At 33.9% G+C, this 144,179-nt stretch overlaps 4 protein-coding genes across 4 annotated transcripts; 3 read left to right on the forward strand and 1 right to left on the reverse strand.

The window, feature by feature from the left end:
- The first annotated feature begins 1,039 nt into the window (after positions 1–1,039).
- LOC133323689 (oxygen-dependent coproporphyrinogen-III oxidase) lies at positions 1,040–2,258 on the forward strand. Its single transcript, XM_061532609.1, has one exon. The coding sequence runs from the start codon at positions 1,095–1,097 to the stop codon at positions 2,256–2,258; it is 1,164 nt and encodes a 387-aa protein (XP_061388593.1). The 5' UTR covers positions 1,040–1,094.
- A 35,219-nt stretch (positions 2,259–37,477) lies between these two features.
- Positions 37,478–108,967, forward strand: LOC133323690 (protein cup). The gene is made up of 7 exons (XM_061532610.1): positions 37,478–37,951; positions 61,895–62,688; positions 62,731–62,851; positions 63,078–63,671; positions 103,074–103,998; positions 104,101–104,934; positions 108,888–108,967. The coding sequence occupies exons 1-7, from the start codon at positions 37,478–37,480 to the stop codon at positions 108,965–108,967; spliced, it is 3,822 nt and encodes a 1,273-aa protein (XP_061388594.1).
- Positions 108,968–109,947: 980 nt separating this feature from the next.
- Positions 109,948–111,291, reverse strand: LOC133323691 (serine protease inhibitor 27A). Its single transcript, XM_061532611.1, has one exon. The coding sequence runs from the start codon at positions 111,289–111,291 to the stop codon at positions 109,948–109,950; it is 1,344 nt and encodes a 447-aa protein (XP_061388595.1).
- A 1,063-nt stretch (positions 111,292–112,354) lies between these two features.
- LOC133323695 (uncharacterized) lies at positions 112,355–112,837 on the forward strand. The gene is made up of 2 exons (XM_061532614.1): positions 112,355–112,563; positions 112,629–112,837. The coding sequence occupies exons 1-2, from the start codon at positions 112,367–112,369 to the stop codon at positions 112,834–112,836; spliced, it is 405 nt and encodes a 134-aa protein (XP_061388598.1). The 5' UTR covers positions 112,355–112,366; the 3' UTR covers position 112,837.
- Positions 112,838–144,179: the final 31,342 nt, after the last annotated feature.

The raw sequence follows: 144,179 nt of genomic DNA on the forward strand, positions 1-144,179 counted from the left end.
TGGAGAGATTTGGTACCTGCTAAGAACTCAAAATACTAAATTACAGCCAATTCGGTGAAAAATACGATAAAAACCCAAAAAATACTGAAAATTAGGAGGTACCGTTATATGGGGGCTACAAGAAAAAGTGGACCTATATTTATAATTTTTTGTGGATACATTTACTACAAATTCGCTTGAAAAACGCGCTCAAGAACCCCAAAATACCGAAAATTGGGGGGTACCCTTATATGGGAGCTATGCCTAAACGTGGACCGATATATCCCACCTTCGAACTTGACCTGCCTGCAGACAAAAGACAACCCTATGCAAAATTTCAGCACCCTATCTCAATTCCTTCAGAAGATAGCGTGATTACAACAGACGGACGGACATGGCTAGATCGTCTTAGAATTTTACCCTGATCAAGAATATATATACTATATAGGGTCGGAAATGAATATTTCGATGAGTTACAAACGGAATGACAAAATTAATATACCCTCCATACTATGGTGGAGGGTATAAAAAGTACTGGAACAGACCATTTGTTGGCGAAGGTTTGCGTACGACGTCGCTTGAGTCTTGGCAGAACGACGATTAACAAGCGAATTTTATGAAGCCTGGAGTCTTGGAGGCTTCCCACTGTTCTTTTGAATCTCTCTCTCTCTCTTTTATTATTTTTTTTTCGTTTTTCCATATATAGTTCCTTTGCTCCATATAGTTCCTTTGATCCATATAGTACCTTTGCTCCATATAATTCCTTTAGTCCATACAATTTCTTTGCTCCATATAGTTTCGACTCCTACATAGTTCTTTTGAATCTCTCTCTTTCATCATTCTTTTTTTCGTTTTTCCATATATAATTCCTTTGCTCCATATAGTTCCTTTGCTCTTTATAGTTCCTTTGCTCCATACAGTTCCTTTGCTTCAAATAGATCAAAAAAAGGAACGGAACTAGTTCCGTTCGTTCCTTTCTCGGAATAGTTCCAATGAACTAGTTCGTTCCGGGACTACCCAACTGATATCTTTCCGAATTCTTACCTCGCATTCGTGATATCAGTGTACCAGGCGCTCTCTCAAGTGGTAGTAGATAGCATATTCGAGAATCTACAATGGCATTCGTGACCGGTTTTAGGCGGGCAATACAAAAGTTGTCTTCATTGAGTGTTTATCAATTCTCACGTAGGACAACTAAACATCATGTAGGGGGATTTCTTTTGGGCACTGGCATAATGACCGTTGGAACATTAACAGTGGCCCAAATGGAATCTAGGAGTCACCGGAAACTAAATACTGCGATTTACATGGCGGAACCAATAACGGACGCGGAACAATTGCTAAATTCTGAAGATGATATGAAAACGAAAATGGAACTGCTAATTCTAAAGATACAGGCTGATTTCTGTAGAGCTCTTGAGGCAGAAGAGTACGCTGGCCAAAAGTTCAAAGTGGATAGATGGTTACGCAATGAAGGTGGGGGAGGCATTACTTGCGTTTTACAAGATGGAGAAGTCTTTGAAAAAGCCGGAGTTAATATTTCCGTGGTTAAAGGTCATCTGCCTCCTCCAGCTGTACAGCAAATGCGCTCTCGTGGTAAGAAGCTGAGTGAAGGCAGCAAGTTGCCATTCTTTGCTGCCGGTGTTAGCGCCGTTATTCATCCGCGTAATCCCATGGTGCCAACCATACACTTTAATTATCGCTACTTTGAAGTGATTGACGCAGATGGATCTAAACAATGGTGGTTCGGAGGAGGAACTGATCTAACGCCATACTATTTGGATGAAGATGATGCCGTATCCTTCCACAAGACATTGAAAGATGCTTGTGATCAAAGTGATCTAGGGTATTACCCCAAATTTAAAAAGTGGTGTGATGAATATTTTCGAATTACACATCGGGGAGAATGCCGTGGTATCGGAGGAATTTTCTTTGATGATATTGACGCTCCCAGTCAAGAGGAGGCCTACAAATTTGTTTCCGATTGTGCTCATGCGGTTATACCTTCCTATTTACCAATTGTCAGGCGACATAAAAACGATGCTTATGGCGACAGGGAAAGACAATGGCAATTGTTGCGTCGTGGACGTTATGTTGAGTTTAATTTGATATATGACCGTGGAACTAAGTTTGGTCTTTATACGCCTGGTGCGAGGTATGAAAGTATATTGATGTCGTTGCCACTAACAGCCCGGTGGGAATATATGCACTCACCTCCTGCAAATTCGAAGGAATTGAAACTTGTTGAAATTTTGAAGAACCCTAAGGATTGGATCTAATTGGAAATTGTTATTAAGATAAAGTTCAAAACGAGTTATGGTGTTAGCCTTATAATTTTTATTTTTGTTTATATAAATAGTTAATTTTCAAAATATACATATATTTTTACAATACATTTTGTACATAAAAACGTTAAATTTGTTTGATATTATTGAAGTACTATTTGAAAAGTCTATGCTGGATAATGTTAAGTCCATGGGCTCATTTGCGTTTTTCTTGAAATTTTTGTACTTTCACATTACATTCGGACTTCGATCGTGGATTTAAGACTATTTTAAACTAAAAATGTTTCTAAATAGTCGTTCTTCGGCAAAATATATAGGACTTTATATTATGGATAGGTGGAAAATTCCTAAATATCAGGTCTTCTTATTGAAAACATATTTTGGATTAAGTGTATTAATAAGTCGGCACTTTAACTTAGAAGTATTCTTATTTAAATATTTATGGTTTTAACGAGGAAGAACGAAAAATAAAACCCCGATTGAAAACAAATTTTAAAAGTTTACCACACGTAACCCGTGATTTCTGGAGATGTTTCTTTCGTCATAAAAAATACTGTGTTCTCTATATACACTAATTGGTCATTATATAGACCTGTGGTCTTCAAGCTGACTTTGGGTCTCAAACCACTTTTAATCGTTCTCTGTACTGCCCAGGTGGTATTTATAAGGACCTCTGGTCCTAATACAGTCCAATTTGACTTTATAAACCATGTGTTCTAAATACAAATCAACAGTCATTCGGATCAATTTGGGTCATATTTTGTGGGAGTTATAGATATTTAAAACTCGAGTTTTAATATTTACTAATATTAACCTTTGTACTAACCTTTTTTCGTTTTTAATACGGCATTTACATTAGAACTTTTTACCGGGTTAACCTACTTTATGAGGGGATTTATTTGGCATATATTCAAAGGAATTGAAAATTTAAACCCACTGGGTTAACCAAATCCGGTTTAATGTAAACGACCTTTAAGAATTTAGATGATTTGATATAACGGTTTATTTAATGTTCCTCTCAGATTTAAGACAACCATTATAAAGCCTAAAAATATAATCTGCAAATAAAGTGTTCATGGAAAATGGAAATGCTGCATTTACATTAGAACTTTTTACCGGGTTAACCTACTTTATGAGGGGATTTATTTGGCATATATTCAAAGGAATTGAAAATTTAAACCCACTGGGTTAACCAAATCCGGTTTAATGTAAACGACCTTTAAGAATTTAGATGATTTGATATAAAGGTTTATTTAATGTTCCTCTCAGATTTAAGACAACCATTAAAAAGCCTAAAAATATAATCTGCAAATAAAGTGTTCATGTGAAGTACATGATTATTTACATACAGAGGAAAAAGTACTGGTCCAAAGAAAGATCCTGAGACACACCAGATAATAAGGAACATTAGTTTCTTAATGATATACTCCATAATTTAATGGGGATTCCATCAACTCCTATTGATCAGATTCATATTCATCTACACCCCGAAACGAGTAAGATTAATTCAAATCAATAAAACTTTCTATGTCAAGGGTAGATACATAAATACTGTAAGGGAAACTAGAGAAAAAATCATTTATCATATTTACATCCATAGCAATATGATCATGAGCACTGCCAACTCATCCACAACACTCCAATATTCTCCATAACGCATTACTTTTATGTTCGTGGTTTATTGAAGGTTTGGCTTAAATCAAGTTTACTAACAACGATCAGATTTTTTGGAAATGTGAATTGTAATCGGGTACCTGTATCCGAACTTCTAAGCAAAATAACCGGGTACGTCCTCCAAGAAAACAATATATTAGGTAAAAATACCTACCCATAGAACCCACGGTATATATTTTTGTTTTAAATTTATGTGCAAGCTAATACAGGTCATAGAAGTTGCGTTGCAAATTTTCAGGTTTCTAACTATCAGCATATCCGAGTTTTGCGTTGGGTATTTAAATACCCAATCGACTAATTTGGGGCCAAATCACCGAATTCGTCATCCAGTTCTGTTTCGTATAGAGAAACATTTCGATCGTTGTACATTTTGGATCACCGCATTCATCGTACATTGCTGTAAACATATGGTAATAAGAAATTGGAAGCGAAAGAGAATGTCAAAATAAGTTTTTGTGTGTTAACATATGTGTGTATAAATATATTATTTCCCCGTATTCGGATTCAGAGGATGAGTACAATGTAGCATTAATAAGGAATTTAGTTTTGTTGTCAATTCGGCCACAATTCATTCACTTCATTGCAGTTTTTTAAGTGTCTACAGAGCGTACGTTTTTGATCTGTGTTCCTATATGTAATTAATTGTAACAGGAATCGGCGAGAGTTTATTATGGCTATGTGTCATACTCAGCTGTTGTTGGTATGCCATTAATTGTGTTTATTTTTACCTCGGCTTAGCTCCTCGTCCTCACCAGACCATGCACAATAGTATATCAAAAAAAAATATCATTAAGAAGTCACGAAAACGATACAGATGCTTGATGTTGTTGTTGTGGGTACCCCAGATGGTGGATGGGTACCTTGAGCCCTCCCACGGATTTCTTCAAAATCCCCTGCGGGTTTCTTATTTTACCGGAAACCCCCTAAAAACATTTTTATTTGGCTGAACCTACCTTATTTCACCTTTTGAATAAATCACTAATACATGACTATTTCACTTCATCATTACAGAAATTCATTATTCCCTTTTATTTGCATTGGGATTTTTATAAACATTACATAGGAATATAAATATATATCTATTAATATATATACTTATATATAGGAACAAAATATTTATGAGGCTTTATGTTTATCCCCATATAAATTCAACAAAAAGAAATATGTAAGAAAATAAGAATTTGTAAAATAAATCTCGACCCTATTGAGCTCAAGAGGTAAGATATTCGGTCACCTTCTAGACCGGGTATGACTGGAAAGCTATTGGTATTTAATAGGGATCAACATTTACATACGATTATAATGAGACTCCAGAAAATATAATATTAAGAAATATGAATGGCAATTAGGTTAATGTAATTAATTATTAATTATTAGATAATTGAAATATCAAATAAATTTAAATTTAAATAATTATTTTAATGATAAATTACAATTCAAATAATTAATGTATTAGTCTTCAAAGAATTTCACTCGTCCAGCGAGTTTAAAATAATTAATTATATAAATGATTTGATTTTGAAATTATTATTATTTAATAAATTTAATTTAACCAGATTTAATAAATAATATAAAAAGTTAAAACTATCTAATAAATTTCAATCATCAACTCACTTAGACAACTATCGTTGCTTATAGCTGTACTGTACTGTACTCGAATTTTAGAAACAACAAAAAAAAAATGAAACGAAGACACATGTGATTTTAAAGTAACGGTCCTATGCCGTTATATTTGTACTATATATATACATATGTACTTATGTACAATATATGTTTTTCACATCGGCTGTCCGTCGATGGATATGTTAGAAATAATAGTATTCGTATTTTCCTGCCTGTGGCAGAAAAATGCGAATAACTAATTATGATACAATTTTGTTCACCAAATGCTTACTGTGGTGATGGGGGAAGCGCACCCAGGCCTTACAAAAAAAGGAAATCAGCAACTGGAAGCTGGAGTTTGTTGGAAGGGTGTCTATGGTTAATGCTGGTTAATGGTGATGTCCACTGTTAATGGTTTTTCGGTGGTGATAATTTTCAGTGGGTTGTGGTCAATATCAATGGGTTATGGTGGTGGTAAATTTCAGTGGGCTGTGGTGGTGGTCACTTGCAATGAGTTGGAGTGGTGGTCACGTTAAATTGATTTGGAGTGGTGGTGACTTTAAATTGATTTGGAGTGGTGGTGCCGGGGAACAAAATTGATATTGGCAATGGTAGCGTTGGGCAATAGGAGCTGGTTTAGGTCGAAGCCTACGTGCCCAGTGAAATACTTTTAAAAGAAAATCCCGGACGCCGTTACCAATGGTGATTGTTGTTGGAGCACACACTTTTATTTTAGAAATTTATAATTTGCACAATTCACTTTTTATTATTTGTTCCTTGCTCAATTGCCGCCTCGATGAATTTCAAACAAAAGACAGAATGCAAATGGCGTTCTTTTTCATTCCCTTTTGCAAATGATTAGGCTATTCGCAATCGAAAATGTCACCTTGCAGAAAAAAGGAGTAATCGATAACCGGTAGCCGTCAGGCTATCAATGCATCGACCACAATGCGGGCGATGTTTACGCTGCGCATTGCGTTAACCGGCTGACATAACAAACCCGAACATGTTGACGCAGGCCAGCCGAAGTCTAACTGATTCGGGAAGTCAACCGTGATGTGTAAAAAAAGAAAAAAAATGGGGGAGAACTGCGACCCTGAGATTAAGAATTCTACCGACTGAAATAGCCCTGCGACTACTTGTTTGGTACCATATGCTGCAGGTCTTTCGAATGATAGACCCCTATCGTCCTACCGTTCAAATCCTCAATTTCGTAAAGTGAGTTCCCTACTTTCCGAACAACTCTGCATTTGACAAATTTTCGACATAGTTTTGAATTAAGATGGCGGGAAGCGTCACTCAAAACAAAGTTCCTCCTCAGTATTTCCTGTCCCGGTTTGTAATTAACTTCGCGAGATCGAGTGTTGTAACGTGCTGCCGATTTTTCGAACGAATCGTGCAATTTACTTTTGATCGTATCTCGGACTAAGTGCAAAATATCGTGTTTCGGAACAATATCTACCGTGCCGTCCTCTAGAATCCCAAGTTTGTGTGCCAAATCGTATTCACTCGCATGTGTGATCATGTGTGTGCCAAAAAGTGAAAAATATGGTGTGAAGCCGGTCGAAGTGTGAAGCGTGGATCTTAATGAACATTCGATTGAGGATAAATATCTATCCCAATCCTTTTGATCCTCCGAAACGTAAGATCGAATCGCTGCGATAATGGTCCGATTGACCCTCTCGGATGCATTCGCTTGTGGAGAGTACACCGCGTTACGAATCTGCTTACAACCATACTTTTGTAAAAATGAAGTGAATTCAGTCGAGATAAATTGTTTTCCATTGTCCGAATGGACTAATTGTGGTACACCAAACTTGTGAAATACTTCGGATTCTAGAAATTTAATAACATTTTTCGAATTTGCCTTAGCTAGTGGTTTCAAAAGAACAAACTTCGTCAAGTGATCTAAAACGATAAGTATAAATGCGTTACCTAACCTCGATCTCGGAAACGGTCCAATAAAGTCTATAAAAATCTTTTGCCATGGTCTATGTGTGACGGTTTCATTTCCCATCTTGGCTCTTAAAATTTTATTTGTAGCTTTTGTCTCCTTGCAGACGATACAACCATTGATAAAGTCCCGAACTTGCTTTGCCATTTTAGGCCAATAAAAATACTGTCGAAGTGCCGCGATCGTTCGACCTATACCACAGTGACTAGAAGATTTGTGTGTGTTCTCAATAAGTGATTCGGTTAAGCTACTTGGAACCCAGAGTTTCCAAATGAAATTTTCGTGGACTGAAGTGCCATCAGACGGAAGTGTCTTTTTATAAACAAACGAATCGCAAACTTTAAAATCGGGTAAACTATCTTGATTCTCGAGCACCATGCTAACTATCTGTGAATATTCATCACTTTTAAATTCGGGAGATTCCAAATCAATTAAAGGTTTTTCATCGATAAACATGTTGATTTCGTCCATGTGCAAACGGGATAATGTGTCCGCGACTACATTTTGTGATCCTTTGCGGTGCTGGATATCAAAATTAAAAGCTTGGAGCTTTAGACTCCATCTTGCCAATCGACCGCTGAGATCCTTCTGTCCCATCAACCATTTCAAAGCGCTGTGATCGGTAATTACAGTGAAAGGCATAAGTTCAATAAAAGGACGGAACTTCTTGATAGCACTGATGACAGCTAAGCACTCGCGCTCTGTTACACTGTAATTCCGTTCTGCCTTGGACAACTGAGCGGAATGAAATGCGATGGGACGTTCCAGACCTTCAGCGTCCAGTTGGAACAAGACTGCACCAAGACCCAAATTAGAGGCGTCACATTGGACATAAAATCTTTTATCAAAAACAGGATGGTTCAGTACAGGACTTGTAGTCAAAGCTACTTTCAACTTGTTAAAAGCATCGATGGCCTGATCATGAAAACAAAAAGATTTACCTTTCTTCAACGTGCTTGTGAGAGGAGCTGTAATTTCGGCATAGTTTCGAATGAAACGCCTGAACCAAGAGGCCATTCCTAAAAATCTGCGAACATCGCGTGTGTTCTTAGGAATCGGAATGTCTGTAATGCTGTTTATTTTTGAAGGATCTGGCTTGAGTTTCCCCTCACCGACAATGTATCCTAGATACCGCAACTCTCGACGACAAAATTTCGATTTCTTCAAATTGATGGTCAGGTTTGCTCTGGACAACATCTCTCCTACCTTGCGCAACAGATCGACATGAGTCTCAAAATCTGGCGAAACCACTAAAAGATCGTCAAGGTATACGAAAACCTTGTTCCGCAGTTCCGGTGAGATCACTTTATCCATCAACCGACATAACCGCTGAGCTGCATTACACAACCCGAACGGCATGACAGTGAATTGATAATGTGGTCTCCCCGGTACTGTGAACGCAGTCTTCGGACGGCTGTCAGCTGCCAGAGGTACCTGCCAGAAGGCATCTTTCAAATCTATGCTTGAAATGAAATATGTGTCTTGCAAACGACCTAGCAATGCATCAATAAAAGGTAATGGATATGCATCCTTGATGGTGACCTCATTCAACTTGCGTGCATCCAGACATAACCTATTCTTCTCCCCACGACGCACAAGAGTAACTGGTGAATTCCATGGTGAATTACTCGGCTCGATAACTCCCAAACTAAGCATGCGATCAAGTTCCTGATAAATTAACGATTCCACTGCTGGAGAAACGGGATAGTGACGTTGTTTAACTGGAACGGCATCACCAGTATCGATGACGTGTTCCTCTAAATGAGTTTTCCCCAAACCATATTTGTCAAAATCACGAAAACTTTCTTTACTCTTCTCGAGCAGAGCTATCTGATCATCATTAAGAACATGTAAATCGGAATCATCAACTTTTGGACTGATCTCTAAACTGCTTATAAGCTTCGGAGCAATATTAAATGCTTTCCAGAAATCGACACCGCAATACATAGAGTTTTCGAGACCCGGGATAACATACACTTCCATGGCCTTCGTCATATCATCGAAGGTGAGGTCTACCCTAACTTTTCCGACACAAGTAACACGCTGTCCATTAGCAGTACCTACACTACACTTGAAAACAGGAATAATCTTAAGATTCAATTTTTCAATTAAAGAAATACAATTTTTGCCTAAGCAGGTCACTGTTGCTCCACTATCAAATAATGCCAAAACAGGCTCTCCATTAACTAGAACTTCTCGAAATGGACGAGGATCGTTAAATCCCGATTCAGAAAATTTTGCCGATGAAATAGAAATTCGTTTTAAACGACGGATACGATACCGCTCTCGAGCTTTCAAAATACGTTTGGAAATAAAAATGGGTTTTACGGAAACTTCGGAGTTGAAAATACGCTCACGAACTTTCAAATAGTTTGCCATTCGAATATGAAAAGGCTGAGTTATGTCAGGTTTTGTTTTTGCAGAGTGTTCAGATGGCTTGGTTATAACAAAATTCGGGTCAACAACAAAAGGATCGGTATAAGTAGACTTATCATTTACAGATAGTCAATCTACTGTTTGAGTAGAAACAGACTCAGATTTGGATTCAATTTTCGAACGACTGCCTTGCTTGCATTGACTACACTGAGGAGCAGTAACACCAGGTGCACCACAGCGAAAACAAAATAATGAACGTTGAGAACTGGTGCATTGCTTGAACCCGTGACCGTTTTTACCACAGTTCCAACAATGTCCAGTATCGTTCTTTGAAACACCAATTGGCTTATGTCGCAACCTCAATTCGTCAACTTCTTCAACCAAATCATCTACTTCGGAATCAAAAAGTTCGTTTACTACTCGAGGAGAAAAGTTGCTTCTAGATCGCTGAAAAGATTCCCTATCCAGAAATTCTTCGGCTTTCCTGCACTCGCTACGTAATCCCTCAACTGAATAAGCACCTGCACTAAAGATTAAATGAGCTAATCTGGGTTTCAGACCAGCTTTAATAATATCAATGACCTCGTAATCTTTCAACGGATTGCTCAACTGAGACCTCAAACTAGTTATGGCATCAATATATTGGCTTGCAGATTCCTCCCGACCTTGCTTACGATCCATGATCTGCCTCAACACGTCTAAATTGGACTGATATTTCTGAAATTCACGTATAATAGAAAGTTTTAAATTCGCCAGGTTCATATTCGGATGCAATCTGATTTGTGCCCAGTACCACTGATTTGCACGTCCTTCCAACAAATGATGAAAACCATCTAAAAGATCTTGATCCGAACAACCATAACTTCTCTGGAGTTTCTCCACTCTAAAAATAAAATCCTCCACTTGCGGAGTTTTAGACGTGGCATCAAAACGGATTCCCCATTTACTAATGTACGGATACTTGGGTTTACTGAAATAATCTCGATTCTCATATGATGGCATATAATTGTGGTTAAATCTACCTTGATCATCTTCTCGGCGATTCTGATTGGAATTCCTGTTGAAAGTTGGAAATTCGTGTGGCCAATCTATGTTTCTAGAAGGAGAATTCGACTTTTCCTGAGATAAAGATGTCTGAGATAACGCTGTCTTAACCGCCTGTGCAACTGCCTGCTGCATTTCGCTGCGCATAACCTCAATCATCGACTCCCTGGTCGCACCTAAAGCTGACTCAACTACCTCAACTATTCCTGGACTACTTAATCGACCTTGCGGTTCATTCACACTATTGCCGCGGATTGTCAATGGACTATAGGAAGGCTGACTGATAGAATTTTCGTCTCCCGTGACAGGGGTTGACTGTATCACAGTTTCCTCACCATCTACATCAGGCTGAGTAACTGAAAGTATGCCTGCGGCATGACTGGTAGATGACTCCGTATTTAATTCCATCTCTCCGGTTGCCCTACTGTTGGACCTAGTTGTCCTGCCTTGCGTTTTAGGTGGAAGTGGCATAATCAATAAAATTCAAAAACAAAATTGCAATACCAGAAATACAATTAAAAAAAAAAAAAAAACCAGAAAAATAAATCAATATAAAAAAAAACATGAAAATCAAGCTGAATGCCAAATATAATTTATAATGTAAATGTAGAATAATTGTCTTTGCCGTAATCTAAATTAGAATCTGTAAAATTTAGAAATCTGTTAACCATCAACAATAATTAACATAAAATACCATACAAAAAATATCCAAAAACAAAACGATATGAACCAGATATAAAATCTTCCAAAATGTTCACTGAAATTCCGCAAAAAGAAATCATAAAAATATTGTTCAAAAAAAAGTATAATATATATGTAATGATAAGGTGAAATATGAATATAGGTTAGGTTTCAGCCAAATAAAAGAAACAACAACTTTGTAACCATCAAACATCTGTAAAGATCATCTTAAAAATTTTACCAATAAAATTCTGTTTGTATCAATATACCAAATAAACATATCTAATACCGCAAATTAGTAGCTTGACATAAAAATCTGCAACTAATGACTATGTACTAGCATTGTTTAAAAATAGAAAAACAAGAAACTTGACTATATTTTGTCGCAAGATTGAACCTTGTTATATACACAACTGTTCAAGACGAACAAAATAGTTTATAAGAAGATGGAGATCTTATAACAATTGCATGCATGGATTTGTTTCTGAAGCAACTGAGCATTATAATTTAATAATACCTCAGGACTCAAAAATCAAACCGATGACACTAAAAATCAAAATTTGCCCCACGTTGGGCGCCATTTTGTAACAGGAATCGGCGAGAGTTTATTATGGCTATGTGTCATACTCAGCTGTTGTTGGTATGCCATTAATTGTGTTTATTTTTACCTCGGCTTAGCTCCTCGTCCTCACCAGACCATGCACAATAGTATATCAAAAAAAAAATATCATTAAGAAGTCACGAAAACGATACAGATGCTTGATGTTGTTGTTGTGGGTACCCCAGATGGTGGATGGGTACCTTGAGCCCTCCCACGGATTTCTTCAAAATCCCCTGCGGGTTTCTTATTTTACCGGAAACCCCCTAAAAACATTTTTATTTGGCTGAACCTACCTTATTTCACCTTTTGAATAAATCACTAATACATGACTATTTCACTTCATCATTACAGAAATTCATTATTCCCTTTTATTTGCATTGGGATTTTTATAAACATTACATAGGAATATAAATATATATCTATTAATATATATACTTATATATAGGAACAAAATATTTATGAGGCTTTATGTTTATCCCCATATAAATTCAACAAAAAGAAATATGTAAGAAAATAAGAATTTGTAAAATAAATCTCGACCCTATTGAGCTCAAGAGGTAAGATATTCGGTCACCTTCTAGACCGGGTATGACTGGAAAGCTATTGGTATTTAATAGGGATCAACATTTACATACGATTATAATGAGACTCCAGAAAATATAATATTAAGAAATATGAATGGCAATTAGGTTAATGTAATTAATTATTAATTATTAGATAATTGAAATATCAAATAAATTTAAATTTAAATAATTATTTTAATGATAAATTACAATTCAAATAATTAATGTATTAGTCTTCAAAGAATTTCACTCGTCCAGCGAGTTTAAAATAATTAATTATATAAATGATTTGATTTTGAAATTATTATTATTTAATAAATTTAATTTAACCAGATTTAATAAATAATATAAAAAGTTAAAACTATCTAATAAATTTCAATCATCAACTCACTTAGACAACTATCGTTGCTTATAGCTGTACTGTACTGTACTCGAATTTTAGAAACAACAAAAAAAAAATGAAACGAAGACACATGTGATTTTAAAGTAACGGTCCTATGCCGTTATATTTGTACTATATATATACATATGTACTTATGTACAATATATGTTTTTCACATCGGCTGTCCGTCGATGGATATGTTAGAAATAATAGTATTCGTATTTTCCTGCCTGTGGCAGAAAAATGCGAATAACTAATTATGATACAATTTTGTTCACCAAATGCTTACTGTGGTGATGGGGGAAGCGCACCCAGGCCTTACAAAAAAAGGAAATCAGCAACTGGAAGCTGGAGTTTGTTGGAAGGGTGTCTATGGTTAATGCTGGTTAATGGTGATGTCCACTGTTAATGGTTTTTCGGTGGTGATAATTTTCAGTGGGTTGTGGTCAATATCAATGGGTTATGGTGGTGGTAAATTTCAGTGGGCTGTGGTGGTGGTCACTTGCAATGAGTTGGAGTGGTGGTCACGTTAAATTGATTTGGAGTGGTGGTGACTTTAAATTGATTTGGAGTGGTGGTGCCGGGGAACAAAATTGATATTGGCAATGGTAGCGTTGGGCAATAGGAGCTGGTTTAGGTCGAAGCCTACGTGCCCAGTGAAATACTTTTAAAAAAATCCCGGACGCCGTTACCAATGGTGATTGTTGTTGGAGCACACACTTTTATTTTAGAAATTTATAATTTGCACAATTCACTTTTTATTATTTGTTCCTTGCTCAATTGCCGCCTCGATGAATTTCAAACAAAAGACAGAATGCAAATGGCGTTCTTTTTCATTCCCTTTTGCAAATGATTAGGCTATTCGCAATCGAAAATGTCACCTTGCAGAAAAAAGGAGTAATCGATAACCGGTAGCCGTCAGGCTATCAATGCATCGACCACAATGCGGGCGATGTTTACGCTGCGCATTGCGTTAACCGGCTGACATAACATAATATATTTTCTTAAATGTATTTTGCCAAAGTAAATAATACTTTTATTGTTTACCTTTTTGTTGTCTTCAGAACCCGCCGGAGTTGGGGAATTTTGGATTGTAGATTTTGTATATATGGAGCATACTTTAGGCAATCTGGAGACGAATTTTTCGTCGATTGTTCCATTTTCTAATTTTCTGTGGAAAAAATTAAATTTAAGCATCAAAGTTCTTGGTATAGTCATAATTTTTATACCTAAAATAACTTTTCTGAATAATAAAGTTAATCGCAATTATGCATTCTACATTATATAGTCGAATTCATATCGGTAAAATATTTTTAAAATCAACATATATCCATCGGATTTATCATCTTTCCATTTTATGAAAAAAAAGAATTAATAACATAAAATTCTTTTTTTTTTCATAAAATGGAAAGTTGATAAAACCGATGGATATATGTAAATTGGGAAGTTTTTTAGGCAAAAAGTCATTTTTTCAATTTTGAAAAATAATATCTTTTTTGATGGCATTAAAATGAAAACATGTACACATTTATGATTCGGTAAGATATTTTGCAAAAGTGTCTGAAAAGCGGTGAAAATCGTAGCCAAACTCTAAACTTTGAAAATAAAATTAAAGAAATTAAGGCGTATTTTAAAACGTTTGAAACTGCTAAATACAAAGCATAAACGTAAAAATTAAAAAATAGAGAGTATTGACGGTGGTGTGTGCTGTTTATTTAATATATAATATTAGTTAATACGTTAGTGTAGCGATTCAAAATTTACATAGTTGACTATAATAAAAGAAATGTGTTAATTTTTTAAACATAAGTCATTTTAGTCAATATATTAATGGAAGCTTTCTAAATTGATTCCAATAGGTTTCAAATTGCGATTTTTTGCGTTTTTCATGATATATCAGTTTTTTTAGGGAACTTCAGAATAAAAAACAATAACATTTTCGATATTTGGTTTGATGAAAGAAACAAAAGCAAAGAAACATATTGTTGTTTACAACGTCCCCGTAAGTAATGTTGGTGTATTTAATAAGGTGTATGCATCAGATACAACAACAAATATTTTACAAAAACAACATTGTTGTTATAGAAATTAAATTGTCATGCTGGCAATAAGTTTTTGACAACAGCCAGTATCGTTATTGCGTGAGTTCTCTTTTATCAATTCTACCCGTAACGTACAAATCGACGTTCCTTTTATACGGACATCAATTTTTGAGCACTATTTTTTAGTACGCGTGTATAGGATTTGGAACTGTTTACCAAATTCACTTAGAATGTTTTGCTATTCTTACTCTAAATATAAAAAATTGTTAAAATCATATACAAATGGCGAATTGAATTAAATAGTGTTTCGTGCATACTTTTGATTAATCTTCGCTACTGGGATCCTATATATATATATATGTTATATTATATTTACAATTTTTTATTACATTATTATATTAACGTTATTACAAATAAAATTTTTTTCTGCCATAGTTTTAGCTTTATTTTATGTTAATCTCTCAATACATGTATAATTGGCCTTAAATGGCTTTCTTTGTATTGAATGTAAATAAATTGAAATTGAATTTGTGTATCCTTGGGTTATTGGCGGTTTTAGGTCAGTGAAAAATAATGTTTACGACCTGGTCGCGGTTGATTTTAAGTTTCCCACATGCAGCCCATGGCTCCTTGTGATGTTGTTTATATTGTGAATTACCATAAATTTTTTCTATGGAGTGGCTTATAATCTTGCCTTCTTAAAGAAAATTGAAGGGACATAAATCCCCGGCCAATTACTAAATCATGGAAATTGTGTTGACCGTATAAAATCTTTCCATAGGCATATTTAACGTTCGCCGAGGATTGTGACAAGCACCAAGGGGCCGATTCCAATATAGGCTAACATAATCTCATCGATTTTATGAGTAGCTGGGATTTATGAACAGATTTCAACACATAACATAAAATATGTGCACCAATCGGCGAACGGTGTTATAACTGATTTAAGCCTAGGTTTCCTTTCCGTCCGCATCTATGAATGTAGTTTTCTTGAATTTTTATTTTTAAAAAGGCATAAATTTAAAGACCATTTTTGAAATCGAAATATAATATTAAAAATGTTTTTGACAATTTGCTTTGCAAACAATAAAGAAAAAAGTTTGAAACCAAATGATCGTCACTTACACCTTATTAAATACACCTTGCTGTTGGCAATTCAAACAATATTGACCGAAAATACGTCAAATTAAAAGAGAAAATTAGGCTATTTTGCATGCATTTGTCAAGATGGACCAAATGTCATAGGAAGATAGAACTTTTCCGCGAAAAAACGAACACACTCGAATTTTTATTACAAAATAAATAACGTGACTCATATACCGCAAATAGGTTGTCGAAGAAATCTGAAAACTGGAGAAGAGGAAATGGCGGGCTTGAGTTCCTCTTAGAATATAAACCATCAAAAATTTACTTCTTTCAGCATTGATTAAAAATAAAAAAGTGACATATGAGAATATGTTGTTCAGTATATTCAGTGTATTATTATAATCGTGTTTGACTGTAGTAAGTAGTAAGCATGGTTTTATCTCACGTTTACATGTTAATAACCTTAATGCATTCTGCAAAAACATAAGACATTGTAATAATTATTCCTCTAAAAATCTAATCGCGGGTTGGAAACTTTTTTTACTTACTACCCGAATCGTTTTACTACCTAATTGTTAAACTAGTCTAAAACCTCTGTTGACAGACAGTTTTTTCACCGTGTGAGTCACAAGAATTAGTTCGCCAAAAAAATCATTTCATTATAAACGTTGTGGTACAATAATACAAGCATGGTACAATAATACAAGGTAGGGCAGCTTGAGGTGAATAACAAAAAAAGCAACTATGCAGTGTGGCTTCTTCTGTCAAAAATAAAATACACCTAAGTCTGTTTTTACACGGTAGATTGGTTCCAGAAGAATCCGTGTAAGAAAAGACATTGATCTTATATATAAAGGGAATTCCCCTAAATTAGTGGTATTGACATTTGCTTTGACCAGTAAAAATTGTTTGTACGCGCTAAAGGGGAATTCACTTAAATCTTTAAGCTAGTGTTCGCAAACTATCGATACTATCGATGGTTTTAGACTTTTTTCTTTCATAAATACTCTTTCGTGAAATGAACATACTTCGCAAAATTTAAATTTGACAAAAAACATTTAAGTACATAAAATTTCAAATCGTGCTAAATGGAATAACATCGTCTAAAAAAATTTAAAATATTCAATTTTCAAACCGTGTTATATTAAAACCGTGTAAAAACAGACTTAGGTGTAAATATACGCAACAAGTGTTTGTGTTTATTTGGCATTTTTTCAACACAAAACTAAAAACGCGAAAAATGAATGAAAGGTTATGATTTCTTCCCAAAATCCAGTAGGGAATACCATCAAATGTTTGTTTCATCCAAAACAAAGTAATTACTCCAGACGAACATGTTAAAAACATCATTTTCATTTCAATTAAATTTGAATATATTTCAATTTATTAGACATAGTATTCAAAACAATACAAACACATACACAAAATATGTATTTTGATTTGATGGAACAAGCCACCTTGAGAAAAAATTGTAATCAGTTGGTAGCTGTGCCCTACCTTGTAATAATTATACCATGCAAGTAATTGGAAATAATTTTCGTCTTATGTAGTGTCCGATGAATTTGAGGAATTATCGTGACGGACGGACATTTGTAAATCTATACCAAATTGTCTAAAACCATGTTACTTACTAGAAGAAAACATTAAGCCTGAAAGAATATTTTAGAAAGTCTACACCTTAAGAAATAAAAAATGTTGTAAGCAATGTGGTTGAAAGAGGCCACTCTATATCACCCGTACCCAACACACCCGCTTTGAACTATTAATTTCTGCGGAGGTAATGTCCTTACTTCACCCGCTTTTCGTAATGTTCGGAGCAATGCTTTTAAAAAATACCAACTTGAAACAAATATATTTAAAAAAATAAAATTAAATGAAATATTAAAAAGTATTTCGAAAAATCCACGCTTAGATAAATATAAATAATAAGGATCTAGAGGGTGGTATATGGACGTGAAATTTATATATAATTCTTAGAGGTTTTTAAAATAGATGTTTTAGAAAGAAGCATATTTTAAAAATATTTTTTGATGGACTACACATAGGAGTGGAGTTCAAGAAATATATATTTTAAGTACCACATATAGGCATGGTCGGGAACTACGCAAAGACTGGGGTTCTTTAAAAAATATCAGAGAACACAAATGTTAGTGGATTTTTAAAAATATTTTTCAAGGACCGCAAATAAGATTGGACTCTTTTTTAAAATTTTTAAGGATCATAAATAGGGATGGACTTTCTAACTATTTGCAGGGTAGCTTTTGTCAGAATGAAGAAAAAACACCTATACCTTATGGACAATAATGTCAGAATAATTGAAAACAAATGCAACAAGTCGTTCTGTTCATTTGACATATTTTTAATATTTTACCAAAAACGCGAAAAATGAATGGGGGTTATGATTTACATACAAACAAACAAATTGATTTTCGAATATATTTTATTATATTTTTCAAAACATTACACACACAGTCACACATTTTGTATATACTATTTTTGGTTATTCTTTGTTTATTCCTTTTTCCTTTATAAATGAATTTCTTTCCCGTGACATTTTTTACATCGTCATTTTGTATTGCAAGATCTCGCTCTCTGAATTTTCAACTCTCCGCAATAACACGTTTTTTATTCCGCTACAATTATACTTGTAATTTATTAAATATAATTTACTTTTCACTTTTTATTTCGCCGCATCATTTTATGGTCCTTCGAGCTGGATTTTCATCCGCGCGTTGCTTCCTGAATACAGCCGTAGATTTTGAAGGCCCATTCCCACTAAAATAAACACTCGGAAGAAGAAGCAAAACAACGAAGGGTTATATTTCTTCGTTCATTTGCATGAGCACAGGAGCAATGCATCTCTAACTGGGGAAGTGTCGCTCGTGAAGTATCACCTCAAGCGAACACTCGGTGGCGTTTTGCTGACATACTAAAAATTTAATACTCTTATAACTGAAATGGAAGCCTGCGTAAATTCCCGACCACTTGTTGCAGTATCATCTCAACCAGGAGAAGAACAAGCCTTAACGCCTGGTCATTTCATCATCGGTGAGCCATTGCAATCTTTGCCCGAGTCTAACACCGCCAACTTTCGAGGTTCACTCTCGCAGAGATGAAATACTATCAGATGAAAAACTATCTAGTCTTCAAAAAAAGGCAGTAAATGGTTCAGTCCTACTTCACTCTTGCCGTTGATGACATAGTCGTAATCCACGACCGCCTACAAAATGTAAACTTGGAAGAGTTATTGAATGCCGCCCTGGTCAAGATGGCCGAGTAAGAGTAGTCCGACTGCAAACTAAAGATGGCCAATTACTTCGCCCTACCGCTAAATTAACCTTCTTGCCTACTAAACTTACGTCGTGGACGTAGTATTTTATTGTGGAATTTTTTGATATTGTTAAATGTTCAAGGCGGCCGGCATGTTCGCGCCAACTTGGCAACACTATTTTTGGTTATTCTCAGTTTATTCCTTTTTCCTTTATAATTGAATTTCTTTCCCTTGACATTTTTACATTGTCATTTTGTACGACAAAATCTCGCTCTCTGAAAAACGTTTTTTATTCCTCTACAATTATACTTGTAATTTATTAAATACCTATAATTTAAGTACCGTTTTAGAACCTAAAAGAATCTACTAATTTTACAAGTTTTGCAACTTTTTACTCGAAACCCATTCCTGAACCCACAAAACTTGTAAAACATTGAATCAAATTTAAGAGAGCACAAAACAAAATGGCGTTCTCTTTGTACACTTTTTACTCGAGAAATTTGGCCGAGTAAAAATGGTAAACAGGAATGCCTACTTCTGATTGGCTGTTATGTTGATTTCGAAGTATTGCCATCTAATTTTGGCATATTTATCAGATTTGCGTTCCCGAACTTTTCAAATTATTTTGTATTCTGAGAGCGATTGTGAAATGTTTCCCTTTTACCAGCTTTATCATTAAAAAATTTCAGGAGCAGACCATTAATAAAACATTAGAAATTGATCTGAACCAGCACTTTTTATTTCGCCGCAACATATGAAAAAATTGAAATTTATAAGTTGCTATGACCTACCTTAAATAGCTCTGTCTGTTTACTCGATATTTGATAACAATTGTTACCAAATGTTATATGTTTACCTAAAAAACCAGTAAAAGAGAGTCAAGTGAGAGAGCAAGTTTGACAGTACAAAAACAACAAACTTACTGGAGTTTACTGAAAGAATTGTATGCAGTAAGATTTTGCAAACTCAGCCATTTTTGGTTCAGCTGTTTTATGACCAAACACAAAAATTATTCAAAACATTTTTTTTAAATTCATGCGTATGCGTACGAATTTATTCACCTCAAAAGTTAAGTACATGTATTTCAATGAATGTTACCCAAATACGCATTGCGTATCAAAATATAAAGTTGAAAATTTTCAATACCGACAATGCGTATTTTGATTTTTTTGTTTTTTGAAAATAGAATTTCAATCGTTGAAAAATTCGTGTTTCTATAAAAGTAAACATTTTTAGATCAATTAAAAAATGTTTTCATCCATTTTCGGCGTTTTCAATTGGCACAGATGCAAATAAAGTCCTTGCGTATTTAGTTAATACGGACGTCTAAAAAACCGTATAGAGGTGAGAAGGTTAGTATTTTTGTACGGAGCGCAATAAATTAGGTACGACCCTGAAGTTAATGTGTATAAATATAACAGAAAATGGAAGATAATTTGTAAGTTATGCAATGTTTCATTAAATTAGGAACTAATCCTTTTTTTTAGGCAAGTTCCAGAAAGAGGGCAATGTATTGATGCCAGAAGCTTAAATGTTCCCGGGGAACATACCAAATCAATTTTTAGTTTATTGTACATTTTATTTTTAATATTAAATTCAATGCAAATAATTGTGTTCGTAATTTGTTTGTTGTTTATTTTGGCGCAAATAAAATGTTTTCCTGAATCAGCTGTTTATTTGCTAAATCTTACTAAATGTTGTCTATTTTCTTTTCACAGTATTATCGCAAAAGAGAGTAAAAACGTCTTAGTCTCTGAACTAGAACTTACTGAGTAAATGTTACTGGAAAAGTAGCCAGACACACCTAATAATTATACCATGATTGGTCTGTTCCATAAATTTTTTAATAGTAAGTCTTGATTTAGATTAGGCGAGTTTACTTGCGGCAAGTCTTTGTTTGTAGGAGAGAGGGGCAAGGGGTATAGAAATGAAAAAAAAAAATGCTCGTACCGACAATTTTCTGGCAATTCGTTTTGTGTATTTCGTATTTGTTGACATTTTATATATATTTAAAGGTGAAAAAACAACAAATAAAAAATATTTTGGAAACCGAATTGCCTTGTATAGACGCATGGAGCAAGTTCAAGAGAGAACGATAAAAATTGCCGCAAGTAAACTCGCCTAATATAAATCAGGACTAAAGCTGGTAAAAGAGAAACATTTTTTTTGGCTTTGTGTTGTTTGTTGGACGAGTACCCGAGTACTCATAACCACTGCTGAGTATTATCATGTAGACTATTTTTTAAGTGTTATGTAGTTGTTTGAGTGAAGATTTCCATTCATTGATTATGTGTTGAGTGACGCGTTTTTTGCCCTTATAACTTGATGTTGGCGGTGGAGATAAATTTGCATAATTCCTTAAGAGAAGCACTGGGACGTTGTTTTAGCAGGTCACATAAATTGGTGTAGTGATTAAGAAACTCAAAATTCCTTCTAATTGCTAAATATTTCGGTCAATTAAAAATCAGGTGATCTTCCGTTTCGGGGATGTTGCACAAGTCGCAGAGGTTACTACGTTCTATGTTGATTTGGTGTAGGTACGCCTTCGCATATGTGTGGCCGGACAGTAGTCTGTTGACAAGTTTAATTTCACTAGGAGACAGAGTGTCCCGGAGAACCAATAATTTTTTGGAGGTGTTGAAAAGAAATTGGTAAAGTATGTTCCTTTACGTGTAGATGTAGTTTTGTATTGATCGGTCCATTCATTCCACAGGACGTCGTATATCATGGAGTGGGTATCTTTCACAGACAGGTGGTTTGGTAGATACATCCAGTGATTGCAGCTTGTTTGGCGAAATAATCAGCTTGCTCGTTGGCGGATATGCCAATATGTGATGGTACCCATATAAAGGTAAGTGAACTTATTTTGGAATTATTTATTTTCTTGTTTATTTCATTGGCTAGATAGTTAAGAGAAGTGTTGTTTTGAATTACAAGACAGGCATTCCTGCTGTCAGTGATAATGGCAGCCTTGTCTATACCATCTTCAATGATTAGATCAATTTAGTTTATTGCGTTTAGTTCTCCCATAAGAGTGGACAGTTTAGCCTCAATTTCATTGGACGATATGTTGCAGACACCACATCCTGTGGAATCTGCGCTTATAGATGCATCTGTAGCCCATATTGATGCACCGATTGATTTAAACTCATGCAGTTTTTGAAGTACAGCGGATTTGAAAAATTCTTTGGGTTGTGAGTTTTTCACAACATTAAAGATGTTTAATAGAAAAATGATTTTTGTTCCTGGAGGTTCAAAGTCACTGATTATTGTATTGTCGAAAATATTTTGAAATTTATTGTACACCAGACCAAAACTTGTTCTGATGGATGGGTTAATTGTAAACTGGTTATACGTGTTGTTGTGATATATTTTAAATTTCAATAGTTCTTCGGCTGTTAAATACTGTGCCCGTTTTTCAGGAGGCAAAATGACTGCTAAGGCGTAAAGGATATGAACTGGCGTGGATGGAGTTAAACCTAGACTTCTCCGAAGAATCTGGTTTTGGAACGTGGGTATTTTTTTGTTGATGTAGTTGTGCATATGAGCCATTGATGATATGGAGTATTCGATTTTAGAAAAAAGTAGTGATTTGACCAAGTTTAAAGATATATTTGGATTCAGACCAAGTTTATGCGAGCTTATAATTTTAAGAGCATTTAAAGTTGTGCCGCATGAGTAAATTACCTCTTCATAGTGATTGCTTATGGAAAGGCTGTTTTTTATATGCCTTCCCAAAAACTTGATCTTGTTGACTGCGTTGATTGCAGTCCTCTCTATTAAGATTTTAGGAACTTTCCTGGCTCCATTTGCCACATACATAACGAAAGTTTTTTCCGAGTTATGGGAAAGATTTAAGGATTTCATTAGATTGCAAAACTGATTTACCTTGTTTTGAAGTAAGTTGTTGGCATATTCAAACTCTTTGTGTGCGGTTAGAATGATGAAATCATCAGCAAATTGAAACGTTTTTGTATATTGATCACAAATACCATGCAGGCCAAGAGTGTAGATGTTGAATAGTGTGGGACTAAGGCAGCTGCCTTGTGGGAGACAGTTCTGAATTGGAAGGCTTTCATTACCCAATACTAAGATTCTGTGCTTGAGAAAATTTATCATCCAAGTGGATAATTCTCTTGGACATTGAATTTCGTTTAAAATATTATATAAAATTTCGATTTTAACACAATCATAAGCTTTGTTGATGTCGAGTGACAATAATATAACTTTTTCGCCTCTTTCTTTGTGAAAATTAATTGAATATAGCAGGTCATTTATGCACATTGATGCGGATAAGTTTTTCCTGTAAGCATATGTACTCTGTGGTAAAATGTTGTGCTGATCGAGAAAAATTTGAAGCCTCTCTTTAACCATCAAATTTATAATTTTTGCAAAAACTGGAATTAGTGCAATTGGCCTGTAATTTGTAAATACCTCTAAATCTTTTCCTCTTTTTGGAATGGGAACAATTTTTATTTTCCTCCACACATCCCTGAAATGACAGATTTTCCAGTCATTGTTAATGGTTTTAAGAAGGTTTCTTTTTGCAGATTGAGGCAGTTTGTTGACCATTTCATATGTAATGCCATCGACTCCAGCAGCAGATGGTTTTTTCTTCTTGTTTAATATTAGTGTGAGTTCTTGCGCTGCTAACTGCAATCTAAAAGTTTTTTCCACCACTTGATCCCACCAGGCCTTGGGTTTATGTTTTCCTTTTAAAACAGATGTTGAATTTTTAATTTGGTTATTAAATGTCCGCTGACTGACACTACTATTACTTTGATTTCATGTGCCTTAACTGAGTGAGGAAAATATGTTGAAACGATTGTGAAGTTTGCCGATAGGTTTGTCGTTTGGCATATAATTATGTCCAAATTGGTTTCAAATTTAATTCTTTTGAATTTGATGTCTCTTTTGAATAGAATGGCAACGTCACCGTAGTTGTCATTTCTTTTTTTCGAGATAATATTATAGTTTATAAAAGAAGAAGGATTTTAATTTTCATCAATATTAAAGATTTCACTTAGGATGCAAATTTCAATATTAATTTTGTTTAAGTTAAATTCAGGTTAGGTTAGGTTTTGGGATGTGCAGTCACATGTGTGGCTGCAACACTCTGAGACCGGTTAGGTCCGTTGTGATCATCCACAAGAAAAGATACAGTGAAGAGAAGAGACCAAGAAGACAGATCTGTAGGGGAGAGAAGAGTAGTAAATTAAAGGAGTGAAGAATGAGTGAAGGTCGATGGTCCTATGAGTCAGACAGAAAAAGTATTACGTGCCAAGGTTATGTGCTCCTAACCATTTTATGTTTCTAATTATGCTGTAGATTAGAGCAGGTTCGGTTGATGAGAAGAAGCTGAGACCCGGTAGAAAATGAGCACCCATTAGTCTGTGTCGCCTGTAAGCCAGGCCTGGACAGTGACACAGGAGATGCTCAATTGTCTCCGTCTCCTCGTCAACACAGAGTCTACAGTAATCAGTTGCATCAATATCCCATTTACTAGTAAGGGCCCTGATGTTGCAGTGACCAGTGATGATTCCCGTCATCACTCTAATTTCAGCTTTGTTCAGCTTCAATAGTGAGTGCGTTCTTTTGGTAAGCAGAGTCGGCCAGATTGATCTTGACATATTGCACCTAGGTTCGTTCGCGGGCTGTTTCGTCAAAGAATGTCTCAAAGTTCCTATAGAAAACACATATGAGTGGTTTAAGTGAGTCATCAGTTTCTAGATCGGTGGATTGAGATCCTCGTCTAGCTAGTTCGTCCGCTCTTTCATTACCCAAGATGTCACAATGTCCTGGTACCCAAAACAACCGATAGCTATGGTTAAGTTCTTCCAGAGCTGCTCTACACTTGAGGATGGCTTCGGATTTAATGTGGCAAGATTTTATGGCTTTAAGAGCCGCTTGACTATCCACAAAGATAGTCACCGGTTCAACGACCTCAGTATCCAGGTTTTTTTTTATCACTTCCGCTGCCTTCCAGATCGCGAAGATTTCAAGGCCTAACCTTTCACAGTAGACGCCTGTCCCAGTACCTTCTTCCATCTTGGATCCGTCTGTAAAGAAGGCCAGACCGTCCAGAGGAGGGTTACTTCTTTTCCAGTCGTCTCTACTAGGGATAACGACATCTACATCGTCAAATCTAAGGATTGGTGATATATAGTCGCTTAGATTAGCGCGTTGGTCCAATGCTATACCTGGTTCATTTAGAATACTACTATGCCCAAAGGTACAGTTCCGCCAGAGTTTTTGTTCGCGTAGCCTTAGGGCGCTACGCGCAGCCTGACACTTAATGCTGAGGCCCAAAGGCTTGAAGTACAGCATTGCGTTCAGAGCTGCTTGTGGCGTACTCCTTCTGGCTCCTGTAACTAAAATCGCGGCGGCTCTTTGTACCTTGTCTAATTTACTAGATGTCGACTTGAGGCTCAGACAGTTCCACCAAACAAGAGAGCCATAGAGCAAGATGGGCTTCACCACAGTGTTATACAACCAGTGTATAGTCGATGGTTTAAGCCCCCAGCTTTTCCCAATAGAGTTCTTGCATGCATAGAGTGCACTCATTCCTCTCTTCGCCCGCTCCTCAACGTTCCTTTTTCATCGTAGTTGACAATCCAGGATTGTGCCGAGGTACTTTGCTTCGGGAGATAGGAGAAGTTGCACCCCATCCAATGTTGGTGGAACCAAAACGCCGAGCTTACGCTTCCTAGTAAACATTACCAGTTCCGTCTTCGTTGGATTTACACCAAGACCATTTGCCTTGGCCCAGCGTGACAGCGTCAGTAAGGCCCTTTGCATAAGCTCAGAGATTGTAGACGGAAATTTTCCGGAAATCAATATCACCACGTCGTCCGCGTAAGCTACATCTTTGATACCTTCCCCGTCCAATTCCCTCAAAATGATATTAATTACCAGCAGCCATAGTAACGGCGAAAGCACCCCTCCTTGAGGTGTGCCTCTAGTTACCGTTTTCCTGATTTTTGAATCCCCTACACTTGAATTTATAATTCTGCTGTTAAGCATTTTATTTATCCAATATGTCAGAGTATCAGGAATGCCAACTTCCCTAAGTGAGTGGTTTATGGATTCAAGTTTAACGTTGTTAAAGGCTCCCTCTATATCTAAGAAGGCGGCCGCGTAAAATTGAGTTTTTCATGTTCCTCTCAATATAGACCACCACTTCGTGCAGTGCAGATTCCACAGACTTGCCCTTTATGTATGCGTGTTGTGAGTTGCTGAGAGAAGTGGTGTCTATACGACTCCTTATCTCCAGGTCGATCAGTCTTTCGAGAGTCTTGAGGAGAAAGGATGATAGGCTAATGGGTCTATAGTCTTTTGGTGCAGAGGACTTCGGGTCCTTGGATAGTAGTTTTCGAAACCTAGCAGCGTCGTTGACCCCTTCTATCGACTCACAGAAATTTACCCATGACTTTTTCTTCGCGCGTTTTATTTATTGAAACTAACTCTGTAGGAGTTCCAATCAGTGTCGAGTTTAGACTTATGCGCCCTGTTATACAGTCGACTGGTCGCTTTCCTGAGCTCACCAAGTTCCTTGTTCCACCTTCCGATAAGGCTGTTGTCTATCTCCGTCAAAAGAGTACTCGAAGAGAATCTTTAAATGATCCGAGAAGGAACATTCATCAAATACCCTCCAATTTCTGATGACGGAGTCGTCTAGATTTGAGAGGGTTAAGTCTATGACCTCCTCTCTACCCCTAACTTTAAAAGTCGGGTCACTACCCCTATTACATATACGTAAATCATAGGATAAAATGAAATCAAAAACCTCGTTTGTTTGTGTCCTTGCTACCCCATTGAAAATGGTGAGCATTTGCGTCGCATTCCAAGATAACATTGCAGGTGCTCGTCATTTCATCGAGCATCTTCCGTACACATGTGCCTGGTGGAGAGCAGGGTGACCTCCCCGTCTTGTGCTCCAGCCTCACAGTGCACATGTCACCATTGCTGTAATTGGATAAAAATATTAAATTTAAGCTCTTCTTACCTACTATGCATGTTCTCACCTTGTCCCCCGTGGACGTGGCGAAGATATCAAAGTTGGCATTCCTTAGTCCAGAAACCATATTTTTATAAATATATGGCTCCTGAACTAAGGAAATGTCCACATCCGAGTTCGTGAGGGACAGGAGTAGTTCGGCGGCTGCGGCCTTGCAATGATGTAGATTGATCTGCATTATGCGCAGCCTACGCCGCTTCCCCACTCCTACTGAGATTCGGTGGATGTGTTCAGTCGAAACCGAACCCATCCTGAACCGAAGTTCAGTTTCCCCTCACGCTCCCTGAGATACTTCTCCCCTGGTGGGTCAACTTCCACTCTCGCCACCATACCACCATCCTCGTTACAGGGAGTTAGATTGACCACAATCCAACTCGATGTAGTGAGGCTGGGGTTTTGTAGCGCCAGCATCTCCAGCAGGAGCTCCTTATCCACAGAAGGTGGGGGAAACCAGGCCGAAAGGACCTGTCTTGTCGGGATTTCTGCCACTAACGGTTTCCACAAGGAAATCTTTGGATTTCTTGTTTAAACAATTAATGACTTTGGCACCCTTCTGCATGAAGTCACTACCAAACTGTCGGTCCCCTTGGTCCGTCCCGCAGACGATAGCCGACCGAAGGGCTCCTTCAAATAGCAACCAATGACTCTCACTGATTCTACCCTGAGGATCAGCTTTGTCTATGATTGGCACAAGAAGGTATTCATCGGTGGCTACCTTAGTTGGTCTATCATACGGCTTACGTCGTTGACTACGAGCCTTGGAGGTCGCCTTTCCAGAAGAGGTTGAAGCCTTCTCCGTACTCGGTCGTTTCTCCATAGTTTGTAGTCCAACACAAGCCGCATAAGAGGTAGAAGGATCTACCAGACGAGAAGTCATCGTCTTCTTGGGTGAGGGTTGAGGACCCTCCGAAGAGCGGATACTCTTTACAGATTTATTCTGTGGGGCGACATCTGCTCTCCCTTCTTCCTGTTTCGACCACTCTTGGAACCACCCAGCGATTTTGCCTCCACCTTGTCGTTAGGCGCAGAATCGGGCTTTGAGACAGAGCCCTCTGCAGATTGATCACCCTTATGGGGACATTCTGTTTGGGGATATTCTCAGCAACCTTTTCCTGTGCATTCTTACACGGGTTCGGCTTGGAACTGGGCTTCAGGTCAGAGATCGGCTTGGCACCAGTGTCAGAGACAGTGGGCTTCACCGATTCTACTACTTTTGTGCGAGCAGTGAGATTCGGGAGGGAGATCTTGTCCATCTCGAGTTCGCGATGAAGAGCGTGAGGATAAATTCTTTCGAATTTCCTCACATATCTCATCTTACCTTTGATGAGGTGAACCTCCCTCTCCGAAATCAAATTCGCGTCTCGCCCCACGAATTTGCGAAGATACGAAACAGCACGTTTGTAATGTTTCGCATCGGTCACTTCTCGGGCCTTACCAACTTTCGAGCCTTTGTCCGTTTCCGGGGGATCAACAGATTCCCCAGGTTATTAACTCCCTGCACCGTAACTTTATTCTTTTTGCTTCTTTTACCCATCTTAGTTAATTTATTTAAGGGCACTACCCCGATCCATTTTGGTCCAGGGGATCCGAAGATCCCCAAGGTATCCATGAAATGTAGAGAAAAGTTGATCTAGGAGGCCTAGGTCAGTTTTTCTCTGCACATCATGGATACCCCCTTCCCATCCGCCACCCGGGAAGACGCGCCTAGTAGGAGATTGGCAACTCCCCTAGTAAAATTCAAGGAAGTGCTTATTTTTTTTAAGGCTTTGGATATTATATTGTAAAATGTTCATAACGTATTATTAGATAAATTAAAAAGTCAATGGATTTAAAATAGGCAATTTATTGAAATAAATTTAAAAATTTAAGCACTTGTTATGATTTTATAATAAGTCTTAGAGACACGTGATATGTCTCTAAGACTTATCTTCTACTCAAATTGGTAAGAGTCATAATTGATCTAACATGTTTTTCGAATTTCCATTCGGGCACTTATTTTCATCTGTTGACACATGATCGGTATTGTTACAGAGAATGCATTTACGAGGACCACAATTGTCCACACATTTTGTTGTTTTGAGACATGTTTCACATTTTTGTTCTTCACAATCATTTAGGCAAACGATTAATTTTTCACATTCGAGGCACCTTTTTTTGGTTTTACAGCGAATTGCAATATGACCTAAACGTCCACATTTTTTACACTGTCGCGTGGGAAGAACATAAAGCTCGGGTGTAACTCTTGTTCCACACATATCAAAAATAATTCCAATTTTTACGGTTTCCGTTTCTTCGATCTCATTTTCCAAGTTTTTCCTTGTAAAACGTTGAACAGAAATGACCTCCATGGGATTGTTCTGCATAATGGATATCTTAATTGTAGATGCATCAATTTCTTTTGGAACATTTCTAATTACAAAGAAGCGTTGAATGAACCGATCAGGGATCATGGCATTTAAACCAATATCTTGGAGTTTTTGATTTTGGGCAAACTCATTTGCTGCAGCAAAATTATTAAAGGTAAGTCGAAAGGTGTTATATCCAATGTTCTTGCATACATAAATATTTTTTATGTTTATTTTTTGCAGGAGAACATACAGCCGCAGTTCACAATTTTTCCTTCTGGTGGCAATTGGCTCTTTTGTGGTCACAACATGGTATAATAATAGAAGGTAACAGCAAGTGTTGTTGTACAACAAACGATACAACAACCACATGGAAATTTGTTTTTGTAAGTTATACTAGTGTCAACGTCGTTTGACAGAAAAATGTAAACAAACAAATAAATTATATTTATTTTGAAAATAAAATATTTTCGAATCCTCAAAATAAATTTTGAAAAACATGAATGAAAATCTATCAAATTCATATTTCTATCGCTTCCACAACTTTCTTATAATTGATCTATTGCCACTTATATGTGTAACACATATGAAAATGCAGGGAATTGCGAGTTATTCAATGAACAAGGATTTGCTTCTTTAAACTTTCCCAACAGGCATATTGAGTAAAATGAATACGTGAGGACATTTAATAAAGAATAATTTCGAATTGTATGCGTTCCCAATTTTCCTGTTGGGTGATTTTTAAAAACATAATTTGTCAAATTCATATTGACACTAGTATTACGTTGGAATCAAATCAGCTGGGACTTGCTGTTACCTTTTATAATTGTACCATGTGGTCACAATGACATAAAAGGGGCCAGGATGATTGCTTGGGTATAACATTGTTGGATTTGTTGTATTTTCTTTGCCGTCAGAATTTCCAGACTCATCCGACTTGCTAATTGAGCTGTCGTTGCCATTTTGATTTTTTATTGGAAGGCCTTCGTTGTTAATAAATTTTTTATTTTGATTAGCAATAAGATGGGCTCGTCTTTTATTGGGATCCCAAAGTGGCTTTTGAGGTGGTTGTGGGGGCGGTTCCCCATCCCCGTCCATTTTTAATTAAAAAAAACAATTACAAATTGATTTTATTTGTCGAAGGAAAAGAAATATTTCCAGTTCCAAAAAGACTGAAAAATGTTCTAAGCAAGAACAAAAAGCGCGCAGAACCGTGTATTAGTTGTTTATAAACAGAAACGACGGAATAGTGAAGGACGGGTTGAAAAAGCAGTCTAGCATCAACATATGTTGAGTAGCGACTGAGAGAGAAGCATTTGAAAATCGGGAACGCAAATCTAGTAAATATGCCAAAATAAGATGGCAATACTAAGTATTGCCATCTTATTATTAAAGTATTGTATACTTCAAATCCAACATAACAGCCAATCAGAAGTTGGCATTCCTGTTTACCATTTTTACTCGGACAAATTTTTCGAGTAAAAGTTTACAAAGAGAATGCCATTTTGTTTTGTGTTCTCTTAAATTTGGTTCAATGTTTTACCAGTTTTGTGGGTTCAGAACGGTTTTTGAGTAAAAAGTTGCAAATCTTGTAAAATTAGTAGATTGTTTCAGGTTCTGGAACGAAACTGATAAATACCATGATCATGGAATAATATGTGCAGTGTTACCCATGATGCAATAATAAGTTGATGTATCAAAACAAAAAACTTTGTTTTTGCTTCGATTATCTGTCAAATTGTTCCATATAATATTTGAAATGGTTGGTAACACTGCACATCGAATTTAAGTAGAAATCATGGCACAATGAATAGGTAGTCCATTTAGAGCAGCTGATATCTTGATTAACTGTCTAAGTGGGTAATTTCTACTTGAATTCGATGTGCAGTGTTGCCAACCATTTAAAATATTATATGGAAAAATTTGACAGATAATCGCGACAAAAACAAAGGTTTCTGTTGGTATACATCACTTTATTATTGCATCATGGTTGACAGTTAATCAAGACATCAGCTGCGCTAAATGAACTACCTATTCATTGTGCCATGGCGTTACCCTGCGTTTACAGGGGACAGACAGTCGTGTATAACAGCCATACCTAAAATTCAACTAGCTCGATCGACGTTTTTCACCACAAAAGTAGAACACATGTATTGGCCTGTTCCTGTACTGCAAGAGTTTTTACTATTTTTTTTCTATACCATAAAGGAAAAAAGTGTTATCGTAGCAAAAAATGGTGTTATCGTAGTAAAATAAAGTACGGGAACAGAATGAATGTTACCAAAATACGTTGACTTACGAATTTTCAAAGTTGTCATAGTTGAAGAACGTATTTTTGTTTTTTCATTTATTGAAAAAAATATAAAGGAAATATGAATTTTTCAATTAGAATATGAAATAATTGGACAACTTTTATAATTTTTCAAGTTTATTTCTCGATTTTCTTTATCTCGCTAAGAGATATGGACTCGACGTATTTGGGTAATACGACCGTATAAAACATTTTGCCACAGTGGGGAAGTTGAATGGAATTAGATTAAATTAAATTAAAGGAAGAAATTAGAAAAATGTATGTGCTTGCGTAGGGTGAATCATTAAGGGGGAATACATACGAGGATTCAGGCCTGACCTGTAAAGTTGGATTTGTATGAAATGCCAATTTATAAAGGAATATCAGAGTCAAACTTGATTTTGGATGCCATTATCCTTTATTCTTTTACATGTCAATCCTAAAGTCCTCCTATTTGTTTCACCCTTTAGTTGTGTTTTGTAAATGTGAAATAAAACAAGCAAACAACAAATCAAAATATATGCTCTCAACAACACCGCTGGTCGATCATATTCCAATTACTCCAGTAGCAACAATAATAACAAATGGAGTTGAAAAGACATTAAAGGTATGTTTAGATTTAGGAAATCCTCTCGATCTCAAATGTCAATTCCATTGCCTATACGTCAAATATAATCCACTGGATTTGTGAACAGGATTGACGTGACGTATACGCAATGGAATTGACATTTGAGATCGAGTGGATTTAGTAGTCTAAACGTAGCATAATGCAACATAAATGCAAATATATACAACCACTACTGGACAGTAAACGATTCAATAATTGGTCTGTTCCCGTACTGCAAGAATCTAATACTTTTTACTACAATAACAAATTTTCCTATATGTTATCGAAGAAAATAGTAAAATCTAGTAGATTCTTGCAGTACGGGAACAGACCAAATAGTGCAAGCAAATATTTGTGATTTGTTTTAAATATTTTAATGATTTTTGCATCACTTATGGTAGACCGAAATGTCATATCTCCTACGCCGCATTGGAATAAAAAATATTAATTTATGTTGATTCCATAATATATTTTCCTAACAACTAACACATATAAGTGTGGGTGGATTTGTTGTTGAAATAAAAGTTTGGCTGCATCATACATATCAAACATAGGTTTGGAAATGAAAAGTTGTCCGTCGACCTCGCTATGGTAACAGGAATATGTTTTCTCAATCTCATTTTGCGGTCTTGCTTTTGTCCCATGGTACAATTATAAAAGGCAACAGCAAGTCCCAGCTGATTTGATTCCAATGTAATACTAGTGTCAATGTGAATTTGACAAATTGTGTTTTTGAAAAATCACCCAACAGGAAATGTCCTCCCGTATTCATTTTACTCAATCTGCCTGTTGGGAAAGTTTGAGGAAGCAAATCTTTCTTCATTGATTAATTCGCAATTCCCTGCATTTTCATATATGTTACACATATAAGTGGCAATGGAGGCGATAGAAATATGAATTTGATAGATTTTTGAATTGGTATCGTTTGCCTAGTTTTGTTTATCTTTGTTGTATTAGTTCGGCTGTAGGCTTTTTAAAAGTACAAATCGTTTTTAATTTTGATTTTTAATATTTATTGTTTCCAATATTTCGATTGGATTCTCCAATCATCCTCAGGGAATTGAAGAGTTATGTTGTCTTTAAGTCAACTAAGTTGAAGTAAGAACGTTGACTTAAAGACAACATAACTTTCTTCATTTCCCTGAGGATGATTCATGGTACAATTATAAAAGGTAACAGCAAATCCCAGCTGATTTGATTCCAACGTAATACTAGTGTCAATATAAATTTGACAAATTATGTTTTTAAAAATCACCCAACAGGAAAATTGGGAACGCATACAATTTGAAATTGTTCTTTATTAATGTGCTCCCGTATTCAATTTACTCAATCTGCCTGCTGGGAAAGTTTGAGGAAGCAAATCTTTCTTGAAGGAATAACTCGCTATTCCCAGCATTGTCATATGTGTTACACACATATATGGCAATGGCTCAATTAAAGGAAAGATGTGGAAGCGATAGAAATATAAATTTGATAGATTTTCATTCATGTTTTTCAATTTTTATTTTGAGGATTCGAAAATATTCCATTTTCAAAATAAAAATAATTTGATGATAATTTGTTTGTTTGTTTACATTTTTCTGTCAAATGAGATGACACTAGTAGAACTTATTAATATTAACTTATTATTATTAATATACTCAAAATATTGGAAATTTGAGGGCACAGTTACTTGGAGGTATGCCTAACTTGACATGACTGCAGGCAATAGACAAATCTATGTTGCATGTCTGCATCCTATCTGATTTTCTTTAATATTCAAACCATTTCGGCTCAATCATGGCACAATGAATAGGTAGTCCATTTAGAGCAGCTGATGTCTTGATTAACTGTCAAAGTGCGTAATTTCTACTTGAATTTGATGTGCAATGCTGCCAACTTTTTGAATTATTATATGTAAAAATTTGACAGATAATCGAGACAAAAACAAAGGTTTTTGTTGTGATACATCACCTTATTATTGCAACATGGGCTCAATCATTGTACAATGATACAATGTAGGGTATCTTTCGTCAACAGAGAAAAAATACACCTCTACCTTGTGGGCTTTAATGTCAGAATAAATAAAAACAGATTTTAAATATGAAATAATTACTTATGGTGTTTTTACACGATATGTATTTTACATATGTGCTGTCACTTATTTCATCCATATGTAATTCCTTATGTGTGTCAAAATTAGCGGCGTACACAAAACATTTATTTTTGTGTTCAAATCGGCATATGCATTTTACATATGACATAACCTATAAACAAAAAAACACTTTTATTTTTTCTTAAATCAACATAATTTTTTTATTTTAAAAATAATTTGTAATTGTTGCCTTTTCATCCTTTTTTTTTGAATTGCAATTGAAATGTTTTCTTCCAACAATGTGTTTCATTCAAACAGCTGATTTCCTTATGTTTCACATACGAAAATAGAGCGCGTCCTATTCGGAAAAAAATACATATGTAATTGCATCTCGTTTTGACACATTGAAATTTCCGTATGTTTCACATGACGAGTTCGATTTTCCATATGTAAAAAAGTGACAGCACATATGTAAAATACATATCGTGTAGAAACACCATTAGTTCCCCATACAAACTTGTCTGAGCGAACACCGACTTTTGTACGTCGTTCAATTCGAATCACTCTCTGAATCACCAAGAAATTTGTCCCATCCCTAACAATTGAGAGCATTTATCAAAAATAAATTAATTTTGACAGCTTGAAAATATTTATAAAATTTTCAAACTTTTTTAGTAAAATTGAAAATGATGAATGAAAAGTAAAAATTGTCTAGTTTTTATATATGCAGCTGGAAGTAATTTTGTTATCTCCATAATGCAATATGAATTTCTTTCCCCTTGGTTCTAATTAGCGTACAAAACAAGAAACAAATTTGGGGAAACTCAAACAAATTTTTATATGTGACATTTCAATTTAGAAAATATAAAAATGCACGAAAACAACAATATTTTTAGAAAAAATGGAAAACATGAATTAAAAGTAAATAGATATGGGTTCATACTATAGTCAGGAGAAAGAGAATTAATTTTTCTATTTAGATCCATATGTGATTCATGAAAATATGTTAGAATTTTTGTGTAAAACAAGAAACAAAAAGTTTGAAAAAAAAATTGATGATGACATGAATTAAGAATAGTGTTGTATGAACGGGTTAATTCATGTACGTAAGTCTGAGAGCGAACTACGTTGTTCGAATGCCCGTCAGAACATGGCATTACCTAAAATTCAACGAAGCGTACAAAAATATTCAACTTCCCCACTATGGCAAATGTTTTGTACGGCCGTATTACCCAAATACGTCGAATCCACTTCTCTTAGCGAACTAAACAAAATCGCGAAATAAAATAAAGAAATTATAAAATGTGTTCAAATATTTCATATTCTTATTGAAAAAAGTATATTTCTTTATGTTTTGTTCCTTTTTTAACAAAAGAAAAAAAAAACAAAACTACGTTCTGTCATAGTTGAATTTTTTCAACTTTGAAAATTCGTACGTCGACTTATTTCGGGAACATTCACACTTTTGTGGTGAAAAACGTCGAACGAGCTAGTTGAATTTTAGGTAAGGCTGCATGGTACAATTATAAAAGGTAACAGCAAATCCCAGCTGATTTGATTCCAACGTAATACTAGTGTCAATATGAATTTGACAAATTATGTTTTTAAAAAACACCCAATAGGAAAATTGGGAACGCATAAAATTTGAAATTGTTCTTTATTAATGTGCTCCCGTATTCAATTTACTCAATATGCCTGCTGGGAAAGTTTGAGGAAGCAAATCTTTCTTGAAGGAATAACTCGCTATTCCCAGCATTGTCATATGTGTTACACACATATATGGCAATGGCTCAATTAAAGGCAAGATGTGGAAGCGATAGAAATATAAATTTGATAGATTTTCATTCATGTTTTTCAATTTTTATTTTGAAGATTCGAAAATATTCCATTTTCAAAATAAAAATAATTTAATGATAATTTGTTTGTTTGTTTACATTTTTCTGTCAAATGAGTTGACACTAGTAGAACTTACAACAACAAATTTCCATGTGGTTGTTGTATGGTTTTTTGTACAACAACACTTGCTGTTACCTTTTATTATTATACCATGGTAAGGCTGTAATGTATTTTTATATATTTCAAAACATTATATACACAGTCATACATTTTTTATACGACTTTGGGATAAATGTTCGCGTTACGCGGGTTTTGTTATCGTGTTAACGCATGAAAAAGACAAAATATATTTAACACCGAAGCGCAACGCACACAACGCACGTTCTCTCAAGTGTTTTACCTTGTGTAAGCTTAGGTTTTATTTTTTGCTTTCGATTAATCGATGTGTTCAAAGCCGGTTTATGAATCCCTTGAATTCCAATTATTCCAGTAATGCATTCCCAACAAAAACAAAATTTTAAATAACGGAATCTGTTTCAAGACTGCGCTCGATCAAGGTTAATCATTCCATTTTGCTAACAAGTTGGAACCTTAAGTTAAAAACAAAAAAAAGTAATTTTACGTATTTTAATATTAATTCTTAAATATACATTCAAAGATAGTGCATTTTGTATAATTTATGTGTTGAAAGTAACATATCATTTCATATTTCCTTTCAAATATCCATTTTCTAAGTTACATTCTTTGGGAATAGAAAAAAAATAAAAAATGTCATCTTGTGAAACGAAAGACGCTTCATCGCCACAAGCTGATAAAAATCATCCAAGCGAGAAAAATGGCGCTGGCGCCATTGTATGCTCCGAAAATTTGTCGACTGATCAAAAGGATATTATAGAGGAAGCTTCAAAATTAGCTTCTAAATATTCGGAGGCTAAAGAAGTGGTTTACACACCTCCGCCACCACCACCACCAACTCCAGTTCAACGTAAAGTGCACTCAAAACATCCGGTAGATGCCGACTCATTAGATGATCAATTGGATTATGGTATTGATGCTATGCAGGCGTTCGACGAAGACCAGTCCAAGGGAAATAATACATTTTTACCTCCCCCACCCCCTCCTTTGCCTATAGGGCGCGTCCAAAATAAAGTAAATAAAGCTAGCGTCGCAGATTTGGGAGCTAATCTCAAAATGGCGAAATCCCAACTGAAACCAATTGGAAATAATGTTGGGGCAAATCAGGTTTGTGCATATAATATACCATAGATTCTGTCGTCGTATCGATTAATATAAAATATTTTTTTATTTTTCCAATTTTGTAAAGCAATTACTGATTGCAATATTTTTGTAGTTTTACAAAATTAGGAAAAGTTATTGACTACGAATTTTGAAAAATTTTACACTTATTTATTAGTTTAATTAGTTTTTAATACGGAAATCCGTATTTCCGAAGATATGGGCCAACGAATTCCGATGGAATCCTTTTTTTCATACCTTATGAGGCATCAGTCTCTAAAATTTCTCGGGGCCATTTTAAAATGTTTAAAAACAATATGGGTATCAAAAGGAGCGGCGGCTGAAACCACCCTCAAATAGTATTCTATTTCCCAGACAATCGGATCTACGCTCTGGAACGACCCGAGTTCGGCTCGGCCAGGGATTGTAAACTCAGCAACAGCTGTATCAAACCAAAACTATTCTATTTAAATGGGCGTAGTTGTCAAAGGAGAAAGGTAATTACACTATAATTGATATCCATGTTATTTTTAAGAATTTAAAAAGGGCTCTGCAGAATTTTTGATGTCCACATCTCAGGAAGTATTGTCTTCATCTTTACGAAAATTATTTTTTTTTTCAATCATGAGAAAAATTAAAGAATTTCCGCGAACTTTGGAAACTCATATCTCCTGAAATAGGCATTTCCGCTACATATAATAATTAGAATACGCCTTACATCATAGCTGCAACAAAACAAATTTTTACAAATAGGTATATTTTAGATGTTTTTAATATTATTATATATTCATTACATCACGACTACTCAAATATCAAAACCATTATATAAACAAATTTTATACGGATGTATTTTCAAAATCTTCAAGGAATCCTAGCTACACAATTGCTAATTCTTAACCCTTTGAACCCCAATTTTTCCCCTGAACGATTTCTTGTAAACAGATTGAATGCAACAATCATAAATAGGATATGATAATGGATAAATAATATGATAAGGATAAGTAAGCTTTTGGAGTAGTCCATGTAATGAAGTTTTTGGAATCGCCCATGGCCCTCTGGGCTAGGTTCTCGTTTATGAAATAAAATTGAATTGATATGAACAAAATGTGCATCGGGAGATACAGTACATTCTTTCTGGAAAAATTCCAATATCATGAAAACCAAATTCAATATCGACCAAAAATTACATTTAATTATTCCCTAGGTTCCATGGTCAAGGTAGCCGCATCGGCAAATTATTAATAATTTCGCCATGGCATACAAAGTCTTCATTTTGAGTTTTTATCTTGTTCTGGTTGATATTTCGCGATCAACATATTGACAGCAGGAGAAGACTAAGGCGTGAATTCGCCTGCGGTTAACCTTATGAATAAACATTGCTCGAAACAAATCAAATCCAACCAATCAGAATTAAGCATTTTGAAAAATGAAAAAAAAAAATTCTTTTTGAAATTTTTTTAATTTGTTAATGCTTGTGTAAATATCTGATTTTTAAACAAGATTTGGGTTATTCTTTCCGTAGTGATATCATGCCCTCACATAACATTTTCGAAAACAATATACATATAAAGAAGACAACAAGGTCCCATCCAGCCAAATCTTCTTTTCGATTCTAAGGTCTTCATTTTGAATCCATTCTTTTTATATATAAATATCATCTAGATAGCCTACCGCTATCCTTTTTTATTATTTATTTTCAAATGTATATTAATATTTATTTGTAAATGTTAAAAAAGACCAACAACAATTTGTTATGACATATAATGTTACCAAGTTACCAAGACCAAGTTTTATTCATATTCATGAATAAACCTTGGTCATGGCCCAAATATCAGGTCGGCGAATTCGTTTAAAAGTACAACACTGCACCTACATCTATTGTCAAAAGTTGTACTTGGAGCGAAAATTCTATGTATACTATCGTTTTTTATTGAAATTCAAATCAAAACAACATAGTTTGACAAAATATGTTGATATCAGCTGTCCTCATTGGATGACCTATTATATAGACCTTGATTAGAAATAAAGGCAAAATACAACATTCCGTCGAGTTGTGCGCTGTTTTATCATCATTATAGCTGTTATTCTTCCTGTCGGTCATGTATCCTTTTCATAAAGATGTAATCCTAAAAAATATTGTAAACAAATGTCAATGTTTTCTTCTTACACACAGACAAACAATAGTTTTAAAATAAAAACTTGTTCATAAATGCAAAAACTCTCGTCTGTCAGGGGTAAATATTAATTCAAATTAAGAACTATTTAATGTAAAGGGTGTCGTCTGTCTTTGGTATTAGGCATGAATTAGCCAACCGGTTAACCTTATGAATAAACCATGCTACGTTCTTTTTTACAAGAATAAAAAAATGAAAATAAGGGAGCAATTTGTACAATTCGAATACGAAACGATTTAAATAATTTGAACTGTATACACATATTGGTACAGTACACATTTTGCCCCCTCTTCTCTATTTTGAAAAGCGCATAACTTGACCAAACATTTGATTTTTTTAGATTTTTCTTTTCATTTGTGTTGTCTATTATCAGGTTTAACCCGTTGTGGCCCAATGTTGCCCACAAGCAACAAAATGTTTTAGAGCTTATATTTAATATGCAACTAGTATATATACTATTTGGATTTCATATGTCAAGACGTGATTATGGACGACAAATATCAAAAGAAAAATCCAAAAAAATCAAAATTTTGGTAAAGTTTTGAGCTTTTCAACATAGAGATGAGGGTAAATTTGTGTACAGTACTAATTTGTGTATACAGTCCAAATTATTTAAATCGCTTCGTATTCAAATTGTATGAGTTCTGCCATCGGAATTATTTTTGATTCTTGTAAAAATTAATATAGAGAATAATATAATAATGGCATTCGTAACAATTAAGTAAAAACGTAAATTTTTTTTGATAGTTATGCCTTTTTGCATTTATCAAAAATTAATATAGAGAATAATTTAATAATAGCATTCATAACAATTAAGTAAAAACGTGAATTTTTTGATAGTTATGCCTTTTTGCATTTATCAAATAAACCCACTTGTAGTTCCGTCTTTTTGTTTTTTGTTAATAGAAGCTCCTTTTTCGACCACAGACGTGTAAAACTTTGTCAACACATGTAGTTTATTGACATTCACAATATTCATTCAAAAAGTCAATTTACAATTTTTTGTTAGTTACGCCTTTTTGCATTTTAGCTAACGATATGTAATCCAATATATATATATATATATATAAACTAGCTGCGTATTAAATATAAAATCTATAACATTTTTTGCCTGTGGTCTCTTGACCACAAAGGGCCACAAAGGGTTAAATGAGTAAAATGCAATACTTGATATACCCATTATCAGTGTGATTGCTACGCAGTTTTAAAATGATAATCAAATTTTCAAATCAATTAACGCAAAATCATATCATACATAAATGATGTAATTTATAAATTTTGCAGGTGTTTCCAAAGTTGGTCATACTTTTTTACTATTCTTATTGGGCAAGTAATTACGCATGTGCTCAATTATTTGATGTTTAAAACACTTTAGTAGATTTTTCGTATCATGATTCTCGCTTTTATTCTTGCTAATAATAATCTAGTTATATAGATACAGTCGAGTACGCTTATAACCAACATTGGTTATAACGAACTTGGCAACCTTTACAAAAAATGTCAGATTCATCAAAGAAAAATATAAGAAGCTTAATTATTTCATTTATTTATGTCCAAAAAGGACATATCTCGTAACTGAGTATATATATAATCCTCCTCGGTTGTTTAGCCTTGCCTTGGATATAACGAATTAATTTGCTTGGTCGCTACTAGTTCGCTATAACCGCAATTTACTGTATATCACATTGCTAGTTATATTGGGTCTGTTCCAGTACTTTTTATACCCTCCACCATAGTATGGAGGGTATATTAATTTTGTCATTCCGTTTGTAACTCATCGAAATATTCATTTCCGACCCTATAAAGTATATATATTCTTGATCAGGGTAAAATTCTAAGACGATCTAGCCATGTCCGTCCGTCTGTCCGTCCGTCCGTCTGTTGTAATCACGCTATCTTCTGAAGGAATTGAGATAGGGTGCTGAAATTTTGCATAGGGTTGTCTTTTGTCTGCAGGCAGGTCAAGTTCGAAGATGGGATATATCGGTCCACGTTTAGGTATAGCTCCCATATAACAGTACCTCCCAATTTTCGGTATTTTGGGGTTTTTGATCTCGTTTTTCAAGCGAATACGCTGAAAATTGGAACATTGAGTTCTTATTGGGTACTAAATGTCTCCACAAAAAATTATAAATATAGGTCCACTTTTTCTGGTAGTCCCCATATAACGGTACCTCCTACTTTTCAGTATTTTGGGGGTTTTTGATCGTATTTTATATTTTTCCACCGAATTGGCTGTAATTTAGTATTTTGAGTTCTTAATAGGTACCAAATCTCTCTACAAAAATTATGTATATAGGTACATTTTTTGGATAGCCCCCATATAAGGGTACTCCCAATTTTCGGTATTTTGGGGTTCTTGAGCGCGTTTTTCAACCGAATACGCTGAAATTTAATACATTGGGTTCTTAATAGGCACAAAATCTCTCCACAAAAAATTATAAATATAGGTCAATTTTTTCGGGTACCCCCCAATTTTCGGTATTTTGGGGTTCTTCAGCGCGTTTTTCTACCGAATACGCTGAAATTTGGTACATTGAGTTCTTAATAGTTTTCAAATCTCTCCACAAAATATTATGAATATAGGTCCATTTTTTCGGATGTTGGTATTTTGTAGTCGTATATTTTTGGGGTAGTCCCCATATAACCCCCTTTTTTATATTAAAATTGTTATCTGATTTGTTGCGCGTTTTGGGTTTGGTTCTAAGACCCTTTTGTAATCATTTCAACTGCGGAGAATAGAGAGATAAAAAATTAGAACGTAAGGTTCGGTAGTGAACTATAGCTGCATTTAGACCTAGCCCCTGATTGGAGGTTCCAGAAGGAGTGGACCGATATTCCCCATCTTCGAATTTGAACTAAGTTTGGAAGAAATAATAAGATGGGCAAAGTTCCGATGAAATCTAAATTTTCTGAAACGGATTTGGTCCAAAGAGACATGGGGTCTAGTACCAATATTTCGATGAGGCACATTTTCATCGTGTTAAAGTGCATACACCCTCATTAGCCATAAGGCTGAGGGTATAATTATCCTTTAAAAATTTCGAAAATTTTTATTATGGTTTACATAATCCGTTTTTAGAAATGTCGGTATAGGTCCACTTTTTGGTATTTTTCCTATATTTTCATTTATAGTACCTGTCAATATAACTATGGTGGAGGGTATCCACCGCTTTTTCACTTGTTAATAATAAATTTAGTAAAAGGGAAACATTTCAAAATTGCTCTGAGAGTACAAAATAATTTGAAAAGATCGGGAACGCAAATCTTGTAAATATGCCAAAATTAGATGGCAATACAGTAAAAACTCGCTAATCCGGATAATTTATTGCAGACCCCAATCCGGATTACCGAGATTTCCGGATTATCGAGTTTTATTAATTGGTTTAAATTTATATTAATTTGGTGATAATTTAAGTATTTTTATGTTTTTATTAAAAATGAAAATTATTCATTTCAAAAATATGAACTTTGAATATAATAGGTACCATTTTCAATTAAATTTGCAACGATTTTTTTATTAAAATAAAAAGTAACGTATCTTTACAATCCGGATTTTTGAGTCAAATAGGTCAATCAATCCGGATTATAGGATACGCAATGGGTTGTGAAATGCAGTCCGGATTACCGAATAATCCGGATTGTCGAGGTCCGGATTATCAAGTTTATACTGTACTTCAAAATCAACAAAACAGCCAATCAGAAAGAAGTAGGCATTCCTGTTTACCATTTTTACTCGGCCAAATTTCTCGAGTAAAAAGTTTACAAAGAGAAAGCCATTTTGTTTTGTGCTCTCTTAAATTTGATTCAATGTTTTACCAGTTTTGTGGGTTGAGGAACGGTTTTCGAATAAAAAGTTGTAAAACATGTAAAATGAGTAGATTCGTTTAGGTTCTGGAACGAAATATTGTCGTTTCATGTGAAATTGAATAATTGATGAAAACGCCATAAAAGCATTTGTGCCGCACAAAGTCATTTTTTTCATGATGAGAGTCTTTGCTTCTATAAAGTTTTGAAGGATATAAACAATTATTTTTCATCTTGACTTAACGACAGTTATCTGAAGGACTTCTTTATTTTTAAATGTGTTAAAATTTGTTATTCTTCATTTATGTTTATATTTAAAAATTTAAACACATATTTTTTATGATTTTGATAACACTGTGAGACAAAATCGAGGTCATGATCTTTTCCAAAAGGAAAAAATCGCCATGGGTGAAACTTTGTAAGTATGGCGTGATCTATTATAAATGAAGAGTAAAGCTTCATTTACACGATTGAAGGTTTCTTCAAAATTTGTCTTCAAAATGCTTCAAACTCGTGCAATCTTCCCATAGGCCATTAGCAATGTCTCCGGTCATGAAAATGGTACTTGTGTCTAGATTTGCTGATGATATAAACTATGAATTATGTTAAAAAAAAATTGAGCGAAATTACTTTCTGCGATGCTACAAGCTTCGATCGGCATATTCATATAAGAGCATGAAAATGTATTTCCAAAGTTGATGTCGAGAGCATTATGTCCTTGAAAGGACATACAACTTAGCTCAATTGCCGCTAAATCCCTTCCTTAATTTCAATTTCAATTCAATTTCAATTTATTTCATAAACGAGAATCTAGCCCAAAGGGCCAAAAGCAATTCAAAAAACAAAAAAATATAAACTACTCCAAAAACTTAAAGCTAACAGTGTATTGGCTTAATGATATCTTAACGTCTATTCAGTTGGAGGGGTTCAGAACCATTGTACTTCAAAAACATTTTTATTATTATTATTCCATTATTTGATGCAGCGACCTATCACATAGGGCAAAGGACTTCAATATTATATCTACTCTCAACCACTAAATTCAATTTACAGGTTCAAATATATTATTATTATATCACAATTATCAATTAAAAAATATAATTTATTATAGTTAAATTTATTTAAATGTTGATATCATTTTAAGGAAGAGTTAAATGTTTTAAGAGAAGGCGGTAAGGTGTTAAAAATTTTAGAAATTCGTACAAAAAAGGCTTTTTCCAATAAAGGACACAAACGCGGAACAAGTATTTGTATGTTTCTAACAGATCTAGAAAACATAAACAAATCAACTACAGAAGAAGGAGTCTGCAACTTAAATACCTTATAGAACAACAACATTGACCTTAATCTCACAAAACTTTCAAACGTACAACCGAGGAACTCTTTAACGTAAGGAGAAATGTGATCACGACGTTTAACACAATATACATATCGCATAACCCTATGGAACAATAGTTTAATTTTACGTAAAACACATCCACAACAACCCCGAAAAATCTCAATACAATACAAAAAATTTGGCATAATCAATGCATGGGCCAATTGAATTCTAATGCTCTTAGGCGGAGCCATATCCAAAGAGTACAACTTTCTTACAATAAAGTTTACCTTGGACACCAAAGAATTAACAAGCACATCAAACACCAAACTACTATCATGAAACAAACCAAGACATTTCATAGAGCTTACAACATTTATAGAATTATTATAAATGGAAACATTTACTGAATTCTCTTGCAAGTTCCCAAAAAACATAACTTTACTTTTAGGTGTATTAATTGAGAGTCCGTTTGCAGATAACCACGTTACTAACACATTGATATTAAAATGTATAGATGACTGCAAAACATCTAAAAACACATATTCTCCTTTAAACAAAATCTGCAAGTCATCAGCAAATGCAAATGACATGCAGCTCCTACTACTAATACAACTTAGCAAATCATTAACATACATAACAAACAATAGAGGCCCAAGTACAGACCCCTGGGGTACACCACTACTCACAGGGAGCATTCCAGAAACAACATTCCTACAACAAACATACTGCTTCCTTCCAAACAAATACGACGAAATAAGCTTACAAGCTGAGGACGAAAAATTGAACAAACGATGCAATTTTCTTATTAAATTAGCGTGATTAATTTTGTCAAAGGCTTTCTCTAAGTCTACTGACAACAACACACAACAACCTCCCGCACCAACAGTCCTCCTTATATTGTCAGTCAATCCAACGAGAAGATTACTCGATTACTCCTAAACCCATACTGGCTCTCATGTAATAGAGAATTTTCACCAATATAAACTAGCATTTGATCTTTCATGACATACTCAACCATTTTAGAAAGAATCGGCATTATAGATATAGGCCTATATTCACTAGAATCACCATTCTTTTTTTGAATAGGCACTATTTTTGCAATTTTCCACATCTCTGGAAACACAGACATTGTTAACATAGAATTGACAACGTGAAACAAAAATTGACCAACAAGGGGAAAAACAAGCTTTAGAAATTTTAGCTGAAATCCATCATAACCAACTGCCGTGGACTTGATTTTATTGAAAGCATCAACAATCTCAGCATAATCAATTGCACGAAAGGAAAAACCATCAAAAGCAACAACAGGAATACAAGAAACATCAAAAACATCTACGGATTGATTCGAAACAAAAGCTGAATTCAGGGCCTCAACATCAACATTCCCGACTTCTCTGTCATCAGTACACAAACCGTTTTTATTTAAAATTGACCACACTTCCTTTGTGGATTTATTAGCAAACATATCCCTATGAGCAATAAATTTTAGTTTTCTTATAATTTTTTTTGGCTCGGTTACGACAGCGACAAAACAATTTCCAATTTTCAACACTTTTGTCCCGAAGATAGGACCTATAAGAAATGTCACGAAGAGACAAGTGATACCGAATTTCAGCAGACTTAAACCAGTCATCTTTATTAATTTTACAAAATCTCCTTTTGACAGGAACTACACTATACAAGTGCCGAAGACCACAGTTCAACATATCAAGCTGGGCATCAACATCTGCCACAGAATAAAGCTCACCAAAGTTGTATGTATTAAAGGCGCTGGAAAGCGCCACAGGATAAACAGAACTGAAATCTGCATATTCATAGAAACTCTGCACACAAAAACTGGGAACATTAATTGATAGAAAGATGAACGAGTGATCAGAAATACCAGGGCACAAAAACTGATTTGAACATGCTACCAAACTCAGACACGACACAAAAAAATAATCCAACAAAGAAGTAGAGGTGTGCGCAATATCGACGTGTGTGGGCATTGAGTTGTGGACAACAGATAAATTTAATCTGCTACAAATTTCCCTTACAACTAAACTTCGCTGCAGATCAAACATATTATTATTGAAATCTCCCATAATTATTATTGAAATCTCCCATGATTTATATTAGGCGAGTTTACTTGCGGCAATTATTATCGTTCCCTTTTGAACTTGCTTCATGCGTCTATACAAGGCAATTCGGTTTCAAAAATATTTCTTTTTTCATTTGATGTCAATAGTTTTTCACATTTAAATAAATATAAAATGTCAACAAATACGAAATACACAAAACGAATTGCCAGGAAATTGTCGGTAAGAGCAATTTTTTTCCATTTCTATTCGAGAGCATTATGTCCTTGAAAAGACATACAACTTAGCTCAATTGCCGCTAAATCCCTTCCTTAATTTCAGAAATATAAAATGCCTACAATAACATATTCACAGTTTTACAGCACAAAGTCATGTCCATTAAGATAAATTCGTATTTAACCAGCAGAGACACAAACCATGCATATTAACATTACAGTTAACAGAGCTCTGTTAAAGTTAACAGAGCCACTCGAAAAAGTGATATTTTATGAAAAATTGCACTTTTACTAAAAAATCACAATGTGGAATAACTGAAATAAAATATTTTTCGACTTTTAATAATTTTTCCTAAATTTGCCCAATTTGGGTATTCGATAATTGCCAGCAGCATTATATATACCAACATATTTAATATGCCCACTCCTGCTAATTGTAAGTTGCGGCTATGCTTAAGCGGCCCAAACACGTCAAACATGTACGTTTGATCGGTGTGAAGCTCCTAGACCACAAAAGAATCAACAAAACTTCATTTCGAATTTAGTTTTTAAAGATTGACAGCGATAGTGACGACGTAAAAAAGACCGAACTTTGTTATTTAATTAAACTATTTTAATTTCATTCACACCGATGGAAGGCACATGTTTGACGTGTGTGGACTGCTTTAGCTTTGTGTACTAGTCTCACAAATACATTTACAAATTGCCATCCTCTCACCGTGTGCATCATTGATATAAACTATGAATTATGTTTAAAAAATTGAGCGAAATTACTTTCTGCGATGCTACAAGCTTCGATCAGCATATTCATATTAGAGCATGAAAATGTATTTCCAAAGTTGATGTCGAGAGCATTATGTCCTTGAAAGGACATACAACTTAGCTCAATTGCCGCTAAATCCCTTCCTTAATTTCAGAAATATAAAATGACTACAATAACATATTCACAGTTTTACAGCACAAAGTGGTCATTGTACTGTATCTGTATCTGTTTACTCGATATTTGGTCTGTTCACTCAATTCCAATGAAAGAGAGCGAAAGGAAAGAGCTAGTTTGACAGTTCTACGCTGAGAACTTACTGAATGTTACTGAGTAAATTTCTTCCCGTATGATTTATCCAGCACAATTCGATATATTTCAATCAGCCGTTAATTTTAATGTTTGACCAAAGTAAAATTTTTTTTATTTTATGAATTTCATTCTTTAATCATTTAAAAAAAGTAAATTTGAAATGTTTTAAGTGAAATTACGTGATATTTTGCAAAATCTTACTGGATGTTGTCTGTTTAATTTCCTGAGCATTATTTAATTTAATTTCATTTATTTCATACATAGCAACACATAAGCTAATAAAGCCAAACAATTTTATATACAATAATGAATTAAAAAAAACTTAAATCGTTAGCTAAAATGTAAAAAGGTGTAACTAACAAAAGCATAATTGTGTAGGAGAAGTAGGAGAATGAAAACTATAAACATGTCATGTGAAATGAAAAAGTATGCCCGGCAGGGTGATATTGCATATGACGAATAATAGACTATAATTTTTTTTTAACAAATTTAGTTATATAGTTTAATGGCAGTCATAACAATTAAGTCATAATTTGAATTTTTTTCTTAGTTACGCCTTTTTGCATTTATCATATAAACCCACTTGTAGTTACGTCTTTTTGTTTTTTGTTAATAGAAGCTCCTTTTTTGACCGCAGACGTGTAAAACTTTGTCAACACAATGTTCATTCAAAAAGTCAATTTTCAATTTTTTGTTAGTTACGCCTTTTTGCATTTTAGCTGACGATATATAATTATAAAAATTTTAATGCAATTTCACTATAAAATTGGTTCCCCATGAAGTAAAATTAACAAAGTAATAAAAAAGTACCAACTATTTTATGAGAGCACTACTAAAAGAGCAGAGTCTAACCAATCACATTTGGTTCAATGCAAATTCAGTATATCTGTTAATAAATATATGCACAGAATTTGAGAAGGTACGTTGAAGCAAGTTCCCTTGCTTCAACGTACCTTCTCAAATTCTGGTTGGTTCCACATTCGTGCCACCCGAAAAACAAATGATCGTTCAAAAATCAACGAGGAGAAGTGTGGAATTAAAAGTTGAGTATTACGAGTTGAGTGCGAGAATACAAATTTGTTATGCAAATATACTAGACAGTTAATCGATACAATATTATAAAATATTTTTAATAAACGTTGCTTTATATATATATATATATATATATAGGTACACCCAGAAAAAGCACTGAATAAGTTGAGACGTGGTCATGCCGATTCAACTTATAAACAAAACGCAATATCATATTATACAACCTCTCAATTTTTAGAGACTGGTACCCGAAAAAATTTCAATACAATAGTTTATGGAAGACATCAGCAGAGGAAAGGCAAGACGTTTACGAATAAATTGAGGTAGATACAAATTGTTACAATAAAGCCTGCGCAAAGTGGACACTACACCAGAATAAAGAACTTGAATATGACAAGCGAAGCTAAGTCTATCATCAATGATACAGCCTAAACATTTCATTTCATCTACCAGGGCAATTCTAGTTCCATACATGTACATTTGAAAACTAGGAAATGAACTCCTCACTGGTTTAAATAACATAAACCTAGATTTATCAACATTAACAGAAAAATGATTTAAAACAAGCCAATTGCTTATATCTGAAAGGGTATTATCTACGTCAGATTCCAATTCAACAATACTGCTGTTTCTGAAAAACAAATGCATGTCATCAGCATAAAAAAATGGGAAACAATTTTCGCTAGCAATGCAACTTGACAAGTCATTTATATACAATATAAAAAAGAGGGGACCGAAAACAGAACCATGGGGAACACCACAATTTATCATCCTTCCAACAGAAAAACTTCCATTAAATTGAACAAACTGAGAACGTTGCGATAAATACGAAAAAACCAACTTACAAGCAGTGCCACTGAACATAAATTTTTTTTTCAGCTTTCTCATAAATAAAGAATAGTTAACTCTATCGAAAGCCTTAGATAAATCGAGAGCTACTAATACACCGTAATTACCACCATCTACAGCTTCCCTAATAGTATCCGTAAGATGGAGCAAACATTTAGCAGTACTATGATCACGCCTAAAACCATATTGACAATTGGTCAACAACTTTCTACCATTAATATACTCTAAAATTTTGAATTTTATTAAGTGCTCCGCAACTTTAGATAACGCTGGAAGTATATTAATTGGACGCAAATTGTCCATACAAAAAGGGGCCTTACTTTTCGGAATAGGCACAACCCTTACAAGCTTCCAACAAGAAGGGTAAGTCGATGTAGTAAAAATCGTATTAAAAAATTTTAAAAGGTAGGAAGATAAATAAGGAAAAATAATTTTTAAAAATTAACTGGAATTCCATCAGAACCAATTGCATTAGACTTAACAGCACCTAAAGCACGAAAAACGTCATCCTCAAAGACGCAACTAAAAGAAAAGGAGTATATCTTTCGCCATCATAGCCTGTGAGATCTACAGGAACTGAGTCCAGGGTGGAAGCAGGTTGAATAAAAAAATCATTGAGATCATCAACATCCATCGAAGATGTATCGGGAAAAGAGTCATCATCTAAACAACCACTAGCTCTTAATTTCTTCCAGATTTGAGAGCTATCCAGACCATCGATCCAAATATAAGAGAATGATGTGAAATAGATGGACATTGTAGCTGGGAACTAAATTTTAATAACGAAGGTCGACTAAGAAGCATGAAATCAATTAACGATGTCGACGTGTGTGAAATATTTAAATGAGTCGGAATGAAATTGTGACAAATAGAAAGACCCAATCTAAATGTAATTTCTCTCATTTTACGGGCTTTAGAAATATCATACAAATTATAATTGAAACAGGTCGCAATGGGATTTTTCAAATACATCAATATTGCCGTGTGGCAAATAAAGAACCCCAAAAAGTGTTTTATCAATACCATTATCTACTTCAAGTATTATCCAAAAGAGAATAAAAAATTAAGTTTTTATATTATTATTATGCCATATTTTTAATGCCATAATTTTTAAGATAATTAAAAAAATGTATTACTGCCAGCAAATTCAATAATAAACAAATTTTCGTGCCTGCGCACTCTGGACCAGGAATCCAATTTTTTGGCAAAAAAGTTCATATCATGTAAAGATGATAAAACGTTATATATTTGAAATATGGGGACTTTGAGTTTTACACCAGTAAAATGTTATAACATTGTGGGTCACAGTACATTTGAAAATTGTTACACAACATTGACACGCGTCCAAATATTAAGATTAAATTACGGTCAATTAAACAAAAGGGACAGCTGATTATAATGAAAGTGAAAATAAACAGTAATATGAAGATAATAATAATTTTTTTTTAGTTTTTTTTTTTTCATATATTTAAAGCGCTATTTTGGATTCCATTAAATTGACTTTCAAAATGTGATTTCACATTTGTAATTCGTGACCATAGCTCTACAAAAGGTGTTCAAAAATAGTTTGATTAATTCAACTTTTAAAAAAATTGTCCACCATCTTCGTTTCACTCTATTACATTTTTTACTTTTTTCTTGCAGAATCGTAATCAGCGTTCGAAACCTTTATATCTGATATTTATTTATTTCATAAACCCACTGCTCAAATTATGGCCAAATATTGGATCTCAACCTGTTTTATTTAAATTAAGATCCAATAAATTGCAGCAATATAATTTTAAAATTAAATTGCTGCAATATTTTTGTTCTTTGGAATTTTCCTATATACATATATCCGAAGTGGTATATGTGAAACAATTTTGGAATTTAGTACTAAGTGGCTGGCACTAGTGTCCGAACTTCGAACATTATTGAAAAACTCGGATAATTAAAACAAACTAACTGAATTTTGGATCTTAATTTAAATTAAACAGGTTGATTTCCAATATTTGGCCATAATTTGAGCAGTGGGTTTATGAAATAAATAAATATCAGATATAAAGGTTTCGAACGCTGATTACGATTCTGCAAGAAAAAAGTAAAAAATGTAATAGAGTGAACCGAAGATGGCGGACAAATTTTTTAAAAGTTGAATTAATCAAACTATTTTTGAACACCTTTTGTAGAGCTCAGGTCACGGATTACAAATGTGAAATCAGATTTTGAAAGTCAATTTAATGGAATCCAAAAAAGCGCATTAAGTATATGAAAAAAAAACTAAAAAAAATTTATTATTATCTTCATATTACTGTTTATTTTCACATTCATTATAATCAGCAGTCCCTTTTGTTTAATTGACCGTAATTTAATCTTAATATTTGGACGCGTGTCAATGTTGTGTAACAATTTTCAAATGTACTGTGACCCACAATGTTATGACATTTTACTGGTGTAAAACTCAAAGTCCCCATATTTCAAATATATAACGTTTTATCATCTTTACATGATATGAACTTTTTTCCTGTAGATCTCACAGGCTATGATGGCGAAGGATATACTCCTTTTCTTTTAGTTGCGTCTTTGAGGATGACGTTTTTCGTGCTTTAGGTGCTGTTAAGTCTAATGCAATTGGTTCTGATGGAATTCCAGTTAATTTTTAAAAATTATTTTTCCTTATTTATCTTCCTACCTTTTAAAATTTTTTAATACGATTTTTACTACATCGACTTACCCTTCTTGTTGGAAGCTTGTAAGGGTTGTGCCTATTCCGAAAAGTAAGGCCCCTTTTTGTATGGACAATTTGCGTCCAATTAATATACTTCCAGCGTTATCTAAAGTTGCGGAGCACTTAATAAAATTCCAAATTTTAGAGTATATTAATGGTAGAAAGTTGTTGACCAATTGTCAATATGGTTTTAGGCGTGATCATAGTACTGCTAAATGTTTGCTCCATCTAACGGATACTATTAGGGAAGCTGTAGATGGTGGTAATTACGGTGTATTAGTAGCTCTCGATTTATCTAAGGCTTTCGATAGAGTTAACTATTCTTTATTTATGAGAAAGCTGAAAAAAAATTTTATGTTCAGTGGCACTGCTTGTAAGTTGGTTTTTTCGTATTTATCGCAACGTTCTCAGTTTGTTCAATTTAATGGAAGTTTTTCTGTTGGAAGGATGATAAATTGTGGTGTTCCCCATGGTTCTGTTTTCGGTCCCCTCTTTTTTATATTGTATATAAATGACTTGTCAAGTTGCATTGCTAGCGAAAATTGTTTCCCATTTTTTTATGCTGATGACATGCATTTGTTTTTCAGAAACAGCAGTATTGTTGAATTGGAATCTGACGTAGATAATACCCTTTCAGATATAAGCAATTGGCTTGTTTTAAATCATTTTTCTGTTAATGTTGATAAATCTAGGTCTATGTTATTTAAACCAGTGAGGTGTTCATTTCCTAGTTTTCAAATTTACATGTATGGAACTAGAATTGCCCTGGTAGATGAAATGAAATGTTTAGGCTGTATCATTGATGATAGACTTAGCTTCGCTTGTCATATTCAAGTTCTTTATTCTGGTGTAGTGTCCACTTTGCGCAGGCTTTATTGTAACAATTTGTATCTACCTCAATTTATTCGTAAACGTCTTGCCTTTGCTCTGCTGATGTCTTCCATAAACTATTGTATTGAAATTTTTTCGGGTACCAGTCTCTTTAATTCGAGAAAATTGAGAGGTTGTATAATATGATATTGCGTTTTGTTTATAAGTTGAATCGGCATGACCACGTCTCAACTTATTCAGTGCTTTTTCTATATATATATATATATATATAAAGCAACGTTTATTAAAAATATTTTATAATATTGTATCAATTAACTGTCTAGTATATTTGCATAACAAATTTGTATTCTCGCACTCAACTTTTAATTCCACACTTCTCCTCGTTGATTTTTGAACGATCATTTGTTTTTCGGGTGGCACGAATGTGGAACCAACCTCCCTTGCTTCAACGTACCTTCTCAAATTCTGTGCATATATTTATTAACAGATATACTGAATTTGCGCTGAACCAAATGTGATTGGTTAGACTCTGCTCTTTTAGTAGTGCTCTCATAAAATAGTTGGTACTTTTTTATTAATTTGTTAATTTTACTTCATGGGGAACCAATTTTATAGCGAAATTGCATTAAAATTTTTATAATTATATATCGTCAGCTAAAATGCAAAAAGGCGTAACTAACAAAAAATTGAAAATTGACTTTTTGAATGAATATTGTGTTGACAAAGTTTTACACGTCTGCGGTCAAAAAAGGAGCTTCTATTAACAAAAAACAAAAAGACGTAACTACAAGTGGGTTTATATGATAAATGCAAAAAGGCGTAACTAAGAAAAAAATTCAAATTTTGACTTATTGTTATGACTGCCATTAAACTATATAACTAAATTTGTTAAAAAAAATTATAGTCTATTATTCGTCATATGCAATATCACCCTGCCGGGCATACTTTTTCATTTCACATGACATGTTTATAGTTTTCATTCTCCTACTTCTCCTACACAATTATGCTTTTGTTAGTTACACCTTTTTACATTTTAGCTAACGATTTAAGTTTTTTTTAATTCATTATTGTATATAAAATTGTTTGGCTTTATTAGCTTATGTGTTGCTATGTATGAAATAAATGAAATTAAATTAAATAATGCTGAGAAAATCAAACAGACAACATCCAGTAAGATTTTGCAAAATATCACGTAATTTCACTTAAAACATTTCAAATTTACTTTTTTTAAATGATTAAAGAATGAAATTCATAAAATAAAAAATTTTACTTTGGTCAAACATTAAAATTAACGGCTGATTGAAATATATCGAATTGTGCTGTATAAATCATACGGGAAGAAATTTACTCAGTAACATTCAGTAAGTTCTCAGCGTAGAACTGTCAAACTAGCTCTTTCCTTTCGCTCTCTTTCATTGGAATTGAGTGAACAGACCAAATATTGAGTAAACAGATACAGATACAGTACAATGACCACTTTGTGCTGTAACACTGTGAATATGTTATTGTAGTCATTTTATATTTCTGAAATTAAGGAAGGGATTTAGCGGCAATTGAGCTAAGTTGTATGTCCTTTCAAGGACATAATGCTCTCGACATCAACTTTGGAAATACATTTTCATGCTCTAATATGAATATGCTGATCGAAGCTTGTAGCATCGCAGAAAGTAATTTCGCTCAATTTTTTAAACATAATTCATAGTTTATATCAATGATGCACACGGTGAGAGGATGGCAATTTGTAAATGTATTTGTGAGACTAGTACACAAAGCTAAAGCAGTCCACACACGTCAAACATGTGCTTTCCATCGGTGTGAATGAAATTAAAATAGTTTAATTAAATAACAAAGTTCGGTCTTTTTTACGTCGTCACTATCGCTGTCAATCTTTAAAAACTAAATTCGAAATGAAGTTTTGTTGATTCTTTTGTGGTCTAGGAGCTTCACACCGATCAAACGTACATGTTTGACGTGTTTGGGCCGCTTAAGCGTAGCCGCAAAATTATGCACACCACCATAGACATGTTTACTCGTTGAAGTCTCAACGACGACTAAACAAATGAGCGTAAGAATCCGTGTGAGTTGAGCTGACCGCTAGAGTACAAGGGCGTGCATCCCTGGTTTATATCATCAGCAAATCTAGACACAAGTACCATTTTCATGACCGGAGACATTGCTAATGGCCTATTGGAAGATTGTGCGGGTTTGCCAGTAGATGCTACAGAAGCAGTCACTGCACCAGATATTTTTTTCGAACGTTACCACGCCAGTCACACCCGCCCCTGCCGACCGAGGGGGCCACCTCCTTACAACCCCATAGTCCGGACTATGGAGGGTTAGAAGTGAAGGAAAAATACTAGCTACAGAATTAACACCAGCCAGTCTTATATTAGAAGGTAGACAAAAACAATAACACAATAGTTTTGACAAACAGACAAAAAATACTAAAATTATAGACGAATAATAAAATTTATTACATGAATGGGGGTCAGAAAATGATACTCTGTTATAAAAATTATTATAAATTTCACAAAAAGCGCGAAGTGGATTAGTTAGTACATAATTATGTCTAACTAGGAATATAAATACGTGTTCTACGGGAGGCAATACAAACACTTTGAGCCCCGAATTCTTTCCCGTGATCTTAGAACTATTTTCTGTGCACAGATTATCACTATCATAAAATCTAGCGTTCCGGAGATTCAGTACATTCTTTTCGAGAAATAAAAGTTCAATATCAAGAAACGCAAATGGTATATCGGCGAAAAAATTATTGAAATTACTCTTTAGGTTAATTTTTACATTGAAGGTTTATTAATAAGGTTAACCGACAGGCTTAGTCTTAGTCTTCTCTTGCTGTCACCTTTTTAATCGCGAAAAATCAACCAGAACAGGATAAAAATTCAAAATATCTTTCAAAAACCGTAATGATTGTAATATGCACAAACATTTTGCTTCGAATAAAAGTATTTTTTGTTTATCTATGGCCTGTTCCAGAACCTGCAAGAATGTACAATTTTTTACTACGATAACAATTTTCCCTTTATGATATCGGAAAAAATAGTCAAAATTAGTAGATTCTTGCAGTACGGGAACAGGCCACTATTCTTCAAATAATAAATTTGACAGTCAATGAAGACTACGAATTCGCCTCCAAGGTTTATTCATAAGGTTAACAGGCAGGCGAATTCACGCCTTAGCCTTCTCATGCTGCCAACATTTTAATCGCGAAATACCAACCAGAAGGCCAGAAGAATTGAGTGAACATACGAAATATCGAGTAAACAGATACAGCTATTATGGCTGTCTTTTTATAGTGCTTACAATGACTTACACTTTCTGATGTCCATTAAGATAAATTCGTATTTAACTAGCAGAGACACAAACCATGCATATTAACATTACAGTTAACAGAGTTCTGTAAAAGTTAGTCCCAATTTAGATTAGGCGAGTTTACTTGCGGCAAGTCTTTGTTTGTAGGTGAGAGGGGCAAGGGGTATAGAAATGAAAAAAAATTGCTCGTACCGACAATTTTCTGGCAATTCGTTTTGTGTATTTCGTATTTATTGACATTTGATATACATATATTTAAATGTGAAAAAACAACAAATAAAAAAATATTTTGGAAACCGAATTGCCTTGTATAGACGCATGGAGCAAGTTCAAAAGAGAACGATAAAAATTGCCGCAAGTAAACTCGCCTAATATAAATCAGGACTTAACAGAGCCACTCGAAAAAGTTATATTTTATGAAAAATTGCACTTTTACTAAAAAATCACATTGTGGAATATCTGAAATAAAATATTTTTAGACTTTTAATAATTTTTCCTAAATTTGTACAATTTGGGTGTTCGATAATTGCCAGCAGCATTATATATACCAACATATTTAATATGCCCACTCCTGCTAATAGGACAATTCTTCCAGGACAACATGGGTATCGTTGAAAAGGTTATTGAGCCTACTTTCCATTTCAGTAGTAAAAAGTTTCAAAAAAAAATATCCTTGATTAAGGATAATTTGGTGTCCATTGGTCCATCAGGACAATTCTTCCAGGACAACATGGGTATCGTTGGAACGGCTATTGACTCTACTTTCCATTTCTGTAGTTAAAAGTTTCGAAAATGTTGCCGGATGGCGCCGTATTTAACGATTTTTGAAAATATCCTTTATTAAGGATAATTTGGTGTTCATTGGTCCATCAGGACAATTCTTCCAGGACAACATGGGTATTGTTATAAAGGTTATTGACTCTACTGTCCATTTCTGTAGTGAAAAGTTTCGAAAATATTGCCCGATGCCGTCGTATTTAAAGATTTTTCAAAATATCCTTGATTGATTGGTAGACTCAATAAGCTTTCCAACGATACCGATGCTGTCCTGGAAGAATTGTCCTGATGGACCAATGGGCACCAAATTATCCTTAATCAAGGATATTTTCAAAAATCGTTAAATACGGCGTCATCCGGAAACATTTTTGAAACTCTTCACTACTGAAATGAAATGTAGACTCAATAAGCTTTCCAAAGATACCCACGTTGTCCTAATGGACCAATGGACACCAAATTATCCGTAATCAAGGATATTTTCAAAAATCGTTAAATACGACGGCATCGGGCAATATTTTCGAAACTTTTAACTACAGAAATGGAAAGTAGAGTCAATAACCTTTCCAACGATACCCATGTTGTCCTGGAAGAATTGTCCTATTAGCAGAAGTGGGCATATTAAATATGTTGGTATATATAATGCTGCTGGCAAATTGGGCAAATTTAGGAAAAATTATTAAAAGTCGAAAAATATTTTATTTCAGTTATTCCACAATGTGATTTTTTAGTAAAAGTGAAATTTTTCATAAAATATCACTTTTTCGAGTGGCTCTGTTAACTTTAACAGAGCTCTGTTAACTGTAATGTTAATATGCATGGTTTGTGTCTCTGCTGGTTAAATACGAATTTATCTTAATGGACATGACTTTGTGCTGTAAAACTGTGAATATGTTATTGTAGTCATTTTATATTTCTGAAATTAAGGAAGGGTTTTAGCGGCAATTGAACTAAGTTGTATGTCCTTTCAAGGACATAATGCTCTCGACATCAACTTTGGAAATACATTACAGTAAGTTCTCAGCGAAGAACTGTCAAACTAGCTCTTTCCTTTCGCTCTCTTTTATTGGAATTGAGTGAACAGACCAAATATCGAATGAGCAGATACAGCTATTATGGCTGTTTTTTATAGTGCTTACAATGACCACTTTGTGCTGTAAAACTGTGAATATGTTAGTCCCAATTTTGATCAGGCAAGTTTACTTGCGGCAAGTCTTTGACTGTAGGAGAGAGGGGCAAGGGAAATAGAAATGGAAAAAAAATTGCTCGTACCGACAATTTGTTGACATTATTTGTTGACATTTTATATTTATTTAAATGTGAAAAACTATTGACATCAAAGGAAAAAAGAAATATTTTTGAAACCGAATTGCCGAATTGAATAAAAGAATTATATAGTCCCAATTTAGATTAGGCGAGTTTACTTCCGGCAAGTCTTTGTCTGTAGGAGAGGGGGGTAAGGCGAATAGAATTGGAAAAAAATTGCTCGTACCAACAATTTTCTGGCAATTCGTTTTGTGAATTTCGTATATGTTGACATTTTATATTTATTTAAATGTGAAAAAACTATTGACATCAAATGAAAAAAGAAATATTTTCGAAACCGAATTGTCTTTTATAGACGCATGAAGCAAGTTCAAAAGGGAACGATAATAATTGCCGTAAGTAAACTCGCCTAATATAAATCAGGACATATCTGACTCGCTTACAGCATCGAGTTGATATCTCAAAAATTAACATTACGGTTTGTTAAGCACATATATATGAGAATTAGAAAAGTGTGCGTTAGGGAATTTTTTGTTTGTAATTTTATAAGATACTTTATTATACGCCTTCCATCAATTTGTAACCCAATGAGGAGTTTTTTGATTAATAAATTGAATTGAAAAATTAAAAAAAGAAGATTCTAGGTTGTGACTAATAACTTGAAGATGAAGATGAATTTCTGTAATATATTAATATAATATATTAAGTAAAAATATATATTTTGAATTTTTTTAAGATTATTTTGTAGTATACTGGCTATATAAGGTTTTTTGGCTTGGCCCTGAAATGAGTAAATTAATAATAATATTAATAATAACAATAATAATAATATTTAACCCTTTGTGGGTTAATAATAATAACAATAATAATAACAATAATAATAATAATAACAATAATAATAATAACAATAATAATAATAACAATAATAATAATAACAATAATAATAACAATAATAATAATAACAATAATAATAACAATAATAATATTTAACCCTGTGTGGCCCATAATATTTAACCCTGTGTGGCATCTATATTTAACCCTGTGTGGCCCATGTTACCCGCAGGCAACAAAATGTTTTACAGCTTATATTTAATACGCATCTAGTAAATATACATTTTTTATATTACATATGTTAAAGAACCATTTTTTATCAACTTTTGAGCTTTTCAATATAGAGAAGAGGTCACAAATGTGTACAGTACCACTTTGTATATACAGCCGAAGTTTAGTCTGTTCCAGTACATTTCTAAAACATTTCTAAATTACTCTCAAAGTACAAAATAATTTGAAAATTTCGTGAACTCAAATCTAGTAAATAAAAATGTTTAAAAATGTTTACAAAGAGAATGCCATTCTGTTTTGTGTTCTCTTAAAATTAGTTCAATGTTTTACCAGTTTTGGGAGTTCAGGAGCGGGTTTTGAGTAAAAAGTTGCAAAACTAGTAATATTAGTAGATTCTTTTATGTTCTGGAACGGAACTATTATTTAATTTTTTTTCTTGTAAAAAAGAGACTATAGAATAATTTTTCGTCGACATGACATTTGGCTTTATTTATATTGAACTTATATTTTTCTGAAAGAATGTACAGTATCTCGCGAATGCAAGTATTTGGAGACGTCATATTTTGTTTATATCCTATTTAGGATAGTTGCATTAAATCTGTGCACAGAAAATCGTTCTATGGCCATGGAAAAAATTCGGAGCTCAAAGGGTTAATTGTTATGTTTTCACTGTTGTAGTTATATTCATATCATGGTACAATTATAAAAGGTAACAGCAAATCCCAGCTAATTTGATTCCAACGTAATACTAGTGTCAATATGAATTTGACTAATTATGTTTTAAAAATCACCCAACAGGAAAATTGGGAACGCATACAATTTGAAATTGTTCTTTATTATATGTGCTCCCGTATTCAATTTACTCAATCTGCCTGCTGGGAAAGTTTCAGGAAGCAAATCTTTCTTCAAGGAATAACTCGCTATTCCCAGCATTTTCATATGTGTTACACATATATGTGGCAATGGCTCAATTATAGGAAAGATGTGGAAGCGATAGAAATATAAATTTGAAAGATTTCCATTCATGTTTTTCAATTTTTATTTTGAGGATTCTAAAATATTTCATTTTCAAAATAAAAATAATTTGATGATAATTTGTTTGTTTGTTTACATTTTTCTGTCAAATGAGTTGACACTAGTAGAACTTACAACAACAAATTTCCATGTGGTTGTTGTATCGTTTTTTGTACAACAACACTTGCTGTTACCTTCTATTATTATACCATGTATTCATATTTAGTTATATTTTCGGGATTTGGTATTGTAATTAATTATAGTATGCAAATTATTTCATTAGCCTATAAGTCTGAGTTTGATTTTATTCGTTGCAATAGCTGTTAAATTTGAAAATTAAAAACCTACAATATACGCATAGAATAAGTAACACATGCGATGATATGCTTTGTTATTTTTTATTTTTACTTGTAGAATAAAACATTGGACATCAAAAGAAGCGAAAGCATGGCTCTAATGGAACTCCCAAAGAAGATGCTTATAAACGAAATAATAAAAATCGCAGAACGCAATATTCGTGTCCAGAAGTTGAAGGAAAAGCAAATGATTACCAGACCATCCGTAATATCTGTTGCTATACCGTTGCCTCCACCTTCAAGTCTACCGTTAGAAATACCGACATCGCTCACAAATGGCAGTGAAATGGAGTTTGGCAGTGAGACTGCTAAAAAGACTGCAACAACGTATGCGCAACAACAAACTTGTATACATCACCACCATCACCATGATCACCACAATGAGGAGGACGTATTATCATTACAAGTTCTGTCAGCACGTTCGTCCACTCCTTACACGCAACCAATGTCATGCACAGCAGCCAGTTGTGATTTGGAGAATGTAGCTGAACATGTTAGTCCCGTGAAAGACAGTGATGGCAACGCGCCCAAACAGAACATTCGAGAAATACGCGAGACATATAAAGTCAAAAAGATTCCATTGATTCCATCGAAATCGATATCTTCGTTGCCATCATCTAACATATGCAAAAAACATTCCAAAACTAAATCCGCAGCGAACTCAACTGGAATACGCTACACTCGTGCTAATCTTCTTATCATCCGCAACGAGATATCGGCTCAAGCCAAAACAAAACAACAAATTCAAATTTCATCAAATGGACCGCCAATGATGGTAAATTGTGACGTTATTGAGTTGGAAGCTCGTCTAAAACGACTAGCTATATGGAAGGACAATGATAATGATGCACCGTCCGCTATGTATGGTACCAGACAAAACAACATTAACAACAGCAATATGAGTAATAATAATATGAAATCTCGTTGCAATGATATGATGCCGGCGTTTGTTAAACGTAAATTCATGGACGAATCTATTATTAGGAGTCAGCCACCGCAGCCTGTTGAGTTTAAGGTAAGCTTATTGTTTATGTCAATTCTTAAAGTTCATGTCTCAAATTCAATTTTTTCACGAACAAACGTTGTAGTGCTAATTTTTTATTACATGTGAATATAATAAAAATATTCATCCACGGTTATTGAGACTTTATCTTATCGGGACCAATGAAATTTAAAGCCTGATTCTATAACATCTTCAGTGACAAGTTTTCAATTAAAAATATATTTGGCTTTCACTTTAGGATCCAGCAATAATAACCAATCAACGTCGTATCGGCAGCGGTCGTATACAACATCCCAAATGGTCTGTTAACTATCCTCAACAACAAGATACCAACCAGCATCATCATTCATCATCAAAATCTTTTGAAGGCTTGCATGATTTAGATGTTCAAAAAAATGACGACGATAAACTTACTGGGAAATTTAAATTGTTACAGTTCTTGGATAATGGAAAAATTAGCAATCAGGAAGTACACAATACGCATCATTCCGCAGTATCAAATATTGTTGGTACTACAATAAACAAGGACGGTAAAGCCAAAGATCGTACGGACATCGGGAATTCTAATTATGTCAAACGAGTTGTGTCTGGGTTTTTAGTTGTGTCCAATCCCAAGGATAGAGAAACTGAGGACAAATACGAACAACATCATAAAAATCATAATGAGGAACCCGAGTGGTTTAGTTGTGGACCCACATCCCGTTTGGACACAATAGAACTCTGCGGTTTCGATGAAGATGATGATCACCATTCTGAGAGAAACAGTAGTCGTCATAGCAAAGGAACACTTGATGTCGATGATGATGAAAGCAAGGAGAATCAAAACCATCAGGTAAGTAAGGTAAGCTATATTACATCTGCACCTGCATTTTTTCAGTACGACCAGACGATTTATACCAGCAAAAGGTATATATGGGATTATTTTTTTTTCGGCGTTCCCACCCCTCTCATTCCCACCCCTGCCGACCGAGGGGGCGACCTCCCCTTACATAGGGATGGCGTACACACCATGATCCGAATCATGATGGGATTTGAGAGTGGAATAGAAAAAACCAGCTACAGAATCTACTTCAACCGCCAGTTTGTTATTAAGTTTTACTACTCATTTAAAAATACAATAATATTAGATTTTATTTGTTCTACGCTCAAGCAAAAATCTACATTAGAGTATACAGAGTTAAAGTCAATACACATTTTACTAAGAGGATCTCCCATAGAGTAATTCGTGCGGTGGAAGTCTACATATAACAGTTGATAGTGTCTACTAGATCGGAAAGGAACATTTATTCTAATAGAAGAAATTAGGAAAATATTTTTAGTACCATCATAGTATTCAACATAATACGTCTACTTTTCAATGTAGGCAAACGAATTAATTTTAACCTGCTAGTATAAGATGGCAACACAAAACTACTATTCCAATGTAATCCTCTCAGTGCAAAAAGTAAATATTGTTTCTGCACGGATTCGATTTTATCGGAATATATTGCATATTGGGGATCCCATACAACAGAACCATATTCTAAAATAGGTCTAACAAGAGACGTAAATAGTTGTTTCGTTATATATGGATCCGAGAATTCTTTGGCCCACCGTTTTATAAATCCTAAGACACCATAGGCTTTATTTACCATAGATATAACATGATTGTTAAAATTTAATTTGGATCCATTAGAATACCAAGATCATCGAAAGAATCTACAGTTGATAAAACCGAACCATTAATATAGTAATGGCTTATCGAGAAAGAATTTCAAGAAAAACACATATGTTTACATTTATTTAAATTCAAGTCCATACAATTTAGGCTGCACCATTGAAATAGGCTATTTAAATCATGCTGGAGTAAATCAGTTTGCTTTTCAGAATGATGGGTAATGAACAACTTGACATCGTCTGCATACATGAACAATTTGGAATGCGATACAGAATTTGGCAAATCATTTACAAACAATAGAAACAGAATCGGGCCTAGGTGACTTCCTTGCGGAACACCTGATGGAACTTTAATCGATTTTGAAAGACATCCCTCAAACAAAACTAGCTGTGTCCTATTTTGTAAGTAAGATGAAATCCAATTTACCAAATTTATACTAAAGCCAATATGATTTAATTTAAAAAGTAGAAGCTTTACTAAAGTCTGTATAAATTGTATCAGTTTGTTTACGCTGAACAAATCCCTTTATCACAGTAGAAGTAAAGTGTATAAGATTGGTAATAGTTGAAAGACCACTACGAAAACCATGTTGATATGGACTTAACAAGGGTTGAATTCTGTGTGAAATAACGGTAGTAATTAACTTTTCGAACAATTTTCGAATAGCACTTAATTTTGCAATTCCTCTATAATTCGAGACATTTGTTAGACTATCAGACTTGTGTAAGGGTATTATATAAGACTTCTTCCAACAAGTAGGAACATAACCATATTTAAGGGAATAATTTAATAATAACGTTAGAGGTAATGCTAATGTATCTGAACAATTCTTTAGACAATTCTTTGTTGGAGATTAATGTCACAAAATCGATTAATAATTTCAGAAGTAAATTGGTTTAAATTTATATCAGATGTCAATGGATTAAGAGCTTCTGACTCTGGCAATGAAAGCCACTTCACAGATGGCATATTAAGATCGCCATTATTAATTATGGATTGTGTTGCTAATATATGCGGATTATAGATATCAAGCTGCGATGAAGGAGGAATATATGAACAAGTGACGAATAATTTAAATTTACCCAATTCAATGGATATGCCGACAAATTCTATATGAGTTAAATGATTTAATTGGATTACATTAGTGGAATATTTGGCGTCTACTGCGATGAGGACACCACAACCCATTTTATTTAATCGATCTTTTCTAAAACTTTGATATTTTGAACTTAGAATTTCACTAAGATATTGCACAGATATTTTAAGCCAAGTTTCAGAAAATACTATAATATTATAATCAAAACCATGGCTATCAGTATATAAACGAGTTAACCTTGTATTTAACCATCTTACATTCTGGTAGCAAATAGTAAGAAAATTATTTAGTTTTTTGAAGCCGTTTCTGGTTTACGAGGCAATCGAGCCAAATTTTCTGTCCTTTCTAGAAATTCTTTTACGAATGCTCTAGCAGGCCAAAAATCTCTCGAGATCAACTGTGTAAATATATCTTCATGCACTAATATTTTAAATGAAGATCTACTCTCTGAATATACTGATCGAAGCTTAAAGCATCGTAAAAAGTAACTTCCCTCAATTTTGGATTTAATATAATAATTTATATCATCAGCCGTAGTATCCGGTGCAAACCTAGATACAAATACCATTTTCATGGCTGGAACCGTTACTAATGGTCTTTGGGAGGTTTGTGGGATTATACCAGTTGAAGCCACGGGAGCAGTCACTGAAGACGCATCAGATGAAGGAAGTGATAACTCCTGTATTCCATGAGTAGTTGTCGTAGTTTTACCTGGCGCCTTTTTCGTAGATCTCTTGCGTTTCTGTCCAGAAACTGACGGCGATGACTATTATATTTAGACTGAAAAAAATACAATTATTTTAGCACTAATTAAAAATGATTCACCACACCAATTAGTACAATATGCACAAAATTATTAAAAAACACTTTCAAACACTTTTTAATACACAGACACTTATTTTATCACAAAATATTAATATTTTTAAAAAAGGTTACGGAGCACAATAAAATTGATCAACAATCACGACAGGGTTGCCAAAGGTCAACCCTGATTTAAATTTTTTGGAAGCTGACGTACACTGTCCAACTGTTAAAATATTCCATATAATTCAGGGACCGTAACGGTTATAAGTAATATCAAATCAGTTATAAAAAACAATAACAAATTCTATAAGTTTATTTACGTAAAAAGAGTTTTATTAATTATAATACTTCTCAAATGAGTTTTTTTTTTAACGGAAAAAATAACAATCATTTTTAACAGTTAAAAATCAAAGTTTTTCCGTTGAATAATAAGTTTTCAAACTGCGCAAAAGACCGACGCGCCTGGAAATCTTTTCTAAGCTCGGCTTATGGAACGAAAGTTCTGGCACCAGCCAGCTAAGTAAGTAATAATTTTTCATATGGGAATTGAGAGTGTTTTCTTAAGATCACTCAATATCCTTAACGGACTCGTCAATACGAATCTACTGGTATATGACGCTATAGGTGTCCCATGTCTCTAGCATGAAGAGTTAATTGTTCACATTTTCAAAAATGACTGTTATTTTCGTTCCCTGATATAATTAAAAGCAATGCTTACTACAGCCGAACACGATTATAGTAAACGCTAGATATAACGAACAACATTTGTTTTATAAGTCGCTTTATTATTTTCAATCCATGCTGAAAATATAAATTTTTGATAGTTTATATCCTTTTGATGGTTTGTATCCTAAGAGTGAACACAAGCCCGCCATCTTGTCTTCTCCACTTTTCAGACTTGTTTTTATAATTTTTCCTTGGCCAACCTAGTTCCAGGTTACGATTTACTTTATTTGTTTTGCAGTCAAAATTCAAGTTTTTTTGTCGGGGAAAATTTCTATCTTCCAATGACATTTGGTCCATCTTGATGACAAATGTATGCAAAATACCCTAACTTTCTCTTTTAATTTAACGTATTTTTCGTTCAAATTGTTTTCATTACAACTATACTTGCGGGGCCGTTGTTAACAATAATATGTTTCTTTGCTTTTCTTTTCTCAAACCAAATATGGAAAATTTTATTTATAAAAAATTATATATCATGAAAAACGAAAAAATCGAAATTTAAGAACTATTGGTTTTAATTAAGAAACAGGTCACATAAATTCAAACATTTTAGTAAAAGTCTATATAAATGACGTGTAAAAAACGTATGTGTAGAGGAGGAGGTATGAAACATAAATTGAATTGTAAAGTCAATTCTGTTGGCGTGGTTTGAGTATGTTTTCTGTGAAGTTGTAGTTTATAACAATGTGATATTATTGCCATGGAAGAAATAGCAGATATAGTTGTTAAGTACTGCAATATTGTTATTATTCAACAATAACATGTTTGAATGGCACATTGTTCTACGTCGTTATTAGATTGCGTGAATTCGTTGGTTTTATCGAATCAATTTCCTGTCCTGGTATTTCGGACCATTCATTTATATTTATTTCTCTTAGTATACCTTGTCGTCGGATTAGCCAGTTTTACGAGTATATGGATTATTTTTTTATTTTTATTAATAGATGATATCACACTTTATATTAATACTAATATTATTTAAATGTATATTAAATGATAATTAATTGTGTTTATACCCTTCACCACACTGTGGTACAGGGTATTATGTCTTTGTGCATATGTTTGTAACGGGCAAAAAGAAACGAGATAGACCCATGGTTCCTTTAGAGAATATGCATAGAATAACTTTTTAAATCGATTTATGCATGTCCGTCCGTCCATCTGTCTGTCCATGTATTTTTGTGAGCAAAGTACAGGTCGCATTTATGATCCGAATTGGATGAAATTTGGCACAGCTCATTTGTTTGGCCCAAGGACGAACCCTATTGAAATTAGGAAAAATCGGTTCAGATTTAGATATAGCTCCCATATATATTTTCGTCCGATTTAATGTAAATGGTGTACCAAAGTCGCTATATATCTTTCGATTTGCACGAAATTTGGTATAACGTACTGAATTGGGCCTAGAATGATGTGTGCCAAGTTTCGTGAAAATCTATTCAGATCTAGATATATATATATATATATATTTTCGGCCCAGATTTAAATCGGCCCAGATTTAGATATAGCTCCCATATATAGTTTCGTCCGATTTCATGTACATTGTGCACTAAAGTCCCTATATATCTTTCAATTTGCACGAAATTTGGCATAACGTACTGAATTGAGCCTAGAGTGATGTCTGCCAAATTTCGTGAAAATCGGTATAGATTGACATATAGCTCCCATGTATAGTTTCGCCCGATTTCATGTAAATGGTGCACCAAAGTCCCTATATATCTTTCGATTTGCACGAATTTTGACATAACGTACTGAATTGAGCCAAGAGTGATGTCTGCCAAGTTTCGTGAAAATCGGTCCAGATTAAGATATAGCTCCCATATATACTTTCGTCCGATTTCATGTAAATTGTGAACCAAAGTCCCTATATATCTTTCGATTTGCACGAAATTTGACATAACGTACTGAATTGAGCCTAGAATGATATCTGCCCAGTTTCGAGAAAATCGGTATAGATTTAGATATAGCTCCCATATATAGTTTCGTCCGATTTCATGTAAATGGTGCACCAAAGTCCCTATATATCTTTCGATTTGCACGAAATTTGACATAACGTACTGAATTGAGCCAAGAGTGATGTCTGCCAGGTTTCGTGAAAATCGGTCCAGAATAAGATATAGCTCCCATATATAGTTTCGTTCGATTTCATGTAAATGGTGCACCAAAGTCCCTATATATCTTTCAATTTGCACGAAATTTGACATAACGTACTGAATTGAGGTAGAATGATGTCTGCCAAGTTTCGAGAAAATCGGTATAGATGTAGATATAGCTCCCATATATAGTTTCGTCCGATTTCATGTAAATGGTGCACCAAAGTCCCTATATATCTTTCAATTTGCACGAAATTTGGCATAACGTACTGAATTGAGCCTAGAGTGATGTCTGCCAAATTTCGTGAAAATCGGTATAGATTGACATATAGCTCCCATGTATAGTTTCGCCCGATTTCATGTAAATGGTGCACCAAAGTCCCTATATATCTTTCGATTTGCACGAAATTTGACATAACGTACTGAATTGAGCCAAGAGTGATGTCTGCCAAGTTTCGTGAAAATCGGTCCAGATTAAGATATAGCTCCCATATATAGTTTCGTCCGATTTCATGTAAATTGTGCACCAAAGTCCCTATATATCTTTCGATTTGCACGAAATTTGACATAACGTACTGAATTGAGCCTAGAATGATATCTGCCCAGTTTCGAGAAAATCGGTATAGATTTAGATATAGCTCCCATATATAGTTTCGTCCGATTTCATGTAAATGGTGCACCAAAGTCCCTATATATCTTTCGATTTGCACGAAATTTGGCATAACGTACTGAATTGAGCCTAGAATGATGTCTGGTATGTTTCGTGAAAATCGGTCTAGATTTAGATATAGCTCCCATATATAGTTTCGTCCGATTTCATGTAAATTGTGCACCAAAGTCCCTATATATCTTTCGATTTGCACGAAATTTGGCATAACGTACTGAATTGAGCCAAGTTTCGTGAAAATCGATCCAGATTAAGATATAGCTCCCATGTGTAGTTTCGTCCGATTTCATGTAAATGGTGCACCAAAGTCCCTATATATCTTTCGATTTGCACGAAATTTGGCATAACGTACTGAATTGATGCTGGAATGATGTGTGCTGAGTTTCGTGAAAATCGATTTAGGTATATATTGTTTGTCCGATTTAATCTAAATAATGTACCAAGTTATTATGTTGCATAGCGTTTTGAATTTAATCCTGAATGATGTGTGCCAAGTTTCGGGAAAATCGGTCAAGACTTAAATATAGCTCCCATATATATTTTCGCCCGATTTAATGTAAATGGTGCACCACATGTATCTTTCGATTTGCACAAAATTTGACATAGCGTTCTGAATTGATGCTGGAATGATGAGTGCTGAGTTTCGTGAAAATCGATTCATATATATATATATATTTTCGTCCGATTTAATCTAAATAATGTACCAAGTTCTTATGTTGCATAGCGCTTTGGATTTAATCCAGAATGATGTGTGCCAAGTTTAGTGAAAATCGGTTGAGATTTAGATATAGATCCCTTATATTGTAGATTGATTTTGAGTAATTGGCGCACCAAGGAACCAATATATGGCTGATAGGAACAAAACGTACTGAAATTAGTATAACCTAACCTGTGACAAGTTTCTTGAAATCGGTTCATATTTGGATATAACATCCATATATACGTAAATTGTGCGTCAAACTCCTCATATTTGTTACATTGACATCAAATTTTGCCCAACGTACAAAATTGAGCATAGAATAGCGTAGTTTGGTTTTACAGACCTAGCCCAACGGATGACCTATTGATATTTGTTTGAAGTCGATTTACATACTTTTGTTCCATTGTAACAGACGAATGACATCTAGGTCGTTTCCCATTTAGATAAATATCACATATTTTATTTCATACAATTTCATGATAATAGTCCTGTTTAATATACCCATAGTGGTGAAGGGTATCATATTGTCGGCCCCGTCCGACTTTACTACTTTCCTTACTGGTTTACATCTATAATTAGCATAGCTTTATAGCTGTTGCCTTATTTGTATACAACATTGATTTGATTTAATATTTACTTGCAAAATTATTAACTATATTCATTAACTATAAGTTTTCTGTATTTGTTACATGCCAATATAAATTTATATAGAGAAACAAAATCCGTACCATTTAAAGCATCCAACACTTCGTATTCTGTAAGCATATATTTTCCAAAAAATTGGAATCTGTATACCGAATAGATAGGACATATACCAATAAAGGGTTGTGTGTTTTCAGGTTCGTTTAGATTACAAATCGTGCAGATGTCATTCGAATTACTATTTCTTGTAAAAAATTTTGAGTTAAGATCAAGTAATCCCCCTCTGGCTTTTATAATCCAACTTGTTGCATATGCAGATAAATCCTTGGTATATTATTATATTCTAGACGAGAGTACAAATCATGTGATTGTGAATTCAATGCACTATTGCAAAAGTCATTGTGTTCTTTAACAATTAATGCATCAATAATCTCCTTCCAATAACTGCTTATTGGTACATTGTTATTAGGAGGACGATATTGCAATTGTTCACATATGTCGCACCATGCTCTTGCCCAATAAATGTTATTTTCCATGATTTTCTCAGCAAGAATGCGGGGTAATCTATGGGAATCTAATCGCAAGACTCTATTTATATAGCAAAAATGCATTTTTAAGGTTTGGCTGTATAGGGAGGGAAGGCCAGTTTCTAGGTGTAGCATATAGTTCGGGGTATTATTTGGAAGGTACAGCATTCCTTTAATAAAAAATTGTAGCATTTTTTCCACGTTATCCTTTTTTTAAACCCCCATATCTGTGCGCCGTAAAACATTATAGATCTTGAACATGCATTAAAAATTTTCAGTTTATTGCTCTTACTTATTTTTGGATTTTTTATATATCGTTAGCTAAAATGCAAAAAGGTTTTACTAACAAAAAATTGAAAATTGACTTTTTGAATGAATATTGTGAATGTCAATAAACTACATGTGTTGACAAAGTCAATTTCGATTTTCAATTTTTTGTTAGTTACGCCTTTTTGCATTTTAGCTAGATTTGGTTAAATTAACTTTTAAATCCCATTTGCAACAATAAATTTCGAGCGCATTTATCATTTGTTGTAAGCCGTTTGGAGTATCTGACATAATTACAATATCGTCTGCATAAAGTAAAACTTTAATATTGGTATCTGCCACATTTATACTTCTGGTAAATCATTAAGATACAAAGAAAAAAGTGTTGGACTTAGTATGCATCCCTGTTTCACGCCTGAGTTTACAGAAATTATATATTTTTTTTGACGACAGACCCATAATATATAGCTTGTAAAGTAGGCTGTTTCTAGGGATCAGATCAAAAGCACACGAAAAATCGACGAAGAAAGTATATGTGCGTTTATTTATATTATTTTTAAGCGAAACAATGTTCACAATGTTAAAAATATTGTCAACTGTTGAATAGTTTTTTCGGAATCCAGCTTGGAATTCATTAAGAACATTATATCGCGTAAGCCAACTGGTTATACGGTTTAATAGGATATTATTGAAAATTTTACACACTGTATCCATTAATGTCAACCCTCTGTAGTTAGTGACACAATTGAGGTCTCCTTTTTTGAATAGAGGTATCAATATTGATTGTGTAAAAGACACAGGAATTTCCTCATGCAAAAATATCCTATTAAAAACAAATAAAACATATTTTAAAAAAACTATCAGGAGCAAATTTATAAAACTCGTAAGAAATTCCATCTTGACCCGGTGATTTATTTGGTTTTAGACACTTCACCACATTTTTTAATTAAAAAAAAACTCGAAAGGAGAGTCTAAAAATGGGTCAACAAAATATGGGAGGTACCAACTTATAGATTGACCGTTTATATTGTCTTGAAAAATATGCTCAAAATGTGTTTTAAATTGGTCAGCTGTAAGATTTCCTCTCGGGGACGACATTTTATTCTTCAAACTCTTCGATAAAGCCCACCAATCCTTACTACATTTGACCGAATCCAATTTTTTAAGGTTGTTGAAGTAAAAAGCTCTTTTCTTTTCAGAACAAAGCAATCTGATTGTATTTCTTGACTGAAAGTAGATTTCGAAGTTCTGTTGGCGTTACTTTCTTTTATTATGGCTACTATTTGTTCGAACATACAATTTGACGAGGGGTTTGAAAAATAGGTTAAGTTAGCGGACAATAACGAATTCACGTTACGTTCATACTGAAGTTTATATTTGTTTCTCCAAAGCAGTTTTTTCATCAACATATGGTTGCTTTCAATATTATTTCTACTATGGATTATAACTTGATCTTTTTGATGTCATTTCTTTGTGTGGCTTAGATAATGTGTATGGTGTAGGTGATGTTAATAATCAAATTGATATACTCAACAGTGGGCCTCGTCATGTACATGATATTGTTCCTGTTAAGAAAAAGCTGTGATTGGTTTAAGTCCCCAGATGTATGTTATCATGTGAACCTTCGAGATATTGCCTATAAAGCATATATTCGTGAGAATAATTTGATAAACTGTAAAATTTATTGTACTTTGCGCCATTGAGCGAAAAAAGTTGGTAGGAGAGTAAAACTAGATGCACATAAAGAGATGTTTGCTGATAAAACCACGAAGGAAATGTGGTTACTTACTTAGCTGGCTTGTGAGAGTTTTTCCAATTTAAAAGACCAATTTCGGCGATGTTGTCTTCGACTTGATCTTTCCAACGTATTCTTGGCCTTCCCCTTCTGCGTGAACCATCAGCTGGTTCGCTTTTATATGCCTTCTGGGCTGGGGCATCTTCATCCATTCTCACAACATGACCCAGCCAACGTAGTCGCTGCAGCTCAATACGTCTAACAATGTCGATGTCCGAGAATAGCTGGTACAACTCATGGTTCATTCGACGGCGATATTCACCGTCAACGCAGATCGGCCCATAGATCATTCGGAGAATTTTTCTCTCCAACTTCAGATCCATATTAAAGCACGGGTAGTATCAGCGTCTTGTAGAGTGTGAGTTTGGTCTGGCGGGAGATGGCCTTGCTTTTGAGTTGTTTGCTCAGACCATAGTAGCACCTGTTGGCCATCACTATTCTTCTCCGAATTTCAAAACTGATGTCATTCGTTTTGTTTATGGCGGTACCGAGGTATATAAAATCTTTGACTACCTCGAAGCTGTAGTTCTCAAGTTCCACAGTTGGTCCGAGTCTACTGAACGTCTTGCCCGTTGATACCATCAGTTTGGTCTTCTCGCCGTTTACTGCCAGACCAACTTTGGCAGACTCCTTCTCAATTTGTTCAAAGGTGGCTGTTACCGCTCTCAGTGTTCGACCAATTATGTTGATGTCATCGGCGTAGGCGAGTAACATGTGTTGTTTGGTGTACAGAGTGCCATTTGTGTTCACTTTTGCCTCTCGTATGACCTTTTCCAGCAGGATGTTAAAAAGATCACACGACAAGCTGTCACCTTTTCTGAATCCTCGTTCGGTATTAAAGGGCTCCGAAAGGTCCTTTCCGACTTTAACTGCTGATCTTGTGCCAGTTAAAGTTATTCTGCATAGCCGAATTATTTTGCAGGAATGCCAAACGCAGACATGGCTTTATGAACCTTCGAACGGATAGGGCTGTCGAATGCGGCTTTACAGTCGACGAATAGGTGGAATGGTCGATGTGTTTTTGTGGGGGGTTTTCCAGGATTTTGCGCAGAGTGAAAATCTGGTCAATGGTGGATTTGCCAGGTCTGAAGCCGCATTGGTATGGTCCTATAATGTCATTGACAATTGGCTTCAGTCGTTCACACAGTACGCTGGATAGCACTTTATATGCGATGGGAAGGAGACTTATTCCTCTATAGTTGGCACAGATCGTCTTGTCTCCTTTTTTGTGCACGGGACACAGGATGCTGAGGTTCCAATCTAGCCAAATTGTACTAACCAGCTGGTGCATGCTCCTTACCAGCATCTGACACCAGTCTTGAATAGTTCGGCTTGTAACCCATTGGCACCTGCTGCTTTGTTATTCTTCAGCCGATTGATTGCTATTCTGACTTCATCTTGGCTAGGTGGTATACTCTATACCGTCATATACTATTGGTTCTGGGGTATCCACTTCACTGCTACTATTTGATACCAGAAGTTTTTCTAAATGCTCCTTCCAGATCGACAGCACGCTGCACAGTGGAAAAAATACCGATCTAGCGCGCAGAAAATAAAAAAATGAAGTTGAAGGAAACTTTAAAACAATAATGCAGTTTTAAAGTAGGGTGTTGAGAGTACTTAAGTCCGTATAAAATAATCCGAGTTAATAAGCTAGAGCGGAATAACGATACATTTAAAATAGAAATTTTTTCCAATGTTAAAAATTGTATTTTTTAGCTATAAAATTGCGATGTTCGTGTGCATTCTGTGAATATATTATTATAAAATTTTGTCCATTTTTGATATATAGTATTGGTATTTAATTAAATGGTATAGTTATATAACCCATAAGTTATTTTAATTTAGGTGTTTCGGGCTAAATACATGTAAGGTCCGTTATTTTTAATTCCTTCAATTAAAATAGGGGTTTAGTATGGAGTTCAGTCGAGTTCAGCGTTGATTTTTGTTTTGTTTTTCTTGTGTCTTTCTAGAACATCATACTAAATTTTTTCCTGCGACTCTCGGATTTATGGCATATTTTTTTTAAAAAATGCCAATTTGGTGTAGGAAGATTTTTTTAAGGGTTTGTTCAAATAAAATTAAAAATTTGTGAATTTTTTTGATATAACTCATCAAATATGACTTGGAATAGATCACAGCATAGCAGATAAGAAAAAAATAAGTTCAAAATGTCCATCCTAAGGTTCCAGAGTACTGGGTGTGCGTATGAAAATGAGGGTATTTAAGTAAGCTGCTCCAAACGTTGATTTTAAACTCTTGCACTGAATATACATTTATTCCAAATGTCTTTCTAAATAAAAATTGAAATTACAACGAAATCGGTTGTAAGAGTCTTCTAAAATACCACAGGTAAAGGGTCCACTTTATGAACCCTGAAAAATATCATTGGTGTAACATTCATATGTACACGGTTTTACCTACATTTATGGTTTTCGCTATAAGCACATAACAACAAAAGTAATGAATGATTACAACAAAATTTCGTCACTAACACCAAACATCAACTTATACGAATACGGCCTGTCTACCTTACATGCAAGGATTCGATGTTTAGAATGTATTTGAAAAAGTGGAAAATTAATAGCTCCGATCGGCCACTTTTCGAAGAAAGGAAGGCACGTATCATTAATGATTTGAAGGAAGAAATGCACATTCTTGTTGACACACCTAAGTCAGTATCCGGAACAACAAACGATGGCAATACTGCTAATTAAAATTTTTAGTATCATCCTTTCAACCATGGCCTGTGGATATGCTATTAACGCAAAAAAAAAATTTACTGAGGAAACATTTATTCTTTCGTGGAATTATATTCTTGGTTCTATATGTCTCAAGCATACACAAAATATTAGTGCATGGAGCTGATATAATTAAATGTGCAGCTTTGCCCATAGGAGTGTTGTCTGCACGCAGAGAAGGATTATGGTTGCAGCAACTATATTCGAAGAGCATAATGTTATGGTAGGGGTATGGCTGCGGCAAACATAGTACTATGTTGAAGCAACCATATTATATACAGAACATTTTTGGCATAAAATTTAAGTTTTCAACAATATAATGGTCACTGTAAAAATAATTGTTATTCTCTTCCAAACATACTGTTGTTCCCAACTAACCACGTAATGGTTGCCCCCAACCATTTATTGTTCTTCAACTAATCATACCATGTTCATGCTAAACCATACTTTGGTTCCCATATAAACATAATATTTTTCTAAATAATCATACTATGACTATGAAATAACCATGTTATTGTTCAATGTAACCATACTGCCTAACCATGTTATAATACAGGATAACATAATATGGTTAAATGCATTACATTACCTGTGAATAAAATGCATTATTTATTTAGAACAAATTCTATTTTATTTAATACATATATATACATTTTACGACAAATCAATTTAAAAAATAAATTATTTTCTTTATATACACAAACGTTACTTACATAAGTAGATACAAGGTATTTTATGTAAGAAGGTATTTTATGAAATTTCGTATAAAATTAAAAAATTAAATATGATGAAATTTTTTCGAACCAAAAACCAAAATATCTTGTTTTGTTGTCGCTGTGATTTACAAACCTACTACTTGTGTGATTTTGATATCATTTGATTTCGTGGTGTTTAGATTATGTAGATATTTTTCCGGCAGAAAAATTTCCTCGTAATCGATAGGGAACGCATGGTAGTGAGCAGCAAAGCCGTGATTTAAAAAAAGCCTTAAAAACCATTCTTAAAGAAAAAACTTACTTGCTTTGATGTAAGACTTTGCAAATTTCAACAGTGGTTAGAACAATTATGTCTTGTGAGGAATTTAAGAATGTTTCTTCTCCAATGCAGGTTATTGCTTGGCGAGCAGCTGTGAAATGTTCTGTTGATGGCGTTTCTCTAATTCTACCAGAATCTGTAGATCCACCTTCAAAAGCGGAGTCCGTATTGGATACACAAACGTCAGCATCAATGAAAATTAGAATTAAAAAAATATTAAAATTTTATAATTTTAAATGAAATTTCATTTTACCAATACTTACTTGATAGTTTAATATCTAGAACAAAATCGGTAGATCCAATAAATTGACTAACAAAATCGGAAAAAAGCTTGGTTTTATCTTAAATCTCTTAGAGAGTATATCTGCACCAACATCTCCACCTAAACTGTAGCTTCTTCGAACTGCAATGAAAACACAACAAAAATAATAACGTAATAAAACAGACAATTTTGATTGCTTCCACATTTTGCGTTTGTTTTATCAATCTTCTTATATTTACCTTCATCCAAGAACAATTTGTAATTGTTAATTCCGTCAAAGCTAACACAAATAATCTCCTTTTATTACCAAAAATTGTTTTAATAAACTTTAAACCATTCATTTTTTGATTTTGTTAAACACACAACCTTCTCACACAAAAAGAACAGAACAACTGAAGTTAATTCTGTTCTTTTTTTTTTTCAAGCAAAAAACATAACGGGACTCTCATCAAGGAATGCACACATTTGTATGCATGTATGTTTGAAAATAAAGAACTATTGCGTGCCAATAACCATTACATGGTTGCAATAAAAATATCGTGATTGATTTCAAAAAAGATATTGTTGAAGACCAACGTATACACAAAATATGCATGAAAATACATGAATATGTAGTGTATTTTAAAAAACATGCTATGATTGCATTAAAAAACTTATTGTTGTCACCGAATAGCAACATACCAAATGATGTGGTTGAAACAAATAAAAACATGCTTGAGGAAAGAATAGTATGACTGCAGCAAATATTGGGTCATTGCGGTGAAAATGTTCAACTATATTTTTTCTCTGCGTGTGAAGAAGCCATGGAATCCAGAAATAAGGACTTTCGGAACTACAGGGAACTGTACACCAGAAAAATTAGTCGTGAGGAAACAATGAGGGATCTTTTCAATAGGTTGCTATTTTCTTCTGATCCAAAAATGTCAAGTTTATCTCGTAGTACATCTCTTAACCATCGATATAGTGAGTCACTATCTGAAGAAGTCCTTCAACTATTGGAGGATCCAATGCTACCAACTAATTCAGATCAAAACTCGGAATCTGAATGGGATTAGTATTTAATAAGTAACGCCTAACTTTTGTAAAATATAGTAAATTTCACCTAAAAATTTTTTCTGCCCGCTAGATCTGCATTTTTTCCCACTGTGCGCTGTCTGTATCTGTCACCAGGTTTCATTCTTTATCTCTACAGGAGGATGTGCCTGCACCAAAGCATTCGGTTTGGTGTTTTACCCGTTGGTAGAATTTTCGGACTTCATTCTGACTCCTGTACATCTCGATTTGCTCACGCTCACGTTTTTCTTGCTCTTTCTTCTTTTTTCTGAAAATACGTTTCTCCTCTCTCCTTTTATCCCGATAGTTCTCCATCGCATTACGTGTTGCTACTGTCCGCAGAGTTTCCCTATACGCCGCGTTTTTCATATCAGTAGCATTACTACACTCCTGATCGTACCTCGGATTTCTTGATGGTGGTCTTAAGACGGGTGCGTACCTTGGCTGCTACAACGTAATGGTCCGAATCGATATTCGCTCCCCGAATCGATCGGACGTCTAGAACACTGGATGAATGCCTTCCGTCTATCACAACTTGATCGATTTGATTTCTCGTTGTTCGATCGGAAGAAATCAAGGTGGCCTTGTGTATATCAAGATGCTTGAATCTGGTGCTGCTAACTACCATGTTTTTTGCTGCCGCGAAGTCAATCAACCTCATGCCGTTGTCTGATGTTTCTTCATGGAGGCTGAATTTTCCGACGGTGGGGCCAAAGATATTTTCACTTCCGATTTTTGCAGAATTTTAATGTCATGGCCAGGGCAGCTGATTTACTTACGTCAGTCCCTTTCCATCGCATTTCCTATAAGGCAATAATATCGGCTTTGTACTTTTTGAGTACATCTGCCAAAACGAACACTGCGCCTGTTCTGTGCAACGTGCGCACATTCCAAGTGCAGATTCGCAGATCGTGGTCGTTTATACGTTTGCGGGGGTCGTCAACATTAGGGGGGTTTGTTTTTCTTTTTCTTTGCTTTTTCATAGTAGGTAGGGTTTTTCGAGAGTGGGCAACTAACCAGACGCCTCAACCCATTTTTTTATAGTTCTTATGGGTGAACTCGCGGCACATATTAGCTCACTATTTCATCGGGTGATGAAAATAGCTCCCCAGGTGGCACCGCGGGGAGGTCAGTGTCCACAATTGAGATGAAAGAGGGACCAAGATAAGCCTGGACTTCGCCATGTTAAGGCCAATCAGAACCGTTGCTTGGTATCTATCATCCCCTACGCCACCCTACGAAGGCAATATGGTCAATTTTTGATAAGAATGGCATAAGAGATGAAGATAGTGAAGTAGATAATGTAGATGTTGAGAGGTTAAATTATAATTTTGCATCTATCTAGTCTGTTAGCCAGTTTGATGTTTCTTGCGTTATGGATGCGTTTGGCAAAAATAGGTCTAAAGCAGTTGGTTGGGATGGTTTTACACTAAAGTTTTTGAAGTTGATGCATGGAATATTGCTAAAGTGGTGCCTATACATAAAAGTAAAGATACTGGAGATTACCGGCCTATATTCATTATGCCTATTTTATATAAAATTGTTGAACATATCCTGAAAAATCAAATGCCAATATGGACTTAGGCGTAATCGTAGTACGACATCCCTGCTTGTCGGTTTGAATGTTATTGTCACTGGACTTTGAGAAGGTTTTTGATAGGATAAGTCACTCCATATTGGTTGATAAATTGCATCGTTTCTTCAATTTGTCGTCATCAGCATGTAAGCTAATTTTTTCATATTTGATTGCCAGAAAACAATATGTTAGTTGTAAGAATTATTTTTCGAGTACGTTGCCAGTAAGAAGTGGTGTCCCTCAGGGTTCCGTTTGCAGATGATATACAAATATTATTTAAATGAGAATATGTGTTCATGGATGAGCTGCATGCAGTCTTCTTGTTTTCACTGTTAATGGATTACTTACGTGGTTGTCTACCAATAAGCTCTCAATAAATACGGAGAATGACAAGGTTATGTATTTTGGCAACGTGCGAGCGAATTCAATAAATGTTTTCATCTATAGATGTTGTAAGCTCCATGAAGTGTCTTGGATTGTTGCCTGATAGTGGTTTGGTGTTTGATGTGCATGTTAATTTGTTAGTGTCCAAGGTAAACTTTATTTTACGAAAGTAATACTGTTTGGACGTTGTCTTGCCGAAAAATATTAGGATACAGGTAATACATTATGCCTCACTTTATGCATTGTGCTGAGATTTTTGGTGGCAGCTGTGGTTTTGTTCTACGCAAACTTAGGCTTTTGTTCCGTGGGGTAATACGTTATGTGTTTGTACTTATGTTCCGTGATCATGTTTCTCCGTATGTTAAAGAGTTTCTTGGTACTTCCTCAGTAGGATTCAAACGAGGCAAATCCATGTGCCTCGTTTGAATACTTTGTTGGAGACGTCTTTCCATGTAAGGGTTGCTCGGGTGTTTAATAGTTTGCCACAGGTTCTTAAAATATTCAGTGTTTCGTTAATATGTTACAAGAAAAAGTTACTTCAATATGCAGATGTTCATGAATTTTAATGTATATATTTCAAATGTTAATAGCTGATTTATCCTATGCGTAGTTTCAAATTTGTGTATTATTCGTATGTTTTAATTTGAATTTATTATTTGATATGATAAGATTAAGTGATATACTGTTCATTTTAAGCTTTTCGAGAACATAGATTTGGGCTATGTTCTCGTTTATGAAATAAATTGAGATGAATTGTTATAGTCAAAACTCATTAACAAATATTATATATTAAAAAAGCAAACACCACCGCCAATTCTCTCCATGATGACTATTTTTTTCATGCTATGTATTTATTTTTTTATTTTATTTATTTATTTACTTAACAATTCCAAAGTCCGAAGACCACATTTAAGAAATTGACAATCGACAGGATATACTTATAACAACAATAAAACAAAATTAGATTAAATCTATATATGCTTGGCTTAATGTTCAGTACAAAAAACACAAAACTCAAACAAGAAAATTAAATTCAACATTTACTTATCACAAATTTCCAAAAGGATATAAAGTGAAAGTAAAGAGAAAAAATGACATACTCCTGTTTCAAACTCATTACATTTTTAATTGGTTTTGTTTCTTTAATTTTATTTTCAAAGTTCGACGCAATAAATCTTACAAAATCATAATTTTTGGTATGCTTCCTTTTCAATGCCATCAAAAAATTATAATTTTAAAAAATTGAAAAAAATGACTTTTTGCCTAAAAAACTGTCCAAATTACCTATATTTTCTATATTTTACACGCTGGCAATATTTTCCTATTACATGTTTTTTTTTTATATATGTACTGCATTCAACTCAAACGGTGTATGCCAAATTTTGTATCAATAGGACAATAAATGCGATTTTTACGAGTTAAAATTAACTTTTACTATACATTTCCCTTCCCCTATGTGCAACGTCTTCATCAAGAAAGGATATACAATCTCTTTATGATAATGGACTTGTAGAAGTTGAATATTTATATATATATATATATATATATATGTATATATTGTTAACACTATTTATTGGCCTTGAAGGTGTAAAAATAAATATCATCATGAGCTGATACAGATTGAAAAGACTTGAGATCGACCATGAAGAAAGGAAGATATTAGGTAGCACGAGGTGATAGAAAAATTAAATTTTGTGTAAAGTGTTGTTAAAAGAATATTATAATCAACCGAGTCAAAAGTTTTATTTAATAAATCCAACATTAATGTAGTGGTGATTAAGGAAATCAGATTGAGAACAATCAATAAGGGAATTCAAATCCAAAAATCGTTGGGTTTGTTTATTTAGAAGTTATACGACAACTTTAGATAAAGATGGAATGATTGAAATATTACGATAGTCCTGATAATTAGGCCAGTTGTTCCTTTCTTCAGAAGAGGAACAACCCTAGCGCGTTTCCATAAAATGGGGTAATGACTAGTTGTTATTATGGATTTAATAAGGTTATATTTAATCTATATTTGATCTAATTCTAAAATAATATAGTATAATTAATATTCATCAATATTTCTAAAGTTAAACTTATTTAAGTGTGGAAAAGGTTCATGTGCAGGTTTGTGATAATAATTTGAATTATAGGAGGAAACAAAAACACAGAATACATAGAAGTAAAATATTCGTTCAAAGCGTTAACATTAATATAACAGAACATTTTATCACGGTTTATAGCACCAATAGATTTTGTACGAGACCACAGTTCATTGCTGCCAGACACACCATTAATATTTTAAATATATTTTTATCATGTTTACAAATTTATAAAATCGCATTCAAATTAAATATCGCCAAAATAAAAAATAGTAATAAAATAAATAAAAAATTCAAGTATAGTAGTGAAATTCTTTATTTTGTTTTCAACAATTTTAAAAAAATCACAGTTGACGACAAAATTTAGGTGAGTGGACATGTTTTCGCAGTGCCATTGTACATTCTTATTTATTTTTGTTTCAAACATAACTAACATAATGACTTTGTTCATTAAAAATGTAATAAAATATTTAAATCGAACTGAATATAATACATATGTATGTATATTCAGTGTAAAGGTTACATCTGAACTTCCCTATATCTGTCGGTAGTGCTTAACGATTACTCTATTTTAGTTGTTAACACACAGAACGTTTTTGTTCTTTGCAAAATTTATAAGCAAATGAATATTCACAGCTATCGACAATTGTCGGTAAATCTGTCGTTAAACAGTTACAGAATAACACTACGGTAGTACAAGCTGGGAATATCGGTCCCCTAATAACCCCACAGTGTCAAAATGTTGAACATTTTTAATCCAAAATCAGGTAAAATCGGATTTGATTCAAAATCCGCAAATCGTAATACTTTCACTAAACCTATTCACTCCTTCGGGTACGTCCCCAATAAAGGATCAATATTTTGAAAAATTGTTATCCGATTTGATACAAACTTGGCACGTCAAAATGTAAAATCAATTTCGAAGATGGTGAATATAGGTCCACTCCTTCTTGTACTTCCTTCACAAAATGGTCAAAATTGTACTGAAATTCCATTTTATAATATCATGAAAGCATAGCATTCGATTTAAACTAAACTTTGCACAACCTAATATTTGTGCCCAACGTGTATTAGATTGGGGGAAAAGAAATCCATTATTTTTTTTTCGGCAGATCAAAAAATTTCAGATTTATGCTTATTGGAAGGGTGACATTTCGCAGAAAAAGAAATTATTTTGCTGTTTTTTGTTTGGTGCATTCAATGGTTTGTTTTCTTGGATCAAATCAGGGAAGCTATGTTAGGTAAATTTTTACAGTTAATACCATTAAAATAAGTTAAAAAAATGTTTTCTAAGTATATTTGAGTATAATTATATTAAGTAATGCCAAATATCAGTGTAGGTATATAGTGCAAGGAGTACAATATGAGAATTTAAACATTGAATTTTATACATCTTAAAGCTAATCATCCACATCATCATCATGTGCAAAGTGGTAGGCATATTATACCAAGGATACGTTTCAACAAAAAGTCGTCCTGTATTGTGTGCATATATTTGAAATTTTTCATTATTAATTTCAGGGCCAATACAGCAATAACCAACACGTGTTTTTTTTATTAAATTAACATATATTTTTGTTATTTCGGCAGATTTTTAGCGTTATGGTGCGTTTTTTGATTTCGTCAGCTTAAAATTTCATCTTGTCATTCATTGTTTGAGCGCTTGAATTCATCATAAGTTTCGGCGATTATAAAAAACAACGTTCGAACTTGTATCTATAAAAAATGCTAATAAAAACCCCTTTCAAAAATTCCCTTTACCCGATTACTTGAAACTGCACAACACAATCACTATTTGTCAAAACAAAGAATATTATTAAAATAAACAAAAACAAAATATTATTGTAACAAATAATATTATTAAAAGAAACAAAAATAACAACAATAATATACAGAAAGGAAGAGCACATATAATTAGAAAAAATAACTTGAAAAACAATAAAACACAACACACAACAACAGCACCAGTCGCGAGATCAATGTGACTTTTATCTAATTTGACTGCTGCAACACTTGAATTAAACAATGCATGGCTTCTAAAAGGCACAAAAGGGCAGCGTAAAATTTTGCAATATAACACAGATTTATGTCCTCTTTAATATAAACTAAAAATTATGACACGAATGTGGACGAATAATAATTATTTATCCATTTAAGATATAAAAATATTATTTTTTTTGGCATTTTCAATATAAATAACTACATCTAAATCACTTCTACACACAATTTGGTTCCATTGAAAAATGTTTAACTTTTACAATACTTTTTTTTAAATAAATATAATTTTCAACGGGAACGTTTTCACTTTTTTCAGCCTTCATGTCTATGAAGTTTGACTAAAGTTTCACTACAAAAACACCAGATCACTTTTGACATTTATTTTAACTACAAATGATGTAGAATTTTATATACTGTAAACGGGAGCAAAAAGTTTTAACGATACTTAAAATTTTATTTTTTAATTATTCCAAGAAAACGGGCTATTCTAACCCTCTGTGATACGTCAGAAATGTGAGGATATGGGGTCCGCGTGAATATTTCTAGGAGTTGCAAACGAAATCTTCTCCACAAACCAAAGGCAGAGAGTAAATATCTGTCGGCAAACTGACACTTTTCTACAAGCTCATTAATACGAACTGATTGATTACTAACAATCTCCATCCATTCTCAATACAGACCAAAGCTCCCTGGCCGATCCTTGATGCAAAAGGCTCTTATATGGGCTAATATTTTAATTCTTCTTAAAACATTATGTAAAGCACTAGGCACTAATCGTCATATTCGTAGAACACCTGATAAATTCAATTAAATAGATACAAAATTAAACGCATGAATTGGCATGAGTTTTAACAAATTCGGACGCAACAAAATATAATAATCTAAAAGAGATGTAGAGTTATGTACTACATCATAATACGAAGGTATGGAGTTGTGGGCAATGCCAAGATTCCTGGCACTACAAATATACTTAGCAAGAATACTTTGAAACATCAGATTTTGTAGACCCACGACAGATGGGTCTACGACAATGATGGGCAAAATTTATCTTTGTTAAGGGAAAATAAAAACATAAATAATTCTACGGAATTTAATTAATTTAATATTTTTAAAACATAAATAACATCTTAGGAAGTTCAAAAAATAAATTTATTAAAAAATTCCGGAAAAATTGTTATTAAGGTTTATTTTTGTTTTAACATCAAAAAATGTTAAGAGAACGCATCAACGCTGGTGTGCAAGTCTGCCCAACTATGGTCTACGATCCGAAACGACCCGAGTCTTTCTCGGCCAACTTGTGTCACCTCAGCCCATTGTGTAAAAGCAATAGGCCTGCTACAACAACATAGGCATTCACTTCTTTCATCTTCCATTTGATAAACTACGCTAAGCAATAAGCACAATTGTTAACGTATAATTCGAAATTTAACATATTACTCAATTCAACTCTACTCCAGCAAAACAATGATAAAAGCTCACTGATATCACACTCAGTTTCTGTTTCATTGCGCAGCATGATCAGGACTTTAGTACTTGATCTATAGGTTTTATGTTTATGTCAACACTAGTTTTTAAATCCAGTATAGTTTTCTTTTACATCTTCTACCGTTTTCATTAAAAAGTAGCTGCAATTGTCCGAACAATTTAAAATTTTGCACATGGTATCTTATTTAGACTTGAATGAGTGTATTTAATGTGAACAATTTTGTAACTGTTTTTGTGTTACCGACAAATATCGTTAATATTAAAACGTATATACTTTTATGTAAAAACTAATGGGTCGATTATGGAAAGCAACCAAACTCCAGTTGCAAGTTCAACTGGCAACGCAATTGAAATAAAATTTGACATTATGAATATCAACTTTTCTCAGTTGCTGTCGATAATACTGTTTTGACATTTCTACAACTAAAAATATTGTAAACATACAACAAAATGAATAAAATATTTCCGGAAAACTAATTATATGTGATAAGCTCAGTGGAACTATTTTTTGATGATGAAAATTATGTTCAAGGTGTGTCATTTATTAGGAGGCATTTAAGAGATAAATCGAATAGAACTACCATCAGTTCTGTGAGTAGATGCTGACGTTTAGAGAAATGTTCAATCAACTGCTCATATTAGCTTGAAGGCGTATTTTCGACTACCAAAAGATGCCGTTGTGAACATAGCCTTAAACCCTGATTTCCGAAAAGCCTGGCGGTCAACAGTAGTTCCTCCTCTCTTAAAAATATGTGCAGCTCTGATGTTTTTTGTGGAGGGAAGTTTTCAAAAGTCCCATTGCAATGACTTCATGGCTCAACCGACAATGTCGGTGGTTTTCGCCGAAGTTATCCGGCTAATATAGGAAAAACTGTGTAAAATTTGGATTGTAGCCAAATTAACGGAGGAGGAAAAAGGGAAGAATAATTTCTTTTATTTGAAAACAAAGTTCCAGGGTGTTGTCGGATGTATTGATGATACACACGTACATATCATGGACCCAAAAGAAGATGTTCGCCACATTTGGCCATTCATTTGGAATGCGTGTTGGTGGACCATAGCAGTTAAGGTCATCTGAAATGGCCTTCCACACATCATCGATAGTGGCTTTGGTTTGACCAAAAGTCCGCACGCCGCGTTCTACATTTGGGTGAGCTTCCATCCGGGCAATAAGGACCTCAAATTGTTCTTTTGTAGTAATAGTAACCATTATGGGAAGCCTACAAAGTTCAGTTATTATAAACAGCAACCACAAATAAATGGTTGCCGTAGAATTATATTTGAAGCAACTGAAGTTGACAAGAGTTGCCATCCATAATGCAAATTTGGTAACACAACTAAACTGCGGTTGCCATCCGTAATCGACCCATAAAATTCATGTCAACTTCTTCATATATCGACGCCTCCGAACCATAGTATGCTAAGTCTGAAAAGTGAGTTTTTCAGTAGAAGCTTTCAAAGTATGGAAGTTTCTTTAATCGTACGTGCCATGCTAAGTAAATTTTTGCTTATAACTTTGGTTTGGATTGGCCGATGATTACCAAAATTTCAGTGAATTTAAATTAAGGACCGTAGTATCTAAAAACGTAAAGAACTTTAAAACATGCTAAATCGACTTAGCATACTATGGTTCGGAGGCGTCGATATGTCGGCAAAGTATAACGACAACTTTATTGTGGTCTTAACTTATTAACAAAATTATAATCAAATGCAAATCCTGCAGTTTTCGATAATCGTCGGTAATTCTGTCGTTAAACGGTTACAGAATTGCTCTACAGATATACTTATAAATGTAGCTATTGCTAACATCTATTATATATTCATCACTATTCCGTATGTCGTCGTCGACACAAAACCATGTCGAAGAGAGTCGTCTTTTGTATATTGATATTCCCTAAGTCGTTGTCGACATTTATCGATAACCATTGAAACATTTTTGGTATTCCGTAACAAAGTGTGGCGACGACGATGTCGAAGATTTCTTCGTCATAATTTTTGTTGACGACTGAGGTGTTTGACAATTTTTTTAAGAACGAAATTATAATCAAATGCAAATCCTGCAGTTTTCGATAATCGTCGGTAATTCTGTCGTTAAACGGTTACAGAATTGCTCTACAGATATACTTATAAATGTAGCTATTGCTAACATCTATTATATATTCATCACTACTCCGTATGTCGTCGTCGACACAAAACCACGTCGAAGAGAGTCGTATTTTGCATATTGATATTCCCTAAGTCGTTGTCGACATTTATCGATAACTATTGAAACATTTTTGGTATTCCGTAACAAAGTGTGGCGACGACGATGTCGAATATTTCTTCGTCATAATTTTTGTTGACGACTGAGGTGTTTGACAATTTTTTTAAGAACGAAATTATAATCAAATGCAAATCCTGCAGTTTTCGATAATCGTCGGTAATTCTGTCGTTAAACGGTTACAGAATTGCTCTACAGATATACTTATAAATGTAGCTATTGCTAACATCTATTATATATTCATCACTACTCCGTATGTCGTCGTCGACACAAAACCACGTCGAAGAGAGTCGTCTTTTGCATATTGATATTCCCTAAGTCGTTGTCGACATTTATCGATAACCATTGAAACATTTTTGGTATTCCGTAACAAAGTGTGGCGACGACGATGTCGAAGATTTCTTCGTCATAATTTTTGTTGACGACTGAGGTGTTTGACAATTTTTTTAAGAACGAAATTATAATCAAATGCAAATCCTGCAGTTTTCGATAATCGTCGGTAATTCTGTCGTTAAACGGTTACAGAATTGCTCTACAGATATACTTATAAATGTAGCTATTGCTAACATCTATTATATATTCATCACTACTCCGTATGTCGTCGTCGACACAAAACCACGTCGAAGAGAGTCGTCTTTTGCATATTGATATTCCCTAAGTCGTTGTCGACATTTATCGATAACTATTGAAACATTTTTGGTATTCCGTAACAAAGTGTGGCGACGACGATGTCGAAGATTTCTTCGTCATAATTTTTGTTGACGACTGAGGTGTTTGACAATTTTTTTAAGAAATTAAAAACAAAAACATTTAAGAAAAATTAAAAAGACTGGATTCATCATTCTAGAATCTATTCAATACGTAATGTGCTACCAAATACCAAATCAGTGTCGAAGTGATGTCGACGAAGGAACGTCGTCGACAACGACGACGACATATAGAATAGGGGTGATTATGTACTACAATCACCCTTATTCCGCATGTCGTCGTCGACACAAAACGACGTCGAAGAGAGTCGTCTTTTGCAAATTGGTATTCCCAGAGATGGGCAGTGGGTAAATACCCAAAGGGTAAATACCCGGTAAATTGGGTAAATACCTGGTAAATTGGGTAAATGCCCATTTGTGGGTATTTATTTGGGTATTTACTACATTGAATCGTTAATAAAACATCCTACGCCCTATTTCCGGGTTTCTGTTATCAAATCGATTTAGAATGGATAGTTTTACGATACTTTAAAGACGTGGGTAAAAACTTGGGTAAATACCCAACTCATTAACTGCCGAACCACTTGACAAAATTTTACACACATGTTTCTAGTGTCAAAGCAAATATAGAAATCCAACATGGGGTCACTGGGTCGATTTGATAACAGAAACCCGGAAATAGGGTGTAAGATGTTGTATTACCGAGTCAATATAGTAAATACCCAAATAAATACCCTCAAAAGGGTATTTACCCACCCCTTGGGTATTTACCCGGTAAATACCATCTCTAGGTATTCCCTATGTCTTTGTCGACATTTATCGATAACTATTAAAATATTTTTGGTATTCCGTAACAATGTGTGACGATGACGATGTCGAAGATTTCTTCGTCATAATCACCCCTATTCCGTATGTCGTCGACACAAAACGACGTCGAAGAGTGTCGTCTTTTGCAAATTGGTATTCCCTATGTCGTTGTTGACATTTATCGATAACTATTGAAACATTTTTGGTATTCCGTAACAATGTGTGACGACGACGATGTCGAAGATTTCTTCGTCATAATTTTTGTTGACGACTGAAGTTTTTGAACATTTTTTTTTTAAGAAATTAAAAAAAAAAAACATGACCGGACAAGAACAGGATACATCATTCTAGAATCTATTCTAAAATTCATCTAAAATTTCATCCCAATTGGATGCAATTTTCCAAATTTCATCCCGTTCGGATCATAATGGTGGCATGTAACTTGTTTAAAATAATACATGGATGGAAGGATGTGCATAAATTGACTGAAAAATAATTCTATGTATATATAGCATTTCCACATTAAATGAAACCTTTTACAAATTAAATGAACCCTTTTCCAAATTAAATGAAACCTTTTCCAAATTAAATGAACCCTTTTCCAAATTAAATGAAACCTTTTCCAATTGAAATGAAACCTTTTACAAATAGAATGAAACCTTTTCCAATTGAAATGAAACCTTTTACAAATAGAATGAAACTTTTTCCAAATTAAATGAAACCTTTATCCTTCTCTAAGGAAATATAATATTTGCAGTAATTTTAAACCAATATTTGAAAATTAAATCAAAGAATATTAACAACTATAGTTGTATGGCTATGTAATTAACATAAATATTCTTTAATTCGGTGTGATTTCATTTAATATCTTTACTACATAAAACTAAATAAATAGTAATACAAACTGGGGTATTTCTTGACATTTTAATAAATAAATATTTAAGAACAAGAATTGAATACCCGGTCCTAAATGCGAAATACATATTTGACTTAATAAATTGTTGATGATAAGGTAACTGCTTATCTTAATGAAGGGGTTCCCGGCTTGCAGCTTGTGGGATTTTCAAAATCATGTCCATAACGTAGTTAGAATTATTTTGCCGAGTAAGCTTTTGAATACTTCGCTCGATTACATCAACAATGCGATGTTTCATTGAAACGTCACACAGCTCAGCTCTTGCACATACTTTTATTTTTGAAAATGCATTTTCAATTGGATTTAGTATTGGAGAATAATGCGGTAAGAATTTAAGGTTGCATCTTTTGGATTCGATCAAATTTTTTATGTCATGTCGCTTGTGTATTTGAGCGTTATTTTCCAACTCTGGATTGATTTTCTCATTTCTCATTTCTATAAATAATTTAAATCTGTCTGCATTGACACTGGAATTAGAAACGATTGTGTGATGTACAACTCCCGCGTTGTTTATTGCTGCAATTATAGTGACATTACGACCTCTGACCGTAGGCAACACAATGTGTGCTCTTGTTCCTTGTTTTGAACGGGCTTGGGTTCTTCGTATGTGAAGATTAAATCCACACTCATCAATGAATATTAATTTTTCTCCTTGTTGGGGTATCCATTTTGTAAAGTCTTGAGCATAGTTTTGTCTCAAGCCTAATTTTCTGGAGTCATTCATTCGTTTTATTTCAATAGAGGCCATCTTCAACGTAATTTTTAATTTCCGTAATCAATTTTCTATGCAGCTTGAGGAAATATTTATTTCATTTTCTCTCAACAGTTTAGTTTTTAAGACTTTGAGGGTAATTCCAGGTTGACTTTCTATATAGAACTCGATCAGACTTAAAACTTGTGGTGTCAACAACTTAGTTCTATTTACTCCACGCTTATTTTCCTTCAATGTTCCAAAATTTTGTTTGTAATTACTTCACATTGTAGAGAGTTCACTGTTTTGGATGTTCACATTATCGAGAGTTCACTGTATTTAAAAATAGCAACGATTAAAATAAATGCGAACATGATTTTAGCTCGGGAAGCTCTGATAATTGGGAACCTGAGGAAGAATCAATATCCTCGCCAAGTATTGCAAGTGGAAATGCTCCAGAACCTACCGAAGCTACATCTACGAGACCACGAAACAAATTGGGTCAGTATAACAAAATAACAAAAGACATGAACCATTTCCGATGCTGCAAATTTACCCTGCATAAAAATAAATTCATCAAAATCATTAATAAGAAGATACAAACAAAATTTTGGAACATTGAAGGAAAATAAGCGTGGAGTAAATAGAACTAAGTTGTTGTACATCACACAATCGTTTCTAATTCCAGTGTCAATGCAGACAGATTTAAATTATTTATAGAATTTTTTTTTTGAGAAAATCAATCCAGATTTGGAAAATAACGCTCAAATACACAAGCGACACGACATAAAAAATTTGATCGAATCCAAAAGATGCAACCTTAAATTCTTACCGCCTTATTCTCCAATGCTAAATCCAATCGAAAATGCATTTTCAAAAATAAAATTATGTCCAAGAGCTGAGCTGTTTGACGTTTCAATGAAACATAACATTGTTGATGTAATCGAGCGAAGTTATTCAAAAGCTTTCTCGGCAAGATTGTTCTAACTACGTTATGGACATGGTTTTGAAAATCCCACAAGCTGCAAGTCGGGAACCCCTTCATTAAGATAAGCAGTTACCTTATCATCAACAATTTATTAAGTCAAATATGTATTTCGCATTTAGGACCGGGTATTCAATTCTTGTTCTTAAATATTTATTTATTAAAATGTCAAGAAATACCCCAGTTTGTATTACTATTTATTTAGTTTTACGTAGTAAAGATATTAAATGAAATCACACCGAATTAAAGAATATTTATGTTAATTACATAGCCATACAACTATATTTGTTAATATTCTTTGATTTAATTTTCAAATATTGGTTTAAAATTAGTGCAAATATTATATTTCCTTAGATAAGAATAAAGGTTTCATTTAATTTGGAAAAAGTTTCATTCTATTTGTAAAAGGTTTCATTTCAATTGGAAAAGGTTTCATTCTATTTGTAAAAGGTTTCATTTCAAGTGGAAAAGGTTTCATTTAATTTGGAAAAGGTTTCATTTAATTTGGAAAAGGTTTCATTTAATTTGGAAAAGGGTTCATTTAATTTGTAAAAGGTTTCATTTAATGTGGAAATGCTATATATACTAAAAAGTAGCTATGGGTCTATCTCGTTTCTTTTTGGTCGTTGCAAACACATTTACCAAGACATAATGCCCTGTGCCACAGTGCGGTGAAGGATACAAACACATTTTTGCCCAAAAATATGCAAAAAAATAAACAGCTGACCACATTTTTAGAGATGTGTTTTTTTTGTTTTTATTCAACCTTATTCTGTATGTCGTCGTCGACACGAAACGACGTCGAAGAGAGTCGTCTTTTGCAAATTGGTATTCCCTATGTCGTTGTCGATATTTATCGATAACTATTGAAACATTTTTGGTATTCCGTAACAATGTGTGACGACGACGATGTCGAAGATTTCTTCGTCATAGTTTTTGTTGACGACTGAAGCGTTTGAACATTTTTTTTAGAAATTAAAAAAAACATGACCGGACAAGAACAGGATACATTATTCTAGAATCTATTCAATACTTAATGCAAAATAAAGTGTAAATAAAGAAAAATATATGGGATCTATATATAAATCTGAACCGATTTTGACCAATGTCAATAGGACTCTTCTATGTGGAAATAAAATTTCATCCCAATTGGATGGATTTTTTCCAAATGTCATCCCGTTCGGATCATAATGGTGGCATGTAACTTGTTTAAAATAATACATGAATGGAGGGACATGCATAAATCGACTGAAAAATAATTCTATGTACATATATACTAAAAAGTAAGTTCGTTAGCTTTTATGTTATAGATTTATACATATGAAATTTAATGTCTGTGGTTCTTATATTGCTCTTGGGCTCGAGAGGAATATATAGTATATTTATATGTAGGATTCCTTAAGCTTCCTGTCCCCTCCACTTTTCTAGTGACAGTTAAGTAGAGTGCAGTGGATTGGGGTTCTTGTTTGGAATCTGTTATGTTAGTTGTTTGCATTAAATTTCATTTTGTAGAGTTTTTTTTACTGTTATGTATTTTTAATTTATTTAGTTTATTCTTTGTTTGGATTTTTTTATATAAGTTAATATAAGTTATTGGACATGCTGGCTTTTTTATATTACATTGTATGAAATAAATGAAATGTTATAATATATGTATTTAACGGAGGTTTTGGTATATCGTTCACATTACCATGCACATACGAGCGTTGTTCGCTCTCTTATTGTTGTTCGACTCTTAATTATGAAGTAATTACTTAGTTCCCCATACAAATTTTTCTGAGCGAACACCGACTTTTGTACATTGTTCAATTCGAATCACTCTCTGAGTAACCAAGAAAATTGTCCCATCCCTAACAATTGAGAGGAGAGTATTTGTAGAAAATAAATTAATTTTGGCAGCATGAAAATATAAAATTTTCAAACTTTTTCAGAAAAATTCCCTTGGTTGTAATTCCCCTTGTTTGTAATTCCCCTTGGTTCTAATTAGCGTGCAAAACTAGAAACAAAGGTGGGGAAACTCAAACAAAAAATTCTCCAAATTTTTATATGTGACATTTGAATTTAGAAAATATAAACATTTATGAAAACAATAACATTTTCAGAAAAATGGAAAACATGAATTAAAAGAAAATAGATATGGGTTAATACTATAGTCAGGAGAAAGATAATTATGTTTTCTATTTAGGTGTAAAACAAGAAACAAAAAGTGTGAAAAAATAAACTCTGATGACATGAATTATGACATGTTGTATGAACGGGTTAATTCATGTACGTAATTCTGAGAGCGAACTACGTCGTTCGAATGCCCATCAGAAGATGGCAATACCTATTATGCTTTTTTATATTGGTGGTTTATCGATATATACTATATTCTATACCAAACATCCTAGGAGTAATAGAAATATATATGTGCAAAATTGTTATTCCGATCAAAAGAGTTTGCAACTAGAATGCCAAAGAGTCAATGCATAGGCATAATATCTAATGTGAATGATATACCAAATCCTACGTCAAAAACATTTATTATAACATAGAGGCTCATGATGTTACTAATTCGTTTTGATGAGTTGTGACAATTAAATTACAAACATGTCAACTACCGATATACTGAGAACATCTAATAAAACCCTTACTTAATATTAGGCTACCGTTATCAGAAAGTCTTACAACCAGAGAACAACAACAAGTGGCTTATTTTGATACTTATGCGCCACTTGCTAATTATGAGTACATGTATGTTTTGCCACATGAACAACAAATTCACTGATTCATCGACACTGGGGTATGTTTTGTCGAGTCGTTTTGCGCACTCGGTTATAATTCTTGTCTTACTCTCTGCACATCAAGTGTTTGTTACTTGTTGTTGTTACTCAGTTGCTTTTTCGAGAGCGAAAGAACAACGATCAGAACGAAGAAGAAGCAACAACTTGTTTTTCTAACAAGTGGCTTATGCACTTGAGTGTGTTATACTCATGTTTTTGATTATCACACGAAAATGTTCTGATTTGAGCACAATAATTTTACCGTTATTTTATGTTTTCTTTAGTTTTGAATAATTAATGTGATTCATCAAAAGAGTTTTAGCAGTATAGTTTTGAACTATAAAACATGCATTTTATTTTTCTTAAAATGTAGCTATGCTCTACAAAATATAGCACACACACAACACTCATGTTCAATAAGTATACTAGTTTCCACGACATCTGAAACGACCCAACACAACAAGAACTGAGTATAATTTGCCAATTGACAAATCTTACACGACCACTTGTGAGTTTGTATACCTTTTACTCTCTCATACACTAGCGGTGATCGTGAAATCAAACAATTGTTGTTGTTAGGGTGTGAACAAATACTCGATTATAAAAAATACTTGCACTCGTATCATGTAATATTCAAAAATTGGGGTACTTGTCTAAAATATGTGTGCTCTCATTGTACATTTCATTTATTATCCGTGAAATTTTAGAATGGAAAAACCCGCTGGAAGATTGTTAAAGGCACCGGTATATCCTTCACATTAGATATTATGCCTTTTATACATTTTCTATATTCCGGGTTTATAGTTGTTCTCATTCGAATTTAATAATACAATTTTGCAATGAAAAGGTAGGTCAGAGAATAATTTCATTTAAAAATGTCTTCTTATATTAGTATTTCCCATAGCATAGCAACACTTTAGATACATTAAGCCACAACATGCGGAACTATTATTATTTTCAAACAAAATAATCTAGGGCATGGTATCAGAATTGCCTGGATGGACACGAACTCAATTCAGAATATCTTCTGATTTTCAATCGTTGCATTTGTCCCAAAATTTCAGGGAACGTAACGGTTATAAGTAATATTGAATAACTTAAAAAATACGTTTTTTTGGGCTAAATAAAAAAATCCACTTTATTTATTTTTTAACGGAAAAAAATAAACGTTGATTTTTAACTGTTAAAAATTATAGTTATTTTTCCGTTAAAAATAAAACTCATTGGGGAGTTTTATTTTCACTCACTTGCTTTATAGCTTCCGAATGAATTGCAAAATCGCGAACTAAGTATCAAAATTTGAAGCACTTTCACACAACACAATCTCTATAAAAAATAAAAATTTTTGAGACATGTTTTATAGGTATCGATTGGGGTTTTCATTCATGTTTTTGGAAAATAAAATTGTATAAATACTGAAAAAAATCATTTGACAATTTTTTTTTGAAATATGTGATTGCAATGTGATTGTATTTGTTTGTTCCTCAGTTTGTTTTCATTTCCTAATTGCCTCTCATTTATTGAATATTGTTGTAAAAATTTACATTTAATTTAGTAGTTTTTTCACATGGTATGTCCTGATTTATATTAGGCGAGTTTACTTGCGCCAATTATTATCGTTCCCTTTTGAACTTGCTTCATTCGTCTATACAAGGCAATTCGGTTTCGAAAATATTTCTTTTTTTCATTTGATGTCAATAGTTTTTCACATTTAAATAAATATAAAATGTCAACGAATACGAAATACACAAAACGAATTGCCAGAAAATTGTCGGTACGAGCAATTTTTTTCCATTTTTATTCCCCTTGCCCCTCTCTCCTACAGTCAAAGACTTGCCGCAAGTAAACTCGCCTAATATAAATTGGGACGATAACTTTCACAATACATGACCACTTTTGTAAACGAAAGTGAGTGAGTTACTTTCTTTCGCATTGATTTTCGTTCGAAATAGAAAAACAGGTTGGAAGAGTTTTTTGTTCGCATTTTCAAAAATAACTGTTATTTTCGGTCCCTGCAAAATTTACGTGAATTCTATGAAAAACGTGTATATACAATGATCGCATGTAAATGATAAACGATATACTTCTCAATTATTTTTGTAATCCCACATAAAATATTTTCAATACAATGGCAATACAATTGAAAAAAAAATTAAATATTTTCAATAATTGACAAATGAAGAGACTAACGACACACAGTGTCACGACCGCGGCCAAAAATGGTCCCCCACGGAGGACAAATTTTTTTTGATGAGGATTGATATAAAACACTCCAATTAGAATAAATATGAAATTTTATATCGATATGTTAAGTAGTTTTGTCTCTACAAAGGTTAAAATCTGATAATTATTTATAAACTGATTTTTTACCATATTTTCGAAAAATGGATGTGTTTTTCTGATGCTCAAATATTTGAATATTCAAATTAACGGTTATTATAAAAGTGTTTATTTTGGTTGCTGTGGATGTAAAAACTAGGATTCGCTTTAGTTTGTATGTATATAGATATCATATGGTGTATACAGTCGTCCACACTTGTAGTACTTAGTTCATCAAATTTTTAAAACAAATTTTGAAATTAGTGGAGCAGAAAAAAAGTAAAAAAGGTTAGCTCTAATTTTTTTATTTGAGTGGTGAAAAGTGTGTTATTTAAGGAATAAAAAAAATTAGCTGCGGAGTCCTGCGGTCCTAATAGTTATTTAACATTTTTGATGACAACCTTATTAAAAAATATGGCATATTCATGAAATGTTTAGAAGCGAATGGTCAAATATGTTATGTATACAATTAAATAAGTTATTGAGGGTCAAATAGGAAGGAGAATATGTATTCAGAACATAGAAATAATACAATATTTTACATAAATTTTGCAATTAATTATGGGGGGGTCATTCTCGGTGTCAAAAATTTTTTTGATTTAATTCGAATCTACTCTAATTCTAGAATGTTCCTACAAAATTTCAAGTGAAAATCTCAAGAACTCTTGAAGATATAGCCGATTTATTGTGTCAGCATCAAGTGACGGCTAAAGGGCTTCTCAACCTTTAAACGCGTTTTTCTCAAAACGAATGGCGGGCACGATAACTCAAAAACTAGTAATCCAATCGGTTTCAAATTTTGACACGTTTCTCTGGGAGTGTGTAGCTCTCGTATGAACTAGGATAAAGCCAATCGGTAAAGATCTTCCTTATTTTTTAACTTAGTTTGTGGTAAAAAATAGGCGATTTTCTATAACAAAAATTTTCAAAGCTCCGCCATTTTGTTAATTGTTGTGCGAAGTCAATAATCCTAGTTCATACGAGAGCCAGACATGTCCTCTTTCTAACACAGTTGGAATTTTCGGATTCCGATGTTCCAGAGAGGAGTTATCATGCCCGCCATCCAATATATGGACTTTTCTTTGAACCCAAAAAACAACAACAACAACTTTTGGTAAATTATTTTTCTTCTTCTTTAAATCTTCAAATATATATGTGCCAAGTTACAAACCTTAACAAGCATTGGTATTCATTTACCAGCCCATTTAAAATCTTAAAAATAAAAAAATGGAAAAAAGGGGGGGGGGGTTCCCTTAAGTGGTAAAAACGTTATTCGAAGCGAAGATATGGGAGAATTGGTTTTAAAATATAGCTTTTAAATAAATTTTCAGTCAGTTTGAAGATTATACTTATTTATCAGATCATTTGAGACATAATCTTATAATCTAAATTTAGATGTCGCACATGAATTACATTTGTGGAAAGTTCATACAGAAAAATATTAGTTCATGTCATGCCAACAAATAATTAGTAGCAGCCCGAACTTTTGTTAAAGCCGAGTTAAATAAGGATATTTAGAATTTTATATTACAACCCGACTTTGTAATATCCTTAAACAGCCATTGAACGGAATAATGCAGACGCGTTGATGTTTGTTTGAATGTTTCTTGAACACTGATTTTATTTTCATTTTCTTTTACTTAAGAGTAGCGATGCCTAATAATTCTTAGCCTATCTATTCTATACAATATTCTTATCATTTAACTCTTGCATTTCCCACAACGCCGTGAACGTTGGAGTTTCCCACCATGTGTGGCATTCTTATCACAACCATGATCCTAAGGGGCACTCTTCTAATACAACTACCCCCTACCTGGGGTCGTAAAATTCCTAAACTGTGCGATCATATCACACACAGTACCTGAAACGGCAATAAAATGCGAGCAAACATTTACTTAGCCTACACAAATAGTGACAAAAATACATACATAAAAAATAGTACTTAAAACTAGAGTGATTATAAAACCTAAACAAAACTAAAAGAATATCTGTTCGAACGTATTTCGAACAGCCATAAAGTAAAGGCTCGAGATTATAACGTGGATAACTAACTAAATCGTACATTTGGGAAGACAATATTTTATATATATCTCTTATGTGTGTTTTGAAAATTTTGTGAATGATAAAAAAGAAATTTATTAGTAACTAAAGTATATCAAATATTTTATTATATTAAAAATAACAAAAATAAAACTACTATACTTAATTTAGCTGCATATAACGATTTTATAGTACAGAAAGTTACATTTTTAGGGACTTTTGGTATGGTAGGTACCTGAAATATGGGCCAACAACTAAATTACAGCACCTATTACTTTCTTCGCCCAAATTTGATGTAAATTGGAAGAAGACATGAAAATTTTCCTGCAATTTGGATGAATATAAAAAATTTATAGGTCCAAAAAGTGTATTTTTCAAGACCCTTCGTATGGGAGGTATATCAAATCTTGGCCCAATCTACCCAGTTTTTGGTCAGTTGCTTTATAGGCATAAGTAAATGTAAATTGCCAATTTTCACTGAATTTGGTTGAATATTAAAGATTATATAGCCCAAAATAGTAAAATTTTCAAGACCCTTTGTATGGGAGGTATATCAAATCTTGGTCCGATCTACCCAGTTTTTGGTCAGTTGCTTTAGAGGCCTAATTAAATGTAAATTGCCAATTTTCATTGAATTTGTTTGAATATTAAAGATTTTATAGTCCAAAAAAGGTTACATTCTCAAGACCCATTGTATGGGAGGTATACGAAATCTTGGTCCGATCTATCAAATTTTTTGTCAGTTGCGATAACTCCTTCTATTTTTGGCCGCTGTTTATATGAACTCGCGACATAGTGCGACAGCCCCAGTAGAATGTGTCTTGCGGACAATATTAACGAATCGTGTAAGACAATCACCCCTATTCCGTATGTCGTCGTCGACACAACACGACGACGTAGAGAGTCGTCTTTTGCAAATTGGTATTCCCTATGTCGTTGTCGACATTTATCGATAACTATTGAAACATTTTTGGTATTCCGTAACAAAGTGTGACGACGACGATGTCGAAGATTTCTTCGTCATTGTTTTAGCTGACGACTGAAGAGTTGGAACATTTTTTTAAGAAATTAAAAAAAAAACATGACCGGACAAGAACAAGATATAGCATTCTAGAATCTATTCAATGCGTAATTCAAAATAAGGTGTAGATAAACAAAGAAAAATATGTGGGATATATATATATATATATATATATAAATCTGAACCGATTTTGACTAATATCAATTGGGATCGTCTTTGTGCCAAATAAAGTTTCGTTCCTTTCGGATGAAGTGTACCAAATGTTATCCCATTCGGATCATAAAGGTAACCTGTAACTTGTTTAAAATAAAACATGGACGTAGCAAGGTGCATAAATGGACTCAAAAAGGGAACAATATGAGTTTAAAGGCTCATCTCTGATGACATTTTTACCACACGTAGGTCCCATGGGAGAAGCCAAACATCCCGAAATATAGACCCTTGAAGTTCCGAAATTCCTTCCTTCATATGCTCGTCATTTATAGACCGATGAAGGTAATATTGGTATGGTTGCAAAGCGTACACATTATATTTTCACATAAATTCGTTTTAATTAAAATTTATTCAAAATAGGCGGCCTTCGGCCAATGACTTAATACATTCTCCTATGGACAGTCGGAAATCAATTTTTTCAACTTTTTTTTCAATAACCATTCTTGGACGGCTATCTACGACAAATGGAAAATTCGGCTACGCGATCGAACATTTTAAACAGCCGTCAATATTACCATCATCGGTCCATAAATAACGCTGTTGTGAGCGAGCATATGAATTCCGCAACTTCCACATCTCGGGAAGTACGGACTTCTCCCATGAATGTCATATATTTTCGTCATCTGGGAGACGGGATCTACCTGTGGTAAAAATTGAAATATGAAACATTTTTTAGATATTATTTACAATATTTCGCCAACTGCCATTTATCTGCACCGTCCTAAGAGTAATACAATGCATTTAAATAATGATATAAATAATTATATATTCAGTTAAACTTACCTATTAGAACCAAAAAAGTACGCCTTCTTTGTCCTACATTTCCCCTATATGTTAAAAAAATTTATTTGTTTCTGTCAATATGTCGTAGTACACTCGATTCCGACTATTTTTGTTTTGTTTTCATATTTTGAGAAGAACGACATTCTCGGTCACATATCATGTATTTGTGGCCGAGAATGGCAATTCCATATATTTCGTCTGGCATGAGAGTATTTTCTACTGGGGTAATTCATTTGTATATATGTACGTATGTATATACCCAGTAGAAAGTGTCTTGCAGACAACATTAACGAATAGTGCAAGACAATGGCAATTCTTTGAAGACAATTTGCAGACAACAATGTGAGATCCTTGACGAAATTTTCACACAAGTGTCGCAATATTCATGCAAGACAACTTGGGCGATAGGGTAAGCGAAGTTGTCGTTGACGACAACATCAGCGACAAAACTTCCTACTTTTCGTTGACGACTATCATCGACTATGTCACACAGTCGTTGACAACAGAATACCCATTGTCATCAATCATACCCCTATTAAAATTCAAATAAAAATATACATATACATTTTCAATTTATATTTTTTACAGCATGTAATTTATTATATAAGATAATATAAATAAACACATTGCCTTAGAAGTTGTCGAGATGATTTTCTCCATGTTAACTTCATCTGTAGAGAAACAACATTTAAACGCATTAAAATATGAAACATCTTTAAGATATTACTTGCAATATTTCACCAATTGCCATTTATTTGCCCCATCCTAAGAGTAAAAAAAACATTTAAATAATGATACAAATAATTATATACTCAGTTAAACTTATCTATTTTAACCAAGAAAACTGGTCTTCTTTATCCTAAATTTCTTATATATTTTCAGAACATTTTTCTATTTGTTTCTGTCAATATTTCATAGTACACTCGATTCAGACTATTTTTGTTTTGTTTTCATATTTCGAGAAGGACGACATTTTCGACGACATATCATGTGTTTAGTCATGAATGACAATTCCATAAATTTCGTCAACGTTTCACGTCAATGAAACGTTAATGAAATTGTCACGCAAGAGAATATTTTCTACTGGGTAGATTAGAAATTACAACATATATATATTTTGTTTTTGAAATTACAGAATGAATCCAAGTCAAATAGATTGCGCAAGCTATCTTCGAAAAGTGATGCCAATAATAACATTCAGACTCATCAAAAAGACGCTAAAATGGCTGGCACATTAAAGTCACATCACAATGAAAAAAAATCCCTACCATTTCAATATGATCACTTTTCTGCAAACAATAAAGCACGCGCCCACAATCTTTCCAACCATCCTAATCGCAACTTGAACGATGTTGGTAATAACAACCAGTATCAGAATCACAATGGAAGTTCTCGCTTTTTACAATTTTTTTCCGGCTGCTCTTCGAATAACAACACTGGTGAGAAGTTGGAAAAGAGCGCTTCGTCTGCTTCGTTAAACGAATTCTTTAAACATGCCGTGAATTCACAAAGCAAAACGGACCCATTGCACTTGTTAATGCCGCAGCAGCAGAATGTTGTTACGTCGAATGCTGGTTGTTCAGCTGGAAATGTTAACATTGCCGAAATGACATCAGTTGATGAATTGGAAGCCAAGTGGCGACAAAATTCATCGAATAGTAGAAACAGCGATATTTTACCAAATGATGCCAATAATAATAATGTGAGTCGTGATTCAGAAAATTTCAAAAAGCTCATTGGACAATTGAAAAATTGTGTTACAGTGAATAGTAATACAAATTCATTGTTGTCCAAGGGGACACATCCAAACAAGGCACAATCCAACAATTTGTTTAATAATACAAATTTATCTAATTTTATATTCAAAAATCCCCAATTGCAACAGCAACAACCGAAACCAACGCCTGGAGTTTCAATAACACCTCATCCGTTGCAGTCGACATATAGCAAGCAGAATGCTTTTTTGCAGCAGCAACAGGCTGCTCTAATTGCAAATTTACAGCTAAAAGCAATTTTAGGTCGTCCTGAAGCTCAGATGTTGTTATTGGGACTAGCTAAAGGTTAGTACTTAATTAAAATTAAATTATAAATTAGATATCCGCTCATTTCCCAAGTTTTTCATTCAATAATTTTGGCATACTTAAACTTGTTCTTTCGTACAGGTGAAATTTCCAAGCATGGTTTGCTTATTCAATTGGCCAACCCAAGATTACCACAAAGAGATCGAGAAGCTATTACAGCAGTGCTCACTTTTACGTCTGCACAGCAACAACAGCAACAACAATATGATGTATTGTCAAATAATTTATTAATGAATCAGCTACAAAATCTCCAAAATTTAGCTATCGTTCAACAGACAATTGCAGCCCAACAGCAACAACAACACCAACAAATGCAAAACTCTGGAAAACGAACTTCAGGCATTCAACCCATGAGCCAAGAAGAATTACAAACACATGCCAATTTAATAATGCAGAACGCTTTGATTAAGCGGAAGCTTGAGGAGCAGACAAATGTTTTGGGTTTACAGAAAATTCTACAGTTAAACGCAGCAGCCCAGGTGGCAAAGCAGCAACTGCCCCCGAATAGGAGTTGTAGTCAGCCTATAAACCAAAATAATGGGAATACTTCTCGTAGTAATACTGGAAACCGACGTTTGCAAGCATTACAAAATCTGTTCAACGATTCCAATGGTATGGTGGACAACATTCAGCAGCAGCACAATAACATGTCCACGAATGGCGCAAATGCAACATCTCGTTATAATCGCCACAGTAACAATCCGGGAGGTAGACGATCATCAGTCCCTTCTGGTCAACATTTAAAATATGCAACGGATGTAGTAGAAATAAATCAACAACATTCAAAAACTACCGACCATCATAACCACTATCCGGCAATGCATGGTGGAATGCCAAATGTACATTTGCAAAATGTTAAGACAAATAAGATCCACATTTCCCAACAACCAGCTGCAATCATAACTGGAGGTGGAAGTAAGTATTACATATATATACGTAAATAAAAATCCCACTGACTTTGTTTTGGTACACATATATAAATATTATTTAGATTTGAAGTCATTTGAATACTAACAGGTATGATACAATACATTGGTAATGCCCTTGGTTTTTTCCCTCATTCTAATGTTTCCCTACATTGAAACATCAACATTTCGCATAGACTAGCGGGATCGGCAAACGTTGTCTTGCATAGCAATATTGTTGATGTATAATTTTCGGAATTTTAGATTTATTTTTGTAAAACCGTGGTATTTATAGGAGCACACATAAAGTAAAATTACAGTACTGAATATTTACAATATGATATTCATGTGCGACTCTTGTTGCTATTTTGTCCTTCTAAAGTTTCGGTGGATATAAGCTTATTTATAATATTTTTTTTTTAATTAAAACAAATTGAAATTTGCACATAAATTTCTAGTAGTCATAAAGTATTTGGCATTGAAAATGTTAAATTTTGGTTCACTTTTTAGGTGGGCCCCCATATAACGGTACCTCCAATATACAACAGAATTGCTTCTAATTTAATATTAGGGATACTTATTGAGCAGAAAATCTGTCAAATTAATAATAGGTGTGTCTGGTTACTTTTCCAGTAACATTTATTCAGTAAGTTCTAGTTCAGAGAGTAAGCCTTTCTTACTCTCTTGTGCTATAATACTGAAAAATGTAAACGGACAACATTTAGTAAGATTTAGCAATTAAACAGCTGATTCAAGAAAACGTATGATTTGCGCCAAAGTAAACAACAAACAAAGGACGAACACAATTATTTGTATCGCACTTAATATTAAAAATAAAATGAATAATAAAAGAAAAATTGATCTGGTATGTTACCCGGGAACATTTACGCTCCCTGCATCAATGCCCTCTATCTGGAACTTCCCTAAAAATATATAAGGAATTAGTTTCTAATTTAATGAAACTTTGCATTACTTACGAATTTTTTTCCATTTTCTGTAATTAACTTCAAATTGAACTTTGCAAATTAAACAAAAAAATGTTTTAAATAATTTTTGTGTTTGGTCAGAAAACAGCTGATCAGAAAATGGCTGAGTTGCAAAATCTTACTGAATAAAATTCTTTCAGTAAACTCCAGCAACTTTGTTGTTGTTCAACTTTCAAACTTGCTCTCTCACTTGACTCTCTTTTACTGGATTTTTGTGTAAACAGACAACATTTAGTAACATTTGGTAACAATTGTTACCAAATATCGAGTTAACAGACAGAGCTAATATCAATATTGAACCAAGTATTCAAATAACCCCCATATAATGGTATCCCTTTATATTCGGTTTTTGGCTGTAATTTTATACTCGCCCAAGCTACCATGCGAAGTGATGTCGACAAATAAACGTCGTCGACAACGACAAGGGCACACGAAATAATGCTGAATGATACCACCTGATTTGAAATTTCCCGTGGCATAGCAACATTTTAGGTACTTTAAGGAACAACATGTCCTATTATTATTTTAAGAAAAATAATCTAGGGCATGGATCTTAGTATCAGAACTCTATTTCAAATGTCTTCTGATTTTTGTAATTGCATTTGTCCCAACATTTTCTCATTGTTCACTTCCATTTTTAACACCCTGTAACTCAGAACTGAATGCGCCAAACAAAAAACCAGCAAAATTTTTACTGAGAAATTTCACCCTTCCAACGAGCATAAATCTGAAATTATTTGATCGATACTTTACGTGAAATCTATCAGTACAGCCATCTGCGAAAAATAATAAGGTAAAAAATAGGCTTAGCTGAAAAATATAGATTCAGTTAGAATATTTGTTCTATTGAGTATATCCGCCACAGCCACAGGTTGCAGATAGTGGGATGCCCTATATAAAATAAGCAGTGGCGGACAGAGTCTTGGACGAAAATGGCCGAGTGCCAATGATCATTAAACTGGCGAGGCGAATATTGGCGCCCCAAACGAGCCAGAAAACATGGGTTTCTGGTCTCCTACCCTGAAGGATGGCTTCCTAACGCTGGGGTGTTATGCAGAACTGTACCTATCAGTGTTTTTTGGTTTGCAGTCAGGGTACCAACTGTTATCTAACCGAGCCTGGTTGATAACTGGGCGTATTAGGTTTAGTTTCCAAGTCCTTGTCATTGTATTGTCATTGCCATGGTCGACATTTTGTCCTCCACTTTCCCACTACTAACAAAAAACCCCTGTGGTGTACCTCTGCCTCTCCTTCGGGCTGACTTCGACAGTGTTGCCAATTAGCACTTTTAGTGCTAGATTTAGCACTTTTTTATCTCGTTTAGCACCAAAAAAAGTGATCTAGAACCTAGAACTTTTTTTGAGTTTTATTGCAACTCATAAAGCTCTGCCGGACCAAACTTTATTCATATGGTGAATATGGCATAGACAATCAGGTTGTAAACCTGGGCTAGGAAATTCAGAGGGGAAATTGTATAGCAGCGATGTAAAAATCATGAAACTATGTTGGAAACATCTGGAAAGAAGTTATTTATCCACTGGGAATCAGGAAACCCAATTTATAACCATTTAAAAATTCCGAAAATAAGTCGCGTTACCTTTATATGGTAGTTATGCCAAAGAAAAGTTTAGGCAAACCTATTTATTAATTTTTTAAATTAAAAAAAATTAAATTACAGCAAATATGACATTTATATGGGTACTATGTCCAAACATAGACCTATATAGACAATTTTCTGCACAAATATGTTTTACCTTACAAGAACCCAGAGAATGCGACCAAAACTTAAAAAATGTGGTGCTCTATGCAAACCTTTATTTTATTTATCATTTTCTGCATAAATGTATGCTAGCCTTCACAAACCCGCAATGTGAAATAAATGTGACTAATGGTATGTTTACATTTAACCGCATTTCGTTAACCCAGTGGGTTTCAATTGTCAATTCCTTTCCATATATGTCAAATAAATCTTCATAAAGTAGGTTAACCCGGTAAAAAGTTCTAATGTATATGCCGTTTAAGGCATGAATTCGCCTGCCTGTTAACCTTATGAATAAACCTTGCTCTCTTCCTTTGAAAATTTTCGGTTATCCTATGTACCGTTACAAATGTTGTCTTTGTTTTTGCTGAAAGACAGACAAATCTGTCCGAGTGTAAAAATAACAATTGTTTTTTTTTCTAAACTCTGTGCCTTCATATGATTTTAAGTAAAACATTTTAGATTTTTATTCCGACAAAAAATTGTTTGACACTGAAAGGGTTAAATTACAGATAGAAACATATAGAATAGAAAAATATAAGATAGAATTTTATTCTGATTGAGAATTCTGGACTTCGAGGTGTTGCAAACAAATATACACTCCTTCTTGTGTTGGAGGATACGAATTTTTAAGAAGTACAGATCTCATTATTTTTTTAGCACTTTTTTAAAAATTTTAGCACTTTCTAGCACTATTTCAAACAAAATCTAGCATTTTTTCTCAACAAAGTTTTGGCAACACTGACCGTGGTGGTAGACATCCGCACGTGATGTTGGACTTTAATCGATTCTCTGCCCCGTCCGATAAACCAGTATTCACTTTGAAGGAAAATTTCTTATGGGGATGAAAGCCCTTGGCGAGTATATCGTGAAAGACACATTCGCCATAGGTATAGTGTTTGTGTTATGGCGCCATAATTTTTTTCGCTGGTAATTCTAAAGGCCGTGGGTAAAAAATCTTGATATCTTTGTTGATGGTTATAGTGGATTATTTTTGAGATCATATTTCTTCAGTCAAATCGTATGAGGAATTTTTTGTAAAACATATTTTCCTTCTATCTCGAGTTCTTCTGCATATTTTTTATTTTCTTGAACCACGATACGAGATTTTGACGTGCAAATATTCCACAAAAACTTTCCACATAAGATTTTAGATAGCGTCAATCAAACGACGGCTGCGGTGCTTCTCAATCATTAAACGTGCTTTTCTCGAAACAGTGTTTTTACAAATGGCGGACAGGATAACTGAGAGACGTTTCTCTGTGAGCGCATATGAACTAGGAAAATTCAATCTGTGAACATCTTCCTTATTTTTTAAGTTAGTTTGTCGTCAAAAATAGGCGACTATAAATTGTCCGAAACGGACCGTTGGTTCAATGAAACATAGGATTAAAACCAATATTTCGATGAAACACATTTTTGCCGTAGCGATTCGGAAGCGACTGCTGGGTAGAAAGTGGAAAGGACGATGAAAACATACAAATATCGATTTCATGTCATTGGAGAGCCTACCTAAAAGTTTACGAGCGACGTTTATGTAGAATTTGAAGGTCAAAAAAATCTTGTCATTCGCCTTGATTGTAGAAATGCCACCTCAAAAATGATCTACAATAGCCGTAAACAAATATATAAAAGTTTTTCTTCATGCATCTTTGAATTACCGAAAAAATTCATCCTTCCACAAGCTTTCATCCCCATAAAAAATTTACACCCCCCATGATGTGTCACAGTGGAATATATCCGACTTATACAAAAAAAAAAAACAAACATAATGTAAGGATAGTTTTACACAATCCTTAAATTATGAAGGGAATATTGAACGGATTAGTAGGAGTGCCTAGTAGTACGTTTACATTTAACCGGATTTCGTTAAGCCAGTGGGTCTCAATTGTCAATTTCTTTGTATATATGTCAAATAAATCCTCATAAAGTAGGTTAACCCGGTAAAAAGTTCTAATGTATATGCCGTTTAATACATTTACACAAAAACTTATATATAACAGACGTTACTTCCGTGATATTTGTACAAATCTCCTCCATTCCACGTATAAAATAGATATTCTACGTCGACCCGTAGCCATTCTATTTTGACTGTGTTGGTAATATCTTCCCATTAACAACTATTCACTTCACTTTATTTGACAAAGTGTTTGATCATTTATTCAAACCATATGTACGTTGTTTTACTTATTTAATATTAATATAGAAAACCATTATAAATATATATGTAAGTATGTTACTTTTATTTGTAATAAATTTACATGTTTTGGGTCTTCTATCAAACTGTTGGTTCCAACACTTTGCCAGCAAATATAATGCTGCCAGTGGCCTCTTCTTCTATGAAAAATATGAAAGGACGGTTGACATTGAATTCTTCTATGGTGCTATCACCACCAAATTTATTGCTGATCTCAATAACAGTTGTGGCATACGCCTCTGTGCCCTTTTCATTGACATCTATTCCAGCTTTTTGCAAAATGTTCGAAACTTTCAATTTGCCGGCAACATTAGCACCCCTGTCGAGGCCAGGAAGCGAGGCTTCATCCGTGAAGATATCTCGAATTCCCAATGCAGAAAGTGTACTCTTGAGGTTTTTATCGAATTCGAATTTAAATTTTGGCAGTGTTACTTTAATTTTGGTTTCCTCCATTAAGAATTGCATGCGCTTGACCTGATCGTTTTGCAGTATTTTCGTTAATTCCTCTACACCGCCATTTGTCTTCGGTAGCAAAATGAACATGGAAAATTTCTTGCCTTTGTATGGCAATCGCAAAATCTTCGCATCAAGCGAGCTGTGGTCATAATAATAAAAATATTCTGTTTGTTCCATATATTGAACTTTGCTCTGTACATCGGGTGTTTTGAAGAAGACGCCATCAAATGATTCGTTAAATTGTCTGCGCCACAAACCATTGAAGTAAATGGCATTTGCCAAAATCATAACACTGTTCTGTATGGTGTCCTTGGTAACAAGGCTTTGCAAACGTCCATTTGTAACGTTTTTACACCAGCCGTTTATGTGGTCTGCCGACCCTTGGGTATCCATGAAATTTAGCCGTTTGATTTCTGTACCATAGAATGTTGCCAACATTGCTGCGTATCGCTGTTTTGGTTCAACGAACTCATCTGTAAACATTCGCGTTTCTAAATTTAGTGTGTGGTATGGATTTTCCTTTTTCAACGATGTCAATATCTTTTTGTAAAAACCACGTAGGTTGTCAGGTGATTTAATCACGTCGAGTGTTTTCACTAATTCATTTTGTGTTTGAGTGTTGTTGCCCGCAGCTTCGGCCAGTAGGGCCAAAAGCAGCTTTACTGAGAAAGGCGATATAATCACGTTCGATTTCTCCTCCTCCAATACATATCTTAAGAGTTCCCATGAAAATTGGTCATGAGCGTCACTGTTAAACGGAACATAGTCGTCGATATCATCGTAGGCGTAATGGCCGTTGTCAAAAGTTTGGGGTATTACATTGAAGATTCCCGTTGGAGTCACCGTGTTTGTGGGTATTATAGGTTCTGGCGCCGGTGCTTTGGTTGCTCTTACATTTATGATCACATTTAGCAGTACAACAAATACTACGGAACACATTAGGTGCTGCCCTCTTCTTCTTATTATCATTTTATTTGGCTTTGTTTGTTTTTAGTATAACTCAAATCAAATCGTTGGCTGCAGTTTCGCTGTATCGTCTTCTTTGTCTCAAGCTTCAATACAAAATGGTTTGATCTTGGATAGAGATTTTGCATTTAAATTTTAAAACCAGTTTTGTTTCCCTTTTGCGCTCATATAAGAGTACATCATTAATCTTATGAGTATTTTACCGTACCTAGCCTACATACATACATATGTAGATGAGCAGTACATGTATTATGTGTGGGATGAGCGAGAGTCCCGCTATTTTCCTGTTGAAGATTTTATGAACGCGATTTCTCTCAATTTATGCAATGAAAGTGTTGTTTTCTTATTGAGTGCTTTTTATTTGTTTCATTTTGAACAGATAATAAAAAAAACCGTATTGTTTTATTTTTCATTTCTTTTTGCGGTGATAGCAAGGCATGATTCACTGAAGTTCTACATTACTGTGATGTGATACATTTCTCATTTTATAAACTATTGCTATAAGTAATTGGCAATATTTGTGTAAATATAACTTACATAAAATCATGAAGAAAAATGAAATAATCTGTACATAATTTAAAATGAAATTGATTATAGAGTATTTTTTCTAAATATATATAAATATTTGATTTTTTTCCACAAACTATTTATCCTTTATAAAATTGAAAAGTTTTGTCAGTTGTGGTATACATGATTTAATCGATTAACATCATTAAAAAATAATATTTGAGAGACATGTTGAATATGTCATCAAAAGTCTGATTAATTTGTAGAAGGGGGAAGAAGAAGCAGTTCATTAGCTGCCGGAGATAATAGTACCCCAACGTGCAAATGTGTTTGTATATATTTTTTTATTAAATTTTGTAATTGTATTATAAATTAGATTTGTTATTAATTTCTCTAACAATCTTGGAAATTGCAACGACGCTAGCATTTGTTGATGTCATATATCGTGAATCGACAAACGCTAACGTTACCATTGTGTTCTTACCGCCTGCGTGGTAAAAACATATGTTCAGTTTTACATTGAAGTGTCATGTTGATTGTTATTTAACACCCTAAATACAATAATTCTACCATGCAAATTCGTCGTCCTCGCGGCATTACAACTCAACAATTAATGGTAGTTACCGCCATTGGATTTTTGGGAGGTGTTTATATTTGGAAGCCATTAATTTTGAAGTGGAAGAAGGAGGAAGGACCTAAAAATAGTGCAACTAATGATCAAGAAATACCATCAAAGTCAGTGTGCCCAGCCACTACCACATTTAGAATGTTTATTTTAATTGAAGGCAAACATTTTATTAATGTTCGTGTTTTTTTGTCTTCTTTCAGATGAGTATCATTAACAATTTGAAACAGTTTTCCACGTCTTCGACTGGTATGATGGCAATCGGAATATTCTCTACATTAATTATATCTGTAAGCTATCGAGTATTTATGAAACCAAAACTTGATAAAAATCGACGACAAGAAGCTGAACTAGTAGCGGACTACATATTCCAACGTGAAGTACAAAAACAATCAACAGAGAATGGAGTCTTTTAATTTACGCTTTAATAGCCTTAAGATATTCACGGGAGGATGAAGCCATTCGCATTTTAATCATATTTGGCTGAGTAATTCTTTCCCGTGCATATTGCCTTTTACTCTCCTTACAATTGGTTTATAAAACACTAATATTAGTTAATTCACAAAAATGAATAGTTTTCGATATTTGCGTTAATCAACATCAATAACTCAAGAAACAGTTTTTCAACTATAAACTTATGATTGGATTACTTATTTCTTCAGTTGAGATAGCTGTCGGAAAACGGTTTGAATTTTGCTTTAAAATCTTCTACATGTGTAACTTGGATTAATAATTTAATATAATTTTATTTTCGTTAACTTGGATATTATAAATCCGTCAATAATTGAATATGTACTATTGAATTTTTTTTTTTTTTGAAATAAAATCGAAATGGGGAATTTTTCCTCCACATAACTATATGACACTCGAGAAAACGTTATTTATCGTTGACTTTACAAAACAGTTTTTATGGATATGTCGATGGACTTGGCTCAGGTAATAATACGTTTAGTTAATAAAACTAACGGAGTAATAATTCAAACGATGGCCATTCGTGAATATTCATAGCAATGTTTGTAATTGAAACACATTCTTAATAATAAATTAATAATACAACTTAATAACAAACTGGCTGTTGAAGTAGATTTCTGTAGCTGGTTTTATATCCCTTCACATATTCCATCATAATGCGGATTATGGTGTGTACGCGATCTCTACGAAAGGGGAGGTCGCCCCCTCGGTCGGCGGTGGGAAAGTGAGGCATTCGATAAAAAAAGATATCAATTCGGTTAAGGGAAAACGCCTAATTTAAGAAAATTTTTTTCTCTTAAGCAGAATTTTCAATTAAAAGAAGTTCGGATAATTGAAACTCGTTGCGCTTAAACGAAGTTTTCAATCAATATCTGAAAAATCGTGAAATTTATAAATCATATTATGAAATGAATTGAGTAAGAACTTATTTTTTTCGTAGACATTTTCTTGGATGGTTGGAAAAATGTGCAACATAATTTTAGGGTTGCACATAAAAATTTGAAAAAATTCAAATTTACAAAAATGATTTTTTTTTCTCTTAAACGGTGCTCGTTTCATATATAATTGTATTTTTGCAACAAAAAAGTCTTTCTCTTATACAGATTTTCAATTAACTGATCTTTCTTTTAAGCAAAGTAGTAGAGTGTTTGAAAATTCATCCGAAAAATTAGTTTAAAATTTTTAGTTTCAATTAACCGAATTTTTCAATAAACCGGCGTTCGCTTATCCGAATTCGTACTGTATACAATTTTTTTTTTTTTTTTTTGAATTATCTATGACAGCTACAATCTGCTGCCAATTAGTTTTAATTGTAGTTGGTCGATCTTATATGAATCTATTTTTTCTTGAATAGGACATCAAAATACTTTGAAATAAGGGTAAACTTGTAAACATCTTTTATGTTTTTGCTGGTTAATATGTGATTAGCCTTGTAGGGAAGACAACATTCCAGTTACAAAAAGTCTTCAATATACCCACTTACGGCAACTAGTTTCACCTCCTTACAGCCTGTTTTTGTAAAATTCTAAACGAACGAATTCGAGTGAATTACGACCAAACTCCTTGGTTTTGAAAAATATGTCATTTATTTTTGTTTTGAATCAAAAAATATTTGTTTACATAAACAAAGGTTTGGTCGTAAGTCACTCGAATTCGTTCGTTTAGAATTTTACAAAAACAGGCTGTTATAAAATTTATGAATTCTGTAGTTATCGTATTTTCGAGATCGTATTGATGTGTTTATGTATTAGTTTAGCCGCTATATCCATGATACAACAATACAAAATAGGGCCACTTGAGGTGAATAACAAAAAAGCAAAAAAAAAGTTAAGTGGTTTTCATGCATAATAAATTTAATTCAATTTATTTCGCTTTTTTGCAACAAACCCTATTGGCCATTGATAGTTACACAATACAACATTTATTTAAGCTCCTCTTACACCTAGCATAAACATAAATAATAAAGCATAAAAATAATTTGCATATATACATACTTAAACTACTCAAAAAGTAAATTAATTACTTCCAGATAAACGCGATAAAAATTATTTTCAAAGTACTAAATATGGAATCGTTTGTATTTGGCGAATCCGTAGAGCTAGAACTCTGAAATTTGGATTGAGGGTCACTGATGGAGTGTAGAATAGATGTAGCAAAGGAAATTCGAACTATAAGTATCCGAAAGTACTGAAATGAACTAAATTTAGTACAATTTCGTAGCAGTGAATGGATTGAGGTAAAAACTTGAAATTTGGAATGCAAATTAAGGTTGAGAATTAGGGTCGATATGAGGAGAGTTTGGAAAGCGTGTACTCATGTGTACGAAAAGTACTATATGGTACTATATTTGGTACAAATTTGATTTGGAGGTCGAGCTGGAATCCTGAAAATTTAAAGTAACATTACCGTCGGAGTGTAGGATTGGGATATGTACGCAGCTTTGGAAATTTTTACTTATGTGTACGAAAAGTACTAAATCGTACTATAATTGGTACAATTTGGATTTGGGTGAACCGATAGAGCTGGAACAATGAAGTTTGGAGTTAGGATCATTGTAGGGATGTAGGTTTAGGGACAGGATTCAGTTTAAAAAATTAATATTTATGGGGACTAAATTGTACTAAATTTGGTACATTTTTATTTTAGGTGAACCAATAGAGCTAGAATCATGAAATTTGGAGTCAGGATCACTGTTGAACTGTAAGATTTAAATATGTAGGAAGTTTTAGAAATTTGTACTAATGTGTACTAAATATGGTACAATTTAAATTTTGGGTGAAGCGATAGAGTTGAAATCATTAACTTTTGATTTAGGACCACTGTGGAGGTGTGGGATTGGGGTATGTAGGAAGTTTTGGAAATTGGTACTATTGTATATTAAATTTTGTACAATTTAAATTGTGGGTGAACCGATAGTGTTGGAATCCTGAAACCTGGATTTTGAATCACTGTGGGGTGCAAAGTGGGAAATATGCAGATCTAGCGCGCAGAAAATAAAAGTAGATGTTTTACTGTATGTTTATCGATATTTTGGATAAGAATAGATTTAGATGGACAATTTTAATTATTTTATGAAAAAATTTGGCTTTTTAAACTTTTTAATAAGCAACATTTTTCATTATAACTAATAGTACTCCTAAAATGGGAGCTTCTTTTAAAAATTCCAAAACATTCGGACGGTAAAAAGTGGGTTAAGGGCAAACATTATTGTTATTATATGTATCTTTATTATTGTTAATATTATATATCTAAAACATTAAACTATATATATTTTATAAAATTTAGGCATTACTTATTAAATACTAATCACATTTAGAATCCGAGTTTTGATATGTATTATTTGGTAGCATTGGATCCTCCAGTAGTTTAAGGACTTCTTCAGATAGTGGCTCACTATATCGATGGTTAAGAGATGTGCTACGAGACAAACTTGATATTTTTGGATCAGAAAAAAATAGCAACCTATTAAAAAGATCCCTCATTGTTTCCTCACGACAAATTTTTCTGGTGTACAGTTCCCTGTCCTTATTTCTGGATTCCGTGGCTTCTTCAGACAACATTACTATGGGCAAAGCTGCACATTTAATTATATCAGGTCCATGCACTAATATCTTGATTCTTTTTAAAGACATATAGGACCAAGGATATAATTCCACGAAAAGAATAAATGTTTCCTCAGTAATTTTTTTTTTAAACGACTGCGTTAATAGCATATCCACAGGTCATGGTTGAAAGGATGATAGAAAAATTTTTAATTAATTTTTCATCAACACCATTTATCGACGATGCCAAGCCAGGTTGGCTAAAAAACGCCTAGCAGTATTGCCATTGTTTGTTGTTCCGGATACTGACTTAGGTGTGTCAACAATAATGTGCATTTCCTCCTTCAAATCATTAATGATACGTGACTTCCTCTCTTCGAAAAGTGGCCGATCGGAGCTATTAATTTTCCACTTTTTCAAAACCAGTTGGTATGAAATGTGCAATATACATTCTAAACATCGAATCCTTGCATGTAAGGTAGACAGGCCGTATTCGTATAAGTTGATGTTTGGTGTAAATGACGAAATTTTGTTGTAATCATTCATTACTTTTGGCGTTGCACCGCAAATTCCACATGATTGTGTGGATGATTCCGATATAGCACTAAATACCTTGCCGTCGATCATTGTTATATGGAATATGTGACCCATCTCTATGTCTGGATCGTTTATTTTTGTATTTAGAATATTTCCGATTTTTTCCTTTATAAGATATATATGTATAGTCAGTGCATGAGTTTAAAATCAATGTTTGGAGCAGCTACTTAAATACCCTCATTTTCATACTCACACCCATTACTCTGGAACCTTAGGACGGACAAGTCATATTTGATCAATTATATCAACAAAATTCACAAATTTTTAATTCTATTTGAACAAAACCTTAAAAAAGCATCCTACACCTAATTGGCATTTTTCAAAAAAATGCCATAAATCCGAGAGTCGCAGGAAAAAATTAGTATGGTGTTCTAGACAGACATACAAAAAAAAATAAAAAAATCAACGCTGAACTCGACTGCACTCCATACGAAACCACTATTTTAATTGAAGGAATTTAAAAAACCGGACCTTACATATATTTAGCCCGAAACTTAATTTAGGCGTTTATGGGTTATATAACTATTCCATTTAATTAAATACCAATACTATATATCAAAAATGGACAAAATTCTATAATAATATATACGATTTGAACTGCGGATGAACCAATAGAGTTAGAATCCTGAAACTTTGATTTAGGATCACTGTCGGGGTGAAGGATTGGGGTATTTAGGAAGTTTTGGAAATTCGTGCTACTGTGTACTAAATTTGGTACAATTTAAATTGTGGGTGAACCAATCCTGAATCCTGAAATTTGAATCTGGAATCATTGTGGGGGTGTAGGATCGGGGTATGCATGAAGTTTTGTTGGATGGTTGAACAGGGTACTTACGGAAATAATGTGTGCTAAATAGATTTGGGTGAACCTTTAGAGCTTGAATCATGAAATTGGGTACTAAATGGTACTCAAATTTAATTTATGGTCGATGTTAATACACGTTTAAATATTTCATACATTCGCTAACGAAGTTGCGGGCATATGCTAGTTAAATATATTTCAATTTAATTTAAATATATTCGACATGGAATTCAAAACAATACGCTTGATAAAAAAAGCCATTTTTAAGAAAAATTGTAATCAGATAGTAGCTATGCCCTACCTTGTAAGTCCCAATTTATATTAGGCGAGTTTACTTGCGGCAAGTCTTTGTTTGATGGAGAGAGGGTAAGGGGAATAGAAATTGAAAAAAATTACTCGTACCAGTAATTCTGGCAATTCGTTTTGTGTATTTTGTTTATAGTGTTAGTAATTTCAGATACCAATCCAGAACATTGTCACAACATGTAAAAACTATTTTTGAAACCGAATTGCTTTGTAGAAACGCATGCATGGTATAATAATAAAAGGTAACAGCAAGTGCCATATGATTTGATTCCAAAGTAATACTAGTGTCAAAGTCGATTTTGGCATTCTGTCATCGTATTGTGTTTTTGTCAATCGTTTAAATATATTTTTCCAAAAAGTCAAAATACATGTACATAGATTAAATAAAAATTTGATTTAATATTTGAAACGAAATCTGTAAGTAATTGTGATAACGATTTGATACTCAGTGGCTGTAATATTTACAGAATATTCAATAAGTCTATTTTCGATATTTTAATGTGGTTTTGCTTATTTCCCCAAAAATATGGCTGCAATTTGAAATGCTGAGATATGATGAAGGATATATCAGTTAAAGACTTGGATTACGTAAGACATTCATTAAATGTACTTCCCTAAATTTAACACGAATCATTCAATACCTCACCACACTCCTAATCAAAAGCTTTGCCAAAAATGAAGTCCAGTTTATGTCGCCAAGATATTTCCGTCCACAAACGTCCCACAGTTGCTGTGTCATCATTCTCATAACGTTTGGGAAAAGTGCAGGCTTAACCACCAAATAGACAAAGAACGCAATTTATTAAACTTCAAAATATATTTCAATTTCAAACATTTGTTTACATTTTTTCCATATGTCGATGACACTAGTATTACTCACAACAACAAAATTTCTTTGTGTTTGTTGTTTCTATTGTTATACAACAACACTTGCTGTTACCTTTTATAATTATACCATGAAACCAAGATCTATTAACCCTCAATAGCCTGACTTTTTCTTTTTCAATGAAAAAATTTTATATGATGTATTTTAGGACCCTTAACAATGTTTGTTCTACGACTTTTCACAATTTTGAGTTTTGGACATTTTAGGGGAGGTTTTGTGTGTTGGTTCTTTGAAGAACCACCAGGCACTCCTTTGACAAGTAAAATGCATATGGTCTATATATGATTTTTTTTTTATTTTCATTTAAATTATATATATATTTCAGTTCATTTATTCAATGTTTTGTATGATATTCTAGAAAGCAGTTTTTTGTTGATTGGAAACATAATTCTACCTCACATTTAATGCAATACACTGTTGTTCTAGATGTGCAATTGGGCATTTTACAGCGAGGTTTGCCTGTTGTTAGGTATTTCGGGAAGTGCCCAACATTATCAAACCGCAGGTCACTAGACATTCTCCAGTGCTTCTTGGACGTCCTTTCCTTATAGATTGTGTGCCAGATTTGACTAAAACTTTGCTGACGTCTACGATAAATTCGTGCAAAGTCAGCATGTTATTTGTACGAGGAGATGAAGAGAATTGGCGTTTATATAAAATCCATGCATTTATCATGGCCATGTCCATCATATGGTATATAAGACGATTTGTCCATTTGCGTGACTTTATTCTTATGCGGCTTCTACCAAAGCACGAATCCATAAGATCAACACCTCCCATGTACTTGTTGTACTCGTGGATTATCGCAGGGCACTGAATATTTACGTTACACTTATTTTTTTTTGTCAAATCTAAAGAAAAAAAATTATATTCAGTAAGTATTTGTTGAAAGTATAAAATACCTGGCAATCGTAGGCGCGTCATCAGTGTCGTTTGCATTTGTCGATTTCAATTGCTTGATGCCAAGCAAAGTCGATGCCATATTTACAACTTTGTTGTCCCTCCATGCTATAGTAGTTATATCTAGTTATTCAAAATTATAGCAGAATCCCATATCGTCACACATCAAAAATAACTTATTGCCCCACGGGTGAGGCTTGTCTGGCAAGTATTGTTTCAAATAGTGCTTAATTTTTGTGGCACAAATTTGTTCATCCACACACAAACGACTTCTTTTTGGAACAGAGTCAAAGTTTCTATTTAAAGCATCAATAAGCGGACGAATTTTATATAAACGATCAATGTTTGAGGAATCAGTGTTTTGTGGACTCTCTCAACAGCAGTTGGTTCCACACTCACAACTTGTTCAGCATCTAATTCGTTCCCATTTTCGAACACATCATCTTCCAACTGATCAGTGATATTCGCATCATTATTTGTCACTATATTGAAATCGGGATCGTCTAGACTGTCGTCGTCATAATCTGATATATCGCCAATTTCACTTTCTGACCATTCAAAATCATTGACGAATGCTTCAAACTCTTCAGCCGTGGTAAAATCTTTGTATTTAAAATAAGAAAAAGACGCTAAAGCACTAACGAATTTCACTTCTCTAATGAGTGCCTACTGGTTCTTTGAAGGACCAAAGGACTTTTACATGAAAAACACAAATAAAAAAAAATTATATTGTTAAAAAGATATTTACATGGTTTGAATATAGTGCACAAATAATAAAAATTAATTTTATTTGGTTCTTTTGGATCAAAAGTTTTGATTTCAATCAATTTGAAAAAGCACGATTTGTTCACTTTGAAGCTTTTGTGTGTTTTTCTGATAAACGTCAAAAATCAGCTGTTCAGCACCGAAAAGCATATGATTTTCTTTTCCGCTAGATGGCATACATTATAAAGAGAATATTTGCTGAATAAACATTGCGCAAAAAAGTAACATTTTTGAAAAACAAGTCTCTAAAGTTGAGGTTCCTGAAGGGACCACCAGGCTATTAAGGGTTAATAAGGTCACCAAGATAGCAATCGAAATCGGAAAATAGCTGTTCAAGATCTATTAATAAGGTCACCAACATAGCAATCGAAATCGGAAAATAGCTGTTTTTTTCTCAAGTCTAATGTCAAAAATTTAGACTTTGTTTACGTTTTCATAATGGAAGTCAATTCACAATAATGCATTTTGACAGCAAACTTGAGAGGTATCGATAATCAGCTGGTCTCCCTTGGTGACCTTATTTATAGGCCATGCATGAAACGCCTGAAGCAAATTCAAAAGAGAACGACAAGAGTTGCCGCAGGAAAACTCGCCTAATCTAAATCAGGACTAACAAAGATGTGGAGACGATAGAAATATAAAGTACCCACCTCCTCAACTTTATAGGGATATCGTAAAACTCAACGCACAAACCCAATAAAGGTGATGTGCTTTAGTGCGCAACGGATTAAATTAGATTCGAGCCTAAATCTTTCGGTATTTTTATTATCCTTTTCTGATGGAAAAAATAATTGACATGTTTTTTATATATTGTTCCAATATATTGTTCCAATCTTGGATTTTACTTAATCCCGTGTAGACGTTGTTTTATTTCCCAATACAGTTCGTACTAAATAAAACGCGGGTTCTTTCTTACAGCTTTACGTTACTTGACTGTTTCAATTCGCGATCTGATTCACAACTGACTAACTGCCTCGCCATTTCCCCTATTTATATGAGCCTTGCCTGTCGCTACAGAAGTTTCTAGACGATCTGGTAACACCTAGATTACGAACACTCTACCAATGCAACAAACACATACAAACTTACATTGAGTGAACAATAACAACAACACATATACAGGCGAGGGAGTAACATAGAAAGAGGAATGACGTTTAACAAGAATTGTACGTCAATAACAAAATAGAAAATGAAAGAGGAAATGGAAGGAGGTAGAAAAATCTATACAGTAGTTGTTGTTGTGAAGTTATTCGAATAAACTGCCTAGTAGAAATTTACGTTACAATTCAAATTCTTAAATTAACGGAATTCATCTAAATTAACTTAAATCTAAAGTTATATTCGTAACAATATTTACTTTTAAAAGTACTCTCATTGAAATGTTTGTGTTAGGGTCGTACCTGATTTATTGCGCTCCGTACAAAAATACTCACCTTCTCCCCTTTATAGGTGAGTACCCCCGTAACCATTTCAGTACCATTCCAGTCCTTCATTAAACCATGATATATATAATTTTTTTGGAATAGAATTTTTATGGATTTGACCGACAAAAGTATGCAGATAAAGATATTGATGTGATTGAAATATTTCTCTTGAAAAAATGAACAGGTTTACGAATGATAACTGTTCAGCTATGATTAAAATTACAAACATTAAATTAAGTTAATGAGTTCCAATTTTTTAAATGGTATCTAGAAAACATTCTCAATTTGGCATACTCTGTGCTATCTCCTGAGGTAGGCAAATTGTTGACATTCCTAGCCGTCGTGATTACTTCAATAATTTCAAGATCACTTTGGAACTGAAATTCATGTTCGTTTGGGGTATATTGGCTTTCGAGAAAGAGATAGTGAAATTAAAATTAGTCGATAGTATACATATTCAAGAAAGAATCAAGAATTCTCATATTATTACCATCAGAAAGATACACTAACAGCCTTATTCTGGATGTCAATTCCATGTGAATTTACTCGCTCTTTCCCTTCGCCTTATTCTGAACAACATTTTCCTGTGAATTTTTTCGCATTCTCGCTTTCGCCTTATTCTGAATGAAGTTCGAAAGCGAAAAAATCCGCTTTGGGGAAAATTTAGGTATTCTGAATTACAGGGAGTAGGAGAATCAGATGAAATTTTGTGCGAAATTTTTCGCTAATAAATTTAAAGTGAGTTGACTACAAAAACATAAGTAATAACTATTTTTATGAAAAATATTTACACAATACTTATTCTATGACGATTTAGAATATTATAAATGATAGTAAGCAAATTTTTAACTGGAAAACAACCAATAAAATGCCATTGGAAATCCCATTGAGAACGATGCATGCTGAACCAAGTATTGCCAAGAAATGTATGAAGGTAATAAGGCATATTTAAGTCGAGTTTCATTTTTGGAGGCGAAATACAGACATTTTGGGTGAGGATCTGTCTCTCAAGAAAAAAATTGTAAAAATTATGGAAAACCCAAATTTGCCTGATGAGCCGCTTAACAGTGAAAAACTTAAATAAAAATTATGAAAGAACAAAATTTTTTTTTTTTTCAAAAGCAAATCATAACATAACAGGCCACTTTAAGAATTTGGGGAGATAAAATGTCGGAATTAAATAAAAGGCACAGAATTATGTAGTGAAATAATAAACTGTGAATTAATTAATTAAATCGCAGATTTCTTCCTATTATTCGTTGTGTTTTTGCTATCATAAAAAATGTTCTTTTATTTGTAATCTATTGTAGTTGTTGCAACAAATTGCATCAAAACAATGAACAGCTGTTTCACATGCCATATTGTAGGTTGCCATATTTTCAAACTTTAATTTATTTTCTTTTAATTACAAAGCATTTATACAGCTGATTCTTGATATTTCACATTTGTATTGCTATATAGTTTAAATAACAATAAAAAGTAACAATTTTTAATAACAAAAATCAATAAACAATATATTGAAAAATGTTACACAATTAAATTACAATGGGGCAACACACATTGCAACTTAAATTACAATATGGCCACACACATTGCAACTTAATTTACGATATGGCAACACGAATCTTTTTTTCAACCACCATTTTCGAAAACTCGAATCCGAATCTCGCATTTTTTGCATCTCCCTATTCATTCAGAATAAGGCGAGAATGTGAAAGCGAAAATTTTTTACATGCGAGATATCTCCCTAGCAAATATCCAGAATAAGGCTGTAAGTGATATCTTGAAACTTTATGAAACTGAATTAATTTTTTTTTTATTTTCTTGAAAAAAGTACTCTTTTATTAAAAATGTACTCTTTTGGTACCTTTTCACCTTTTTCATTTTCCATCCCTGCACTGTGCTAATTGAAAACGTCGAAAATGGATGAAAATATCTTTTTAATTGATCGAAAAATGTGGCAAGGTTCATTGCAATAAAATAATAAATACAAAATTAATGAAGAGCCTCCAGTTACAAATCACAAACATTTAAAAGACTTTCTAGAAAGAAAAACAATCTTTAAATAAAATCTAGAAAAAAACATTAAAATTAATGTAAAAATAAAGAATGAAATGTTCTGATTTCTTTCCAAAATCGATATAGAATACCAGAAAATATACTTGTTCGTCTATAACAAAGTCATTACTTTTAGTAGAACGCGGTAAACAATTATTTTTTCCATTTCTATTATATTTTAATATATTTCAATTCAATTTAAATTCGTTTGATGGTATTCAAAACAATACACATACTTAAAAACATGGTACAACTATACAAGATAGGAAATCTTTTGTCAAAAAAAAAAAAAAAACTCATATACTGTGTGCCTTAATGTGCGGTTATATTTGGACCTAGAGACTCCCAATTTACCGAATATTTACCCACTGTCCATCTCAATGAATTGTACCATTCATGGTTCGTACTGGGTGTTTCGTGATATAAAGCCTTGCACACAGGGCGACTCAGGGATCAAATTTTTAGAAACAATTCCCTATTTTTAGGCGCATTAATAACACTATGCGACACAAAAACTATTCGGGGGTTCTAATGCACCAATTCTGTTTAGTTAGATACCAGGACCACGAAAATACCTTTTTTCTGGGTCATTTCGTAAATTTGTGTTATAACGATAAATGTAGAGAAAAACATGGCTTAATAGATTTTCAATTTCAAACGGGAATAACTTCCTTTTTTATGCTATAATACTGGGTAGGCTATGCTTTGATAGCGAAGAAACAATACAACTTCTTATCCTCGAATAAAAACAAACGTACCAAGTAGTAATTTTAATTTAACAACCATAACTTTCACGCCGGTGCTCTTACACCAGAACAAACACAGCAAGTTGTTTTTCATTAGGCATTATTGTAAATTTTACTTTAGTCCTAAAAAAAGTTAGAAATATTAATAAATGTTAGTTTCAACATTTTGTATGTTTAATAAGTACCATAACATTCCAGGAGAGGCAAAAAACAATAAACAATGTTATACTCACCACCTTGAGGTGCACAGTCAAATTTTTTATAGCGATCGAGACTTTTATATGCACTCTAATTACGGTTGGCGTAGTCGTGTTGAAAATTTGGCACTGTCGTATTTATACGATCGGTATTATGAATGGCGTTACAATACGCCAAATTTGTCGTGAAAGATTTTTTTGACGACAGCAAACAAAATATATGTATATATATAAATTTATTAAAATTGCATTTTAACAATATTTACTGATTGACTGTTACATTGGACTTTATTTTATTGAATTTCTCAATACTCATAAGAATTACATTACCAGAAAAATAATTAGAAAAAAAAGCAAAATTACATAGATTTTCCAATACAATATAAAAAGTACAATTTTGGTTTGGTTTTGTAAGAGGGTAGAAGAAAAATCTATTACAAAATTTGGCGTTTTCGTAAACTTTACATAATACCGACAAAAACGACTACGACAACGCATTCGACTACGCCTACGGGAGCTGCCGTACAACGACTACGCCTACCGTAATAAGGGTGATGGGTGTTATGCCATGGTAAATAACTGCCAAGAGAAAATGAAATATCAACAATACAGGCTATTGGAAATTTGGGCTAGGACCTTGTACGCACCGAAATCCGTAAATTGTCAAAAATTGGCGGTACAGTTTTGTGGGGCCTATACCAAATCGCGGACCGATATCGCTTTTTTTGTAGGGTAATGGCCATCCAATGAGAACCCATATATAAAATTATAACCAATTCGATTGAAAAACGTGCCCAAAATACCGAATAATGGGGGTAACGTAATATGGGGGCTACTCCAAAACTTGGACCAATGTTGATAATTTTTGGAATGGAGATTATTAGAGTCCCATATATAAAACATATTAAAGAAAAATCAAAAAATTCAAATATTGTCGAAAAATATAGAATTGTATTTTATTACGTATTTTTTTCAATAATGGTTTTACATTTGCTTTTCTTGATATTGGAAGGAGTACAATGATGTACAGCCATAACAGACGCACCATAACGCCAATACGCGATAATGTGTGTATAAAATCAGAGATCTGTACTCAAAATATATTGTTTTTATTTTAAACGCACTAAAAACGTTTAATAATGTCTGCTCTTTTCAAAACACACATTACAACTTAAATTACTATTTGGCAACTGAGTAATTTTTTCAACAACCATTTTTGAAAATTCGAATCAGCATCTCGCATTTTTTGCATGTCCCTATTTATTCAGAATAAGGTGGGAATGTGTTTACATGCGAGATATCTCCCTAGCGAATACCCAGAATAAGGTTGTACGAGATATATCGAATTTTTCCATTTAATGCATGAGCTTGACAATACTGGGAATTTTTCGTCACAAAAATTATTTTTCATTTTCTATGCACATGTAACAATATGTTTCAAAGCTTAGTAAATATGTATATATTTTTTGGTTAGATATGTAAAGATCAGATAATTGACGAATAAGAATGATTTTTGTAAAAAATATCCTAATCGACAATTGAAAATGTATTTTCGACAATATTGCATTTGGTTTTCTTGATATTGGTCTGCCATTTTTCAGAAAAAAAATTTATATCTCCTTGTCATATGTAAACATTGTATATGGTTATCGAGTGATATATTATCGGTAATGCCATGTTCTGACGGGCATTCGAACAACGTAGTTCGCTCTCAGAATTACGTAAATGAATTAATCCGTTCATACAACATTATTCTTAATTCATGTCATCAGAGTTTTTTTATTTCAAACTTTGTTTCTTGTTTTACACCAAAATTGTAATATATTTGCGTGAATCACATATGGATCTAAATAGAAAAAATAATTCTCTTTCTCCTGACTATAATATCAACCCCTACCTCTTTACTTTTAATTCATGTTTTCCATTTTTTCTGAAAATATTGTTGTTTTCTATAATAACCCCTACCTCATTTTTATATGTTTTCCATTTTTTCTGAAAATATTGTTGTTTTCAATACATTTTTATATTTTCTCAACTCAAATGTCACATTTAAAAAATTGGAGAATTTTTGTTTGGGTTTCCCCACTTTTGTCAAAGACATAAAAGTATAAAGGGCCCCATACACTATACATCATGCCGTACAGCATTTATCATAGCCCAGCAAGCATTTTCTATCCAAAACATATCCAAAAAGTTACTACCAGGCGATGAAAACACTCGTAGGCGATATCGTATTTTTAACAAATAAGTTATACCGTTTGGGAAGAAATGAACCACATACTCGTTACCTTTAAAAAGTATCTTCTTCGTCACAATTTGAAGTTAATAAAGCGACACTCCACAATGACACTGTTTTGTTACTTTAAATATTATCGCCTTAGTTACTTTCAACTTTCACTAAGAAGATACGTTTAAGATGTGACAAATGCGTGCTTCATTTCTTCAATAACAGTATTTGTTAAAATACTGTGACTTTTTGATACCTAAAGTAAATAAAATACTTGTATGAATAATGAGTATGTAATTGCAATTGCAATAACAATAATGAATAACGTATATTTTGCAAAAAAAATGTGAAAATTTAACGCTAAACAAACATAAAATTGAAGTTAAGGTTAATACTAAGCAAAGCTAAAACATTATTTAGTTAAATTGTAATAATAGTTAATTTTTCAACAATTTTATTAATTTACAGTCTTCGGTTGTTTTTTGTGTATTCTATCCCGAGCGTGTAAAATATGTTGTTGACAAACTTTGTTTAGGTCCAACAACGACGTTTGGGGAAATTTAAGATGGCACATATCTGTAAGAATTAATTTTTTAAAAAATTCAAATTAACACAAAAGTAAGCTGACTTGCCTCTTATTATACTATATGTAGTAAATCGCTGAAAACTGGGTTTTTGTGTAGTTCCACGCCATGTTATTTCAATTGCTACTTGATCACTTATAACAGCTTTAATTGCTAATTTAACAAATGATGACATTTCTTTTCCCCCAACACGATTTATTAATATTTTCTGTAATAAATTTGTATATAGAACGGTGGCAGAAATTATGATAAAAGTTATATGTTATTACCAATTGTTCTCGAACTTCATCTTCTTTTAGAAGTTTTGCATCAAAATTTTTAAAATCGTCGAAAACATAAAATGGCAGCGATGGCAACAATTGCAATTCTTTTTCTAATGAAGTGGGCATTATGGAATGTCTTATCTCATTCTTTAGAGTAATTACTTGCTCCGTAAGTGATTTAATTAACATCTGTGTGGCCATTTGATTTTTATTAGTTTCCTTGAAAAAAATTTTTTACACGTGAATTGTATTTGATACAGCAATCAAGAATGTTTCACTCCGAATATTTTTTTTATATTTTATTTTTATTCGATGGCAAATATTTATAGAACGACAGTTATATCAAAGGGTTGGCTTGTTACGAAACTATCGAATTTCCATCTTCTTTCATGTAACTAAGTAGTTACTTCAGACGATCGAAATTGGATAACAATTCATTTGTTATTGTAAAATTACGAAGTATCAACCTTTTACAAAAAATAAGTGTCGAAGTAGATAATTATTGGAAGATGGAGTTAGAAACTCACTTCCAAATGCTTGTAGGGATTATGTGTTATTTTTTGAAAGTTTATTTATGTATGTGTGACACACACAATGCATGAAGAAAATCAAAATAGTTTTGATTTTGAAAATGAACACCTATCAATCTGGTGAATAATATTTATTTTGAAAGTTGTCAGTAAAACATTTTGTGTACAAAAATAATAAAAGTGTGACGGAATAAAAAACAACTGAATTTACGACTCAAAATGCCATTTTTGGGACAAAAATCGATTTTTTAGAATAGTGATTGAAGAGTTTGCCATACACTTGTCAATCTCACATATACAAAAAGGGGTTCATCGGCATGACGGCATGATTTATAGTGTATGGGGCCCTTAAAGATAGGACAATTGATACGTAAGCAATTTTCAACAGATGGCTTTTCCTCTGTTGTTACGATATCATAACTTGATAGTTTTTCATAAACTATTTTGCCAAAATGCATTTTGTCGAGTCTTTACGGTTTCTATCTCTTTGCTCTTGTTTCTCGTTTTGTACGCTAATTAGAATCAAGCGGAAAGAAATGCATATTGCATTATGTAGACAACAAAATTTACATCCTTCTGCATATATAAAAACTAGAATTTTGTTTACTTTTCATTCATCATTTTCAATTTTACTGAAAAAGTTTGAAAAATTTTTAATTTTTTTTCATGCTGTCAAAATTCATTTATTTTCGATAAATTCCCTCAATTGTTTGAGATGGGACACAATTCTTGGTGATTCAGAGAGTGATTCGAATTGAACAACGTACAAAAGTCGGTGTTCGCTCAGACAATTTTGTATGGGGAACTAAGTAATTACTTCATAATTAAGGGTCGAACAACGAATGAGAGAGCGAACAACGCTCGTCTGTACATGGCATAAGTAGTTATATTGAGTAATGCCATGTTCTGATGGGCATTCGAACAAAGTAGTTCCCTCTCAGAATTACGTACATAAATTAACCCGTTCATACAACACTATCCTTAATTCACGTCATCCGAGTTTATTTTTGCAAACTTTTTGTTTCTTGTTTTAAACCAAAATTGTAACATATTTTCGTGAATCACATATAGATTTAAATAGAAAAAATAATTAACTTTCTCCTTTCTAATTAATGTCAAATTCTAACTAGTAAACAAAAAAGCGGAATTTTGCAACAACAAGCGATCACTTGTTTTTGGATATTCGTCCACATCACATCATTTCTTTGGATTTTCGCCCACTTTATTAAGGTAAACTTTGGATTTTCGTGAACTTTATTAAGGTAAAATATTGTTTATCCGAACAATAATTAATAAAGGATTTAATTTATTTATTAATTGAAAAAACTAAAATTCTTTTGTTTCATTTTCTTTTGGTTTCATTTCTTTTATTGCCTCCGCAAACATTGGTCCTTCGAGCCGGATCGAACTGGTGTCCTCAACAACAACAAAGAAGAAGAACTAAGTGTTTTTTCGCATTTTTTCAAAGGCGCTCTGACTCCGTCAGCATAACATCAACAAGAAAACATCAACAATCCATCTATCATCCATCAAAAATTTTTCATAATATTGTTTAAGGTAAGTACCGTCAATATTAGTGAGCATACGCGAGTGTTTTTTCTTTGTTTACAAAAAGTGATATTCCATAAATTACAGACGTCCGTCTTACAACACGGTCACGCGTTGTTGTTATTGTTATTCCCTTCTAGAATAACTACACTGCATATTCACATTTAGCGAGAATACTGCAAAAAATAAAGAAAACAAAAAGTGCAGTGGACCAGTGATAGTTGTTGGTTTCATAATTTCGTTTTAAAATAATATTCCCATTGTCCTTAGTGCTTTTATCCAAATTCCAATAGTCAAAAGTTAAAAATAATAGAGAAAAGAAGTAATAAAAACACTAACAAGTTTCTTAGTCACCAGCCGTTGAGTGAGTGGTAGCAACAATTATCACTGCTTGCATGTTTATCGTTGAACGATCATTCACACATACACACGCACACTTATATCGTAATTTCGAGGGCCGGTTGTATGTCAACATACGAAGGCCGGTGAAAAAGTCTGGTTTTCGTGATTTTTGGAAAAAAAAACTGGAACATTTCGAAAATTAACTTGTAAAGTCGAACTCCGGTGCACCCTACATTTAACTAAAAATACTGTTTTCAAATTTTTTATTTATTTACCTATTACGATATTATATTTGAATAACAATTTTTTGTAATTAATATTTTTCTGGTAAATGTTGTTGTTGTTGGAGCTTGAAGTGCATTTAACAGTACCTTACATTCGGTCAATATATTTTTGGCAATTTATTTCAAAATTGTTGGGTTCCTCCGGAATAAAGTAATTAGTGTATTATTCGATACACTTAATAAAATTTAGTACACATAGAAAAATTTTGTGATTTGTTCATACACTGTAAAAATACGTTTAATTATTTTTTCCAGATTTTTGAGGTTTTATTGTATTTTTCGATACCATTTTACTTAATTTAAATTTAGTTTAACTAAATTTTTGATATTTTCCATTGTTTGAAGTTGAGAGTTTCATATAATTTTCCTACAATGTCGCTTACTCCACTAGATTTCTTCATCCGAGCTGCTGATGCTCTGATCAAATTCGATGCTAATCTTACTGCCTTACTCATTTGCAAATGCCTTACTGCCTTACTCATTTGCAAACTCGTGACGAGGATGATGCATATGACTACACATCAGCAGAAGTGAAAACCCAGGCTGTTCTTAGAGTCTATATTCATAGCCTTGCCTTGATTAAAAGAAATATAGATGAACTACGTCCTCAACCGAATACATCTGTTGTTCCTAATGTGCCAAATATGGCAAGTTCTCCTCGACAGGGTGTAAATGACATTCTGTCTATTTCTCAAATTTCATTTCCAGTTGAAGCAGCAGCCGTTTCTGGTATCATTAATGATAGTAGTTCGCATTACATTAATTTACATCCCTGTAACATCGATGTGTTCGATGGCGATTTTCTTTCGTGGCCAACTTTCCGGGACTTATTTTCCGCCGTATTTATTAATAATACTGGTTAAGTGACATTGAAAAAATTATGTCATTTAATAAAGAATCAATAACCAATTAAATTTGTTATTTGATATTCCGGTGATTGATGATGAGACAAGTTCAGGTTTGAAAAATATTCAAAGAGCAATAAATGGGAGTATTTCTGCTATGGCGATCTATGAAGTTTCTACGAGCGATTGGGATCCCATACTTGTATTTATTTGTATACAAAGGTTGCCTAAAATTACAGTCACGGTATGGGAACAAACAGTTAAATATAAGTCGGCATTGTCATCTTGGAAAGATTTAGATGGCTTTCTTTCAGAGAGAATTCAGACACTTACGTGTCTCAATGATATTCGTGGTATTGATTCCTCTACAAAGATTGAAAAGAAAGTTCGGTCCCATTTCTCCAAATCGGCCCCTTCCAATCCAGCACGTACTTCTACATGCAATTTCTGTGTGTTATGTCCTAACTTAATACATCCATTGCGTTTTTGCCCAGATTTTCTCAAATTAGCAGTTGAGGGTCGTTATTCTGTTCTTCGACGATACAATTGTTGCTTGAATTTTTATCTGTCGTCATGAAGTAAGAAATTGTGTAAGCAAGCATAGTTGTGGGAAGTGTAATAAGCGCCATCACACGCTTCTTCATCGTGAAATTTCCAGTCGTTCCAGACCAGTGACTCCATCACAATCCCTTCCAAATGCTACAGCCCCACATTCATCTCCCACTTCTAGTTCAAATAACCCAACAACCTCGCCTGTTTTAACTTCTGGTGCTACCAGTAGGCAGGTATTCCATGTTTCCCAAAATAGTAGTGTTGAAAAACGAGGGATCTTACGCGGATATTATCCGCGGAGCGATAGCACGTCTGTATAGTTTGTGGTGCATTTACACACTAATTTATTAATAAAAAAGTGAATCTTAAGAACTAAGTATTACAATCTGACTTAACCTATCTTAGACTAATGTGTAAAAGAGAGAGAGAGTGCATCTGCCATAACACATGGAGTGGACACACACAATTCTTTATCTCACATGTGGCAAGCACGCTACACATGCTTATCAGTCTGTAGTGAAGATTACTCCCCGTATTTAATTTAAATTTAGTTTAACTAAATTTTTGATATTTTCCATTGTTTGAAGTTGAGAGTTTCATATAATTTTCCTACAATGTCGCTTACTCCACTAGATTTCTTCATCCGAGCTGCTGATGCTCTGATCAAATTCGAGGCAAATCTTACTTCTCTCCGAGATGAAGATTTTGACATTTACGCACTAGAAATTCAGGCTGCTGAAGTAAAAGAAATGTGGTCCAAGACAAACGAAATGTTTGATAAATGCCTTACTCATTTGCAAACTCGTGACGAGGATGATGCATATGACTACACATCAGCAGAAGTGAAAAACCAGGCTGTTCTTAGAGCATATATTCATAGCCTTGCCTTGATTAAAAGAAATATAGATGAACTACGTCCTCAACCGAATACATCTGTTGTTCCTAATGTGTCAAATATGGCAAGTTCTCCTCGCCAGGGTGTAAATGACATTCTGTCTATTTCTCAAATTTCATTTCCAGTTGAAGCAGCAGCCGTTTCTGGTATCATTAATGATAGTAGTTCGCATTACATTAATTTACCTCCCTGTAACATCGATGTGTTCGATGGCGATTTTCTTTCGTGGCCAACTTTCCGGGACTTATTTTCCGCCGTATTTATTAATAATACTGGTTAAGTGACATTGAAAAAATTATGTTTCAATTTAGCATGGAAGGCTCTTAAGGAAACATATGATAATGTTCGAACACTTGTCAATAACCAATTAAATTTGTTATTTGATATTCCGGTGATTGATAATGAGACAAGTTCAGGTTTGAATAATATTCAAACAGCAATAAATGGGAGTATTTCTGCTATGGCATTGTCATCTTGGAAAAATTTAGATAGCTTTCTTTCAGAGAGAATTCAGACACTTACGTGTCTCAAAGATATTCGTGGTATTGATTCCTCTACAAAGATTGAAAAGAAAGTTCGGTCCCTTCCAATCCAGCACGTACTTCTACATGCAATTTCTGTGTGTTATGTCCTAACTTATATATTCATTGCGTTGTTGCCCAGATTTTCTAAAATTAGCAGTTGAGGGTCGTTATTCTGTTTTTCGACGATACAATTGTTGCTTGAATTGTTTATCTGTCGGTCATGAAGTAAGAAATTGTGTAAGCAAGCATAGTTGTGGGAAGTGTAATAAGCGCCATCACACGCTTCTTCATCGTAAAATTTCCAGTCGTTCCAGACCAGTGACTCCATCACAATCCCTTCCAAATGCTACAGCCCCACATTCATCTCCCACTTCTAGTTCAAATAACCCAACAACCTCGCCTGTTTTAACTTCTGGTGCTACCAGTAGGCAGGTATTCCATGTTTCCCAAAATAGGAGTATTGAAAAACGAGGGATCTTACGCGGATATTATCCGCGGAGCGATAGCACGTCTGTATAGTTTGTGGTGCATTTACACACTAATTTATTAATAAAAAAGTGAATCTTAAGAACTAAGTATTACAATCTGACTTAACCTATCTTAGACTAATGTGTAAAAGAGAGAGAGTGCATCTGCCATAACACATGGAGTGAACACACACAATTCTTTATCTCACATGTGGCAAGCACGCTACACATGCTTATCAGTCTGTAGTGAAGATTACTCCCCGTAATCTCACCCAAACATACCATATGTGGCAATAGAAAACTCCTATCTTCTTATTGTGTACAAATATTCAACCAAAAAATCTCTTATCTCAAGTGGACTGTAGACAAAAATAGATTACTGTTTAACTAAATATTCTCTCTTCTACACAAGAGACCCACAGCAAGACATTCACTATCTTTATTATTTAAAAACCATGTTCGCTACGTGAAAATCTTGCGGGCCAGAAAATGAATATAAAATATAAACTATTCCAATATATAAAAATTATAAAATATAAAAAATGTAATTATAAAGAAATCAAAAAACAGCTAGGTGATCGCCTCTAGATACCACCGCCATCTTTCCAACCAGCTTCTCATGTTGACACCTCCACTTTTGTCCGCCGGCTTATTCTTCCAGCCTGAACCCTTGTCCATAGTCATCCTCAGCTTCTCGGTCATACAGCTTCCAAATGGCTTGTCCGCATCTTTGGCCGGCATCATCATTCTCCAGGCTGCGCCATTTTCCATCCTCATCATAGCCGCGGCTTCATTCTTCAGCTTGTTCCCGCTTCTGACCGCAGACTTCATTTTGGTGGGACAACCTTCACCATTTTTCTTGGCACCAAATTCGTTCCTCTTCGGCAGAACGTCCTCTTTATTCCGTAGTTCACCATCTAACGTTGGCTGCGTATTGCATGTGACTGCTGGATCCAACTTCCCGGCCGCATTTCCACGATTTATATCTACAATCTTCCTGGATGGAAGATCCATAATTTTCGGCTTTCGCTTACCGTTCCAATCATCTTTTACTGTTGTTTTATCGCAATTGTCCGCCTGCTTCATCTTCATGTCTGCCTTTCTAGCCGTAATTTTCCTCGTCGGAATATTAATAACCACCGGCTTTTGCTCACAGCCTCAATCATTTGTTGCTGTCGGGTAACAGTCATTGTCCGTCGGTTTTACCTTCATATCGGCAAAACAAGTATCCACTGGCGACGCACAGTTCACAGCAAGTCTTCCTTTATGTACCTGCTCCTTGTTCGCCGGCTTCAACTTCCCAACAGGACATTGTTCCATAACTTGTTTTCCCCGCACCAGCCACCGCATCGTTCTTTTTCATGGCCAATTGCCGCTCCTTATTGTCATTGGCAACCATTCTTATCACCAACTGGCCACGTTCGGCCTCTGCTGCTTCTCGAGATTTCTCCGAAAGATCCAGTTTTTTAAGAGATTCCTTTTCTCTTCTTCCCAGGATTTTTCTGCTGCCTGGGCTTTCTCTGCAGCCGCAACCAATTCACCTTTAAGCTTAAGCTCTTGAAAGGACAAGTCAATGTATCTATCTTTTGCTTTTTTATAACTTGCCTGTGCCCTTTCTTGAAGGCAACCATTGGCGTCTTCCGATCTTTTTAGAGCAACTTCTAGCTCTTTATTCCTTGCCCGTAACTCCGCCACGTCACGGCTTTTCTCCTCCAATGCTCTTTGAAGGCTGCCCATTTTTTCTTGGACTGGCCTAAAACCTTCTGCCATATTGGATTCCTTCTCCAATATCTCCATCAACCGATCTTGCACCACCGGATCGCCTTTTACTTCATCGGATGCGTCCCTCACTAGACTTTCTATAAAGTCATATATGTTCGGTACCACAGTCGCAGACAGTCGATCGATATTCTCTGCGAACATGTTAATATTATTTAGAAGATTGTTTATCTGCCACTCCAGGGTCGGTGCTGAGGCTCTGCCTAGTTTATCTTCATCTGCAGCCGCTATGCTCAGCATCGAAGCTTCGCTGGCTAAATGTCTCGCCGTCACCGCCTTGTTCCTTGACGCAGTCTCCTTTTGACTCAGCATTTTGAATGTTTGCAATGTACTGCCTCGTACTTCCACTGCATCTCCTTCTTCTTCTCTGCTACGGAAATGCTGTCTCGCATTCACCGCCTTGTCTCCTTTTGACTCAGCATTTTGTTTTTCAATTATTTTTTGTCTATTTGGATTTCCTACAAGCTGAGAAAATTTCCTTGACCATTAAGGCAAATTCTTCAGCATCAATTTCCTCCACAATCGGTCACTGATCCGGCTCGAAGGACCAATGAAAAACTAGGGATCTGATCTAGATTACGCGGATATGGTCCGCGCAGTGAAAGCACTTCTGTATTGTTTGTGGTGCATTTACACATTAATTTATTAATACAAAAGTGAATTTTAGGAACTAAGTATTACAATCTCACTTAACCTATCTTAGACTAATGTGTAAAAGAGAGAGAGAGTGCATCTGCCATAACACATGGAGTGGACACACACAATTCTTTATCTCACATGTGGCAAGCACGCTACACATGCTTATCAGTCTGTAGTGAAGATTACTCCCCGTATTTAATTTAAATTTAGTTTAACTAAATTTTTGAAATTTTCCATTGTTTGAAGTTGAGAGTTTCATATAATTTTCCTACAATGTCGCTTACTCCACTAGATTTCTTCATCCGAGCTGCTGATGCTCTGATCAAATTCGAGGCAAATCTTACTTCTCTCCGAGATGAAGATTTTGACATTTACGCACTAGAAATTCAGGCTGCTGAAGTAAAAGAAATGTGGTCCAAGACAAAAGAAATGTTTGATAAATGCCTTACTCATTTGCAAACTCGTGACGAGGATGATGCATATGACTACACATCAGCAGAAGTGAAAAACCAGGCTGTTCTTAGAGCATATATTCATAGCCTTGCCTTGATTAAAAGAAATATAGATGAACTACGTCCTCAACCGAATACATCTGTTGTTCCTAATGTGTCAAATATGGCAAGTTCTCCTCGCCAGGGTGTAAATGACATTCTGTCTATTTCTCAAATTTCATTTCCAGTTGAAGCAGCAGCCGTTTCTGGTATCATTAATGATAGTAGTTCGCATTACATTAATTTACCTCCCTGTAACATCGATGTGTTCGATGGCGATTTTCTTTCGTGGCCAACTTTCCGGGACTTATTTTCCGCCGTATTTATTAATAATACTGGTTAAGTGACATTGAAAAAATTATGTTTCAATTTAGCATGGAAGGCTCTTAAGGAAACATATGATAATGTTTGAATACTTGTCAATAACCAATTAAATTTGTTATTTGATATTCCGGTGGTTGATAATGAGACAAGTTCAGGTTTGAATAATATTCAAAGAGCAATAAATGGGAGTATTTCTGCTATGGAGTTTCTATGAGCGATTGGGATCCCATACTTGTATTTATTTGTATACAAAGGTTGCCTAAAATTACAGTCACGTTATGGGAACAAACAGTTAAATATAAGTCGGCATTGTCATCTTGGAAAGATTTAGATAGCTTTCTTTCAGAGAGAATTCAGACACTTACGTGTCTCAAAGATATTCGTGGTATTGATTCCTCTACAAAGATTGAAAAGAAAGTTCGGTCCAATTTCTCCAAATCGGTCCCTTCCAATCCAGCACGTACTTCTACATGCAATTTCTGTGTGTTATGTCCTAACTTAATATTTTCATTGCGTTTTTGCCCAGATTTTCTAAAATTAGCAGTTGAGGGTCGTTATTCTGTTCTTCGACGATACAATTGTTGCTTGAATTGTTTATCTGTCGTCATGAAGTAAGAAATTGTGTAAGCAAGCATAGTTGTGGGAAGAGTAATAAGCGCCATCACACGCTTCTTCATCAGGAAATTTCCAGTCGTTCCAGACCAGTGACTCCATCACAATCCCTTCCAAATGCTACAGCCCCACATTCATCTCCCACTTCTAGTTCAAATAACCCAACAACCTCGCCTGTTTTAACTTCTGGTGCTACCAGTAGGCAGGTATTCCATGTTTCCCAAAATAGGAGTGTTGAAAAACGAGGGATCTTACGCGGATATTATCCGCGGAGCGATAGCACGTCTGTATAGTTTGTGGTGCATTTACACACTAATTTATTAATAAAAAAAAAGTGAATCTTAAGAACTAAGTATTACAATCTGACTTAACCTATCTTAGACTAATGTGTAAAAGAGAGAGAGAGAGAGTGCATCTGCCATAACACATGGAGTGGACACACACAATTCTTTATCTCACATGTGGCAAGCACGCTACACATGCTTATCAGTCTGTAGTGAAGATTACTCCCCGTAATCTCACCCAAACATACCATATGTGGCAATAGAAAACTCCTATCTTCTTATTGTGTACAAATATTCAACCAAAAATATCTCTTATCTCAAGTGGACTGTAGAAAAAAATAGATCCCTGTTTAACTAAATATTCTCTCTTCTACACAAGAGACCCACAGCAAGACATTCACTATCTTTATTATTTAAAAACCATGTTCGCTACGTGAAAATCTTGCGGGCCAGAAAATGAATATAAAATATAAACTATTCCAATATATAAAAATTATAAAATATCAAATATGTAATTATAAAGAAATCAAAAAACAGCTAGGTGATCGCCTCTAGATACCACCGCCATCTTTCCAACCAGCTTCTCATGTTGACACCTCCACTTTTGTCCGCCGGCTTATTCTTCCAGCCTGAACCCTTGTCCATAGTCATCCTCAGCTTCTCGGTCATACAGCTTCCAAATGGCTTGTCCGCATCTTTGGCCGGCAGCATCATTCTCCAGGCTGCGCCATTTTCCAACCTCATCATAGCCGCGGCTTCATTCTTCAGCTTGTTCCCGCTTCTGACCGCAGACTTCATTTTGGTGGGACAACCTTCCCCTTCTTCATCACCATTTTTCTTGGCACCAAATTCGTTCCTCTTCGGCAGAACGTCCTCTTTATTCCGTAGTTCACCATCTATCGTTGGCTGCGTATTGCATGTGACTGCTGGATCCGACTTCCCGGCCGCATTTCCACGATTTATATCGACAATCCTGGCCGGAAGATCCATAATTTTCGGTTTTCGCTTACCGTTCCAATCATCTTTTATTGTTGTTTTATCGCAATTGTCCGCCTGCTTCATCTTCATGTCTGCCTTTCTAGCCGTAATTTTCCTCGTCGGAATATTACTAACCACCGGTACCACAGTCGCAGATAGTAGATCAATATTCTCTGCGAACATGTTAATATTATTTAGAAGATTGTTGTTTGTTTTTCAATTATTTTTTGCCTATTTGAATTTCCTACAAGCTGAGAGAATTTCCTTGACCATTAAGGCAAATTCTTCAGCATCAATTTCCTCCACAATCGGTCACTGATCCGGCTCGAAGGACCAATGAAAAACTAGGGATCAGATCTAGATTACGCGGATATGGTCCGTGCAGTGAAAGCATTTCTGTATTGTTTGTGGTGCATTTACACACTAATTTATTAATACAAAAGTGAATCTTAGGAACTAAGTATTACAATCTGACTTAACCTATCTTAGACTAATGTGTAAAAGAGAGAGAGAGAGAGCATCTGCCATAACACATGGAGTGGACACACACAATTCTTTATCTCACATGTGGCAAGAACGCTACACATGCTTATCAGTCTGTAGTGAAGATTACTCCCCGTAATCTCACCCAAACATACCATATGTGGCAATAGAAAACTCCTATCTTCTTATTGTCAACATATATTGAACCAAAATAATCTCTTATCTCAAGTCCACAAAAATAGATCCCTGTTTAACTAAATATTCTCTCTTCTACACAAGAGACCCACAGCAATACATTCACTATCATTATTATTTAAAAACCATGTTCGCTACGTGAACAAGTGTGTTATTAGGTAAAGCTATTGTTCACATAATGGTATACATAATGGTGTCACATATCCTTTTCGTGCCCTTATTGACCCTGCGTCTGAAGCTTCCTTCATCACAGAAAAACTACAGCGTCAAATAGGCATAGCAACTCCGTCAATAATAGCTTCAATTTCAGGTGTAAATCAGACTGTTTCCACTACTTCTAGAAAGATGTTTTCTGTTTGCATTGGCTCCCCAATCGACGAATCTTTGACATTGCCCTTAACAGCGTTAGTTTTTCCTAGCATTACCGGAAATTTGCCTTCATTTTCAGTTACTCCAGAATTTGCTTTTCGGATGCCAAATATTTGTTTGGCAGATATACAGTTATTCGACTGCAGACCTGTAGATATGTTGATATGTGCAGATCTTTATCCAAAGATTATACTACCAGGCACTCATATCAATATCTCAGGTACATTAGTTGCACAAGATACAATTTTCGGGTGGATTATTACAGGCCCAGTTCCTAGTTCACATGTCAGGGTTTATTCTACAAATCCACCTCTACATCAAAATATTATCCACGAACAAATTATTCGCGACACTTTCAGCGTAAAAAAGGCCAAAGTCTTCAGAAACAACATGTTAATGTATAACACGATTGTTCTTTTTCTTATTCCCGTTAAATATGATTCATAAGATTTTGTGAAATGAATGATCTATTTTCCGAGAAAAAACTTTCATACTTCGGTTTTCTACGAGCGATTGGGATCCCATACTTGTATTTATTTGTATATGGGAAAAAACGGTTAAAAATAAGTCGGCATTGTCATCTTGGAAATATTTAGATAGCTTTCTTTCAGAGAGAATTCAGACACTTAGGTGTCTGAAAGATATTCGTGGTATTGATTCCTCTATAAAGATTGAAAAGAAAGTTCGGTCCCATTTCTCCAAATCGGTCCCTTCCAATCCAGCACGTATTTCTACATGCAATTTCTGTGTGTTATGTCCTAACTTAATACATCCATTGCGTTTTTGCCCAGATTTTCTAAAATTAGCAGTTGAGGGTCGTTATTCTGTTCTTCGACGATACAATTGTTGCTTGAATTGTTTATCTGTCGTCATGAAGTAAGAAATTGTGTAAGCAAGCATAGTTGTGGGAAGTGTAATAAGCGTCATCACACGCTTCTTCATCGTGAAATTTCCAGTCGTTCCAGACCAGTGACTCCATCACAATCCCTTCCAAATGATTCAACCCCACATTGCCCTTAACAGCGTTAGTTGTTCCTACCATTACCGGAAATTTGCCTTAATTTTTAGTTACTCAAGAATTTGCTTTTCTGATGCCAAATATTCGTTTGGCAGATATACAGTTATTCGACTGCAGACCTGTAGATATGTTGATATGTGCAGAACTTTATCCAAAGATTACACTACCAGGCACTCATATCAATATCTCAGGTACATTAGTTGCACAAGATACAATTTTCGGGTGGATTTTTACAGACCAGGTTCTCATGTCAGGGTTTATTCTACAACAATTTCGGACACAGTTTACGAAGCAAGGTACAAATCCACCTCTACAAATATTATCCACGAACAAATTATTCGCGGCAATTTCAGCGTAAAAAAGGCCAAAGTCTTCAGAAACCACATGTTAATGTATAACACGGTTGTTCTTTTTCTTATACCCGTTAAATATGATTCATAAGATTTCGTAAAATGATTGCTCTATTTTCCGAGAGAAAACTTTCATACTTTTTTTTAATGAAGGTTTTTTTTTCAAGTCTTTTCCTTCTCTATTAAGCCTTAATAAGTACGAAATGCAATATATTCAATAGCATATAAATTATAGATGTAAGGTTTTTATAAGACCCATCTCTAAATATTACCTTAAGCTAATGATGTAAATATTTTGTATAAATGAATAAATAAAAAAAACTTTCATACTTCGTTTTTCTCAAAAAAAGTCTTAATTCTTCTAAGTTACATATCTAAATTTGTGGCCCATGTGTCTTACTTACTCCATGTCACTTTAGGTCGGATCTCAAATTCTTGTTTTCCAGCGCCATTAATAAATGAATCTCCTATGCATATAGTTAATCGGTTTAGAAAAATGAAAGCGTCAACTCAACAATTCTACTTTCGGTAGACATGAGTTTGTAAAAGGTTTCCTTCCATATAATCGTTATAAGGAAATTTTCGAGACGCGATATACAGACGGAAGATTTAGTGGTAATTCGTAATAAACAACCTTCCACTTCGTGGAATTTAGGTCGGTACGTTTATCCAAACGTCGAGACTATGTACATATGGTGTTGTAAGAAGACATGTTGTCCTTCCGACCAACGAAACGTTGTTTATTATTATCGCAGCATCTTTCCATCTTTTTCGCATAAGGAAAACATGAGCGATATTGCCGCTATCAATATTATTATCAATATTAATAATAGTAATAATCCGAAATATTAGGTCGAAACAATGGAGGTCACTCCTATCCGGGATATTTCACTAAGTCCTCCTCCAGTTCAAGTGGCCCTCCAGGCAAAATATAGTGAAGTGACTCCTATCCGGGAGACTGCACCACTTCATGCTTATATTGAACTAGTAACTAGTGACCAAAAAAGAGCGGCACTTTGCAACAACAAGCGATCACTTGTTTTTGTATATTCGTCCACATCACACATTTTCTTTGGATTTTCTTCCACCACAGTTCATATTCATAAACTTTATTAAGTTAAAATATTGTTTATCTGAACAATATTTAATAAAGGTTTTAATTTATTTATTATTTGAAAAAACTAAAACTATTTTGTTTCATTTTCTTTTGGTTTCATTTCTTTTATTGCCTCCGCAAACAATTTCGGAATGGAACAATTTTCTTGGTTATTCAGAGACTGATTCGATTTGAACAATGCACAAAAGTCGGTATTCGCTCAGAAAATTTTGTATGGGGAACTATGTAATTCTATGTAATTACTTCATAATTAAGGGTCGAACAACGAATGAGAGAGCGAACAACGCTCGTCTGTACATTATATAACATGAATTGTAATATTAAACATTTGGTCTGTTCCCGTACTGCAAGAATCTACTAGATTTCTCGATTTTCTTCGATAACAAAAAGGAAAATTCGTTATCGTAGTAGAAAGTAGTAGATTATTGCAGTACGGGAACATACCAATTGATTTAAATAGTCTCAATTATAACTCACGTTGAATAGTTATCATTACGGATACAACATTCCCATATGAAGGGTGATATCATATATATTCTGTTCAGGATAGTTGCATTAAATCTGAGCACAGAAAATGATTCCATGGGCACGGAAAAATACGAGGTTCAGAGGGTTAACTTGCAAACTCATGTTCCATAAATATATGGAATTTGCAGAATTTCCAACAATGTTTACTACGATAACAATTTTTCCTTCATGATATCGAAGAAAATATTAAAAATAAGTCACCCTTATTACGTTTTCGCGGGCCCTGTCGCACACGTACTACAAATCGGTATTATGAAAGTCGTTACAATACGCCAAATTTGTCGTTCAAGATTCTATTGACGACATCTAAAAAAATTATAAAAATTTCTTAAAGTGGCATTTTAACAATATTTACAGATTAACTGTTACATTAGAATTTTTTATTGAATTTCTCATTATTCATAACAATTACACTTACCAGAAAATTAATTAGAAAACAAACAAAATGACATAGCTTTTCCAATACAATACAAAGACATAAAAGTTAAAGAATACGACAATCGATACGTCAACAATTTCCAATAGATGGCTTTTCCTCTGTTGTTATATCAAAACAACAGAGCAAGCAATATCAAACGTTTTAAACGCTATATCGCAAGCTTATAAAATAAACACATATATTTGAGTCCAGATCTATGATTTTCTTTACATTTTATAAAAAATTTATCGCGTATTCGCGTTTTAATTCTTAACATGCCTCCTATGCTAAATCGAGATAATTTCAAATACAACCCTGCTTTTGTCCTTTAAGTATTCTTTAAAATTTTAGTATTCAAAATAACTGCTGACAAAAATATGTCAACTGCTGAAAATGTATTTTTTTTAGAACTACAACTA

The sequence above is a fragment of the Musca vetustissima genome, unplaced genomic scaffold (genome assembly GCF_032173495.1).
Source record: "Musca vetustissima isolate MV318-11 ecotype Yass unplaced genomic scaffold, APGP_CSIRO_Mvet_v1 utg12320, whole genome shotgun sequence".
NCBI lineage: Eukaryota > Metazoa > Arthropoda > Insecta > Diptera > Muscidae > Musca > Musca vetustissima.

Excerpts from the sequence above, each read along its gene's own strand:
- LOC133323689 (XM_061532609.1), top strand. The coding sequence starts at position 1,095 with ATGGCATTCGTGACCGGTTTTAGGCGGGCAATACAAAAGTTGTCTTCA.
- LOC133323690 (XM_061532610.1), top strand. The coding sequence starts at position 37,478 with ATGTCATCTTGTGAAACGAAAGACGCTTCATCGCCACAAGCTGATAAA. Across the intron at positions 62,689-62,730 it reads GACAATGATAATGATGCACC|CAATATGAGTAATAATAATA; the intron begins GTCCGCTATGTA and ends CATTAACAACAG. Across the intron at positions 103,999-104,100 it reads GTTATTGGGACTAGCTAAAG|GTGAAATTTCCAAGCATGGT; the intron begins GTTAGTACTTAA and ends TCTTTCGTACAG.
- LOC133323691 (XM_061532611.1), bottom strand. The coding sequence starts at position 111,291 with ATGATAATAAGAAGAAGAGGGCAGCACCTAATGTGTTCCGTAGTATTT.
- LOC133323695 (XM_061532614.1), top strand. The coding sequence starts at position 112,367 with ATGCAAATTCGTCGTCCTCGCGGCATTACAACTCAACAATTAATGGTA. Across the intron at positions 112,564-112,628 it reads GCCACTACCACATTTAGAAT|TATCATTAACAATTTGAAAC; the intron begins GTTTATTTTAAT and ends CTTTCAGATGAG.